At 37.4% G+C, this 128,738-nt stretch overlaps 10 protein-coding genes, 1 non-coding gene and 4 pseudogenes across 24 annotated transcripts; 10 read left to right on the top strand and 5 right to left on the bottom strand.

The window, feature by feature from the left end:
• The first annotated feature begins 3,757 nt into the window (after positions 1-3,757).
• Positions 3,758-4,613, top strand: LOC148698074 (uncharacterized; annotated as a pseudogene).
• A 1,540-nt stretch (positions 4,614-6,153) lies between these two features.
• Positions 6,154-12,354, top strand: LOC137715915 (OVARIAN TUMOR DOMAIN-containing deubiquitinating enzyme 6). 10 transcript variants are annotated; one of them, XM_068455278.2, is made up of 9 exons: positions 6,154-6,396; positions 6,941-7,794; positions 9,013-9,174; positions 9,683-9,760; positions 10,487-10,565; positions 10,654-10,799; positions 11,414-11,479; positions 11,573-11,744; positions 11,986-12,354. In XM_068455278.2, the coding sequence occupies exons 2-9, from the start codon at positions 7,108-7,110 to the stop codon at positions 12,201-12,203; spliced, it is 1,608 nt and encodes a 535-aa protein (XP_068311379.1). In that variant the 5' UTR covers positions 6,154-6,396; positions 6,941-7,107; the 3' UTR covers positions 12,204-12,354. The 10 variants fall into 10 exon arrangements, with proteins under 10 accessions (XP_068311379.1, XP_068311377.1, XP_088547313.1 ...); XM_068455276.2 differs by having other exon boundaries at positions 6,166-6,396; positions 6,830-7,794; XM_088691187.1 differs by having other exon boundaries at positions 6,169-6,396; positions 6,931-7,794; positions 11,989-12,354.
• Positions 12,355-13,139: 785 nt separating this feature from the next.
• LOC137715934 (mRNA-decapping enzyme-like protein) lies at positions 13,140-18,297 on the top strand. 2 transcript variants are annotated; one of them, XM_088691182.1, is made up of 9 exons: positions 13,140-13,674; positions 13,808-13,848; positions 13,967-14,016; positions 14,815-14,959; positions 15,789-15,845; positions 16,193-16,319; positions 17,058-17,513; positions 17,937-17,988; positions 18,039-18,297. In XM_088691182.1, coding segments are annotated over exons 1-9 (1,089 nt in total). In that variant the 5' UTR covers positions 13,140-13,515; the 3' UTR covers positions 18,041-18,297. The 2 variants fall into 2 exon arrangements, with proteins under 2 accessions (XP_088547308.1, XP_068311399.2); XM_068455298.2 differs by having other exon boundaries at positions 17,937-18,297.
• A 1,796-nt stretch (positions 18,298-20,093) lies between these two features.
• LOC137714784 (uncharacterized) lies at positions 20,094-21,656 on the top strand (annotated as a pseudogene). The gene is made up of 5 exons (XR_015960802.1): positions 20,094-20,362; positions 20,652-20,672; positions 21,071-21,139; positions 21,236-21,344; positions 21,418-21,656. The product of XR_015960802.1 is annotated as an uncharacterized LOC137714784 (transcript).
• A 6,141-nt stretch (positions 21,657-27,797) lies between these two features.
• Positions 27,798-37,307, bottom strand: LOC137715111 (uncharacterized). The gene is made up of 14 exons (XM_068454336.2): positions 36,733-37,307; positions 36,188-36,357; positions 35,066-35,169; positions 33,767-33,833; positions 32,109-32,201; positions 31,865-32,029; positions 31,613-31,753; positions 31,462-31,539; positions 30,637-30,749; positions 30,496-30,556; positions 29,638-29,805; positions 28,881-28,982; positions 28,586-28,675; positions 27,798-28,460 (listed from the first exon to the last, which is right to left on the bottom strand). The coding sequence occupies exons 1-14, from the start codon at positions 37,028-37,030 to the stop codon at positions 28,398-28,400; spliced, it is 1,713 nt and encodes a 570-aa protein (XP_068310437.2). The 5' UTR covers positions 37,031-37,307; the 3' UTR covers positions 27,798-28,397.
• A 3,685-nt stretch (positions 37,308-40,992) lies between these two features.
• Positions 40,993-46,160, bottom strand: LOC137715494 (NF-kappa-B inhibitor-like protein). The gene is made up of 9 exons (XM_068454840.2): positions 45,920-46,160; positions 45,644-45,813; positions 44,761-44,862; positions 44,538-44,594; positions 43,443-43,523; positions 43,105-43,139; positions 42,537-42,626; positions 42,267-42,426; positions 40,993-41,513 (listed from the first exon to the last, which is right to left on the bottom strand). The coding sequence occupies exons 1-9, from the start codon at positions 46,035-46,037 to the stop codon at positions 41,397-41,399; spliced, it is 930 nt and encodes a 309-aa protein (XP_068310941.2). The 5' UTR covers positions 46,038-46,160; the 3' UTR covers positions 40,993-41,396.
• Positions 46,161-50,023: 3,863 nt separating this feature from the next.
• Positions 50,024-50,995, bottom strand: LOC148698073 (uncharacterized; annotated as a pseudogene).
• A 6,639-nt stretch (positions 50,996-57,634) lies between these two features.
• Positions 57,635-62,755, top strand: RIN1 (P-loop containing nucleoside triphosphate hydrolases superfamily protein). Its single transcript, XM_068454509.2, has 12 exons — positions 57,635-58,011; positions 58,607-58,795; positions 58,941-59,072; positions 59,172-59,321; positions 59,536-59,691; positions 60,288-60,422; positions 61,373-61,438; positions 61,521-61,627; positions 61,848-61,947; positions 62,092-62,183; positions 62,262-62,331; positions 62,447-62,755. Exons 1-12 carry the CDS (start codon positions 57,922-57,924, stop codon positions 62,534-62,536), a joined length of 1,377 nt encoding a protein of 458 aa, XP_068310610.2. The 5' UTR covers positions 57,635-57,921; the 3' UTR covers positions 62,537-62,755.
• Positions 62,756-64,186: 1,431 nt separating this feature from the next.
• Positions 64,187-69,929, top strand: LOC137715768 (Leucine-rich repeat (LRR) family protein). The gene is made up of 10 exons (XM_068455113.2): positions 64,187-64,512; positions 64,646-64,717; positions 64,794-64,886; positions 66,911-66,992; positions 67,454-67,510; positions 68,016-68,080; positions 68,165-68,260; positions 68,547-68,633; positions 68,721-68,801; positions 68,898-69,929. Exons 1-10 carry the CDS (start codon positions 64,414-64,416, stop codon positions 69,615-69,617), a joined length of 1,452 nt encoding a protein of 483 aa, XP_068311214.2. The 5' UTR covers positions 64,187-64,413; the 3' UTR covers positions 69,618-69,929.
• Positions 69,930-72,078: 2,149 nt separating this feature from the next.
• On the bottom strand, positions 72,079-73,152 carry LOC137714381 (uncharacterized). The gene is made up of 4 exons (XM_068453613.2): positions 72,967-73,152; positions 72,777-72,873; positions 72,475-72,614; positions 72,079-72,297 (listed from the first exon to the last, which is right to left on the bottom strand). Exons 1-4 carry the CDS (start codon positions 73,150-73,152, stop codon positions 72,079-72,081), a joined length of 642 nt encoding a protein of 213 aa, XP_068309714.2.
• Positions 73,153-87,183: 14,031 nt separating this feature from the next.
• On the top strand, positions 87,184-88,665 carry LOC137716470 (F-box protein At2g27310 pseudogene; annotated as a pseudogene). Its single transcript, XR_015960801.1, has one exon. The product of XR_015960801.1 is annotated as an F-box protein At2g27310 pseudogene (transcript).
• Positions 88,666-109,406: 20,741 nt separating this feature from the next.
• Positions 109,407-110,800, top strand: LOC137714217 (F-box protein At2g27310-like). The gene has a single exon (XM_068453482.2). It carries the CDS (start codon positions 109,581-109,583, stop codon positions 110,586-110,588), a length of 1,008 nt encoding a protein of 335 aa, XP_068309583.2. The 5' UTR covers positions 109,407-109,580; the 3' UTR covers positions 110,589-110,800.
• Positions 110,801-118,429: 7,629 nt separating this feature from the next.
• LOC148698072 (uncharacterized) lies at positions 118,430-120,536 on the top strand. Its single transcript, XM_088690367.1, has 5 exons — positions 118,430-118,528; positions 118,764-118,850; positions 118,963-119,238; positions 119,497-119,620; positions 120,010-120,536. Exons 1-5 carry the CDS (start codon positions 118,430-118,432, stop codon positions 120,534-120,536), a joined length of 1,113 nt encoding a protein of 370 aa, XP_088546493.1.
• A 614-nt stretch (positions 120,537-121,150) lies between these two features.
• Positions 121,151-124,379, top strand: LOC137716051 (photosystem I subunit O). 2 transcript variants are annotated; one of them, XM_088691181.1, is made up of 4 exons: positions 121,151-121,367; positions 121,481-121,550; positions 121,939-122,118; positions 124,085-124,379. In XM_088691181.1, exons 1-4 carry the CDS (start codon positions 121,283-121,285, stop codon positions 124,179-124,181), a joined length of 432 nt encoding a protein of 143 aa, XP_088547307.1. In that variant the 5' UTR covers positions 121,151-121,282; the 3' UTR covers positions 124,182-124,379. The 2 variants fall into 2 exon arrangements, with proteins under 2 accessions (XP_088547307.1, XP_068311545.2); XM_068455444.2 differs by having other exon boundaries at positions 121,170-121,367; positions 121,936-122,118.
• Positions 123,511-123,582, bottom strand: TRNAQ-CUG (transfer RNA glutamine (anticodon CUG)). Its single transcript has one exon. It is a non-coding gene; the product is annotated as a tRNA-Gln (tRNA).
• Positions 124,380-128,738: the final 4,359 nt, after the last annotated feature.

Here is a 128,738-nt window from a genome sequence, read left to right as displayed (position 1 = left end):
TATTCGAAAATGTTATTGATCTCTGGAGGAGTTGCAATTAAGTTCATGTTATCACATATACTGTCACTATTACAAAACCCAGAATTTGGTTTCTTTAGAAAAACACAGGGGCATCAATATCGTCTTCATCGCATCGATCTCCTCCTCCCTTGCCATATTTTTCCTCTTAGTGTTCGCTTTGTGTGTTTCTTTCGTTTTAGTTGTTGATGTACAAAAGATGTCCCGACTCAAAAGTCTGGTTCATAACTCTTTTTTCTTTCATATAGAACTAGAGAATACAATCTTCAACATATAAGCTAGCTTTTATATGCAAAACTGAAACAAACAAGCATATTACATGTTGGTATGATTTGTTTACACAGATTAACAAGAGTGGCCAGTAACCTAATTTACAAAGCTTACTAAAAGCCTAAAGAAACATGTGTCACAAGCTTAACAAAGACTCATTCAAACCTGAGTTACAAACTTCCACAAAAACACACTAGAGCCTAGTTTGTAAAGGGAGTTACTTTTACTTAAACATTCATAAGGTTGAAAAATACGCTGAGGTGTTGAAGAGTACAAATCCTAGATCAATTGTGGTTATTAAAACTCAGATGAGAGGTGATATAAGGAGATTCCAGAGAATATATGTAATACCCGTATTTAAAAAAAAAATGATTATATATGTGTGTTTGTATGTGCGAAGTTGTTTTTATGTAATAATTTTATTGGGTTCCTTGTATACGCTATGAGTACAAAAAAACTCGTATTTTTAGCATGTAAGTTAGTAGAGATTCTTTCACTCCAAGAATATATCTAAGCCTATCTAATACTTTTAAACTCAAATTTCTCCAACTAGAGAGGTTTCTAGTGTTTGCCATCCTCATTGTAGTTTTGAAATTTTGTACGTAACTTATATATGTATTAGATTGTATTTGGTAGGCCTTAAAATTGTTTTTACTTGCTAATGGCAATTATCATTGCTATAGCCAAACTTCAGGTGGGATTATTTGAGTAGTTTTTGCTTGATTAATTTTTTACAAGGATGAGGTGGAAGTTGGTAATTAATAGAAGTTAATGATTAGAGTGAAGAGGTGGAAGTCTACTTAAGGGTGGATTGGCAAGTTTGTAATCATTAGGAATTTAGTAGTTAATGATTGGTGATGATTCATCCTCCAAATTTGGAGAGGTGTAAGTCTAGATAGGGCCATAGACTGTGTACATGTATCTATTAGCATGTAGGTGGCATTGTATTGTGATTTATAGGAGTGCTTACTCACTAGCCTAGGGGAATTTCAATTATTTGTCTATATTCTCTCTTCAATGCTTCAATCTATCATTCAAATATTCCAATGATATGATAACAAATGAGTTTCAGACGTCAAAAGGGACGTAAGTGGCCAAATAGTAACAAGAAATATGATTACATTCTCTACAAATGAAGGAGAAGGTCTAGGAAAGAAGAATGCCAAGCCAGCAAAGGAATCTTCCTTTCTCATATCCCTCCTTCTTTATTATTCAATTTGAGTAGATTATGTAATGGCTTTTCAAGCTACTTTCATTCTATTTTGTAAATCTCATTTTTAGTAAATTACAAATATAAACACAAGCCTAGTGGACATAGCCAAATTGGCAAACTGCTTAAATCCCGTGTTTTTCTACTTATATTTTGAGACCATTGCCATGAAAATCACCTTCAACCAACGATGGAAATTCCTTAGAAAACACCTACAGCTAAAGAAATGAAATCCCACTAATCACCATGAACCTTATATTTCCTCTCTCACTTGAACCCCAAATCAAATTCAGTTACGTAAACTATTATTCATAGAAAACTGGATTTTTTTAATTGGATGCAACCATAACTCCACACCAAATTGATCAAGGCAACCAACCGTCTTTCTCTGTCTCCTCATTGGTGTTCAAACGCTACAAACAAAAGCTGCCCTTGGCCAGTCAAGCTCATCAATGGCAGCCATGAAGGACAACGACAATATCATGGCTAAGCACACATGAGAACCACTTCATGCGCATCATCCGTTCTATCCAAAGTGTCCTATTACCACACCTTTAACTGTGGAGTTGACAGATGATGATGTTTTGTGGGGAGAGAGAGAGAGAGAGAGAGAGAGAGAGAGAGAGAGAGAGAGAGAGGATGAGGAGGAGTGGGGGTTCATTTGTAGAAAAGAAAGGAGATATAAATTGGGAAGAAAAGGATTAAGCAGTGGTTCTTGAGGGAATAAAAAGGAGAAGCAAAAAGATGATAAAAAGACATTAAAGGGTAGAAAGTTGTGTGGGAGGAAGAGGATAGTCGGGTGAAAGAAAGTGATCAAGTTTGTGAGTGAGAACATAAGGGAAGTGAGATGAGAAGAAGTAGAAGTGGTGGGCTAAAATAAAAATAAAAATGATGTTTGGAAAGGGAAAAGCTAGAGACATGATTTCATGCCTTGTGGCTTTCGAGACATATTTTACACTAATGATTCTCTTCTCTAACATGGATGTCTATTCCTTTTCAATAAAAACAAGTTGCCTAACCAAGATGGACGAGACGATGGAAAAATATATAGAGTGGTCAATGAGCAACACTTCAGATGATGAATTATAAATTATTACTTTGTTATTAATATTATGATTATATTACTCTTGTTACTAATCAAATTCATTTATGTTGAAGCTTGCAGGCTTGTTAGATAAAATGTGAGTATTGATATGTGCACATAACATATACATATGCATTCAAAAGTAAGAAAAAGAGTTGTGTTACGTCAAGTGCTCACTTGTGTAAAGTATTTGAGTTGTGAGGATATTCAAGGGTTGAAGTTTGCCTTGAATATAAAATAATGAACCTTGTATATGTCAAGCGTAGGGTGCAGGGCTTGAGTATACAAATTGGTTGATTATAAAAATAATGAAATCTTGTATATGTCAGGTGTTGGGGGAAGGGCTTAAATATACAATTGGGCGTCAGAGGAAGTGCATGTATAATAAAGTGGAAACTGAGAGTTTAATTACAAAAACTGGGTTTAAGGGATGAATAGGAGTTAACTCATATTCTAAGATATTCGAAGCCAAGTGGTATAAGCATGGTATGGGACGTGCAGGCTTGGGTGCCTTAGGTATGTGTTAGCAGGATTAAAAGGGAGTGAGTACATTCATCCATCTCATTTGCATATGTTTCATGCATTTGAAACAATTGTTACAATTTAATTATTATTTTCTTGGTAGTTTTTGTTGTGAATTAATTTATGTACTATTCTATTTCCGCTGCATATTGAATAAATTTTAATATTATTTTAACTTTTCCGCCATGCCTTCGTTGTAGAATTTATTTCTATAGCAAGATATGTCTCACACCCTAGCTCATGAATAGTCTTTATTCGCGGGTCAGGGCGTGACAATGTACATCTGTTGTGAAGCTTGCAAAAGGGGTTAAGGAGGGGTGCATATATGTCATAGGACTATACGGATGTTTTGTGAAAGGGAAACATCCAGGACAGATTTTAGCTGTAGTTGGAATTGATGCTAATAATGGGATGTTCCCACTTGCATATGTTGTGGAAATAGAAAATGAACACCTGAGAGGGGTTTTTGAAAATATTGATTGTGACTTAGACATGAGTAATAGTCATGGTTATGCATTCATCACAAATAAGCAAAAAGGGTTAATTAATGTCATTCAGACCCTATGCCTAATGCAGAGCATAGACAAGAAAATTTTGTGGGAGGCAGTAATGGAAACAACAATACCTTGATTTTAGTAAATTTTCAGTCAATTATGGATAAGTTGAAGGAAGACGATATGGAATCTTGGAAGTGGTTGAATGACAAACCACCAGAACATTGGAGTAAATCATATTTTAGGACATACTTTAGGTGTGATATTCTTGCCAACAATCTATGTGAGGCTTTTAACAAATCTATTGTGAAGGCAAAGAACAAGCCAATTTTGAGTATGCTTCAAATGTTAAGGAATAACTTAATGAAAGGATGACAAATAGAAAAGTGACTGCTTTAAAGTGGAAAGGAGTTGTTGGTCCAAGAATTGAGAAAATAATTAACAAGTTGAAGAAAAAAAGTGGGATTTCACTGGCTACACTAGCTAGAGATATGAAATACTAAGTTCAACACTTATGTAGGGGGAGTTTGCAGTAGACTTAGTATCCAAGACTTGTTCTTGTAGGAAATGGAATCTCTATGGAATTCCTTGTGCTCACGCAGTTGCTTGCATTCTAAGAACAAAACAAGATGTTGCTTTATATGTTGATGAATGCTACAAGCAAACATCCTACCTTAGGGCTTATGCCCCTATAATTACACATCTCCATGGTCCTGATCAATGGTTAAGAGTAGTAGATACTATCACTATTAAACATCCTCTACATAAGAAGCAAACAAGCAAACCTAATAAGAATAAGACAAAAGAGCCTAGTGAAGAGCCACCAGTGACAACTCATGGTGGAAAAAAGCTAGGAAAATGGGTTTAACACAAACAATATACATGTCATCAATGTGGACATAAAGGCCACACAAGAAGAACTTGTGGAAATGAGGGCTCTACTAGTCATTTAACACCAACTCATAGCACTCATAAGCCAAGTCACACAACTGCAAAGACACCAGGGACACCTTAAGCCACTGAAGAGCCAAATCATTCAGTTGTTAACACATCTACATTAGAGGTATAATCTGTTTTGTATAGTGTTTTTTTTTTTTTTTAACTGTAGTTTTTGATATTGAAAGTGTAAGTCCATTAAATTGGATGATAATGTAGGTGGAAAGGGTTAAAGGCATGAGAAAAGGAAGAGGAAGAGGAATGGGAAGAGGGAGAGGCATGAGAATGGTTGTATCTAGCTCACAGCCCACTCCACAAGTTCAAATGGTACATTCAGTAGCCCTTTAGTTTTTGTATTGTTTATTCTTTACTTTTTTTTCGACTTCAACAATAACTTGTCTAAGTTGTGATAAAAGAAGTCTGATTTGAATTTTATATGGTGACTAAGTGTAAGTTATTATCATTTGGTTTTCAACATGTACAAGGTTGTACTGGTGGCACTTCCCAAGTAGTGTCACCACAAGGTACAAATCACCTGAAAAAGAGAGGCAAATCCTGGAAGTCTTGAGTATGGAGGGAGTTCGTAGTTTGGATGTCACTGCACAAATGGAAGAAAACAAGCTACAACCATTTGTTTGCTTTTTTTTTTTTAATTTATTGATTTTGCAGTTAAACATGTAGGATATTATTTTTGATGTTGAAAATTTGAACATGTTTTGCTTTGGGATATTTTGCAAGTTATGTTGATCGTGTTGAAAATCTTTTGTAATGGAACATGGCATCTCTTTTTGGTAACTCTATTGATTTAGCTTTGTCTGTGGATATACTACCCTTTGAACAATCCATTTCATTTATATTCAATGGTGCAAACTGTACAGTTTATTCCAAAACTCAATGAAGGGGAAAAATTCAAGGACGACCATTTGCAATGATTTATTTGAATTTTTCACCAAATCGTTTTTAATAATGGTTGAAGATTTGATTTCACGGCCAAAATCAGCAACATAAAAGTATTTTTTTAAGGAATTGAGAGAAAAGAGTGAAAAAGTAAGTGGATAATTTGATTTAACAAAAATACTCTCGACTTAACAGGGCTTTTTAACGGAATGACCAAGATGGTGGACAATCTCTGCGACCAGTTTTATCGATTTTAAATCTCAAGTACCTATCACTTAGTACTATGATCTAGTGGTATTTATCTTTACTTATAAGTGAGAGGTCTTAGGTTCGATTTCGCTCAAGGCGAATTTGAATCATATTATGGCTAGCTTATTGTGAGGCATAACCTAATCTCATTTCTTTAGTGTAGATAATATCGTTAGTTTAAACAAAAAAAATCTCAAGTACCAAATGATAGGTTATGTAAGCCTTCGAAGCCATTAGACTAAAGAAAGTATGTAGGAGGATATGAGTGAAGGGAAGAAGACTAGATAGGAGAGAATCCAACTCCTTTTCCGAAACCTTTGGAAATGCACTTAGGAAGTTGAGGAAACGAAGTTAACTTAAGTTGCACGCACTAAACTGACTGACTCCTCCTCCACACATGTAAGCGTAAGGGAACTGGACACGTGTAAGGGTAATGGTGTCTGAGTAGCCGTAGCTTGTCGAGTCCACGTCACGTGGCCGTCTTTAACGCAGCCTCCCATTTTCTTCCTCGCGACTTCTCTCTTTCTTTTCACATGGACTTTCCTCCCTCTCAAGTCTTCTTCTTCGCCTCAATCAACATAAACCCTAGAAAAGTAATTTGGGAATTTGAAATCTTCAATTAAAATGCAATTAATTTCGCTCAGCTTTTGCAGATCTCAGACTTATCGTGATTGAAGCTTCAGAAGGAGGCTCTGTTTCTGTATTTGGTTTCTCAGGTGAGTCGCCAATTCGTGCTGGGTCGAGTCAACCGTAGGGTTTTTATGTAATCGTTAAACCTTGGTAGTATTATGCGTTTTTGGTGTGGGTCGTGTTTGATTTATTTGATTGATGTTTTCCTTCCATGGTTCTTGGAGTTTGGGATTTTTTTTTATTCGGTTATCCTGGGTTTGTGTCAGTTTGGTTGCTGAGAAAATGGTAGGAAAGGGGAACAAGATTGAGAGAAAGTAGAAAGATTTGAATTTTGGTTTTTTATTTATTTTGTGCATTTTGATAAAGTGAGAAGATTTCAATTCAACAAGTTTCAGTGAGTTTTGGGTACAATCTTCTTTGAATTTCCAATCTTTTTCTCAGAAGCCAACCGGATCGTTCCGAAGCTATGTTCTTTTTTGTTGATTTTTCTTGGAAATGTATGGTGTTTGTTGTTTGCAGCTTGGGATGGTTGAATGGTGAAATTTTAGGGGTAAAATTCAAGTAGCTTAGAGGGTTTTCTTGTTTAAAGTTCGAGCTCTGGGTCTCATGAGAATTGTTAGGGGAATGCAGAGATCGTTTCCCGAGGAGCAGAGCGTGCTGGGCTGGAAGAAAACCTTCAGCCAAGGGATTGGAGCGACTGCGCCCAAGGCCAGAACACGTGACAAGCATAACTTTATGTTTGGGGTTTTGTGAAGGACATTAGGCTAGGGTTTTGAAGACGTTAAGCATTGAATACAATGACTCGAATTCTGGTTCAGCGAGGTTCTTCAAGTGGTTCTTCTTCCAACCCAACTCGTCCTTCTTCCTTGTCTGGGTCTTCTTCTGCTTGGGCACAGTCACAGGTTAATAATCCTCAGGCTCTTTCGGTTGTGAAAGACGAGGAAATTGTAGAGGAGGCACCAGAAAATGTTTTCGTGGATGAGCTGACAGAGTATTGTGGGACTGGTGACAATAAGGCCGTGAAAAATGATGATCTTTTGACAGAAAGCTGTAATGATGACAATGTGAGTTCAAATGATGAATTAGCTGAGGGGGAAAAAGTTGGTAAAAATGACATTGCCATTCCTGGGGAATTGATGAAAGGTTTAGACAGGGTGAGGATTTCTGAAAGGGTGACAGTTGAAAATGTGGACTCGAGCAGTGATTCTTTACAAAATGTAATTGCGAGTTCTCAGCCACCACCTCCTCCAGTCCCTCCCCCAAAACTTTCCTCAGCAAACTCGAATTCAAGGAGATCTGTCTCAGGGAGTTCAAATGCTGTCCGGATTGGACCTTCTAGAAGAGCAGCTGCCTGGCCTGTTGTTTCAACTAGGACTTCGCCGAATGGGTCGCTGCCCTCTTCTCCCAGGTCTCATGGTGAAAGCGAGGGGTACAATAGTGCTGATGAGCAAAGTCCTTGCTTTGTATCTTCCTATGATGACACTGTAAGTTTCTGATCTTATATATGCAAAATTGCAAATAAGTAGGAAAGTCTGATGTCCTCTCTAGTAGGTTTTATTGCAAAGAATCCTGGTGTTTTAGAAGGAATTGAAAAACATGGCACAGTACAATCTTCTTGTTTAGTATTTTTGGTACATTACCCAAATATTTGCTTTGGTTTTTTGGATACTCAAGCCTGATCACGTCTCAAAGTTGAACTTTTTAACCATTATTTATCACAAAAACAATAGGTTGCATATTCTCAGAAACTAAGAAACAGCAGCATCCCAATATCAACTTAATACAAACTCCTCCTGTCACATCCTGGCCCTGGCCCTGGCCCTGGCCCCCACCACGTCCCGGGCTCGACTCCATCGTAGCACGATATTGTCCGCTTTGGACCCTGATCTCACATCCTCATGGTTTTGTTTTTGGAAACTCACACGAGAACTTCCCAGTGGGTCACCTATCCTAGGACTACTCTCGCGCGAACTTGCTTAACTTCTGAGTTCCGATGGAACCCAAAGCCAGTGAGCTCCCAAAAGGCCTCATGCTAGGTAGAGAAGGGAATATACATATAAGGCTTACAGGATCCACTCCCATGGACGATGTGGACGATGTGAGATGTTGCAATCCATTCCCCTTGGAGGCCCAACACCCTCTTCGGCACACTTCTTGCCAGGGAGTGGCTCTGATACCAAATTGTCACATCCCGACCCTGGCCCCCACCACATCCTGGGCTCGACTCTACTGTAGGACAGGGCTCGACTCTACCGTAGCACGATATTGTCCACTTTGGACCCTGACCACACCCTCACGGTTTTGTTTCTGAGAACTCACATGAGAACTTCCCAGTAGGTCACCCATCCTGGGATTGCTCTCGCGCGAACTCGCTTAACTTCGGAGTTCCGATGGAACCCGAAGCCAGTGAGCTCCCAAAAGGCCTCGTGCTAGGTAGAGATGAGAATATACATATAAGACTTACAAGATCCACTCCACTAGGCGATGTGGGAAGTTACACCTCCCTATCAGGAAGAAATGTTTAACAAAGACGCTTAAGCAGAAGCTAAACATGTAGGAGGTTGTGCCATTAAATTTCATATTATTTTTTGTTTGAAGCCTTGGAGGTCGCATTTGCACCCCCAGTGTGATGTTACATTTGTTTGCTCCATTCTTCACTTCTAATTCAGAAATCTCAAATTGGCATGTTAAATCTATATCAGGAAAGAGAACGACAGTTTGAAATTGATATTAGGCGTGCAAAAGGTTTTGAAGTGAAAAGAATGCTGGAGGATGGGAATTGTCTCTTTCGTGCTGTTGCAGATCAAGTTTATGGGGATTCTGATGCCTGTGACTTGATCCGGCAAATGTGCATAGAGTACATGGTATTATTCCTTACTTCCCCTCTATTTTTATTCTATTTATGCTCTTTTTTAGGCGCTGTGGATATATACACATGTTTGGTACTTATTAGAGATTAAGTTGGGATCTGGCTATGTAATGTTAGCATACACTTGCAAATAACAAAAAGATTTTTGAATTCTCTTTAAAATTGAACTATTGCTATATGGTTGATTGGCCAACAGTGGGGTTGTTGGACAATGTTGTAAAGTGAATTGGTAACCCAAACAATGTTATTAAGCGTGTAATGGGGAGAAAATTAAAGTGTGAAAAGTAAAATAGAAGAAAATCAGGTAGTAGAGGGAAAAGCTTTTTATAGTAACAATACTTTTAGTTTTGATTCCTATCCATTATTTGTTAAAGAAAACAAATTACTGGACAGAAATATAAATATTGCTTTCTTTTTCATAGCTATACCATAATTTTTTTCATACCTACTTAATGCTATAGTTCATCATAACTTCTGATACTTAGTTCTCTGTATTTGTCCAGGAACGAGAGAGGGATCACTTTTCTCAATTTATTACAGAAGGATTTACCTCTTATTGTAAGAGGAAAAGAAGAGACAAGGTATGCCACATCTTTCATTGATGTCCACTCCTTGAAATACTTTATTGATGGGGTATGCCTAAACATTAGCTCCATATAGTATCTTAAAATGGCATCTTGAGTTCCTAGCTTTGCACCCTCACTGAAGGCATTCAAACCTAGCTTTACACCCCAAAAAGAAGTATTTGCAATCCCAGCTTGGAAACTGCCTTGAATGGCTGTTGATTTCTCGGATGACAATTGCACCATCTCATGTGGAAGAGTAATTAGGTTTCCTCTTGAAGTTATGCTTGCTAATTGTGAGAGAGTGGAAAGGTCTAGCTGCTTAATTATGACACGCTGATGAATATTGTCAATGACCGTATAATTTTATGGTAGGTGACTTAGGTGAATTATAATAATAGAGGCATATGTGTTGACTGCTAACAAAGATAGTTGGTATACTTATAAAACTTAAAAGATCTTATCTCCAATGTTGCATGACTACTTGTTTTACCCTTTCTCAGCGTCCCCCTACTCAATAAGCATGGTTATTTTCTTAGTTGCCATTCAAGTGTTTGTCTTTCAGTTATTTATATTATAACTTAAGATCTGGTGGCTTCAGTTTTCACCATGTTAATACCTTTGTTTAGTTTTATACTTATTGGTAATATGATGTCTGTTAATTATTGACCCAGTGAATTTTTGCACAGTTCCCTGTCTTTTCCACTGCAGATATGTTTAATAACTAATTTTATCTTATGTCAGGTCTATGGAAACAATATTGAGATCCAAGCCTTATCTGAAATGTATAATCGGCCCATCCATATTTATTCCTATAGCACAGGTTTTTGAGCTGAATAATGATTTCTATCTTTCTTCCAGTGAAATTTTCTATTTGCACTGTTTTGTTAACTTAAGTGAGTTTGATGCAGAACCGATTAATATTTTCCATGGAAGCTATGACACTGACACACCACCCCTACGACTAAGTTATCATCATGGAAATCATTACAACTCTCTTGTTGATCCCCGTCGTCAGACCATTGGTGTAGGACTTGGGTTCAGCCGTCTTCGTGGGGTGAGTGTATGTGCTTAATTATTCTATATTCATCTGGCTTTAATTATGTTACTTCTATACATCTGGATGAAACATGGATAACATAGATGTTCCTTTTCTTTCTGACATGATAAGACTAGGGTTGTATATAAAGGGGAAGGTTAAAAAAAAATCGAAACTAAGAAATCTGAAGTGTAAAACTATTGCCAGTTCCTTCAAAAAGTCTTGTTACTATTTACTGTCACATGGCATGCGCACATAAATATGTTTAATTTATTAGGCTTTCGCTGCTGCCATTCCTAGATAAACAAAAGAAGTTACTGTTATGGGGAAGAGATTTGGGTTCAACGGGTGTTTGGCTTGAGTAAGGTGAATGTTATTTTAAATCTTTTTCGGGGGCTGGGAATGGGAGTGGGGAAGAAATACAGTGGGATGAAGAAATTCGGGGCTCAAAATGGCACCATTCATTCGAAGCATTGTTAGTTATTAGTGCTTCCAATTAAAGTTGTTGTCAAAGAAAGCGAGGATGTGATGGTCACATCACTTGACGAGCCAGCTATTCAGTGGTTTTATTTCTGAAAGGTATCATTCGATTAAACAACTTAATCTAATGTTTCATCTTTTCGTTTCTGTAGTCAAATGTTGACAAGGATCAGGTCAAGGCTGCTATTAAGGCTCAACAGGACCAACAAATTGATAATGCAAGTATCCTGATGTTTCTGCATTATGGTTTTAAAAAATACTTGACCTGGAATTTCATGATCACTTTTTCCTCTCATCTTTACTACTGGCAGGCACTTCTAGCTGAGGGGCGATTTTACTCGGATCTGGAGCTTACTGAGAAAGAAATTGAGCGCATGGTTATGGAAGCTTCGAGGCTTGAATATGCAGACGGCATATTTAATCAACAACTTGGACGTAGAGAATCTTCCACTTCTAGTGCTGAGCCATCATCTTCTGGAGCTAGTGAGTTTCCCATTCCTTTGTTTCTTCCCCTCGCCTCCCTCTCTCTCGTACAGAACTCGGTAGAAAAAATATTTTTTGTTTTGAGTGTGGGCTCAATTTTAAGGTATTAAACTGCATTTTTGGATGATTTAGTTTGGCAACTCTTGGGTACATGGGTGGAATTTGCACGTAGGCTCTGATTAATTCTATGCTACTTGTGAATTTGGGAAGTGTGTTAGTGACTAGAATTTCATATGAACAGCAGGATCATCAGGCAGTGATACTAAAGTTGAAGGGAGGGACCAAGGATTTCAGGATTCGACCCTTAGCAGTAGTGTGCAAGTTGTGCTATCGATGGGGTTCAGCTATCTGCAGGTGATTGAGGCTTACAGCATATTTGGAGATGATGTCGATTCCATGGTTTGTTACCTGTTGGAAACTAGCAGCAGCAGCCGGCGCAAAGGCAAGGCAACCGAATGACCTGGTACGAACCAATTTAGGAACGCTTGCTTCGTTGTGCTGAAACTGTAGTGCTGGTAAAGAAAATGATTCCTATTTAATGGAAGCCTGTGAATCTTAAATATGTAATCTAAGTTCAATCAATAAAATGGAATTACTAGTTTGTTTTTGAGGTCTCGAGTGTGAACCTTTTCGCCCACACTGATGGAAATCATAACTATTCTCTCTGTTTTTTTCTTTCCACGCACTTCTCTTTGTTTTTGGCCATGATATTGAATAAATCAAACAAATTTTACGGAGATTATTAAATAAGAGTGTAAGGGGAGAGAAAACGTAAGCAGCAGTGAAGGAATGCACTCGAGTTAGTTGGAGGGGATCAGTTTCCCCGAAAGACTTGGCTGAGCCAACATTACATCGTCCAAACAACTTTAATCTCCGCACCTAGAATTTCAATCATTTTATAGCTGTCACGAGAAGTTTCGCTCACAAACATACTAATCGGGGAACACTTTTTGAATACAAGCAACAGTCATTCTGAAAATGAATAAAAGGGTAAGAAAGAAAGAAGAAGAAAAAAAAAAAGGAAACATAGTTTATTTTTCTTCCTCCTTCCACCTTTATGACGGCTTTTGCTATTAACTTTCTCTAGAGACTATAATTTAGGCAGTTATATTAATTTATGATTTTCTCCAAAGACATATGACAGTACATACATTTTCCTTCTTTATAGTTAAAATTGAACATAATGGTTTTCATTTATCTATCAAAAAACAAAATGGTTAATTAAATTCTTAATTTTATTCATTGACGTGAATTTGATGGTAGATGTGATGCTTTAGACGTTTTTTTTTTGTCTATTTGAACATTTGTTTTTGTTTTTGCTCATTTTATTTGTTTATTTTTATTTTTTTTTGGGTCTAATTTCTATATTTCATTCAATCTGAATGGTCAGAAGTAAGCATATGGTGTGCTTGTGAGGGAAATGTTGCGTTGAAATCAATTCCCTTCGAATAACAAAAGGGCAAGTTTGTCTTTAACATTTCCTTACAAAGGCGGGAAAATAGAGCGTGGGGGTCAGCAGCGCTTGGCAGTGAAGTGGGCTTGGAACTTTCCAGAAACAAATTATAAACCCAAAACCTCGAAAGTACCCCCTTCCCTTCCTGAACTTCTTCAGAAGAATGCCGGGTCATTTTCGTCATTGTGGATAACAGCGTCGCGGGGTCGCTTGAGAAAGAAGGTTTCATGATCCGAGTTGGACCTTCGCTTTCCTTAAATTCCGCTTCTTCCTCCCAAATTTGGGCGGTGGCGGAGCAGAAACCGAAGACGGAGAAAAATGTCGCAGAACGGGAAATTGACGCCGAACCTGGACCAGCAGAGCACGAAGCTTCTGAATCTGACGGTTCTGCAGCGAATCGACCCCTCCGTCGAGGAAATTCTCATTACCTCCACTCACGTCACCTTCTACGAGTTCAACACTGATCTCAGCGAATGGGTAATCCTTCTTTTTTCTTCTTAAATTTTCATCTTTTTTGCTTAATTCTCATTAATTCCACTCATGATCCGTTTCTAATTTCATAATTTTCGTTCTAATTGATATGTATTTTTGTTCTTCTTTCAAATTTCAGAGTCGCAAGGACGTCGAAGGATCGCTCTTCGTGGTCAAGAGGTAATTTTACATTACTGTGATAAATTTCTAGTGGGTTTTGTGTTGTAAGATTTGGGTTTTTTTTTTTTTTTGGTTGCAATTTGGGTTTTGGGGGTTAATTTTGTTGCTGTTATCCCAGGAATGTGCAACCTCGGTTTCAGTTCATTGTGATGAACCGGCGGAATAGTGGTCAGTACATTTGCATTGTGTTTTAATTCCCGACCCACGTTGTTTCGCTGCATTTGTAGTTGCCTTGGATTGGAAGTTTTATTGGTATTTGAGAATGGGGTTTATCAGATTTTTCATGTTACGAGCTGAACTTGACTCTTTTGTATAGGCTTCAATAACGGAAAAGTTGCTATGTACTGATAGTTTAGGGTTTAGGGTTTAACTTAGATAGTAAGCTTAATGTCTCATGCTAGAAGAGTGAAAATATGTTGAAGTAGCGTATGAGCTCTCGGGTGTCCTTCTCTTACAAGCTGGCTTGGCCTGCTCTGGTACCAAATATCATTAGAACCAGTCTCCAATCATTACTGGAGTCTGGAATCTGGACCACATTTCCGAGTTCTATTTGTCTTGTAATTTGATTCCTCTCTTTGCCTTGTGTTAAATCCTATGCATTTGATCCTGCATGTTGGCTTGCTCTATTGTCACTCTATGGTGAATATCTTGTGCTCCACACAGCAAGTGTGCTACATGATAGGCTAATTATTTGAGATTGAGAAATTTAATTTTATTGACTCGAGGCTTCAAATCTTCTGATTTAGTTATCAGCTTTTCTAGTATTTCTTTTTTAAGTCTATATCTCACGTTTCAAAATCTTCTGATTTGGTTATCAGCCTTTCTAAAAAAAAATTTTAAGTCTATATCTCACGTTATTTGGACGTTTAATGATGTTTTCCTTTTAATTTTTGTATGGCATGCATTTTATGTTTACTTTTCTAAATTTCTATATATTAAGATGATCCAGTATGTTTGCATAAGCAGAAAATTTGGTGGAGGATCTCTTGGGAGATTTTGAATTCGAAGTCCAACATCCATATCTATTGTATCGAAATGCGGCTCGAGAGGTCAATGGTATTTGGTTCTACAATCCAAGTGAATGTGAGGAGGTGGCAAATATGTTTAACAGGTATTGTCTTCTTGCAGTTTAAGTTGATTGAAAAATTATTATCTTTGTGCTATTTTTGATTGACACAATCAACAACTTTGTATGGCAGTGAATGGATTTCCTATTACAATAAGGCATTATGTGGACAGTGCATAACAATTAAATATCCGAAGATCTTAAAAGCTTCAATAACGTACTATCCAAAATTTATATCAGATTTCTTTTCTAAGACCAGGAAGAAAAATAGATAGATCTAAACTTTAATACATGTTAATAACTTAATACATTCCTGAAATAGATATTTTTACCTGTGTATTTTACTATGTTATCAGTCACTGTTTGAATAGGTTGTGCAGAAAAAACCCTTCCGGGGAATCACCCTTTAATAGTTTCACTCTGTTGGAGGTAAATAATGATGTCTAGTTTTTGTGCAAAGATACAGTGGAACTTATCTTGTATATGCATAGAATTAGTTTAAAACTTTAAATGCAAGTAATATACCTCATGGTGACAGAAAATTTAAGGTTATCGTGATGTAGTAGCGCCATAGTTTTGCATACCACTCTTTCGAGTGTTTATTTTCTTATATACTTCTCGTAACTTTAATTTATCGGTAAACTGAAGTTCCGGAAAAGCATTTGTTAGTGTTTTAAATATTGGTTTCTTACATGACAGGTCCTATGGATATTATTATTGCAACTGTTTGCTGGGATCCTGATTGAATTGCATTTTATTTATCCTTCTTATTTATATAAAAGTTAAAAGGCAAAGGGGAGAATCTCCCAAAGTGTATATTATTCTTATTTGCTTTGTTTTTAAATCTGTTCTATCTTTATTTATGCGTCTCCAGGATTCTTAGTGCATATTCCAAGGTACCTCAAAACTCAATGGTATCACCAACAAAGAGGTAATATTCAGTTTATCCCTACTTAGCGCCAATGTAGTTCTTCCTTTACTTCTGAACTCTGGTATTACAATGTTTTTCCTTTCTGACAATAGTATATAAACTTCTGGCTTTGTATTATTGATCACTTTTTAAGGGTGATATTTTCTTTTTGTATATTGCTGAGCTTGCAAACTTTAGGGTTGTAAAAGTCTTGGAATATTTATTAATATTCTGGTGTCAAGACAATAGTATAAGATATTATGCGTTTATGTTCAATAAGATTTCAAATGTTCAGTTGTGCAATTTTGTAGAAATTCTAGTCAATTTGGTTATGATAACAACTGAAGGAAGGATGTATGCTTTTGTAGTGAGTTTGAGGAACTGGAAGCAGTCCCAAGCATGGTTATTATGGATGGTCCTTTGGAGCCATCGTCATCAACTGCCTCTCATGTCACAGATGTTCCGGATGATCCGGCTTTTGTGAACTTCTTCAGTGTATGTTCTCTTCCTCTTGATGGAGCTAGTTTACTTGCTTAGTGTGAAAAACTTAGGCACTATCAGGGTCATAATCTAGGAGTCTTTAAGCACACAAGTGATGTAGCCATGGAAAAAGTGTAGCTACGCACCATTTGTGTGCCTGGTTTGATGTACTTTAACTTTGTGACTTTCTAGTCATACCATATGGATTCTAGGATGATTCCAACATGACTTTCCAATTTTATAGTATTAACTGTCTAGGGTTTCATGAGTTTCTAATTTTGTGACATTGATTGAGGAATTTTGGTTGCTCTATGCAGCGGTAGAATCAAAATGTTTTGATTTTATAACAATTTCTGCATTTAATGCTAATATTGGTATATTCTCACATTCAGCAATGAGTAGTTAATGTGGGATTGTTGGTTCTCGTCCTTTAAGATAATAATAAATAAAATTGCCAATGGAGTACCTCCTAAATGTGCCTGTTTGCACTGTGTTTTATGCTCATTTCAAGGAAGCATATACTTGGTCAGTGGATGCCTACATATGCATGCCTTAACACAAGCATGAGTCCGTATACAGCTCGGAGGTCTAGGATTGGGTCTTTGACTCTTGTCCTTTCTCTGGCGCAGATTTTTTTATGTTCATGCATAGTGTCATCCCTGCATGTGTATGTATATTGGAGTGAACATACTGATGGATATAATTTTTGGACCGATGGAACATCTTATTCATTTTTCCTAACATTAATTGCAGACGGCTATGACTGTCGTGAATTCTTCAACTACAGCAATTACTGGACAGCCTTACCAATCATCTTCGACAGCCTATCTACCTTCTCATCCATTCGGTGTTGCACCTTCAAGTATTCCTGGCATGCGAATTCCATGTGCTCCACTGACAACTTTATCCCCTTTCGTTAACCTCCCTGAATCCCACAACACCACCAACTTGGCCAGTAATCTTGTAAAGCCATCTTTTTTTGTTCATCCTTCCTCTTCAGCAACAACGATGCCAGCTGTCACTGCATCAAGCCGTGCTGCTTCTCTTCTTCACCCTGCTGTAAGTGTGCAACGTCCATATGGTGCTCCTTTGTTACAGCCTTTTCCACCGCCAGCCCCTCCACCATCTCTCACTGCTGCTTCTTTCCCTCCTAACTATGGGCCACTTAATAGAGATAAAGTACGAAATGCACTCATGCTGCTTGTACAGGTTAGTCTTTCCGGAACATCGTTATGTAGATATATAATTGCACTCATTTTATTTTTCAGTTGAATAAGATTTCATGTTTGCAGTAATGTTCAAAATTCGTTCACACAAATTGCGGTAAGTGTTTAAAATGCATCACGAACGCTTTGTAGTTTTATGATTGATAAATATTAGGAGCTGATTGTAATTATAGGATATATCAAGGAACGGATATCTAGATTTATATCTCCTGATGCCTTTTTCCCAGGAGACAAATCCGTTTGCATTACAACTTTGAATTTTTTGAATTGTATTGGTCCTGGGTACTGAGTCAATTATCTAGAGTTCTAGACTGAAGTAACTGCTGAGTAATCTTGCGGTTCCTCTTGATTATGAGTATCATTAACCTTGTTCATAGTTTGATTACGAGCTTTGCATGCGTTGTAGGATAATCAATTCATCGACATGGTATATGGAGCACTCCAGAAGGCACACCACTCGTAACCTTTTCGGAAAAGCTTTAATGTCAGCATGTTAACGCAGGCCACTGAACACCTAAAGGAAGCAGCACAGGCTAGAAGCTGGTTTGTTTTTGTTCATTGTGTGCCTTCTTTAAAACGCGTGCGTGTGATGTATAGGATTTCGATTCTCATTCTCATGAGAGGGGAACTTCGATATAGGGGTATGTTGAGTTTTAAATTTGTCTGTGCCATGTAGTTTTGAATGTATGTTTTTTTTGAACAAAAGTTTCTGGAGTTAAAACATAGTCTAAAATGAATTATCAAATAACAAAACAATTAAAGGCAAATTGCGTATGGAGTTTGAGTTATGGCATTGGCAAATGGTTTTGTACTTGAATGTGGATGGGCGAGTTTGTCAGGTAAATTGCATAAACATCATCTCAGACTGTTGGGTGCGTCCGCAGTTACGACCCAAATGTGGATGTACCGCCTCGTCAATTTTTAGTTATAAATGTTATCAAATTTGCATCACATGAACCATTGTTTTAGTGTTTTTTCGCTACTTAATGTCCCCTTGACGACTTAGCTTAGCTGTGAAAACCCGTATTTTCAATACCAAGGTTATCCGCCAAGCCCTCCAATGACTATTTGTCGCCGCCTCATTCTCATCTCTTTTCTGTCACTTTTAGTTTGAAGAAGAGAAAGAAAGAGAGCTTAGGTATAGAGGGCTCGATATGTGGAGATTGTTACTGAGCTTTTTTTGGTCGGGGTTCTAGCTATCGACCGAGATGAGTAATTTATGTAATGTGGTCACAAAATTCTTATTTTCAAAATAGATGAAAATCACGAACTATCAAGAGTTTTTATCTATTTCTCATTATCTTTATCTACTTTCAAGTCAAGCATGTTTGAGTTCATGTGAATATTTGCAATGCGTATGTATACAATTTAAGTGTGATTACTTGGAAGTTTTCATGGAGCATGAGAACTTCAATGTTGGGTTATCCAAAGGATAAATGTATTACACACAGATACTTTAGGGCAAAATGACCAATATAGGGATCACGTGGTGAGATACATTTTATGAAGAATAATCAACATTGAAGGGATATGAAATTATGTGGATACAGTTTTCAATATAATTATTATGTTATTTTCTAGCGTGTGTAAAACAATATCGCTTGACTGACATATGATATATTATACTAAATATGCGACGGTGGTTACTCATCCCTTACCCTTTTATTTTCAGATGAATTATTTGTCAAAATACGGACTAGAGGAGCTAAGTTTGTGTTAGATGAGGGATTTTAAGAATTCTATTTATTTTTACTAATTATAAGGCTTTTAGTGTTATTTGTATAAGAGAATTTATTTTTAACCAATTTCTGAATACTTCTTTTTACTTGTATTCAAACACTGGGCGCGGATTAATTTTTCCATTGACCTTGGGTCTGCGGTGTGACATTAACATAAGAATTTCGCTGATTAAAGATTGTGCGAACAACTCTATACTCATGAATTATAGACTTCTACTCAATCGTGATTCTGATCCATAAACATCTAGGAATCTTGAGCTTGAAATAGAAAACTACCCTTGAAAAATTGTTTATTGTTGCAGTTAGTATTATTACGGGAATGGTGTAAACTAGAAGTAAGAATCTTATAGGATCTACAATATCCTTTTTTATTTTTTTTATGTAATTCGTATTACTTGGAGGGAAGTAAAGCCCATCATGATTAATATAAATAAAGGCACAAGGCCAAGAGGAAATCAATTGAGCCAGACAACTAAGTCCCTTCTTCCATCTCTATGGTGTCCTTTTCTTCTCTCTCTCTCTCTAATATTATTCACTACAACATGTTATCAACTTGAAGTATGTTTCTAAACTTGAAAAGAGGAATCGTTGACGCTATGCTACGAAGAAGATTCTTCTATGAACAGTGATAAAAGCTTTATTAGCTAAGTAATTATAACTATATTTATGTGAATTCGAATTATATATCTTGTTATGATTGCAGTTTTAACGGGCAACCAATATCGGATTGGTCATACCCTGACGTATGCATTAAATGCCAATTGATCATCTCAAGCATGGACATTGCATTACTCACCTTTTTCTCTTTTTTTTTTTTTTTTTTTTTTGTCTTTTTTTATTAGACACCTTTTCTCGTTAGACTTAAGGTTTCTCCCATTGGATTTATCGTAGCCAAATTTTGGAGAGACGACAGTGTCGCCGACCCGCACGCACCGCGCAACAAGAAAACCAAATCTCCCTCCCTCTCTCTCTCTCTCTCTCTTCTTGAAAGAAATGGCTGCTTCGTTAAGAGGCCGAATGTCCAATAGCTTTCTCAGGAACACCTCACATTCCAACTCCTATATCTCTCCTGCCCACTTTCTCTTCTCCAGGGGTTTTCTTCCAAGCTTTTCGTCAAAGGATCTCTCTCTCTCTCTCTCTCTCTCTCTCTCTCCAGTGAGATGTTTCAATCATCTCAGACAATTATGTCCAATGAAAAAGATTTGATTTTTGATTTCTCTTTGTAGACCCGTTTGCAGAGTAGCTGTTTGTTGAATTGCCTCTGTGAATCTCCTTTTTTGGGTTCGACAAATTGCCTGTATGTAGTTTTTTTTTACTACTAGTATTGTCTCAATTAACAAGGATTTCTATGGTTTGTGTTTATTTCGCGTAATCGGATTTAGGGTTTGTAAACTCATTACTTGGTATTAGATTTTTCGAAAACCAACGGATTTCGGAAATGCTTGGAATGGAGGAGCTATTTTTACTGGAAAATGAATTGGAAATCTCTCTTTGATGGAATGGAAGCTTAAATATATGAGCATGGTTTATTTGAAGTCATCATAAAGTTCACAATTTGAACTCGGGAATGCATTATTATGAATTGTTAAACTCCTCCTTCGGCCTTACCTTTCGAAACAACCATAGTACTCGGGTATTTGGCATCCACACGAGCTTCTACGCTACGTGAAGGGTAGGGCAGGTTTCATCGTTGTGATTTATATGATCAACACTGTGGCTGTTTTGTGCATCTCCGTAGTTATATTGTTTGACACGGACATTTTTATCGAACTTGATTTAACCAAGGGTTGTATCTCGTTAGGTATATCATTTGCCACCACTGAAAAATCATTAACTGAAGCATTTTCGCCATTTGGAAAGGTCGTTCAAGGTAATGCCCTAATCTTGTCGATACAAGCTTAGGCATAATTTTCTATATTAATAAGCTGCAAATTTCAAACATCCTGCTATCGTTATTCCTTTTCAGTTCACATATCGCGAAATGCAACTACAAACAAGTCAAAAGGATTTGGATATATGTGACCTTTGAAAGAGAAGAGGAGGCCCAGAACGCTCTGACGAACATGAATGGGAAGGTAAGACTGCATTAGTTCTTTTCTCTCACTTCAGTCCGGGAATGTTTCTTGACACTACTATAACTACTTGCAGATGGTGGATCAACGCGTTATTTTCATTGAGAAAGCAGGGCGCTACACTCGAGGGGTCTAAAGTGCAGGTCAAGAGAAGTTACGTTGTGCCCTGTGATAATTTTAGGACATATTGCCTGAATGACTAGTAATAGCTGGAATTTTTCTGAAAGAATTTGAGGTTCAAATAATTTTTAGTCTTTTTGTAGCTTGGGTTAATTGAAATAATTATTTTAGGCTTAAAAGGCATTTTAGGGTTAAGTTTTTGAAGGCATTTTAGTTTTACTTGAAATAATCATTTTAGGTCCCTTCATTATTTTTTTTATAAAAAATATGCGGAATTCCCATTTTAAGGTTAAGTTTTTGAAGGCATTTTAGTTTTACTTATTTTACACTAGCCCCTTAGTACTACATGCTAGTAGTATTCCTCTTCACTTAAGTGAGAGGTCTTAGGTTCGATTCTCACCAAATGCGAATTTGAACCACATTATTGCTAGCTCATTGTGAGGCTAAACCTACCCCCTCGCTAGGCTTGGGAAATGGGTCGTGTTTGCCGTGTTCGTGTAACACTTGGTATCTTAATGGGTCGTGTTCTGTCACACCTATTATCTTAACTGATTCTTAACGGGCCGGGTTTTTTTACCAAACAGGTAAAATGACCCCATTAAGAAAAATATTTTTTTTTCTTCTAAATTTGCACATGCCCCACTGCCACATAAATATTACTTCGAAAACTAATTTGAAACAAAAAAACCCAAATTAAAGAAATGAAACCAATCTTAATTCGAAACCTAATTCGAAGCAAAACTCTATATTTTGGAAGTAATTCGAAAGAATCAACAATTACCTCGATCAAGGCTCAAGGTTTGCTCAATCCAGAGAAAGAGAATCGGAGAAAAAAAGTAGCAAATCGACTGGTGGTAGGTTACTAGGTCATATGTGGTGACCATGGTGTGCTGGAGGGAGACTGGAGAGGTTGGTCGTGGATTCATGGCTGGCCGGAGTTGAGGTTCGAGACTAAGATTCAAGAGTTCAGTTTGAGAGAAAAAGGACAGCTGCTTTGGTTCACGCCTTTGAGGATGCGAGATAGTCTGATTTAGGGCTGAGAAAAACATTGGACGATTGAGAACAGTCATCAATTTTCTAAATTTAATTTTTTTTAAAAAAAAATATATATATATACACACACACACACACGCACGCACGCACACTTTAACTTTCAATTCGGTTAGGGATTAAATCCTATTGTTGTTAATTATAGTATTTTTTTAGTGGTATAAAATTATTAAATTAATATTTTTCTTATCGTGTAACGGGTTACCCACATGTATACTTGGACCAACTCGTCATCTTAACAGGTGTTTATCGGGTTACCCGATAACAACCCTAAAACTTATTAATTTCATGTCGAGTTAACAGGTCGTGTTAGAAATTGCCATGTCTACCTCTCGCCCTTAGTGTGGATAATATTGATGCTCCAAAAAAAAAAAAAAAAAAGCTTACCCAAACCAAAAATGCAAAACTAAAAAACTTTAAGTTTCATACCAACCTTTTGCGTATCCAAGTATTGACGAAAATATAAGGGTAAAAAACTCATTTCACACAAAAAATGCAGCAATTCACACGAAAAATGATAGCCAACACCTTTTATATTCCTATTGACCCTAAAAACTACCAAGTCTACGTGGCGCGCAGGCCGAGTAACTAATAAGCTAACTACGTCCTTCGGTTGAATGCGGGGCGTGTCAACCCGTCGGCTGAGCTCGACCGAGGAGTAAAATTTGTTGATGTTGCGTTGAGCGCGTTGCTAACTTCTTTATCTTGCGACTGTGACCAAGGAAGGAACAAATCTCGGCCTTTGGATTCTCGAGCCTGAAGACAAGGCTGTTAGTTTTGCGAAGTTCACAAATCGTCGGCGTCGGATTCGGTCACGGTGATTATATTCGTGAAAGTATAAGCACATCGAATCGACACCAAACTATATGGACACAAGTATTCAAAGGTGATGTATGTCTTGATGGTGAATGTGATTCGGCCGTAAGAATGCCGAACTCTGAAACTCACTTGTGAATATCCAATCATAAAATCACTCGGCGTTCAATGCGCCGAATGTCGTAACTCGTAACACCTTACTTCGCCAAGAAGGTTAATAAGATGACCTCTGTCAATAAGGATTTGGAAACCCTTCTCGACCGAAACTTGGATAGGTAACCAGTCGGCCTCGACGCAATGTTGTTTATCCAAACTGAAGGTGCTCCTTGGTCGGTTGATTCTACGGCAACAGTGCTGTTTATCCAAATTGAAGGTGTTCACCAAATTGCCTTCACAGTGCTGTTTATCCAAACTGAAAATGTGTCGGCGAAAAAAAAGAAAATAAAAAATCTAAAGATGTTTGAGAGGTTTTGCGCAGGGCAGTTGTGTGTTGAATTGGAGGTCCCTGGCATGTTGCACATCGTCTTACATTTATAGCAGTGAGGTCTCCTTCATGCTTTTTAGCTGCAGCCTGCCAATGCGTTTTCCAAATTGCACCCGTCTCTCTGTGATGCTTATCGGAATATTCTTGATATACCACCAGTGACCAAACCAAATCCCTTTTGATTTCCTTGTGAACCTAAACTTCTTGATAGAAATTCAACGCGTACGTCGAGCCCAATAATGTGGCCTTCCATTAATATTAAAACAACTCATCCAGCCATGATATCTAATTCCACACGCTTCAACATGCAAAGCTAATTGCAAGCAAATTGCAATATCACCTCACTTGTGATTATCACATCACATTATTTTTACCTCATCATTATCCCTTGCATGCATGAAGATCATGCATCTTGACAATTCTGATTAAACCCATGCTGCTCCAATACGATGACAAGAATTTCAATCCCATTCGAACTACACTGCTTGCTTGGGGATATAATATGCATCCTATTTATCCTGTTTAAGAATATACCAAGATAATTCATATTAAAAGATAATTATTATGATAAAAACCATAATATTATCCTTTAATAATAACAAAATTATCTCCACTTTTCCGTCCGACGGTTGAGAGCTATGCTCACTCAACGGCCTTGATTACTCGGGCCGATAGTGTAAAATCGGGTCCAAACAATTCCCTACACTAACATTCATGTTTAATTTTTCTTGTTATTTCCATGTGATTTATTTAGTTCAATAACCATTTAGTTTAATATCCACAAATAAAGAGAGGTTGTACGAGTAAAAAAACAAAAAATGAGATTGTCATTTTCCTTTACACTGCTTGGTTGGACATCTCGTATTGTACTCACAGTCCCAACAAACTTTATCAAGCCATGATTTTCAAAGTAAATACAGTAAAACCTCTCTAAAGTAATAGATGTAAAATTGAACGAGTTATAAGTAATTATTAGAGAGAGTTGAGCGAAGGGAGAGCCTGAAGAGCAAGGAAGAATTGATGGCGTTGCAGATCACCGGTGCCGACGAGAGAAAAGAGGCGGGTTCGTAGTTGGAGGTGGATTTAACTGGGATTGTGAATTTTGTTTTTACCATTTTAGTTTTTGAAGAAATAATGATTTAAGTTTTTTATTTTATTTTCATATAAAACTAAAAATAAGAAATCATATTTAAGTTTAACACATGACAATTTATGAGTGTCGTGTAATGCCACTCAACATCATCCAGTGGCATGTCAAGCCTCACACAAGTTTTTCTCCAACTTAGGACCAGTTATGTATTGAAATAAACTCCATGAGGAAATATGCCTCCACATAGCTTAATTATCAATGAGGACAAAAATATGCAGGAAACAAAATACTTGGCACCTAAGGAATCCTATTTAGGAAATACAACATTCAATAAGAATAAATAAGTCAAAAATTAATCTCTTTTTTTAACTACACCTCTATTAAGTCATAACCTCCCTAAAGTTATAAAATTGATTTGGTACCAACTGTATAACTTTAGAGGGGTTCCTTGAGGTACCGTTTGGTACGCAGATGGGAAGGAACGAAGGTTCCGTGCTATGTTTGGTACGCGCAGGATGAAACGGGACGATTGTTTCGTTCTGCGTTTGGTAAGCACATGGCGATTAGAACAAAAGAGTAAATGACTAATGTACCCATATTTCATTTGTTGTTTGATGCAATGTTCATGTGATGGCATAGGATGGGACACTTTTTTAGTTGTTCATATTTGAACACATATTTTTATCTATGATTTTTTTTTTTTTTTACACTAGCGAATATCAATACTTTTTTTTGTTATTTTATTAATTTATTTTATCAATAGTTTATTATTATTATACACACTTTTTTACTTGACTCTCTCTTCCCCCCTGTTTCTGTACTTTCTCTTCTTCCATATGCTTCTTGTTCTTCGCATGCCCAGATTGCTCCTAGTAAAAATCAAACTCAATAAATCAAACCCATACTTTCTCTTCATTTCATTTTCCTTCTCTTCAATTCAAACCCATATTTCTCTTCTTTTAATTTCTTTCTCTTCAAATCAAAAACAGAAAAATCCAATTTTTTTTTTTTTCAATTTAAAAAGGCTTCGTCGGATCGTCGAATCTGCAAATTCATTTCAATCAATTTTTGCAGCGTCTTCGTCATCCTCCCTAGGCTTACAGTGACAGCCTGACTATGGTAACGACGCCAGAGAATAAGGTAGAGTGCGGAGGGACTGAATAGGCGGCGGTGGAGGAGCTTCGACATTGTCAACGACAGCTTTGGTCTCTTCTTCGTGTTTTTTGTCGTCGTCGGAAGAGGCCCGACAATGCTTGCTATACGAGTCCTGGGCGCCGCTGGCGACGGTCTTGTCGTGGGACTAGCATGGAGGAGGGGGGTAGCAGGAGGAAGATGGGTTTGGGTTTGGATAGGTTTGCCGGGATTGGGTTAGCCATGGTTAGGTTGCTGGGTTTGTGATGGAGGAGGAGGAGGCTACATGAGAGAGGGAGGATAGACAGTGGAATTAATGAAAAAAGGGGTATTGTTGTCTAAAAAAATTATAATTTTGTGTTCCATGGGCTGGAACAAGTTGTTCCAAGAGGAAGGTGGAATGAAAAAATGACTAAAATTCGTTCAATGGAACAACGCATCCCAAATAATTTGGCGCACCAAATGTGGGAAGAGTGCATTCCATCCCACTGCGTTCTATCACATCCCACGTACCAAACGGTACCTGAGATCACTTGGGATCTAAGTTTTATCGTTTAGGCTAGTTAAATTTTGACATTGTTACCGTTTAGGCTATCTTCAACACAAGGGGCTAAAATCTCAAAATTTAGCCTCATATTTTCCACTATTCACCTATACATATTAGGTTAGACATTTTTTTTTTCCCTCCAACGGAAAGGAACCTATAATTCCCACACCAACTTAATAATTTGTTAAACTTTTGTATTTCATTGATTTTTATAATTTTTAAATAATTTTGGAATTGTTATAGGTCTATTTGGCTGAACTGTATAAGGACAGAGACGGAGAGGGGGCCGGTGGCAACAAGAGAGAAAGAGAGAGATTTAATTCTGACGTGTGTATTGTATCACCCCCTTATGCCTTTATTTATAGTCGTAGGATAAGTAGAATCCATACCCTTTTAGGATTACATCTCTTAATAGGTAATCAACTCCTAATAGAAATATACAAGATACTCCTAGATACACTAGGATTTACACAATCACATTCCTAATCTAATAAGATTGCAACATGAATTAGTTTTTGTATAATTTATCTAATTTTATTTTTAAGAGCATTTTGATGTAAAAAATAAAATTAAAAAATTCAAACTCCGAACAAAAAAAATGGTTGAGAAAATTGAAATTCTTTATGGATTAGTGAACAAGCGGTTGTGTATTTATAGAGTTTTAGTGTTGGATCTGATTTGGATTAATTAATAACATTTTAACTGTTGGAGTTAAATTTGAATCGTTGGATCTTTTTTGTTACCGTTAAAAGTGATTGAATTGAATTTGAGCCATTGGATTTAAAAAACGAGTATTTGTCATTTTCTCCCTTGAACTTGCAAGGAGTTGCCCATTTCCCATGAACTTTAATTTTAGACAATTACCCCCATGAACTTTTGTAATTAACCAATTTACCCCCTGATGTTAGATTTGGGAATTTTCCATCCAAATCAGTCACATGCGCGCCACACTGGATCAAAACTCAGGAGGTGCGCCAGCCACTGGATCTGGACAGCGCGAGCATCTGATCGTAGAAAGCCTACTGCCGGTGCACTCACCCGCAGCCAATCCCACTTGCAACCTTATCCACCCGGTGTGCGAAGCCAAAATCCTATTATTCCCAACCCCTAAATACACCCCTTGAAGAGGTTTAGGGCCCAAAATTTGTCTTTTCGTTTCCCACCCCTCCCTTAAAAATAGCCTGAGGTATGATAAAGAAAGTAACATTGGAAATACTCTAAAGCAAAAAATAACCCGACTTCAATATCTCAGGCTTCAACCCGAATACCAACAAGGTTGAAACTGTTAACACATTGTAATCATGCACACGTTAATTACAACTATGAATACCAAATCACAAGCAAATGCAGAATCAAAATGGACAAATTGTAATTTTCAACTCATAAAAACACATCCTACTTCACATTCTATAGGAGTCGAAGCAACGAGCAAACAAATCGGGTGATAAAATTGATCACTCCAAACTCTTTTGCTACTCTAAGATCGTGTTGCTTTCTAGCAAAACCATAGAAAGATCTCTATCTTCACCTCTGCCCTTCTTTATTCGACATCCGATTGAATTCGATTCTCATACAAGTTGCCAGAAATATTACTTGGATAAAATATGAAACGTCAACAAAAATAATTCTCAGCTGCTTTCTGGCACGATAAATTATAAGCATCTTCCTATAACGAACAGCTGAATGATTCTCGTGACATGAACTAGGCCAAGACATTGATGGAACCACTAACAAACTAGTCAATTGTCGTTTTAATCTAAGCCAGAGAATCTTCAGTAGCAAAAAAGCAATTTTCTGGCACAATCCTACCTTCGGTGATCAAGCTGTTTTCACTTTACGTGAGGGAGGTCGTCGAAATAAACTGATTAGATCATCAAGACCCTGTCAAAGAGCAGCACAAGCAATTCAAAATATTCAGATATCTGGGTCAATTCCATTCAATCTACTACAAGTAAAATGTGAAAATGGCAGAACAAATATACGATGCGTTGCTATAGGAACAATACCCTAGTTGTGATGACAAGGAAACTGAAAAGTACGATCAAGTATGATCCCAACACCAGAAGCAACAGCAAGTCGAATGTCACACTAGCCACCTGAAATAACATGGTTACGCTGATCAGTCTTTATGCCAAAAAAGAAATGACGAGTAATTAAAAAGATAATGAGACATATGACAGAATTCTTGAACGCTCCTACCAGTTTTGCAGTAGGACAAGCTGAAGAGGCCCTTGGATAGGGTTCAAAAATCAACATAAACACAACCAAACAATTTTCTTTTTTCATATACACAATTAGTACCTGATATACGTTAAGTTTAGCCCTAGTTGAATCATAGAAAGTAAACATCCCGTCAAGCACCTCATGCTGCACGTTCACCTCATCTGTATTGTCTTCCAATTCCTGTCGATAATATCAATTCTGAAAAGTCAGAAAAATATACCAAGGAAATGAAAAGGAAATAAATTTTATGTAAGACAAGGTTTAAACTTTCCCCTTTGATCTAAGGTCCCTCCCTTCCCCCCGTTTTTTTAATGATTTCCCTGTACTTGATTATCCCATGGTCTACCACACAATATATACCCAACCCACCTACAATGGCAGCTTGAAGCACACCAGGTGCTGCCCCCAGTTTCTTTAATATCTGTGAGAAGTTTTGCAAGCTCGCAGTTTGATCACATGCCACGATTGATCTCTAAATTTAGGTAACTTGAACTCAGAAAGCAAGTTATTTTAAGAAACCCAAAATTTTTATGAAATATATTTGCGTATTCCCACAATAACATGTTGAGCCCAAAAATGAAACTTATTAACCCAGCAAAGTATCATTCCCAAACTTCTGAAGGTTGAGCTCAGAAGACTGTTGACAATAGAGAAACCTTAGATGCTTCCAACATATTCTTAACTTTGTTCTTTTTCATACAGTAAGAAAACTAGAAAACATCTGTAAATAAATATTTAATAAATAGTGAGCAACTTTTATCATAATCTCAAGGCAATTGTGAATGGTGAAGATATAAACCATGAAATGTTTTGTAAAATATAAACATAGTATAACCTTCTTCAACGCCAAGATAAACGGGTCATTCTTTGATAAAAATGGCGCCACTCGAGGTGTTTGTGACAGTAGATCCAACCACGATTTTATGTAAGAAGGATTAACTGCTAAACTACTGCTGTCTGCAAAGATTTGAACATTCTTTCCTTCATGACCATAGATATGCCTCTGAATACAATATAGAAGGAAAGAATACATTAGAGATTATAAATAATTAAGGTCAGCAATCACTTACTTCCAACCCATTTAGTAATTTTTCTAGTTAACCATTTTAAATTCTATTGGACAAATTTAACAATTCATATTCCAGAATTCGAAATGTTACACACTTCTTGTTCAAGCAACTATTACCACATCAACACTAGTTGATGATGGACCTGAATCGACTGCATCCATGAATACAGACATCACTAGGTTATAAATCCTTCGAATTCTTATATCGAAGCACATGACAATCACCAAGTGCAACTGCTTTTATAGTATTTATGACAAGTTTCTATATCACATAATGCCAAAGTTTCTAAGTAACAAGATGCTGGAGTTTTATCTAGATGGACTCCATTCCTCTCAGACCTACAAGTCTAATTGTCAAATATCCGGAATGTTAATAAACATAAACAGACAGAAGATTCCACAAAAGCTTCTCATTCTTCAAAGCTTCAGGTATCTAAGAAGCATTGCTAAACATTATATCTCCTTAAACATGACAAAAGTAGAGAAAGTAGAAAACTTACAATCTATAGTATAACTACTAACACCATGGTTGCATTCTTACATTCTTACAGAGATAGTACAAGAACAAAGAGAGAAATATGTGAAAAAGGATAACAGAGTAATTTCCAGATAGATTAACCTTACCGCAAGGCTCTCAGCAACTAGCTTGACACTTCTGATGATTGCAGTTTCATTCACGAAAGGTCTGCACAATCCAAGATATAGCAAAAGACCATTTATTCACAGGTTCCAGAAGTAAAAGACATGGGTCTAAGAGAAAATAACCTTCCATCAACAAGACTGCCAGTGCTTTCTAACAGTTCAGGAGCAACGGGGAGTTCAGAAAGAGTGGCAGCAGTAACTCTCAGCCGTGAAAACTGTTCATGCTCCCAAGCTACCTACAGCAATAAAACAGTTTATCACCTGATATAAACAGTAGGGTACAGGAGTGCAATGAAAACACAGCATGTTTCTAGCAATGGACAAGTACTTTGACGAAGATGCACCCTGATTGATTTACAGTCCCACAAAGACACAATATTAGTAGTGTCCTGTTTGGTTGCAGCAGCATAACATATAATTTTGAAGACAAACCTACAAATTGTCTGTGTAAGGTGTGACCTCAACATAGACTGAACAAGCAAAATATTCATGTCGATGATCAGTAAAGATGTCAATAGATAAAGTTTGCAATGAACCCCATGCAAAACCTAATGATTAGTTTGATTATCCTAGAACCAGATAATAGAATTAGGGGATTCTCAACTCTCAAGTCATAAACATTTTCCATGAAATTTCAGTATAAGAAGATATTGAGCCCTGAGAATTTCCATATCAAAGCCAGTAATGAAAATGATTGCGGGTATCATAAAATTCCCCAGATACAAGATTTTCAACCAACCAAGAGACCAGGTTTACTATCCGAGGAAAACCACTGAGTTATAATAAATAATAGTTTTACTGCTTCCAAGAATAAAGGGCAAGATAACCAAACATTTTTCCTAGTTTGAGGCATTTAGCAATGTACTTAACCATAAAAAACTCTCATAATCATTAAATTGTTATAACATAACGAAATATTCTTAGTTCACCAAAAAAAATGGTACTTACTCGGGGATTTGAAATATTTATCTTCTTGTGCTTCAGACCAACGTTAAGGCCCAGTTCTTCTGCTACACTAGAGAAACCCTAGAGCAAATCCCACATTTAAAAACTCAAAGTAAACAATTGTAGTATATTTTGTACAACTTTATTAGCTTACTTCAAAAATTTGCTTTATGTAGGCATTTTCCGGGGGCTTAGACACATGAATCCACAAGTCATTGTCCCATGAGCCAATACTATTCAAGCAAATAGCATAGTCAATACTCTCACGCTGGCGTTGATCAAAGCTCCGAAGCCACTGTAATACGAAAATAATTAAGATAATCATACACAAGATAAACAGAGGAAAAAGATTTTAAGTTACTTAGAGAGAAAATGATAGCTTTAATAACCAGGAAGAGATGAGCACCTTATGAGTTCCATTGTAGTTATAAGGTCCTCCTGATGTTAACCCAAAAAGTAAATTATACCTTCCTCTTGTCTTAGGATTGGAGTAAAGAATAGAAAACAACCTAGCAATCTCAAGAAGTGCCACAACACCGCTTCCATTGCTATCACTTCCCACTGATAAAGCCTATAAACATAAGAAATTTAGACCTTTATGAAGTTTAAAGTAGCTGAAGTTATTGACAATATGCTGTAAAATTACATACAGGAGCTGCCCCAAAAGTGTCATATGATGCTACTATAGCAATAGTTGGAAGCTGATTTGCATCTCCATCTGTTTTCAGTCCAGACAACCATCCCTGTAATCATCAAAAAGAAACATTCAATTTCCAAACAAGGTGAAGCAACCTAAACACTATCAACTGCATGTTCAATCTTCCAATAAAGGGTTTCCAGTTACAATGATGCTGTAATGAAACATTTGCTGATGCTAATTGGAGAATAAGGTTAAAAAGACTACAACTAAAACCGGACTGATGCTCAGAAGTGCGAAAAATATTCAGTACAGATGACATACGGTGTTAACAAGTATTTATCTCCTAATATGAATATAAAACTGAGAAATGAGATAATCTTATCCGGCCATTGAGTTTTACAAAGTGGCGGAATAAATATGCAATGACCTCACTTCACTTTAATGTATTACAATGAGTTACGATGTCAACCAGCTCCTATGCATAACAAGTATTTATCTCCTAATATGAATATAAAACTGAGAAATGAGATAATCTTATCCGGCCATTGAGTTTTACAAAGTGGCGGAATAAATATGCAATGACCTCACTTCACTTTAATGTATTACAATGAGTTACGATGTCAACCAGCTCCTATGCATACTAGAGGTATTTATGGTTGCAACATAAGCTGTCAACTTGTAACTTAACGGGTTCGGAATACTTTTTGAGCTTAGCATAGCTTTAACACCTCTATGACTGCAGGGAAAGACTGCAAAAACTCAAATCATTGAATACAACTAATCAATACATAGACAACCAAATAATTCTTGGGTGACTACTTAAAATTAATATGATAAGCCAAAATCATTAACAATTTCTCCATCACTTAACTCTTTATTCCAGCAGCTAAAATGCAATCCATACAGGAGTAAAGCTTTAGTCGTGTACAGGGAAATGTACCCAACACATTATAAGAGCAGTCCAGGGTAAAGTAGAATTACTAGACACGTTCTAAAAACTAAGCAAGTTTTTAACGGAATTGTAATCAAAACCTAATACAAGACTTCGAGGGTGCATTGGACTTACTAGTCATGTCTTAAAGCCTAATGATGGAAAACTCATTTTTGGAATGGATATGAATATTATTGTTAGAAGCCTCTTTTATCATTTGATGTACTAGTCTTCTTCTTCATCATCATCAACAATATAATCATGTCCTTAAATACTCTGAGAAACTCTCTTGCTACCACAAACTCGGGGTTATTTTTGTTGCCATCCATTTTAAGAATGTGCTGTTTATATTTGGGAGAAAGAAAAAAATGCTCATCTTCCATAAAGCTTTGAATATTATGCCCCAAACAATTTGATACACTTATACGTGCCTATTAACTTCAATAACAATTAGCTACAGAGTTACAAATACATCAATTTGGCTTCGCACAGAAATGGTGCATGAATCCTGTAAAAAACTTTGTGAAAGGTCAGACCACTACAGTTCGTGTAGAACCTTGGAGAACTTTATGGACCCAACTACGATGATTTAACATGGAAAATTTGCACCATGGAGAATACTCCTAAATATTATCTAATCTCAAATCCAAATGAAAGAGGACGCCAACAGCAAAATAAATAACATGAAAAATGACAAAGATGGTACGAAATAAACAAGAAACTTTTTGAGCTCAAACCTGAATGTTTGTGATGGTGGGTGATGCACGCTTTTTAGGTTCTGGCACTGAAACAACAAGCTTGTATCTGCAAAATTTGACCAGAAAAAGAAAGAGATTCAGAGATGTTCTATGACTAAACATTATCACCTCCTCAAGCTCGTGCAAAACAAGGATATATAAGTATAGTGTGAGTTGCTATTGGCATACCTAAAGGGCCCATTTGGTGGGCGGATGAGATTAGACCTTAGGGATAGGATTGGATTGGTAGGGACATATAAGACAGGACTTGTAACCCAAGTATAAGGAAGGTTAGATAACCCACTCTATTGTGGATTCATAACCCATCACGTCCAGTCCTGTCCATCTCACATTTTGACACAACAAACAATGGACTGGACTCAAGTCCATTTCAATTGGTCATAACCTATCCCAACCAGCCCACCAAACAGGCCCAAAAGGACTGATGCAAACAATGACAATCATATAGTACCACAAACAGAACCATATGTATGCATTTAAAGCACAATTAAGATTCAAATATTTTCCTTTAAAAAAGCACAATTGAAATCTGTAAAAATGAGCGGAAGAAGAATAATTAATAAGGGCAAAAAACAGAAAACAAATGAGGACAAGAAAAGAAGCTTAGTACTGTATAAGTTGTACTTGCTTTCTAGACGTCATAAAAAAGATCTCCTGAATCAGCAAACCACATATGTATTTTCACACTACAAGTTTCTAGGTTTTTGTTCTCACCCCCCCCCCCCCAAAACAACAAAAAAGAAAAAAAAAAAACCTCTTTGCTGTTATGCACAACCCTCTTTAACAAACTAGGTCTCCAAATATTTTGTCTACGGACCTCTGTTCTTTTATTGCCCCTCCATCACCCCTATCCTCCAGCTGGTTCCTAGTAAAAACCAGCTCACATCCTATGGGAATGAATATCCCCTTCTCTAAGCCTCCTATGACCAGAAAGCTGCGCCAAGATCCACCTTCTGGAAGTAGCTATAAAGTTTATTTATTTTCAGTAATTATGGTTGCCACCCCTCTAGAATCCTGATGAACTTGGAACACAATGATTCTCTGTGCAATCTTTGCATCTTTAGTATGGCATTCCAAGTATAATGATAAGGGCACGAACTCGCTGTAGGGACCACCCTCCCAATGTAACTCCCTCTCACTAGAATCACTCTCTCTAGGACCAATATTTTTGGAATGTCATAGATTTGAAATTCATCAAATTGCAATTTAAGGTGCACACACTATGCAGCTATCTGTCAAATAAGTTCCTTAATATAAATCATATAGCAATTTACTAACCCGCCAGTAGTTGCAGTAGCAGGCTGACCAGAGACATCATTCCGCTTGACATCAGCCAACACAGCCTCAATATCATCATCTTCAAAAGCAAAATATACAGGGTACTGTAACAGAACATACCACCACAAAAATATCGTTTAGAAAAAATAATTTAACAAACACTTAAATAAGCAAAAAAGTAACTATGACTTTAGAATTACTCCCATCCTAATATATATGAATTCTCCAGACAAACAAAATTCAAACAGTGCATCACAGATAGGAAAGAATTAACATGATACAATACAATTTCATTTATGAATGCTGAATGCAATTCAATTCATCCGAAACTAGAACCTACATATTAGTTTCCCATTGACTATTATAGAAAAAGCAAACTTATATACAATAGAGTGTAATTTTTTTATTTTTTTTAAGATAAAAATACATTGGAAGCGTAGATGATGTAATAATTAACGTAGAAGGACATTTTTCAGAATCTAATTGCTATTCTCAAGTTTAGTATTGCTGGTGAATGTACTCTAAACACATGCTCACCAAAAGAAAATCATATGCACCACAATACCAAATATGGTGCAAGTACTCTGCTTTCATTGAGGGGTTCAAACTCCAAATGCAAGATACTATAAGGAATGAAAAACAATTACCGGGGTGGTTTACTGGGAAATATAAGAATCCATTGGATTTCACACATTAAGCTACGTAACTAACAAGCAACACCAAGTAGCTGTTGCTACCAAAGCTCTGTTGAGCATATATGCCATACTGATCAAATAAAGTACCTCAAGCGTATGATTCAGTGGAGGCAGAAATTAGGGAAAAAAGTTAATCATATATCTTAAACCAAGGACACTGAAATATTCAGTAACCTATCAACTAATATTCCAACAAACAAGTCAGAAAATAAACATTCATCATTTAATCAATATTTCACAAGTTTTACATAAGAAGGCTTGAGGAAAACTATAGAAGCTAGCTGTCAAGCAATCATAAAGCTAAATACAACAGCATATGCATAGGCACACGGGTATCATAAACAATAACTAGGGAGCTGCAAGAAATGGAAAAATAATTGCCGGAAGGTAAAAAAGGACAAGAAAAAGTTATGGCAGTTTAACTCACAGGTATCTTGGAATGAATAAGTAATTTTTCAAGTTCGGCCAGATAATTCTTCATTGGCACCTCTCCATCAATTTGATGATTACTCGTTGCCCTTTCTCTATTTTCAATACTAAATATCTGGGGCAGCAAAAACAGCAAACCTCCCAGAGGCTGCTTCTGGGTAATGTACTCTGCAATATGATTAACAATCTCGATCAGCAGTTAGAAATCACCAACGGAAAGACTGGTCAGTACTCAACGAACTTAACAAACTCACTTAAATTAGTTATAGTTTAAGAAGCAATCAGATTAAACATTCTGCTTAATTTGGTCTTGAGAATTCATATATTTGAAATTCAACCCGCAATATTTCACTTTAACGAGCTGTTAGAGAAGGGAAATCTAGAGCTGCACGTACATTCGATACGTCAAGAACTTATTGGAATACCCAAAATGTTCCTGATCAGCATTTTAGAAAGTAAAATCATCAAACTTAAAGCACTTTTGATAAGCATTTCTGAGATTTACTCAAATCTTAATCTCGAGAGTGGTAATAGTAGTAGTACCAGTGACGAAGGAGATGTTGAGTTCGCGCAAGGGGATGATGAGGACAGTGCGGGAGAGATCAGAGCCAGGAGCAAAGTGCAAAGACCCAGCATGGTGGTTGAGGTTGGCGAGCCGAGATCCGAAAGGAGCACCGGAGATGTCGTACTGGATCAGCCGATACACGTCGACGACGGTGGCAGCGTCGCATAGCTCAACGCAGGCGACGAGGATGAAGACGAGCGCAATCATCGAGTACATGGACTCCAGCACTTGGCGCCCGCCGCCGGGGCCGGCGGGCTTCGCTTGAGCCATAGCCATTCTCCGATTGGGATCCAATCCTCTCTCTCTAGGGTTTTGGGATCGGAGGAAACAAAGAGCAGGTCACAAGGAGGGAGAGAGAGAGAGAGAGAGAGAGAGGGATATTTGTATTATGTAAATAATAAAATGAAAGAAATCGGGAGGCTCTTGTGTGTGTTGGTGGTCGGACTCTGGAGTCGTAGTGATGACAGAGAGAGAGAGAGGGTTGGGCTAGTTTTAGCGTGCACTGACTCAGCCAACCCTCCCTCTCCCAACTAATTTGATTGATATTTGATTGGTTCATTTTCAATCAATTCTTTTCTGCAATATTCTTCCTTGGACCATCATTTTTCACAATTGAACAGTTGAGAGTTAATTAAATCTTATTGTATAAATCTCGGATGAGGATCCAAGAAATCAATTCATCTTAACCGTTTATCGTATATTGTGCGGCTAGCCTTCGTTAGGTACTAAATTCGAAATGATTTCTTACCGCAAGATGTACAATGAATTGATAAGATGAACTGATCCCTAGTATCCTCACAAAGAGAATCCCATATAGGATCATGTTCCATAAATATCAAACGTTCATCAGTGTCTTTTGATGCTTAGAAGAGCAAAGTTCTTCTTTCTTGTTTCTGTTTTTTATGTTTTTTATTTTGGAAAAACAATACTAATCTCTACTCTCATGATGTCAGGACTCTATGGGCTCGTTGGTTGTGTAAGACTAGTCTGATTTTGATAACTCATTAGATCCAATGAATGGTGAATAAAAATAGGTATGTCAACTTGTGACTATGGAATACGAAGTTTTTTCATGACTTGTCCCTTTTTGATATTTTGTGAGGATTAGAATGGATAAGTTTCGTCCATAATTTCTTCATCGTTTGTCTTACAGGACAAGATATGCAAGTTAGCATTCATATTTTACTTAAACACTCACTAAATCTAGTGAGTTTTGTAATGAACAATTTGTTGAATTGCATGAATAATTCATCTTTTTTGGGTTATACTACTAATGGCATAGGCATTTTGATGTTGAACTTTATTTCAAGTTGAATTTTAATGTGGTAATAATGAATTTTTGTTTTCAATTGGGTTGTATTAATAGCATAAAACCTTTAGTTTGCAAATGGTTGGAAACTGAAATTCCAAAATAAAGGATTATATTGGTTGCTATATAAATGGTTTATATAATGATATTTTAATTGTTTAACTAGGGACTCCAGTTACTACGACGCTTGTGTTTTATTATGTCTTGCATATATGAGATGGAGTTCCTATCAGGCATTGCAATAACGAGAGGCATGACCGCATGAGTTAGGTGTGTTCCATGGGTTGGTGCCACGATGAATCGAAATGGTTGGGATCACGGTTTCCGATAAGCATAATCAATCAGTAATAAAGACGATCTTTATTGGAGGGACGAATTGACGACCAAGGGATGGACATTGTGATTTGAAAGAGCAATGGGCAGTGAATGAATTTGTCATGGGTGGGTAATTTATATAACAAGACACTCGAAGCCAAAGCATGGTATTGGACGTGTAAGGTCTGCGTGTATTGGAGTATGAATTCACGAGAATAGAGGTGGGAAATTGGGATGAATGTGTTAAGGGGATTAGTTTGTATAATAGAACACTCGAACCACCATGATAGTGGTGAAATGCACAGTATGGGACATATAGGTCCATGCATTTTATTATATGAACTAACGGTATAAATGAAGAGTTTGCATTGTTGTTAATAATGATGTGATAGTACTGTCAATTTATTGTTGTCCATTTATGTCCCGGCTGAGTTTTGAAGCTCTCCCCTCTATTGTTATGCAGGTTTACGAACTAAGCCGTTGAAGGGGTAGGTGAGATGAGATCAACTTAGGTGTGAGACTAGAAGCTTTATTTATTTATTGTAGCATTGTAAAGAATTCTAGAATTGGTTAAGAGGAATTTATTTTCCACCCGGTATTTCGTTTCAGTTTCTCTATATTTATTTATTTTTCAAGAGGAGTTTCAGTTTTCTCTATTCATTTAATTTTCTTACTTCGTACACCTAACGGAGGATTATTTTTCCTCAAGTTCAGGGTGTGACACTTTATCACCCTAAGCAATTTACAATATTGATTGCTTTTAGGGCATACATCCAACACACAAGCACACGGATAATCACACACCACAAGGAGACACGCACATGGCTAAGGAAGATTATTAATTTCCCGCGCCTTCTTTATTTGTTGTATTATAAATTTACAATCGATCTAATACGTAATTGGAATTACATATCATGTTTACCATCTATTTTCCACGCGTGTTTAATTATTAAAATTAAATTAATCTCAATTACATGCTTAGAAACCAAACACTTCATTTGTAACCACACCACAATCTCCATTGTGTTATACAGGGATCTGATATATAATAAAGTAAGCAACATGAAAGATGGGGTTTGATATAACTAACTCCTCAAATTTCAATACTTCATGCTCAACATAGTTGATGTTAGAATCATAGACAGATGTGGACGCAAATTTCCACCAACGATGAGATGACATAAATCATCCTCCAAAACAATTAACACTGTTAGGACAATTGAAGAATACCCAAGAAAAAGAGGGGAACGTATCCTCCAAAGGGAGGAATGCATCCTTCAAAAGGCCTCCGATGCTTAAGTCCAAATTAGTTTAAGAGAAACTGAACATGAGAGAATTTTGAGTAGCAAATAGCCATTACCGATCTCCTTGTTTAACTTGGCAATTTGTACGAGAGACTCCACTTAGGTAGCTGGGAAGCGGGGTTGTAGGAGGTTATTACTTAGAAGAGCACTAGTTATAAATATTTTATTTTATTGTTACTAAACAAAAAAGAATAATCATTGTTACTTAGTTATTCTTGATGAAAAGTTATTCTTCATAAAAGTTGTATGGATATAAAGTATTATATTAATGGTGAAGCATGTCAATCTTCAAGATGTAACATTGGAAAAATAATACACAATCTTTAAAAACAAACCAAAAGTTTCATGCCTAAACATGATTGAGAAGTTAGAAATATTTTGACATCAATAAGAAGGTACCCACGTTACCGAGGCATTACGTACCCGCGACCCCAATACCGCATCATCCACTCTAAAAATAAGGCACCGGCACCTTAAACTTTTATGACATTGAATATTTTTGAACTTATTGACAATAATTATAATGTGGAGTTTATTCCTGCAATATATATATATTTTATTTTTTTTAACAGATAATATTATCTATACTAAGAGATAGGATGTGAACTTCGTCTCACAAATGAGCTATTAATAATGTGGTTCAAATTTGCCTTTAGCGAGAATTGAACAAAAAACCTCACTTACAAGTGAAAAAAAATATCACTAGACCGTAGTACTTGGCTCCTACAAAAATGCTATTCTTATCACATTTTTCATACCACATTTTTACCACCTCCCTAATAGAGATGGGACCACATGTATTGTGAGGCCTACTTTTATTTGAAAAACGATACAAATATGGTATGAAAAATATGATAAAATTAACATTACTCTTATTCATATATATATAACTAATTCAAATTACTACAAGGAGGTTATTCCTTTATAAAATATATCACTATAACAAGATTTTAATGCTTATAGGGCTTAAGAGTTGTCCAAAGCCAACTATATTATATTTTGATTACACATTCTCCCCAACGTAGAAAATAAAACATTGGAGGAATGGTCTCCTCATCGTCAAACTGTGCACAATGATATAAACCGTCTATTATCTAAGTCACTTTTTAAAGATCAACTCGGTAAAAAAATGACGTAAAAATTTGTACAAGATATGAGCATCCTAAAATTAAAAGTAGACGAACAACCTTTTACTGTAGCTCTATAGAATACTTGTAACTCACGTGACAGCCACAAGACCTATCTAAAATAACTAAGATCACAAGCAACACTGCAACAGACTAGCATTATTTTGACATGGTTAAAGAGTCGAAACAAAATTGTCAACTTCAATTAGAATGGCCGAAGCATGTTTTACAGCGCACAATTTGTTCTAAACTGTAGGTTTTACGAAACATGCCTCGAGGATAAACTGATGAGTAATAAATTGCTAACATTTGGACAGATCTTGCAGGAGAAACATGATCAAAGTAACTACAGGTACAACTAACAGAAACTAACCTGAACGAAGAAATCAACCGTGTATCACCTCAGACCACGTTACTTCATTTCACTCTTCAGATTATCTGGAAGATGCTTTTCGTGTTTGGCTATACATAAAAGATATAATACAGGTACTGACGAGAAGGAGAACTTGCGGGGCAAAATTTCAGGGAGCGGGAGGCATCAGACTCTGCTTGTGAAATTATCACAATGTGAAAAGCAAATGTTTCGGTCACTTTGAGCCTTCTTCATTATCCGGAAAGATAAATTGCAAGTCTTCGTTATCTCTATAAACTTGATATAGCGCAGCGGCTTTATACACAAACAACCCAAGCATAGCTGGCACAAGCTGTAATGAAGAAGCAGTTGTGTAAACAAGAAACAAGATTTTATCAGTACGAGCTCTTCAGACTTTCTAGGAATGGTCAATGCATAGTTTCAGAAAGAGTTTTTCTATTTATACTCCACGCATCATCTAAGTTCACCACTTAAATGTGTTTTCAACCCTAAAATACAATATCACCCTTCAATTAGCAATATAAAAAACAAACATGGCAGACGCCCCTCTTCACTGTGGCCTCATCCGCCACCACTACTCTTCTTCCTTCTACCACTGCAGCACAAATCAGTTTCGTGTTGTTTTTCCCTTTGCAATCCCAAATCAGAGAGCTCTATTAGACAAACTTATATATAAACACTAAATAAGTGCCGCTCTGCCATCCACCAATTTAGTGGATTTGCTCAGAAAAGATCAAGGTTCTAATGCTTTTAATTTATTTGATAGATTGCTTTGTTGTTTTTGGTTCAAATCACAATTTTTCATTTTGGGAGGGACGTTTTGTCTTCAGTTTTTCTGGGTACCGGGTACAAAGAGAAGAAGAGTGGTGGTGGTGGAGAGGCAACGTACGAATAGGGAGGAGGGCCTGATCAGGGAAGGAAAGCTTTCAGTTTTTTTTCTTATTTTTTTTTTAAATTTTTTTTGGCTGGATTCTATTTTAATAAGAAGATACCTATCGGCTAAACTTAGGTAACTGTTGGTGTTTATATAGAAAAACTCTTTCAGAAAAGAATCTGAAGGCACAAGAACAGCTTCAAGATTTACCTGGAAATCAAACAGATCACCGGCAAACTTTTGATGAGACAGAATCCACAATCCATATATTGCCGCTGGTATTACAAGCCTTGGAGATGAAAGCGCAATACCACACCCCTTTATCGTTTTCTCTAGAAAATCCTCCAAATCCTCGCTTCTTATTCCAATTCTGGATGAGAGGATGAATGTAAGTTTGAGCAAATCAAATGCATGGACTTTTAGCAGAAAGAATAAGAGCAACTTCTACAATAATTAATATGAAGATGTTTTTGGTTTTACTTCTTAGTCTTCCTCTGCCTAAAAATTTGAGGGACTGCGTCTCTGGATATATTGTCTGCTTGCTGGTACAAGAGTTTAAGGTACAAGCAACTGCATTGAAAATGATACAGCCTGTAAGTTAAATTCGAGATAATCACAAACAAAAGGAGCTACATTAACAAAGCGAAAATTCCTCTTTTCTTCTCAACCTTTTTCTTTCAAAAGAGAACTCTTCACTATTACAGCAAATAATTAAAAAAAAAAATACTGATTAACTCTTTCACGCCAAACACGTCTTCTCAAGAAAAACATTTACCAACTTTTTGTCAAACATTTTATGAAGAATAAATATGTAGCACTAGCGCATCAAAGTACCATTCTAAGCAACTTTCCTTTTAATATTCTAATCAAGATTGTTAAAATAATTATTAAACCCCCAAGGTAAACCAATAACCAAAAGCATAATACAAATGGAATAAGAGTTGTTAAATCATTGTAGACTTCATTAAACAAGAATTGTGCCTGGACTATTGGTGCAAGCTATAGCTTTAGCAAAATAACCTCAATTTAATAAGTTGTATAAACAAACCTGAAAAGAACTCCCGTGGCATAACTGATAGCGGCCTGTGTGGTTGACTTGCAAGTTAGTTCTCCATACCCAGAAACATAAACTACAATATTTCACCGTTTTGTGTAAACTTAAAGTGAATGAAAGCAATCTACCGTGGAAAATAGGTCATGACGCTTGGGAAATTACAAATATTTGGTCAGCATCAGTTTTCTAATATTCCTGGCACTAATTCCTATATTCTTCTCATCAACTAAACAAAGTACTCCTAGCAGAATTCGTGAAAGTACGCCCTAAGCATGGTGTCATCGGTAAGTTCAAACTTAAGGCTAGTGTGTTTTATTCTTGAAAGGTAATACCTGGGATGACAATGCTATTAAGCAATACCCAGTACATGCAGTTCCAATACCAATGGATAACAGCATTAATTCCCTCTGTAACTGCAGGAAAGGACAGAGAATCATCATTCATTTTTGTATCTGTTAAGAAACACAATATATATAGATATATTTCATGCTGACACCAAAAGGCAACAAACAGAAACAAAGCCTCAACAATGTCAGATGCCAACAAACAGAATAAACATGTACACTTATATATACACACAACAATGTTAACTGCCAACTTGCCAAGTGCCAACCAATGGAACCAAAGTGCACATCCGCAATGGAATTAGTGTAACCAATGCTAGAAAATTTATCATCGACGAACATTTGACAATGAGATAAAGTCAACACGATCAATGGAACCGATGTGCATATCCACAATGTCATTTTTAGTGGAAATAAACCATGCATAGATTTGGCTAATTTATTACGGTGTGACTGATACTTAAATATTGTTATTTCTTTATATAAACATCATATAGCAAGATAACTACTCTTATCAATCATTGAATGTTCATTCAACCACATAAAACATGATATGTGCAATCAAAATACTTAAACTAATGTGTATAGACGTTGCTGACGCATTTCAAACAACAATTTTTAACCAGCAAGATACTCATATTGAAAATAAGTACTGCTAAGATTTACTCAACCATATAGATTTGTTTAGGATACAAAAGGCATATAAAGAGTCAACAGTTAAAAGTTTACTTTGATAGTAGATCCAACGCATGAAAGCGTAAATTTGATTGAACAATCTATTTGAGACACAAGCACACTACATAAAATTTCATCTTACTTCAATAGATAGCTTCCTAATAGAATTTTGTCATAACAATGTGGTAATTCTATTTGTACAGAAGCGCCCCACCCCCCTTCCCCGCGCCCCCAGAAAAAAAAAATAAATAAAAATTTGCTTACCCCTCCGTTCTGATTTCATGGTGCCCATTTTACAATTTTCATTAACTTAAAAGAAGAAAAATGAAAAGAAGAAAAAAATACATCGACATAACCCATTGACTTGCAACAAAACACCAAGGAACATACTGGGTTCAAGTATCATACAGCTTCATACTGAAGAAGGTTGAGTTTCCTCCTTCTGTCACTGTCATTCTGCAAGGCCTGTAAAGTTACGTAAGGTAGTAAGGTAACAGAGAAATATCAAATCTCCCCTTGTAAAGAAACTAACTATGAAATTTTCAGTCTTTCTCTTCCTTACTTGTCACAATGGAAGCATAGCAAACATAAAACAAAGATTAGAATGCCAAGATAAGCAACGAAAGTATACTTTAGCTCTGGCTTTTCTATTTACTGGTGCAGATATGTCACCTAGAACCCACTCGTTGGTTGTTGACAATTTCAAAAATCCACCAGCATCATTTTCAGTGACCTAAAAAAGTTAGATCCACAAAAAATAGAATAAGAAGTAAGTAATACATTTTTTTCACTCACCATTTTAAATTTGAAACAAACAAATACAATACCGTTTTAGCAGTTGGATATACCAAATCCTAGGGCCAGTGAAGAAAAGCATTATCTATATTCTATCTGGAAAATAAATCCAAAAAGTAAGGCCCTACAGACCTTAATTATGCTCATCCCGCTTTCCCACTGATTTAATAATCTAAAAATCATTGCTCACAAGGTTTAAGCCTCAATGGTCAAAACCTGCGCAGCGACTACATTAACTTTTCCTCGGGATTTCATACAACTTTCCCTCTGTAACTAAAGAAACTAAGAGCACCAGTTATGAAGTTACTCAAGTCAGTTAATGAACCACGAAAGCCTTCTGCAAAATTCACATTATCGACCAAAAAATTAATGAACTACGAAACCCTTTTGCAAGATCACGTACTCTTTTACTACAGTTATGTTACGAAAGAAAGAATGTGCCATACTATCAAACTATAGGCGAGATGAAGTGAAGCAAGCAAGGAAAGAGTTTCGAAAAAGCGATTGATCCACTTAAGATGAGATCAACAGAACGAAAATTCAAACCCATAAATCCGAAATTAGCAATGTTATTACTTACCCCAGGATATTCCAAAATAATATGGTTTGATATCCATTTAACCGAACACTCAGGCACATTGACTACAACTTGGGAATGTTATGCAAATCTTAAGCAGCTCCGGTTCCTAAAATTTGAGTTGAAGAAATCTCTCTCTTACCTGCTCTGCTAGCTGAGGAGTATCACCAAATTCGGCACCATCATCAGCATCAACAGAATTGGCAAACTCCCGCTTCCAAAACACATCAGAAACTTTTGACACCAAGTCTCCATTCAATTGCCTTTCCTTGAAAAATGTCTGCAGAACGTCCTCCTCTGCAACTTCACTCACTGCAATTCAAGAACAAAAAAATCAATCAAAACCCATAAATAAGAACTGCCAAATGAAGCGTTTTTATTGAAGGTTGCAGAAATGGAATCGATTTGGGGGGCTTACCAGGAGGTGGGGTTGTTCTGAGGGCAGAGACAGTTGGGATTCGATTGGGAAGTGAACGATTAGGGCTTGGAAGGGTTCTTGGGAAGGAGAAGGACTCAACCCTGAGAAGGGTCTCCATTGTCCCTATCTGCCAATGCTCTCAGTGGCTAATTGTGTGTTCCGCAATGCAATGGTGAACTGTGAAGGAAACGGGGCTGTTCCATTTTTATTGGAGATAAGGTGGTGAGAGAGGATTTTTCCCGGCCTAAACCAATCTCCTATCTGAAAGTATAAAATTAAAGGGAAATTATAAAAAACTATCTCAGTTATGAGTCGAATGATACTTTTATACATCATCTTTTTAAAATGATAATGTCATACCTCAAGTTACGAATTTGTGACAATGTCACACCTCTGTTAGTTTTTCTGTTAATTTTTCTGTTAAGTGCTGACGTGGCCCACTCACTAATCCAACTAGATTAAAAAATAATTAAATATATTTAAAAAAAATTAAATATTATAAAATTAAAAAATGAAGAATAAAAAAAATTAAAATGGCCTAGGGGTGCGGGCCTTCCCTTTCCTCCAGCCGCACCAACCTTCTTCTTTTGTTCGACAAACCCCAAACTCTTCCCCATCCCCGCAACCTTCCCCAACCCACCCCCATCCCTCACCTCTTCCCTTCCCCTACCTCTTGCCATCCCTTTCGAACCCAAACCCTAACCCTAATTCCCCATTTTCAAACAGAAAACCCTAACCTTCCCCACCCGTCCCCCCAACCTTCCTCCACCACCCTCTCTCTCTCCTCTCTCCTCTCTCCCTGGGCTACCTGCAACTCTTCCCCCATCCACCAGAACCTCAACAACAACGCCGCCCAGAATGACGTCGTCCGAAGCCAAACCACCCCAAAGCAGAAATCCAAATCCAAGCCCGCCAAAGTCGAGAAGAAGATAATAATGGAGTACACTCCATCACCCAGAGTCTCTTCTCTCTCCAATGTCTCGGATCATCCCTATCTCGGAAGCTGACGATGAGGATGACGAAGATGACGCCATCGCATACCCCGAGACCGACGACGTCCAAGAGTTCAAAGTTTTTTCGTCAATCCCAACTCTTCACATTCTGATGCTCAGATTAACGACAGAGATTTTAAAGCCAATAATAATGTACAGGTGCATATTTTGCTCGAATCCGCTTCGCTCTCTTTGGGTCAGGGCTCCGACACTTATGTCGTGGCGTTGCAGGGAAGGGGTCGGGGAATCTGAAGACGGGTTTTTGGTGGCGGAGAATCCGAGCTTCCGAATTCCCGACGGCATGAGGCACAATATCTTCGTGAGGGAGGATAGGGAGTTCATGGCATTGGGGACAAAAAGTGTCGACCTTTCGTCAATTTCCGAGCCACCGAAGATAGAGAGATGAGAGATGAGAGATGAGAAAGATGATGGTGTCTAGGTTTTGGGGATGCTGCTGTCCAGAGAGAGAAGAGAGAAAGGTGAGAGAGGAGAAAGGCATGAGAAAGAGGAAAGAGAGATAGAGGGTGGATCCCACAATTTTATATAAAAAAATAATTTTATTTTTAATTTTATAATATTTAATTATTTTTTAATCTAGTTGGACTAAGGAATGGAGCCCATCTTAAGTCACATCAGCACTTAACAGAAAAACTAATGGAGGTCTAACATTGACACTAATTCGTAAGTTGAGGTATGACATTGTCATTTTAAAAAGTTGAGGTATGAAAATGTCATGACACCAATAGTTGAGGTAGTTTTTTTGTACTTTACCCAAAATTAATATTAAAAACCTAAAGCCTCGTTTGGTATGTGGAAAAGGAAGCTTGGGAATAAGAAATCGTTTGCCCTTCTTGTGTTGGGTAAGTCTAGGCTTGAAAAATAGTTTATTGACTCATGGAAAATAGGGGGAAAGTGAATACCAAGATGTTGGTTGGCATTCACTTCCCTTTATTGTTACGAGTCGTTCCTAATTTCTCTGTAATTTTGTTTTCATTGATGTTAAATTGACCAAAATACTCCGAGAAGGGAATGTTGACTTTTGTTGACCTTGTACTTGTGATTAATGTGACGTGTGTGAACTTGTATCTTAATGTATTCTTGTAGTACTCGACACTACTAATGCACGAACACAAGCAGAATGGAATTTGGACCTCGAACGAAGATTTTACGAAGCATGTAATGTCAAGGACAATTTGGTAATTTTATCAATCTGGGACACATTTGCTTGTTTTTTTTCTGGCGTTGGACTGCGTGCCATTAAGGCCCACGCCTCTACTCTATATCTCTCCCTCTTTTCCTCATTGGGTCACTAACCAGAACTCTATCTTCTCTTTCCCCAATTCTCTCACTCCCCCGACCTACACCCATGGAAGATGACAGCACTTCCATTTTTCGATGGACTAACCTCCCAAAACAACATCATCTTCATCCCCTCAATACCACAAACTCAAATAAGAGTTTTGTTTCATGGAAAACCAAGCCCGAAAAGCTCTAACTCGGGCTCTGATAAAGACGAACTTTCAACAAGTTTTCTGTCCCTATTTTTGTTGAGTTGGAAGGGTTTGAAATCACCAATCAACTTCCCTTCATCCTTAGGTCAAGATCGAATCATTTCCAGTTCGAATATGTCTCAAAGTAAGAAGATTTGAACTTCATTTTTTTAGCCAAGTTTCTTCAGCCAGTTTTAGGTCATCATCTCTGGCCACTTTTGGACTCCAAGTAGGTAAATTTGTGTTCTTCCTCTCTCTAGCTTCGTTTTGATATAAAAAAAAATGTGAAATTTGGTTGAGAAATGAGAAAGTTAGGACGATTTGAAAATCTTGCAGAAAACCAACCAAAAACCAGTTTCAGGCGAAGATTCTGGTAAAACAGATGGCTATGGTGCTACCCACATAAGAAAGAAGACAACATAATATTATGTAATGGCATAATGTATTTCGTTACTTTTGACGAAATATTCTGTTAAAGGCGACGAAAATTCCACTCAGCTCGGACCAGCTTAATTGGAGTTAAACCGGTGACCTTTAACGTTGACTCGCGATTGTTGACCAGCTATTGTTGACTAGTCAATGTTGATTGGTGATTCTTTTTTTTACAGAATCAGTTTAGGATCCCTCCTAGGGTTTTCGTTGGTGGGTGAAAATCCAGGCACATAAGGAGTGTCGTTCATTGTGGTTTTGAAAATTTCAACCATATTTTCCTTTCTAAGGCACACTATTCAAGGAATTAAAAATTTAGAGATTGTTAGCCCTACAAAAATTCAAAGGGGAATCTCCAAAAGGAATTCCAAGAGCTTCATCGAGAATTAAATCATACTCTAAATAAAAGCACCAATTTGTGGTAACAAAAGTCTATCGTATTCAGTCTTGACGAATTTGTACATACAAACCAATTTGAAATTGTACCTACGAATTTGTACCTACAAAATAATTTGTCGTATTCCTTTTATGCTTGATTGATTAGTCAGCAATACCAGTCAACTAAGATCAAATTTGTTAGTTTACCAACAGTGAAAGTAATCAATCTAAAACCTGGTTTATTGAAGTATTCCTAGATAGCTAAGGTCTAGTTCAGTGCACATTCTAACTCTGAAAAGCTTAGTTGATAGACATATCTATTTGCAAATCATGATGGCCAAAGAGTGAGATATGTAAACAAGAAAAATAATAAACAACACGTGGAGTTTTTGGCCGGAAAAACCTATCTCTGGGTTAAAAAACCTAGGACTCCACTATGTACAATCGACTAGCACAAATAAGGTTCTTACAAAGTACAATAAGGCATAATTTCTAGATCTAATTTACGGAGCAGTTTTACCTTTGTGAAACCTTACTTTGCACGAGATGGAGACATTTTTAGTCTTTACAAGATGACAACTCCTCCTGAACTCTTTAACTTGTGACACCAAGACCAACACTAACAAATGCAAATGAAATGATAATGATGATAGTGTGAAATTTGGATTCAATGACCTGTCAGTTTATTTAGTTAAAAAGTTGAAGGATGAAACCAACGTGAATCTGAAAAACTTGGTCAGTAAATAACAAGGTTCTTAAAAACACTAAGTGCTAGTCAGGCAGCTAGGCTGGGTCTAAGCAGGTGCCTAGGCAGCCTAGGCGGATTTGGGTAAATTTCTTGTATATAATCTCTTCGTGTCGGACTTAAACTCAACTTCATCATCATCATCTTCTTCTTCCTCTTCTATGTCCTTATCTGATACAAAATCCTCTTCATGAAGTTCTATTATTTCAACATGCTAGAACTTCTCCTAGACTTTAAGGAACTCCCTACCTCCGATGTTTCTCCATCCATTCCTAAACCAAGCTCAAGTTTTTCATCACCACCTTCCACAATCCATTCTTGAGCCATACTAGCTTTACTTGCAAGTAGTATGTCCACTTTCTACTCTTTCTCTCTTTTCTTATTGTTCATGATCCTTACATTGAATTGGACATAGACTAAATTATTTAACTTTGTTGTATCTAGTCTATTCCTTTTCTTTGTATGTATACCTTCAAAAGTGCTCCAATTTCTCTCACAACTAGATGAACTTGTAGTCAATGAGAGAATCCTTATAGACATACTTTGCGAATTAGGTATAACATTTCCATAATTATACGACCATGCAACTAATGAAGGAAAAAACACACAATTAGTAATGAAAAATAAGTAGTAAACTCATATTTAATAAAAAGAAAATAAGCATATGTGAATATTCATACCCGGATTATAGTTGTCATCATTCTCAACGCATCCAATCTCGCCCATGTGTCTTCCAAATCCATCTTCTTTTCCTCTATACTTATGGATTGAACATTTATCACGTGATTTTGAACCTCATAGTTATCGGGGAAAAACCTCTCAACATAAGTAAAAATCTCATTCATGACAATTGGATCATGATGTATGCTTTGATCTTCAAAGAAGTAATAAAGGTTCAAGAGGTAGCTCGCCAAATGTAATGGACTATCAACTGCTCCTCACGAGCTTTTTCCTTAATAATTTGGAGAACTAGTTGATAGTTAGCCTCATTGTTCTTGAATGCCTCTTTAATCTCCATCTTTGCTTTTTGTAGCTCTCCATATGTTGGGGTCCAAAAATGTCACACACCAATCCAACCAAGTCTAAGTCCCAATTACCATGCAAAGCCTTCATTCAAGCCTAAATACATGCTAAGGTGCAAGATCAATAAGGAATATATTTACAAACATGCCATGCCATGGTAATTAAGCCAGATATTTACATAAATTGATATGCTCATGCCCATTCATCACACAAAACTTCCTCATGTTAGTCACTATTCATGCTAAGTCTAAATCACATATTCAAGGCTTGTCAAGTGAATTGTGGTGTGGATGGTTACGGAAGGTTATTGGGGCTATGTGAAATCGGGGTTATGGAAGATTTTTTTGGCTATTTGGGGGCAAGTATCCAAAGCCATACCCTTTTGTATTTCACGTAGTCAAACATTGAGAGATAACTAGCCTCTTAGTTAAGACTAAACTAGATTCCTGCATTAAATGTATGCTAACCCATCAAGTAAGGCATTTTATGCTAACTTTTCTTCCTAGCTTGCACAAACAACCAACGCGTGAAAGCCATGAGGCTCACTGCTAGAAGTAGCACCTGAGGAAGGCTAGCTTGGGAAAGCCGAGCCTCGAGAAGAAGCAGACTGTAGGTTTCAACAGTGTAGCTACCTTACACCAAAAAAGGAATAGTAGGAGAGCTAGGGAGAAAGAAAAGGGAAGGCCAAGCCACAAAGGGAGATTCCTTTGAAACCTAGAGAAAAACCTTTCATCTACAAAAGGAGGGAGGAAAACATTAGCATAGAGGATAGATAGAAGGTAAGACATGGAGATAACAACCTAGGAAATAAGCCCAGACAGTTCCATTTAGCTTAGAAACATACTCCAAGCTTCAAGAATCATCATTTATGCAACCTTAGTAATTCCCACAGTCATTTGATGAAGATCCCAGCCATTAGAAGTCTTGTTATCACCCTAGGAAAACCTAAATCATCTAACCAAAACCGTCATGCAACCATGCAAATCCATTATCTCTTATGCTAAACCGATAATCTTTTAACTTTCACACCATACTTTACTTGAGCAAGTCGTTATCTTGATCAATCATGCTATCTTCGAGTGGTTGATATTATCGGGGTATTTCCTAAGACAAGCTAACTCTTTCGAGATATTCTGGAATTTGGTATGAATCTGAACCAAGGAAGACAACAGGATGTTCTCAAAGCCCAAGTCCACCTCAACCTAAAAGTCCCCCAACACCATACAAATACCTCTTATCCATATCCACAAATTGAAGTACCTTAAATAAGGGACCAAACACTTCTAAGCAAAGTAAGATTTCATTCCAAAAATGTGCACTCACTATAGTAGCATATGCCGATTTCCTCTTTGTACTCTTGGAATGTTTGCATTGTTCTCATTCATCACTAGCAACCATAACCTTTTAAGTATTTTTTTCTTATCACTGAAGCTTTGCAATGTGAGGAAATAAGTTGCAAATCTGGTGACTCTGGACCTCACTATGAGTCTTTTCTTGGTATGCTTCATCAATGCCATAGTTTTATAATGTGCATAAATGAAAATAGTGAAAGTCTTTGCCTTGTTAATAACTCTTTTGAACCTAGGGAGATTACAAATCCCTTGAAGCATGAGATTTCAAAATATGAGTGGCACATGATGTCCAAAACATATTTGGCCTTTTTTTTTTCATCACGTTTGCCACCGCCATATTGTTAGAAACATTATCGGTCATCACTTAAATCACATTTTGAAGCCCAATTTCTTCAACACACTTGTCAACATATTCAAAGTTATAATCTCCTTGATGTGTGCTTCACTAGATCATTCCTTAGAAGAAAGAAAAGTAACCGCTGCCCAATTGTACCTATCTATTTGATCAAGGTCCTCACATAATTTTACAATGGTCCATGAAACGTGTGTTGCTATATTGGCGAATGGTAGAGAGTTGCAGAAGTATAGGCATACCAATCTTGTACAATCTTTTTTGTTTTCTTTTGTATCCCTCCCTAATAACCGATTTAATAAGTGCGCCCTCAACATCACTTTTTGTAACCTGACCCTTTTAAATGCAAAAGTACCTCTTCATAAATGTGGTGTGTTTCACTCTCACACCTTTCATACCAGTGTGCTTAAGTGTGGAACCCATGTTAGGCAAACCAAGAATAATAGCTATATCACTTGGTGTGAACCTCGCGTAAATGTCCCCGAATATAACGGTATGCTTTAAACAACTTCCAAAATGGTGTTTTTTTTTTCATCTCTTCCTCATGCCCATCTCGAATAAATCCTTCCATCTTTGGGTACAACTTAGCAAAATGGAGAAGGCTTGATTGATACCTCATATTTTACTGTACATATCCAAAAACACAAACATTTGAATTCATGAACAAATCTTCATAACAATCCATTGTCCAACTTGCACATGTATTTGTTTGTTTGACCCATAAGTAAGGGAACAAACTAGTAATAATGAACCTAATTAGACACCAAAAAAAAAAAAGCATAAATGTACCCAACACATTTACCTCTTGCACTTTTGGGGTGTGGGTGCAAAAAAGATCATCAATATGGTCTATAAACAAACACCACTGACTACCATTAAAAAGTGTAGACACAATGCTGCAATTGAATGTACCCCCCACCAGCTAGTTCGTACCCCTGCCTATACTTTGCAACTCTAAAATTCGCCAGCACAATAGTGCAATTATATTGTGCCCAAAATGGTGAAGTTAAATGTAACCGATATGGCCCACGCCACCTAGTTTGTACCCCTACCTATACTTTGCAACTCTAATATTTTTCAACACAATAGTGCAATTGAATTGTGCCCAAAATGATGCATTTGAATGTACCCCACGCCACCTAGTTTGTACCCTTGCCTATACCTTGAAACTCTTAACATTCTACCACACATGCAATGGTGTTTTATGGAGCATTGTAAAAAATGACAGAGCGGTTGAATGTACCCCATGCATGACTTTTTAAGCGCCACAAAGTGGAGAAAAAAAAACATATTCAATCATTTTTAAAAACATTGCTATGCATACGAAGTTTTCGTATGCAAAAAACAATCTCGTTCAAACATTTCGGCAAACACTTGGTATGCACTACAAAACTATAAGATACAAGTACCCAATACATGCCAAAAAAATCTTGTAGAAGATTTATTTATGGTAAATTACACTTTCATACCTCAGGTTTGGGGTCTATTTCTATTCCTTACAACATCTTCAAAACATTTCACTTTCATACTTTAAGTACTATTTTATTTCAAAATAATACTTCTTTTACATTTTCTATCCATTGATCTATTAATGCTAACGTGGCTGCCACATATATGCCACGTGGTTGCCAAATGTCTGCCATGTGGCAAATAAAATAATTTTTTAATTTTTTTTAAAAAAACCTGAATTTTCTCAAAAAAAAAAGAAAAAAAATTGAAAAAAAAAATTACACTTTCATACCTTAAGTACTATTTTATTTCAAAATAATACATCCGTTACATTTTCCATCCATTGATCTGTTAAATGCTGACGTGACTGCCACATAGATGCCACGTGACTACCAAATGTTTGCCACGTGGCAAATAAAATAATTTTTTTAAAAAAAAACTGAATTTTCTCAAAAAAAAAAATGAAACCCACAATCCCTCCCCCCCTCCCCCAGCGACCCATCCCTATTTCTAACCCAAAACCCAAAAAAAGAAGAAGAAGAAGAAGAAAAAAAAATTCAGGTTCTAGGTTAGGGTCACCTGGGGGCGGGGGAAGGCACTGGTTTCAATTTTTTTTTCTTTTTTTGAGAAAATTCAGGTTTTTTTAAAAAAAAATTAAAAAAATATTTTATGTACCACGTAGCAGACATTTGGCAGCCACATGACATATATGTGGTAGTCACGTCAGCATTGAACAGATCAATGGATGGAAAATGTAACGGAGGTATTATTTTGAAATAAAATAGTACTTAAGGTATGAAAGTGAAATGTTTTAAAGATGTTGTAAGGAATTGAAATAGATCCCAAACCTGAGGTATGAAAGTGTAATTTACCCTTTTTTTTTCAATTTTTTTTTCTTTTTTTGAGAAAATTCAGGTTTTTTAAAAGAAAATTTAAAAAAATTATTTTATTTGCCACGTGGTAGACATTTGGCAGGCATATGGCATATATGTGGCAGCCATGTCAGCATTTAACAGATCAATGGATAGAAAATGTAACAGAGGTATTATTTTGAAATAAAATAGTACTTAAGGTATGAAAGTGAAATGTTTTGAAGATATTGTACTGAATTGAAATAGACCCCAAACCTGAGGTATGAAAGTGTAATTTACCCATTTATTTACCATATGCAAAACCAAGTGTTGAAGCCACAAAAACCATACTACACTTCCCCTCAATATGGGTACACAAATTGTGACACAAAAAATCTAACAATAGGGACAAACCAGTATAATCGAACTATGGGTACAATTTGAAAAAAAGAAAGAAAAAATATCTCGAATTCTAGCTCGGAATGGTTGTTGATTCTTCAAGTTCCTCTGCAACAAACCGCGCTCATTCTAACGCTGGTGGATAAAATATGATTTCAGCTCAAATTTTGACGAAATTTGAATTTGAATATTCATATCAGAGATAATAATGATGAATTTCAAAAATTGAGTTCAGTTACGCGTAGAGGAATAAGCACAAGAGTGTAAAGAGATGTAGGGTGGCTAGAATAATAATATAGCAAGTGGTGTGGGATAATAATACAAAAATTAAATATTTTAGAAAAATAAAAAGAAAGCTGACATGGAAATATGTTGACAAGAAAATGTTGATGTGTACAAACTCCAAGGGCCTTAATCAAAAACTGAAAAAGAACAAGGTTTTAATCAAAGATCTCTTGCAAGCAAGGATCGGATACAAAGTGTCCAATTAACAAATAACTAAGCAACAAAACTAGGATTATCATGAAGTAGTTTTGCTGAAGTTGGATTGTGAAGAAGTCGTTTGCACAGAAGGCGCCAAAGCATCTTGGAATGATTTTGAATTTGTTAACTTACAAAAAAAAGGTGGTCTTCGGCATTTGTTGACTTATAGAAAGTACTTCCCAGTGAAGCGGACACCTAACAAACTACAAACATCGAGTAGACGAAAATCCGTTTTAATGACATTACAATGGGCAAGCCTTAGTCTACTCAACGAGTTTGTGTATTTGTATTAAATTTAGTACTGTAATTTGTTTTCAGTTTTGTTTTATCGTACGTACTATATTTTTATAATTTAATTGTGTATTGTATTATTAATTCATCAATATTATTTTTGTAGATATTAGTTTATCCGTTTCTAACCTCTCTAGTCAATTTTGTACTTGAATTAAACCAAAATTTGTCACTCGAAAGCTTTTTCATATATTGGCCTAAGATTTTTTTTAAGGGTAAATTACATTTTGCACCCTCAAGTATGAGTGCAATTACAACCTCATATATCATCATTAAAACGTTTTATACCCCAAATATGATTTAGTTGCAATTTCATACAATCCATTACATAATTTGTTAGATTGACTGTTAAGTGATGATGTGGCAGATATGGGACCTAGTTTTTAATGAGGTGAATGTCAACTTTGTGCCATGTGGATAAATTTTTTATAAAATATTAAAAAAATTATTATTATTTGAAATATTTAATAAATAATTAATATGTCAAAATAAAATAAAATAAAAAATTAATCAACCCCACCCCACCCCCACAGCCAACCCTTCTTCTTTCTAATCAACTTCTCCTCTGCTCCTCCACCATCCACACACCTCTTCTCCCTCTGATCAACTCCATCTTCCATAACCACCAACAACACGCCTTACTGTCACCATTAACCCTCGACACCACACCCTCACCCACAACCAAATCGCATCAATTGAAACCCAACAATTCAAATTTGGCGTGGTTTGAAATTGGGAATTTCACGAATCAGTCGAAATCGAAAGCCTCCGTGGTTGAAATAGGGAACCTAAATCGTCACATGGGAGAGAGAATAGTGGGTGTGGTGGCGGATCGACGGAGAAGGTGGCTCTACCATGGCGATAGTTTTGAGGTGGGTGGGTTCTTCCTGTTCTTCTTGTCCTTCAATTGCGAATCCATTTGGAACCAGACGGTGTCAATTTTTTTTTCTTTGAAACCCCACTTATACACATCCCACTCCAGATTCGTTGATCTCTCCATCCTAGAAGCTAAAAAATGAAAATTTATAAGGTGTGGGGGTTGATTAAAGGGAGAAGAGGTGTGGGGATGGTGGAGGAGCGGAGGAGGAGTTGATTAGAGAGAAGAGGGGTTGGGTGTTGGGGTGGGGTGGGGTTGAATTTTTTTTGTGACATTTTAATTATTTATTAAATATTTCAAATAATAATAATTTTTTATATTTTATAAAAAAAATTATCCACGTGGCGCAAAGTTGACATCCACCTCATTAAAAACTGGGTCCCATATCTACTACATTATCACTTAACAGCCAATCTAATAGATTATGTAACGGATTGTGTGAAATTGTAGTGCATGCCTACCATACACCATCATCTATCACGTGTTATTTCACTTAACCTTGATTAATTTTTTTTAAATAAAAAAGAAACATTTAATATGAAAGTTAACTAAAGTTAAGTAAATAGACACGCAGCAGATAAGGTGTAGAATGAATATACACCATAGTTATGGTGATGAGAAAAGATATTCCAATAAATCAATAAAGCCTTAGTACCATGGATTGATTTGAATTCTAAGCCCGGCCCAAAATTCATATCTGAAATTTTAGCCCATTTAATAGGAGAGAGGAAGGAAAATAACGTCGCCTTCTTCTTCTTCTTCCTCGTGTCCGATTACACAGGGCCAACTTCTTCTTCTTCTTCTTCACAGGTCACAACAGCTGAACTGGAACTCTCTTCTCTAAAAACCCTAATTCAAGAGCGAGAGAGAGAGAGAGAGTGAGAGGGAGAGATGGACAAGGTGAGGATAGAAGAGGTTCAGTCGACTACCAAGAAGCAGCGCATAGCCACTCACACCCACATCAAAGGCCTTGGTCTTGAGGTCTCTCTATCTCTCTCTCTCTCACTATTTTTTTTTTGTTCCATACGCATTGATTGGTACTGTATTTCAAAACTATTTCTTCCTTTTTCCGCTGTAAAATTGTCTTTGATTTTAGGGTTTAGGGTTTTAGGGTCTGTTTGGTGCACGGCATTTTATCGAAATTCCACTGTGATATGCTGGAAATGGTAGGGTATTAGTACTCTGACTGAGAATGAACGTTTAGAACTTAGAGGGGTTGCAGCTGATGCTTCATTTTTTTTACTTTGGTGTTCACTGAATTTGCAATGCTTTTTCCTGTAACATTCTCTCACAGTTCTTATGCGTGCGTGTTTTTTAAATCAAAGGTCAGTGCTTTATCTTTCGATTATGTTTTATTGATTGTACTGTAGCAATTAAATTTACTTCTGGCTGGAAGAGAAATGGTTTGTGACTGTATATTTAAAGTTTTAAGTGCGAGGAACAAATGCGGGCTTGTTTAACTTCAATACTGCATAAATCATGATTTGTTTTTTTTAAAAAAAATTTAGTTTATGGAGTGATGTCCATCTGAATGAATGACAATGTTGTATGGGTTTTTCGGTTTCATTCTTTCCAGGCCAATGGAAGAGCAATACCGTGGGCTGCTGGCTTTGTGGGTCAGGGGGAAGCAAGAGAAGCTTCTGGCCTTGTTGTTGATATGATACGGCAGAAGAAGATGGCTGGTCGGGCACTTCTACTTGCTGGACCTCCTGGAACAGGAAAGACAGCGCTGGCTCTTGGAATATCTCAGGAGCTTGGGAGTAAGGTATTCCACACATTTTTTGCTCTCAGTAGTCTAATATCTAATGTTACCTGATTATCCTGTGTTTCATGGGATATTCTGATTCATATTCCACAATGAATAGATTTTTTCATTATGATTATGAATGGTTGATGGTTCTTGTATGCAGGTTCCGTTCTGCCCGATGGTTGGATCAGAAGTATACTCATCAGAAGTTAAGAAAACTGAGGTTTTAATGGAAAATTTTAGACGGGCTATTGGTCTACGTATCAAGGAAAATAAAGAGGTGTATGAAGGAGAGGCAAGTTGCTAACGATATCAATTTTTTGTCAGTATAGTGTGATAATGCTATATGAGTAGGTTGGTTATGGTTCTTGATGTTTTGATAATCTCATTTTAGGTGACGGAACTCACACCAGAAGAAACGGAGAGTGTAACCGGTGGTTATGGTAAAAGCATTAGTCACGTCATCATTGGATTAAAAACTGTTAAAGGAACCAAGCAACTGAAGTTGGACCCCACTATTTATGATGCATTGATTAAGGAAAAGGTAAGGTACTATTAGTTATTTTGTGTTGAATAGAAAGATTTTTGTTTTGTCTTGTTGCTTATATAATTTTGCTTGGTATTCTTGATTGTATATGAAGCTACTGATGGCAAATAGTCTGAACGATGTCCAACTCATGTTGCTTCTCATGTTGAAGTGGCTTTTCTATTTCGGGTCATTTCTTCTTTTCGTACAACTTTGTTGACACAACATGCAGGTAGCTGTTGGTGATGTTATATACATTGAAGCAAATAGCGGAGCAGTTAAAAGAGTTGGTAGAAGTGATGCTTTTGCTACAGAGTTTGATCTGGAAGCAGAAGAGTATGTACCACTTCCAAAAGGAGAGGTTCACAAAAAGAAGGAGATTGTGCAGGTTTGTGCTATGTGATCTGTACTCTTTGTTGTAAATGTCCTCTTTGATGTTGATAGCATCCATTTTATCGGACGTAGTCTAGGATTGGGTTTGTCATCAGCTAGCAGCCTTATCAGTAACTATATGGATTATTACTCAAACTGGTTGGTCAATGATTCTAGCTGTATGGTAAATTTTTTTCGAAAGGAATATGCATCATCCTTGCATGATGCAGATGTTTCCTAATAATACATTTGTTTGTTTCTTTGTTTGATTAATATAGGAAGTTGGATTCTTGAAACATGCTAAATTATTTTTACCTGCAATTGAGTAGTTGCATTTGATGGATATAGCCCACCAATGAAATTGTTAAGGATTTTTGGCCTGCTAATTCCTTGCATTGGACGCCTAATATTTTCTTGGAATGAACTTACCATCTATCAGTATCTCTTCCTAAGACCATAAACACTATAGTGGTTCTGATCAATTTTTTTTCCGTTCTTTCTTTAAATTTCTATTATGCTCTATTTTTGTTAACAGAATTCAATTTTTGTGTACATATACTCTGATCTTCACTTGATGTTCAATTTCTGTTTACTTATACAATTTGCTAACAGGATGTAACACTACATGATCTGGATGCTGCAAATGCGCGGCCTCAAGGTGGGCAAGACATTTTATCTCTAATGGGTCAAATGATGAAGCCGAGGAAAACAGAAATTACTGACAAGTTGCGACAAGAAATAAATAAGGTAATCTTGTATTCGTGTAGGGAATTTTGACCCAACTTAATGTCTTTTCTGTGATAGGAACCAAATATATGGTTTCCATGTGACCAATGTTCCTTGCTAATTCTTCAATATAGTTGGAGAAACCTGCTGAAAAATACTAATGAAGTAAACTGATAAAAAAAGTTTCCAAGCCTTTGACATGTTATAAGTCAAATCAACATCAGCTTTAAATTCCATCTAAATCTTGCTCGATGACTTGTTTCTCTATTTTCTACATGAATTAGACACTAAGCATGTTTAAGTCGATCCAACTTCTGCTATCAATAGAAACAGCTAATGTCCTTTCCCAACTTCCTAGTGTTCTTAGTTCCTCATATGGATTAAATTGGCATATGTTTTGAACTGCTTGCTCCTGAAATAGTCTGTTGCTAGGGATTTATCCCCTTTATTTGAAATTTATTGAGGAAGGTCTGTTGCTAGGGATTTATCCCCTTTATTTGAAATTTATTGAGGAAGGCCTTTATTGGCGGAGGTGATCGCAGTCTAGCAAGGAAGTTTGTGATAGGTTACTGAAAGTGGTATATTTGTAGGAAAGGAACAATAGTGCGTGTGAGGGAGTTCTCTAGTAATTACATGTGTAGAAGCGGGGTGAGGTGGTTCATGAAGCATACTGAGTTTAGAACTTCAACTTGTAGTTTTTCGTTATAACTTCTTTCTTATCTAGTCTGTGGTGGAGCATTCAAATTGCTTTAGTTGTGCACTCAGGTTTTTCTCACAATGAAGAAGTAAAAATTATTTATTTCTTCTCCCCAAATCTTAAATCAATTTCTTTAAAATACTAATTATAACTAATTGAAATAATTTACATAGGTTGCACCAATATAGTAGTTTTTCCCCCTTCTATTAATATTTTTGTTATCTATGAAATAAAAGGAAAAGAAGATGCTTGATTTACTTTTAATTGATGGCAGGTTGTTAACCGGTATATTGATGAAGGTGTAGCGGAACTTGTACCTGGAGTTCTGTTCATTGATGAGGTTCTTTTCTTATCCAAGTCAAGTTCCTTATAAGTATTTTCATTTCTCCAAATTACTTATATTTTTAAAACTTGAACAATAGGTACATATGCTGGATATGGAGTGCTTTTCGTACTTGAACCGTGCTTTGGAGAGCTCGTTATCTCCAATCGTAATATTTGCCACCAATAGAGGAATTTGCAATGTAAGGTATGAGAGTTCTAATCATACAGGCATTTACCACAATATCTTCTGAGATACTACCGTTATGTCAGTATAAAAGCATATACCCAGGCAATGCCTCTCTTTCCATGTCCAATTGTACAAAAATTTCCTAGAAACCTTCAGTTTTCTGACTGTAATGTTCCTTGGGTATGCTTACTGTAATTATAATTTCTTGCTTTTTAAACATGAATATGTTGCTGTGCAGAGGGACTGATATGGCTAGTCCTCATGGAATTCCCGTTGACTTGTTGGACCGGTTGGTGATTATCCGAACACAGACTTACGGTCTTGAAGAGATGATAAAGGTCTTGACCATTTCCATTTGCTTATTGTCTAGAACTTCTCTTTCTACAACAGAGCATCTTATCAAGTACCAAACTACTATTTTTGTTTTCCTTTCGTGTAAGTGTCAAACTACTGATTACTGTACCGGTTGGTGCTTGAGTCAGATCTTAGTAATTCGTGCACAAGTAGAGGAACTGGCTATAGATGACGACAGTTTGGCTTACCTCGGAGAGATAGGACAAAAATCATCTTTAAGGTCTGGCGTAAATTTTAGACTTGATAGCTGTGAATTCATTCCCTCTGAAGGTGCTTACTTTATTTATTGTTTCATCAGGCATGCTGTTCAGCTCTTATCGCCCGCAAGCATTGTGGCAAAAATGAACGGCAGAGACAAAATATGCAAGGTAGTTACAGATTTGACCATGTTATTACTTATTATATGTGCTTGAAGTGAGCTGTTGAAGATTTATCATTCACTGTCCACGAAATTAGTGCGTTATTGTTTTGTATGATCTGTAGGCTGACCTAGAGGAGGTGGGTACGCTATATCTGGATGCCAAGTCTTCGGCAAAGGTTCTTCAAGAGCAGCAGGAAAAGTACATTACATAAGTACTGAACAGTTTCTCTAGAAGTCTTAGTTTGGTTTTCGAAGTAGCATGATTTGGTACTATCTTCACTTTCCCTGACTTTTGCTTGAGTGAGACACATTGGTTAATTTAATGGTTTTGAGTTTCCGTCTGATCTGAGTAATGTGTGTATCTTACATCTGCGTGAGAGATTCTTCGCAATTTTCAAATGAGAAAACTCGGTGTAGGTAATTTTAATTGATTTGTAACTTGTTTTCTTGTTTAGTCGATTATTAGTCATGAGACCAGACAGGGTTCTCGTAAGCAATTGCGTGTTTCATTCATTTACATGAAATTCTTGAATACAATGGGTGTATACATCTTTCTCACGATATTTGGTCGGACGGCATGAGGAGCAGCAATGAGAATCATGTTGTATACAACCATTGCACGGAAGTCACAATTTTGTTCCTCCTCCTAGTGATCATCGTGCGATTCACCAGTGCCATGAATCAAATTTAAGGCATGCTGTAAGGAATACGTGCATGGAATTCATCCCCAATCACTTGGCCGTCCTGTGGTGGTTGTTCATCGTCGAGCTTTGAGTCGATAACAAGCAATTAGGTTCCTTAGTGGCTGTAGTTTGTTGGGCAAGCACCATAGATTTTAACAAGTATCGTATATGAACTCAAGAGACGTAACGCCTCGTTGTGGAAAGAGTTTAACCTATCAGCTTGTTGCTATCTTTAGAAAATGCATTCCAATTACGAACAAAAACAGAAAATGGAAAACAAAAAGGATGGTGCTATCCATGCACCTCTTTTTACCATCTGTACAGCTTTTGTTAATTTCTATCATTTGATCATTTTTAATTCATTTAATTCGATGTAAGTGGCTCTTTACCACATTGGTGGAAAGGAGCTGAGCCATTGTATGACGACATTGGTTCGAACCCCGTTTAGTGGCTAATTTAACACCTAATCTAACAAAATACATCGTTTGGCAAAAAAAATTAAAAAAATTTATTTAATCTAACGGTAAAAAATTGAGGTGTGCGTAAAAAGTAGAAGAATGAGTGTGGATAGCATTACCCAATAAAAACTAGGCTAGGATGCCACGGCAGATATGCTAACTTGTTTATATAGTTGTGCATGATAAGTTAAATGAGTTAGATTTGAACTTAGGATAATTTGACACAACGAATATTGCATGACTCGTAAAACACAACATTTTGCAAGGTCTAACTTCGTCCCTTTGCAAGTGCATTAAGATTTCTTTGAAATTACTTCTGGAAGGGTTAAAAGCGCTTCTTATTGTATTTGGTAAAAAAAAGTTAAAAAAGTGATTTTTGAAAAAGCACATGTCAAATACATTTTTAGGAAGTATTCCCAAGTGTTTTTTCAAGTTGCGGTTATATTTTTAATAAAAATTTCAAAATCCCATTAATGAAAGCAGTCCTAATAGAAGTGCTTTTGTATACAAAAGTGCTTCGTACCTAGCAATCAATAGTGAATTCGAATTTGTAGTGTAAACCAAAACTCTTTCTAGTCTAAATAGACCAAAAATTTTATGATGCTCTGAAGTATACGATACTCTAAATATTTTAACTATTAAATTTTGATTTTGCATTTATATACAACAATATTACCATTAAAAATCAGATATATTCTATACTTCGGAACACTGTGAAAACAGACACAAAGACGAGACAGGCCCAACAGGAGCACTCAAAAGCCCAGAACAGAGCTGCAATGGAGACAGATGAAAACACACGCAAGTCATCACCCCACTATTCCAAAACCCTAATCACAGATTACCGAACCATAAACCCTAAACCCTAATCCCAACGTGAAGACTGAAGAAGTCGCTTACATTGCAATTGCAAATACCAAAAGCAAAACGCGTAGAAGAAGAGAAGCAATGAATCGTCTGAGCTTGGAGCAGGTGCTCAAGGAAAACAACACCCGCGACCCCAACTCCATTTCAACCCTCAAGCTCAATCACAAGGCTCTCTCCGACGTACGTACGACGTCGTTTTCCTCTATCTCCCTCCTCTCCCTCCCTCTCTCTTCATTTTGTATTGGATTATCATCAATTTTTACAATTTCATTTTATGGATAAAATTAATTTGTGATTTCCAAAAAATGGGTAGGTTTCGTGCTTGGGCGAGTTCAACAACTTGGAGAGGCTCGACCTCAGCTTCAACAATCTCACTTCTCTCGAGGTAATTGATCGGTAAGCCGTCTTCGTTTTTGTGCTGTGAATTGTGTTGAAGCTAAATTTGTGTGCTTGGAATTCAGGGGTTGAAGTCATGTATCAATTTAAAATGGTTATCCGTTGCGAATAATAAACTGCAGAGCCTCAAAGGAATTGAGGGACTTTCTAAGCTCACTGTAAGTACCAACCTTTTCCTACTTATGATTTTAATCAAAATGTGGGTGTTGGAAGACTGTAAATATTTTGAGGATACACGTTTAGCTACTTGATATTAGTCGAATATGGATGTCGAACTTTGTTTAGGGTAGTGCTTCATGTAGCCTGGACTAGTTAGTAAAGCTCATTTGGGGGGAAATTTTGAAATTTCAATTGGTCTATCTTGGTCAGGCGGTATTTTATGCTACCGTACTCTTTGTTGTTCAGACTGTAAATTTGATAAACATATGGTCATAATGGTGTTCAAGTTTTTTGTCCCATCGAATTGTTTGGATTTTTTAACCTAATAATTATCTTTCTCATCTACTTGCTTATGCTTTATGAGCAAATTGTTTCATAGACAGCACAAAGCGTGAAATCATGGGGACTACGTGATCTAGTGATGCTCCCAGAGCAATCAATTCGAATATATTAAGTTCCTTTCTATTGATTACATGCCCTTTTGCATGTATAAGAATAAGAGCTTATACCTATTGTTCTAGCTCACATGGGTCTTTCATTCAAAAATATATCTTTCAACGACATGTAGTATTGTTATCATGCTTGATATGTTTTTGAATGAAAGGCTCATGTGTGCTGCAACCATAGAAATCTTCTAAGACAAAAAATGTTGATATTAGTGCTATTGTACTACGTTTACATACCAAAGATGATTTAAAATCTGTATGTAAAGTATGTCAAACCCTACTCCAAGAAGCTATGTTTTGTGGCTTCATTGGCTTGGGTTGACAACTTGATAAATCATAGACCTCATGTCAGCTACTTTCTACTAGGGGTGGTTCGTTATGGGATCCCAAACCGAAAATGGGATCCCCAATCCCAAACCAAAAATTTTCGGGACGGGAATTTGAAGATCAATCCTGAACCAAAATTTCGGTATTTCGGGATGGATGGGGATTGCGTTTTGGCTTTTGGCCACAAATTTGAGATTTTTGGGTTGTGGGCTAAAATTTGGGCCGTTGGCTTAAAATTTTGTTGCCCAATTTCATATCATATGAAATTTAAGCTTTTTACCTTTTAACAATTTGAAATTTCTTACCAATTGAAATACCAAATCATTCTTATTAAGTCAAATTGATGTTCCAAAGTTCCAAATTACTTAATTTCATACTTTTATTTCTAATATAGTCTACTCTCAAATTACTTAAATTCAACATTCAACGTGCATGCAACCAAAATAAATATACATATATATTTTCGGTTTGGTTCAGGATTCCCTAACCATTGAATGTGTAATCCCCGATTCCCATACCGAAAGGCTCAGGATCGGTTCGATATGAATCCCAAAAATTTTGGTATTATCGGTTTGGGAATTTTTCGGTATGTGATTGAGATTTTTTTGGTTTGGTTTGGGATTTTCTGGAAAAATTTCCAGCCCTACCAGGAGGGTTAGCTCCAGATGAATAAATGAAATTGATAGAAAACACTTCAAAACTAGAGTGAATAAAGATGAAACAATTATACTACACAAGGAAATATATGACTAGATTAGACAAAGTAAAAGAACAAAAAAAAAAAAGATGCTTTATCAGTTGGAAGGATTGGATGTGATGGTGTGTTTTGAAGTCTTTGTTGACACTTAGGAGAGGAGAAATAACAGGAGAAAAGTGAAGGAAAAAAATTTCTCTAGTTTTCCCCTGCTTGTATCTGTTTATAGGGGAAAAAATGAGGGAAATGGATCTTTAAGGACTTTCCAGGATATAACATATTTAAACAACTCTCAGCTTCTCCAAATCTGAGAAGTAAAAGGTAGGCCGTGATAGAGGTTGGCCCTCTTTTACATTTTTGTTTCTCCCCTTCCTATAGACACTTTTTTAGACAGCTTACAAACAAGAGTGCTGATAGTTTGTATTTGTAGAAATTTGTTTATTTGAGTTCCTTCATTCCTTTTAAATCATTGACTATTGACCAAGTCAGGATAATTCTATAATCAATAAATCCACATTTTGGGTTCTAGAGTCACTTTGTTCAATCTTGTAACCAGGTGTTAAATGCTGGCAACAATAAACTTCAGGCGATGGATGAGATCAAATCTATTGTGGGCTTACGTGCAGTAATTTTGAATGGTGAGTTTTTGTTCGAATGTTTTGAGGAATACCATATGGGCTCATGCTAAAATACCCCTTTTTCCTCCTTTACATTTTGATGTTTGTGAAACAAATTAGAGATGGAAAGACATACAAAAGGGGATATCCAAGTGAACTAAATGGGCACCCACAAAAGCTAGGCTAGTAGTACTAATGACACCATAGTAGAATGTTCTTTTAATAGCAAACCTTTTTAGCATGGTAGTAGGACCATAAGAACATTTTCTTGCAATGATAAGATCAAGAAAGCAGTGGCTTCAAACCCAAGAAACCATTATGATGTAAGAGAGGAATAGCTTAAATTCATGATATTGTAAGTCAAGTGGGCCAATTATAGTGAATAGTAGTATTGGAGGATAACTAAATGCCAGTAACTACTTAAAGTTCTATCTCTCGTGCTCTCTTTCCCTGTTTCTCATTTTATCTTCTGGGTTTTGTAGATAATGAGATTGCTTCAATTTGCAGACTTGAACCGTTGAGAGAACTAAACACTCTTGGTATGTGTTCTAAAGTTTTTCTTCCTGTATTCAATAATGACTTATTACTTGTATTTTTATTGTTATAAAGATAACCAATTTTGTACCTCTACGACTGTTTTTATTTTACTTTGTTTGAAATGAAAAATGGTAGGAGATAAAACATGAGGTAGAGATCCTTTCATGGAGTGAATGTAAATGTATACAAGAGTTTGGTGTCTTTCTATAGCTACTTTTGTTTAGTGGTGAACTTTGAAATTTATTAACATGTATGGGGCCACCTAGATAGCAGCTTCTTATTAGTTTGTTCCATTTCTTGGTGGAGCTTTGTTCAGAATAACTCTGTATGAAAAGCCACAATTTCCCCAATTTTCTTTTTTCTGACACTACAAAGCCGATAACCTCATATTCCATTGGTTTATTCTTTACCTGCTATTCTTATTCATGATTCATATTTATCAAGAAATAATATAATATTTTTTGTTCATGATTGATGCAAAGCAATAAAGTTTTGATTTCTCTGTAGTTCTTTCTAAAAATCCGATCCGTGACATTGGTGATTCTCTGAAGAAGGTGAAATCTATCACAAAGGTAAGCATTTTTCTGGTGGTTGATTGTCCTTGGTGGTAATTTCACTTAAATTCAGCTAAACCCCCGAAACTTTCTTGGTTCCAGCTTTCTCTATCTCACTGCCAACTTCAGACTATAGAGGCTTCACTCAAGTTCTGTATTGAACTGAAAGAGCTCCGTCTTGCTCATAATGATATTAAGGTTTGTTTTCTACTGATTGGTATACCTGTCGGAAAGCATGTTATCTCAATTGTAGATTTAAAAAAAAAACCAAGTTGTTGTAATTACCTCCAACATTACTTAATTAGTGTAATTATTTTCTTCCATGATTACGCAGTGATTTCTTCTACTGTTTATTTCTTCACTTCAGTGTTGAAAATAAATTTTGTTCAAGTAGCTAGGCTTGATATGTTTTGTCTGGTTTTTCTCACTATGATGCTCTCTCTTTCTCACTTACTCGCCTACCGTCTCTCTGCATGCTACTCAGGGTCTCCCAACCGAGTTGGCTCTTAATAAGAAACTCCAGAATTTGGACTTGGGTAATAATGTGATCACAAGATGGTCAGATCTGAAGGTTAGATCCAACGTGCCGAAACTTTTCTTTCTTTATTTGTCTTTGGAAATTTATGTGGCCCTGATTCTCGGTTGCATTTTGAGATAGATAATCAATTCATTGGTAAATCTGAGGAATCTCAATCTGCAAGGAAACCCTGTTGTTGAAAAGGATAAATTAGTAAAGAAGGTACTAGTTACTGTCCTAGTTTTTTCTTTTTTAGATCTCTATTTTGACTCCAGATTACCGTTGTTAAATATACTTATACAAACAATGTCATTGTAGATTAAAAAGATGTTGCCGAACCTCCATGTATTCAACGCAAGACCCGTAGATAAATACATCAAGAGTGAAAAGGGCGCTAGAGCTGATGAAGTTAATAAGTCTTCACTTAATGCTGCTGACAAGCAAGAAACTCAAACAGAAGAGCCAAAGGAGAGAGACTTCAAACATCATGCAATGGGTGAAGCTAAGGGTGGTATTGAAAATGCTAGTGATTCTGATACAAAGAAATCGAAACGGAAAAGGAAGGGATCAAAAGACAATGTCTCAAACAATGACGTTGTTGTCGAGGGGGATGAAAAAAGAGATTCTGTCAAGAAAAAGAACCGCATACATCATATGCAAAATGAAGATGATCCTGGTAATCTGGAGAATGCTGGGCATTTTGAGAAAGCATTGCAACAGAAGAAGCAGAAAAAGAGTCCAGCCGACACCGAAGATAATGCTGAGGTTGGAAAGAAACCAGAGAAATCCAAGGGGAGAAAAGGTGAACTTGATGTTATCGACGATGCAGATACACCATTTTTGGAGCTTTTTTCTGTTGATGCTGAGGTTGCTAGTGAGAAAAAGGTTAATGACAAGGTTAGGGACTTGGGTGGCTTAGTAACCTTCCCTTCTAAGAGTAAAAAAGCTAAAAACCGTCCCTCCACAGGTTCTACACTGCATCCGTCGCCTGTTGATGAAATTGGAACAGGTGGGCCATCGACATGGGGTGATGATTAATGATTGTTGAGGTAGATGCTTTGTGCCCATGAAATTTTGTGTTGAGCTAGCGTGCAGATTGGGCCCCTTCTCTTCCGCAAGTTTGGTTAAACTCATGCACATTTGGAGTTGCAGATGTGCAAGCAAAAGAGTATAACGTGTTTGGTAACTTTTTACCATTTACCCTTTTTCGTTCGATAACTTTTCACCATTTTCCCTTTCTAGTGGTTTTAACCATTTACTTGCATTCCTTTCCGTCAAGTTTTGATTTTTACCGCTGTAGAGATAACAATCTTTGAGCATTTATCAGTAGAGATAGAGGGTTTTGGACTAGCTTTCAACACCACTTTTCCATGAGCATCACCACCATCATTGTTGTCGTGACACCATTTTTTGGGCAAGACACAAGTTTTTGTGGGGTTTACTTCGTAATATATTTCAACAATCCAAACCATCTATCTTTTAGGTTTTCTATTAGAGATTATGTCTGTAAAAAGTCACACAAATATGATACTATATGATTGCTGAATTAAGGGATAGGGTTTCTTGGTAAAACCATATTTGTCCATTTTCTTCATTATAAATGAATGTCTTAATGGTTTTGGATTTGTCTAAATTTTATTTTATTTTTTATTTTTTATTTTTTTGTTTTTTATTTTTTTGTTGTAAGGATGATTTATGAATGATGTTCCAAAAGATAAGATGGTTCAGATCGTTGAAATATGTTACGGAGTGAGTCCCACAAACTTATGTCAAAAGTTGTGTAAAAAAAGATAGTGTCCTGGATATGCACTTTAATTTTATTTTGATTAATAGTTTATTAAGTATACAAAATACGTTTTTGTAACAACCAAAATGTGATTTTTTCTTTTTCTTTGAAAGATAAGAATTTATTAGAAATTAAATATGAACAGTTACATTTGCATCTTTTGCTAAAATATTAAAGAGAAACTCAGGACCTAATTCATCATAGCCAAATCTCCTGTCATGCTTGATGACGTACGCCGCTATCGAATGAGTTGCATAATTGCATTGACGACCTTATCAACAGAAATAAACTAGTCATTCTCCAAATATCTTGGATATAAATCTCGAGATTCACATCAACCGTGGTCTCCTTGTTTAGCATCTTGATCAAGCATTTGGAGTTCGATTCCACCACCAGTCTAGTACAAACCTCCCAATCCTCCCTCCCTACCATCGTTTCTAGGTCCTGTCTAATCGTCTTCACCTCCGCCTCTGCCATGGTGGCATCCCCAAACCGTCCACCTCCTACCCTTCTTATGAACTTTGGGATTCCCACAAAGTCCCTAAGTACCCACCCTACCCCTCCCTCCCCCGTGTCCTTCCTCCATGCTGCATCACAGTTCAATTTTAACTCCCCATAAGCCGGCTTCTGCCACTTAACTACTCCTTCCCCACCTCCCACCCCTCCCTCATACTCCACCCCTCACCCATACCTTCCTCGATTTCTTCCCCAAAACCCAACCCGACCCCATCCCTCCTACCTCTCCCATCTGCCCCACCCTCCCCCACTGTAACATCCATAGCATTCTTATATTCCTCCACATGCCGCTGCCATAGCTCCACCGCCACTTGTGGTAACGTCCGCACCCCCTTAAAAACATTTCATTCCTACACATCCAAATTCGCCAGAAGCCAAAGACCACATGTTGCAAGATCAAATCAGCATCCATTTCCTTCTCCATACGCTTTATAATCTGCTGCCATCCCTCCAAATCCCAAACCAAAAAATACAGCTAAACTCACAATCAAAGAAAAGATGAGCCTCAGTTTCATCACTTGCTTCACACAATTCACATCTATTCACTATTCGGATCCACCTACGTTCCAAATTATGCCTAACTGCCAAAGCCTTCCTACCAGCTTTCCACATAAAGAATCAGAGTTTCTGCGGAACAGCGAGAGTCCATATCTTCTTCCACGTCCCTCCCAATAAACCCAAAGAACTTGCCATCCCACTCCCCTTCCTTCCAAACTCACCATTTTTCAACATTTCCATTGCAACATGATATCCTAACCGCACCGTTTACACCCCGTTCTTCGTATAATGCCAAATTCTTTTATCCTCACACCCATGTCGACTAAACGGTATAGATCGAATCAACTCAACATCCTCTGGTGCCATTCCCATCCCAAGCGTATCCAGATTCCATCCCTGCCTATCCGCTGTCATCAACTCACACTCCCTTGTATTAGGATCCATATTCCTCAGCACCGGTTTAAACGATGATTTCTTTTGCTGACTTGTCCCTTGAAAAGATGAATTAGGAAAATAATTGTCCCGAAGCACCATACTAAGCATTGAATCTGGCTTCCACAACACCCTTAAAGTAATTTTATCAAGCATAGCCAAATTAAACCCAATAAGGTCTCGAAAACCCAAACCTCCAACCTTCTTACTCACAATCATTTTATCCCATGCCACCCAATGACATCCCCTGATTTTCGCTTGACTTCTTCACCAAAACTGAGCAATGACTCGCTCCATCTCTTTACACGTGGTCACTGGCAATTTAAAACACGCCATAGCATGATTCGGCATCGCCATTGCCACTGATTTAATCAATATTTCCTTCCCTGCCGGCGACAAAAATTGCTCCGCCCACCCATCTATGCAACTTTCAATGCCATGTCGTACCGATTCAAATACTGCCTTCTTCGAATGTCCAAAATCTACCTAGATCCCCAAATATTTGCCAAAGTCGTCTCTTGCTTGAATATTCGTTCTCGACACAATACGCTTTTTATTCTTCTTCAAACAACCTTTCCAAAAGAAAATAGAACTTTTGTCCAAGTTAATGATTTGACCGGACTCCTGACCATACTTCTCCAATATCTTTATTATGTTCCTGACCTCCGTCTCATCTGCTTTGCAAAACACCATCGAATCATCCACGAAAGACAAATGAGAGATGGCATTTGCTCCAGGCGCCACTCGCACCCCGCTAATCTGCCTTTCCATTTCATTTTTTCGAATATAAGCTGATAGAGTTTCTGCACATATGAGAAAAAAGGAAAGGTGATAATGGGTCACCCTGCCTCAATCCCCTCTCCGGTCGGAAGTACCCCGACGGAACACCATTCACCATCACACTATACGACACCATAGAGATGCATTCACGTATCCATGTACAAAATAGTGGATGAAAACCCAACTTCTTATAACCTCAATCAGGAAACTCCATTCCACTTGATCATATGCTTTTGCCATATCTAATTTGACCGCCATTTGACCCTCCTTGCCCTCCACACCCTGCTTTAAAGAATGCAATATTTCATGAACAACCAAAATGTTATCATGAATCTGCCTCCCTGGTACAAATGCCAATTGATTGCCACTAATAACCCGGTCCATCACATTCTTCAACCTATTTGTTAGAACTTTAGCAATTATCTTATACACAACATTACATAACGAGATTGGCCTAAGTTCTGTCATCTTTCGCGGAGCCTTCACCTTCGGTATTAAGACAATATGGGTATGATTAACCTTCTGTAACAACCTCCCCGAGTGGTGAAAAGCCTGCACCATCCGGATAATATCCTCCCCCACCACCTCCCAAAGATCCTAAAAGAACCCAGCCGTAAAACCGTCAGGACTAAGAGATTTAGTAGCTGGAATTTGGTGCACAACATCTCTAATTTCATCCATAGAACATGGCCTAATAAGTTCTGCATTTTGCCTATAATCAACCTTTCCTCCCACACAACCCGCCACCTCCCTTTCCAACCGAGCACTGCCAAACTGAAATAATGTGGTAAAATAATTAACTACAATCTGTTGTACACATACGGATTCCTTTTGCCATACTCCGTTGCTATCCTTTAAACCCAAAATCCAATTACTTCTTCTCCGTTGAGTTGTTTGAGCATGAAAAAACTTAGTATTTTTGTCCTTTTCTCGGAGCCACGTATTTCGAGATTTCATTTTCCAATATAATTCTTCCTCCTTAATAGCCACCTCCAAATCTTTCTCTTTCCCACTGATATAGTCTTGCCACACACCCGCATCCACCACCCCCTTCCTAATCTCCGCACGAAGCTCCACAATACGGCGTTGGGAGTTCGGTTTTTGATCCTCTTCCACTCTCCCAAATGGTGATGCGTCCCCTTAAGCTTTTCACATACCTTAAATGCTAATGAACCCTCCACCGATTTCCTCCAAGCATTCGTGATAATCTCTCGACATTCCAGCTTCTTCCCCCATCTAGAATCCTAAATGAAACGCCGTGGCCCTTTCAGAAAGTTCCCTTTGGGAGACAAAATTAGCATGGAATGATCCAAACCTTCCAGCACCACATGCTTAATTTTCGCATTAGGAAATAAATTCATCCATCCCGTTGTTGCCAGGGTATCCTTTTACGTGGAGAAATAAGCGGGATGATGGGTTGATTCAACAAAGAACCAACAGTTGATTGATTCGGTGGTTAATGAGATTAGTGCATGTGGAAAGGTGATGTCAAGAAGCATGCAGGTTCGCACATTTGAGTCCTCTTAACTCAGCAAAAGTAGCAACGTATTTGATGTTTTATCAATTTGGCTTTCTCACACATATATATGTATATATTAAAAAAATTATCCTCCGGCAAGCACCTACATCAGTTTCCCCCAGGGCAGATCTTGAGTCCATACTTATTTATTTATTTTTTTTATTTTAACCAGTAACCTTTCATTAGTCAACACCAAGTAATTATAGAGTGTCATTGAGTACAAAATTCCAATGACCAATAAATTGATCTGGAATGAATTTGCACAAAGCAGACAAATAACATAGTAGACACTCACAAGCTCAATCACACAGTCGCCAAGCGCACAAAACTACCAGTATAGACCTATCACAATAAACGATAGCAGCAACAGAGTAGATACTGATAGATACAACGGTCATCACCGAATAGCAAGGCCATAAAAAGTCATTGCAAAAGTGCGAGATCACAACAAAGTCATCGTTAGCAAACGAGACTCACAATAACAACGCATAAAGGCGAAGACCAAATTAGCCAAAACATCAGTGTCACCGCGGTGCACAAGGGTGACAAGAACTAAACTACACCGAGAAAGATCTGATGAACAACTCAAAAGCAAGGGGACCGAGGCGTGTTGGAATCAAATGAAAGTTGTTTTTAATCTAATGGCTGACAAGGAAAGGATCAACTGTTAAGTCTTTACTTAGTCTCATAGGACAAGTGTAGGCTTAGATTTCTGTTTATGAATTAAAGGGCTAAGATTGCTTGTAACAGAAAAGTGTTGTTCTGATATTTTCTATAAAATATCTGTGCTGATGTTCTCTGTAGACAGACCTCTGCACATTCCTGAAAAACCTTTTCCTCTTCCGTGTAACATTTTCCCTCCTAAAATATCAACTTCAAAACAATTCTAAGATTCTAACATGGCCTCAGAGCTTAGGTTCTGATCAAGAATTCAGAACTGGGCGTTTTGTGTGCTTCGTACTACTGAAAAGGAGGGAAACTCATTTCCAGATTTTTTGAAAACTTTACTGTTCTTACAAGTCTCACATGGCTACTTCGAGCAGTGGAGGAGACCTAAGGGCTCCCATCTTCAACGGGTCCAACTACGATTTCTGGTCTATCAAGATGAAGACCATATTCAAATCATATGATCTTTGGAGCTTGGTGGACAAGGGTATCGAAAATGCAGAGTCTGGTGATGATTCCAGTGATGAAGATCAAAAGTCAGTTAAGAGCTCAATGAAGATTAATGAAACCAGAGATGCAAAAGCTCTTGGCATCATTCAAGGGGCAGTTTCTGACGAAATATTTCCTCGAATCTCAAACTTTGAATCATCCAAGGCTGCGTGGGATGTTCTTCAACAAGAATTTCGTGGTGACAAAAAGGTTAGATCTGTCAAACTACAATGTTTAAGGAGAGATTTCGAGTACACTAGAATGAATGATGGCGAATCTCTATCTGTTTATCTAACTAGGATGACTGATATAGTGAATCAAATGAAAACTCTTGGTGAAGAACTATCAAACCAAAGATTAGTGCAAAAGATACTTATAAGTCTGCCTAAATCCTATGATTCCATTGCATCCATTATAGAAGAAACTAAGGATCTTGATTCTATTGAGGTTCAGGAAGTGATTGGTACACTGAAAGGATATGAGCAGAGATTAAACATGCACTCTGAAAGCTTATCTGAAAAAGCTTTTACAAGCCTAAGTGTGACTGACAGAGATAGTAGCTACAAGACTCAGGGAAGCAACTCAAATCAAAAGAAATTCTGGAAAGGAAAAGGGAAGAAATGGGATAACAAGTTCACTCTACAACCAAGATCAGAATCTAGCAGTGAATCCACTAAAACCAAGTGCAAAATATGTGACAAACTACACTATGGTGTCTGCTGGTATAAGGGAAAGGCCAAATGCACTAAGTGTGAAAGATTTGGTCATATGGCAAAGGACTGTAATCCAAGAAGGAACCAAGCTGTCAACTATGCACATAAAGCAGAAGAAGAGGAAGTAAATGTTTTCTATGCGTGTAGTGTTGCAAGAACTAAAAATAAAAGAGGTATCTGGTACATTGACAGTGGATGCAGTAATCACATGACTGCATATGAATCACTATTGGTCAACATTGACAGAAGCTTCAATTGCAGAGTTAAAATGGGAAATGGTCAACTTGTGGAAGCTACTGGAAAAGGAACTCTTGTTCTAGAGACAAAGGGTGGAAGAAGATTCATCAAGGATGTGATACTAGTACCTGGCCTTGATGAAAATCTCCTTAGTGTGGGACAAATGATTGCACATGGTTACTTCTTACTCTTTGGGGATGACATGGTGGAGATCTTTGATGACAGAAGCCTTCAAAACTTGGTAACACAAGTTGGCATGACTGAAAACAAAAGTTTTCCACTTATGCTGGACTACACTGACTCAGTTGCTCTGAAAGCTAGTGTTGCTGAAAATTCGTGGTTATGGCACAAGAGGTTTGGGCATCTCAACTTTCACAGTTTGAAGAACTTGGAGAAATTACAAATGGTGACTGGATTGCCTGAGATACAGGAAACAAAAGAACCTTGTGAAGGTTGCATACTAGGGAAGCACCACAGGGACTCTTTCGAAACTGGAACTGCATGGAGAGCTAGCCAACCTCTAGAACTCATTCACACAGATGTGTGTGGTCCTATGAAAACACCTACACTCAGTGGGAACAAATATTTTCTGTTATTTATTGATGACTGCACCAGGATGGTTTGGGTTTATCTCATGAGAAACAAGAGTGAAGTCTTTACTATTTTCAAAAAGTTCAAAGTAATGATTGAACTTCAGAGTGGTTTGAAGATCAAAAGACTGAGAAGTGACAGAGGTGGTGAGTTCACCTCCATGGAGTTCCAAGAATTTTGTGAAGGGGCAGGATTACAGAAGCAACTGACAGTGGCTTACACACCACAGCAGAATGGTGTAGCTGAGAGGAAGAATAGGACTTTGGTTGAAATGACCAAGTCAATGTTGCATGATAAGAAAATGCCACTTTCTTTCTGGGGTGAGGCAGTCAATGCTTCTGTGTATCTTCTAAACAGGTGTCCAACTAAAGCACTCGAGAGGAAAACACCATTTGAGGCATTTAGTGGCAGAAAACCAAGTGTAAAGCACTTGAAGGTGTTTGGTTCAATCTGCTATGCACAGATACCATCTCAATTAAGACACAAACTTGAAGTCAACAGTATCAAGTGTGTTCTTGTAGGCTATGGAAGCTGTGAAAAGGGCTATAGGCTCTACAACATTGAGACACATAAAGTTATAATCTCAAGGGATGTGGTGTTCAAAGAAAATGAAGCATGGAATTGGGAAACCAAGAAGATTGACTCCATCTCTTTTCCATTAACTATGGAAAGAACACAAGCAACTGTGCAATCTGGAAATGAACCTGTTACAACAGGTGGAAATCAAAACGATTTCTCTACACCATCACAAGGATCTCAGTCCACTACTTCAAATGCAGAAGGACAAGAATTGCAGGGTTCCTCCCCAGGAACAACTCCATTAAAGTTAAGGAGTTTAGATGAGATCTATGCAGTCTGCAACTACTGTATTGCAGAACCAGAGAGTTTCGAAGAAGCAAAAATGGATCAATCTTGGCAGAAAGCTATGAGTGAAGAAATCACTATGATTGAAAAAAACTCCACTTGGCAATTAGTGGACAGACTAAGTGATAAACCTGTGATAGGTGTGAAATGGATCTACAAGACCAAGCTGAATCTGGATGGATCTATAATGAAGAATAAAGCAAGACTGGTAGCCAAAGGCTACTCACAACAACCAGGGATTGATTTCAATGAAACCTTTGCCCCTGTGGCAAGGTTAGACACCATCAGGACCTTGGTTGCCCTTGCTGCTCAAAAGGGTTGGAAACTTCATCAATTAGATGTTAAATCAGCCTTTCTGAATGGCACACTAGAGGAAGAAGTGTATGTGGATCAACCACAAGGCTTTGAAGTTCCAAATGAAGAAGAGAGAGTGTATAAGTTAAACAAGGCACTGTATGGACTCAAGCAAGCCCCCAGGGCTTGGTACAGTGAGATAGACTCCTATTTCAACAGATGTGGATTCAACAAAAGTCCTAGTGAAGCTACATTGTACACAAAAACTGGTGAGAAAACTGATATGCTTATTGTGTCCATATATGTTGATGATGTGGTTTTTACTGGAAATTGTGAAGAATTGATTGAGGAATTCAGAAATGATATGATGAGGCAATATGAGATGACAGATCTCGGGTTGCTGCATCACTTCTTGGGAATTGGAGTAATACAAGATGTTACTGGAATTTTCATACATCAAGAAAAGTATGCACAATCTCTACTTAAAAGATTCAATCTGGAAGGATGCAAATCTGTGGGAACACCATTGATCACAAATGAGAAGCTTTGCAAAATGGATGGTTCTGAACCTGCTGATGAAAATCTCTATAGGAAAATTGTGGGGAGTCTACTCTACTTGACTGCAACTAGGCCTGACATTATGTATGCAGCCAGTCTCTTATCAAGGTTCATGCATAATCCCACAAGAATTCATATGGGAACTGCTAAGAGAGTACTCAGGTATATCTCAGGGACCTTAGACTATGGGATCAAGTATGAGAAGGGAAAAGAAGCAATCCTAGTTGGCTTCTGTGACAGTGATTGGGGAGGCAGTGAAGATGACATGAGAAGTACCTCAGGGTATGCATTTTCGTTTGGTTCTGGAATATTTTCTTGGGCTTCTGTCAAGCAACAAAGTGTTGCACTGTCTACGGCTGAGGCATAGTATGTGAGTGCTGCAATGGCTACCTCCCAAGCTATATGGTTGAGGTTTGTGTTGAAGGATTTTGGTGAAATGCAAGTGGATGCTACACCACTTATGTGTGACAACACATCAGCAATAGCTATGACTAAGAATCCTATTTTTCACCAGAAAACTAAACATATCAAAAGGAAGTTTCATTTCATAAGGGAAGCATTGCAGGAGAATACCATTGATTTGATCTACTGCAAGTCCCAGGATCAAATGGCAGACATCTTCACCAAAGCTCTACCTAAAGACAGATTTGTTTATCTCAGAGAAATGCTCGGGATCAAAACCAAAATTCATTTGATGGGGAGTGTTGGAATCAAATGAAAGTTGTTTTTAATCTAATGGCTGACAAGGAAAGGATCAACTGTTAAGTCTTTACTTAGTCTCATAGGACAAGTGTAGGCTTAGATCACCTATAAAATCCAGACAGTGGGACGCCGACGTCCACGCTTAAGCTGAGCCAGGCCTTAACGAGACGGACTGTGCCATAACGAGAAGAGCCGAGGTACAATAAAATGAGTCGCAACGAGTCGAGCCCCACCAATACGCTCAAGCCGAGCCAAGCCCCAATGAGACGAACGTACCAAGATCCCAGACCAAGCTGAATCTCAAGAGCAGAAATCATCGAAGCCGTCGAGGAGGGAGATACCACCATGGAAATTGAGTTGATAAAAGGGGATCCAGCCCACCTGCAACACATATCTAAACCCCACACTAGGAAACAAGTGCCAATCGAAGAAAATCTTGAACGGTCAAGGCCCAGGTCAGGGTATAGGGCATAGATCCATGTATATCTACACCCAAAATGGTGGGAGAGAAGCAAGGGAGGGGATAGGAAGAAGTGAAAGGTCAGGAAGAAGGGGTCGGAGTGAGGTGGTGGGAAGAAACGAGAATGGTGAGGGGAGGAGGATGGCTGAGAAGGGGAAGAGGGGGGAAGGAAGGGAGGAAAAGCTAGGAAAATGAGGGGAGAGCCTGCCACCGGCCCCCAGCCATAGCCAGAGGCTGGCGGCGAAGGGGGTGACGACTAGCGTTTGTTGGAAGAGGGATAACTTTTTGGGAGAGGAAAGGGAGAGCGCGGTCTTGAGTTCATACTAGCAGCATTAATTACTCTCATCTCGCACAGATGGAAAGTGGTAAGACCATCTCCAAAGGAAATGTCAAATTATAAGAGTCAAATTACAATTGATGGCTGATGTGGTAATCTGAAGCCTTATGTCAAATTTTGTAATTCTCCAATCGAATTGTCAAATGTTATTTTATTATTTAAATAGAGCTTTAAATGATTGTAATTATTAAATAAAAATTTTATTGATTAAAATGCCAGTGGAATAAGGGACCCACTATTAAAATGAATTAAAAATAAATTTGACATCAAATCACTAAGACCATTTAAATCCAAAGTGAAGTGTCATGTAATTAAATTTGAAGGTAATAGCAAGCTCCAACTGCATATGAAAAAATATGATGCCAAATAATTTTTAATTATTTTATTGTATGGATCCCATTAATTCACAAATTATAGATCTTGAAAATGTATTTTAATTTATTTCTTTTTAAAAAGGGTCATACAAATATCATTTATAACAAAAAAAACATATCGGTTGGAAAAATAGAAAATTGGACATTGCCACATCAGCCATCAAATTAACATTTGACATCTCTTTCGGTTGGAGAGACTTTTGATGTCAAATATGTATATTGGCATTCCACCTAGGATTTTGATATCTCTTTTAGAGATGCTCTAAGACCCTAGAATTTGATCTTCGAACTACTAAACTAACCTACTTCCTTTCTAAACGATTTCTTAAAACTAATGATCCACTGCCCGTCTTTTGTGAGAAAATTTAAAAGAAAACAAGGGTCCTTATTATATCTTAAGAAATTAATACACAAAGGCAAGCACTCCTCTTAGTCAATACTACAATTAATGTACGGCTGAATCTTCATAAGAGAAAGTCAGAAAAGCATCGCTGCGTCCACTTGCATTCTCCATTATCGTTAATTAAAGTAAATGCCAAAACAGTGTTAATTAATTCAATCAGTTTGAGTGTTGGACTCTTAAGCTTATTAGTCAAGTACAGACAACTAAAATAGAGCTATCAACTAGCCGTGCTTATCACTTATGTCAACAAATTTGTGATAACGGTTTAATTATTTTTTTGATACATTGATATTATTTATGTTAAATAGGTTAAGCTTTACAATACGCTAGCTATAAGAATTTGATTCAAATTCGTTATTGGCGAAAATTAAACTTAAGAGCTTTCATTACAATTGAAGAGTAACATTACTAGATGATAATACTAAGTGGCACTGTTTAATTATTCTTTAAACAGTACAATCTTAAGTCACAATTGTCTTTCTGATGAATATTATTACAATCTACCTCAAATCTTAATATATTAACGCAAATTTAGGTTTAATGGCCCAAAACTATATATTAAAAAAAAAGAGACAATTCTAAACGTTTTCTTGATGGCACATGATCATTTGGTAACAACATTCAGTCTTATTTTACAAAAGGATATTTGTTCAAATTTTTAAGTGAATAATTATTAATAAAAATTGTTTGTACCATACTTGATCAATCCCTAAATTATCGAGTACTGGTCAACGTCATACCTTTAAGGAACCATTGAGGGGTTCATGCTGAGGCACCCCTGCCGAATCACAAGAGTTTCCCTCCAACAAAGAGACCAATTACAACACGACACATGTCAACGTCAGAATAAAACTCATAAAGTCCCACATCGACTGAGGACAAAAGCTAAAGACTCAACTCAACTATAAAAGGAGACCATTCTCCTACAATTAATCCCTAATGTCATTATGGTACTTAAACTAGTCATTCAAACTCACTAATGATGATTCATAAAGTCCCACATCGACCGGGGACAAAAGCTAAAGACTCAACTTAACTATAAAAGGAGACCATTCTCCTACAATTAATCCCTAATGTCATTATGGTACTTAAACTAGTCATTAGAACTCACTAATGATGATTATGCTTGAACCTATGTATTGTGTAAACCCTTCACTATTAATGAGAACTCCTCTACTCCGTGGACGTAGCTAAACTTAGGATGAACCATGTACATCTTGTGTTTGCTTCCCTATCTCTATCTCTTCACATATTATCCTCACTAGGTGACCAGAGCAACCGACCGAAGTTCACAAACTTGACACCTTACGTTGTTCCAAAGTCTTCACTGATTTTGCGCATCAACAAAAATAAACATATCAAACAAAATTTCCTATAAATCCTAGCCTCCTCTCCCAAACCCTGCAAAAATAAACATATCAAACGAAATTTCCTATAAATCCTATAAAAATAAACATATTAATTTTTAGTATATGTTAATTGACGTTCTTAATTCGGGATTCTTGTAGACAGTTGAAGACGACGAAGGTCACCCAGGTGACCAATGATGGTATCACGATTGGATACAATGAGCGGCATCGGGTTGCACATATGTCGGAGCAGCATAACTGATGCGTGATTTATACGCACACAAATTAAACCCTCTTTTTGACAATTGTAGTATAAGTATAAGTAGGGATCGTTCTGGACCGGGGATTAGGAGGGATTGTTAACCACTTGGATTTGACTCAAAAACGTAAAATAACAATATGAAACACTATACTAGACTCAAAGAATGCAAAGCTAAACTTTAAAACACTAAGACAAACCAAAAGACTCAAAACAACACAAACACACTCAAATCTGCCTAAAAACCACTTTCTGGGCAGATTTGAGCACAAACACAAATTTGGACGAAATTAAGTAATAACTTGACTCAAGAACGTAAAAACACAATATAAAACACTAAACTAACTCAAAGACTGTAAAACTAAACACTTAAAACATTAAAACAAACCAAAAGACTCAAACATCACCCAAAACACTCAAAACTGCCTTAAAATCACTTTCTGGGCAGTTTTGAGCACTTTGGTGAATTTGGACGAAATTGGGAAATAAAATGAATCAAAACACTTAAAAGCACAAACTAAATTGATTTCTAACTAAATTGGACATTAAAGTAAAGGGGGATTTAGATTTATACGAAAATTGAAATAACAAAACAAGTTAATAAACGAAACAGATTGTAAAACGAATTTGATGGAATGAATGGATGGATGATAGAATGGCTAAGGGATTCATCTCCATACATGTTATACTTGCATAATAAAATGATTTCCAATTGCATTTCAATAAACCATGAAACTCAACACCCCGGGTTAACCGTGATGCACTAATTAACCTTCAAATCTTCCTAATGTTATTGAATTGGATGGGTTAGCGCATACAACAATTCAAAACATTCCCCACAAGTCCTCAACATGAATGCATAGAAGAGATACAAGCAAGAATCATTACGCTCTATGAAAATTATAAGTGTTGACGAGGCATTCGTTACTATGGATTGCATGAAACTTATGCCAAGAATTTGTTTAACGCGATTGTTTATAAGCAACCTCCACTACTTGTGAATATAAGTTCATAACGATTAGGTGAAACTTACTTATATTCTAGCGTCATATTCATGCATGAAAATTAAGCGCGCATTCTCAATAAACATACATAAATAAGTTATCAATCAAACGGTTAAACAAATTGAATCCACAACTTATGAAATGCAATTAGAAGTATTCAAATCAAAATGCAAGCATAAACATATATTCGAATCACCCCCTAACCAAGGGGGGTTTAGTTGAATTTAAACATTGGAATCAAAGAAACACCTAAACATTCCAACAACTCAAACTTGAATTGTATGAACGTTTAGGCCCTCTTCTCTTCCATTCCTCATTCGTACAAAACAAAGAGTATTGAAATTAAACATTGAAATCAAAGAAACACCTAAACATTCCAACAACTCAAACTTGAATTGTATGAACGTTTAGGCCCTCTTATCTTCCTCTTTGTTGTAGCACAAGGTCTAAGGATAGTTTGATGGTGTGAATGGTTTGGGGAGTGGTTGGAGTGGCTGCAATGGAGGAGAAAAGTGTTTTGGTGGCTGCTGCAAGGGTGTGGAGAGGTTTTGACGAATTTCTGGAATATGGAAGAGTGAATGAGAATGAATGCTTATTTATAGGTGAAATGGGGGGAACATGACAGCTAGGAGGGAATGTGGCTGCATGTTTGAATGATTAAAGGATGCATGTGGGTTGAAATTGCATGTGCAATGAATATGTGGCTGCATGTGCAAGGGGACAATCTGAAAATGCATGTGAAAGCATGTGTTGGCTGCAATGATGAAATGGATGGGAGTGCATGTGGCTTAATTAATTAAAGGGAGTGCATGTGGAATGTTTTAAAGGATGGAATGCATGTGAATATGATGGAAATCTGATATGGTGATGGGAGATGCATGTGGCTGATTTATGCATGTGAATGCATGTGGCTGCAATGGATTAGGAATCCTTCAATTTCGTTCATTCCTTTTGCTCCAAACATAAGCTATCCATTCCAAGTCCAATTTTGCTCCAAAATGCTCCAAAATGCATCTTTTTGCTTCCTTAGCCATATGAACCTAAAAACACACGAAAATGGCTTAAACGACTAAAACGACTATGAATTAACAATATAAATGCACGAAAACAAGCTAAGTAAGTCGCCTAAATATGCTTCTATCAATAACGCATTGGTGCACGACATTGGACACGTCGTTTTAGGCTAATTGCATTATGTTGTGAAAATTTTGGCAAGTGATGCCAGCGGAGATGAAGGAGAAGGTGCACAGTTATTTGACAGTAAATATCCAACTATCTTGTATTAGTTTTCATGGTATATATATTTTTATTAATAAATGAATGTCCTATTTAATATTATTTTAATATTATATTTGTTAAATTGTAGACAAACTACGATTTTGACAACATGAACGCGTCTATGGAGACTTACTTGAATAGGCTCTTTGTTGACGGCTAAGCGGTGGAAGAGTGACCTTCACAAATGTTTTGACTTGTTTTGTGATCCAGAGGTTGCTCTCCTGGAGGTTTGCCCATAGGAGTTAGAGGAGCGCCGGGAGGATTGGGCGTGGCTCTGTGGTCATTTTCAAGAGGACTCCTATGTGGTATGTATGTTAATATATACGACTTAATTAATTATAATTGTTTAAAACTCTTACTAATGTTAATTAATTTTTGTTATATTTTCATTACATATTACAACTAATAACTTCATTTTTTTGTATAATAGAAGAAGGCGAAAGCCGACAAGATCAACTAGGACAAGAAGACTCTTCTCCACCACTCGAGTTCAAGGCCCTTATCATATAGGATGGAGGCGCGACAGGTAATAAAGTGTTTAATATTCCAATTTTTAAATGTGACAAATATTAATTTCTTTTTTGCGCACTAACATTCTTCTTATCTTTTTCTGTTTTCAGGGGGGTTGAAAATTACCCTAGATCGATTTCTTTAAGGACGTTTATGTTCGACCCGAGGATGAGTTGGCCAAGCAATTGCATGTAAATATAATTGAATTCTTAATTAGTCTCTTATGCTTTCAAGTATATATAAAAATTAATTCAATATTAATTATTATTAAAATTTTCTATCTTATTGTCTTAGGCAACGTTGGTGGAGAAAAGCCAATCCGTTATTTAGGTGTCCACTTCCCAGCTTTCCCCTAACACCCTGGTCCAGTCTGTGGATCCGCCCATGGATGCGGGGTTTCTTTTACTGACAAAGACCTTGGATCAGACCCTCAGTCGGAGGCAGATGAAGTATTGCAGGGGAATGGGGCATGCTCATCAGTGCGAAACTGGGCTTCTTCATCCATGCAGTCAAAGGGCAAGGTCACAACATTGACACATTAAGTGGCTAACTTGAGAAGTAAGCTTGCATTTATCATAGAGGCCCTCAGCTCGTCCTGCATCCGTCTCCCACCAGGTTTTGTTGCCTTGTCCACCTCCGAACCCCTCAACCCAGAGCAAACCTAGCACCCCGACCAGTAGACCTCCGAGCCCCTCTAGCCGCAAGACATCCAACAGCCCGCCATCTATGGCCAAATAGATTTTCAATACATATTTCAGTAGATTTTCATTTTCCTATTTGCATAAATCTTTTGTTTTTAGGCTTTTTTTTTTTTTTTATAGTTACAATTAAATTATTATTTTAAATGAAAAATGTAACTAGAACCAAAAAAATAAAAAAAATATAATTTTGCGTGACGAAAATCTTCTTCGTACTAGATTACACTTAACAAAAACTTTAATCATTTATACAACAAAAGTTCAACAATTTAATAATGTTAAAATTAATTCTTTTTTGTTGCATGAATGTTTACTGGACGAAACTATTCGTCGCGCAATGTCTTTACTAACACTGTCATCTTGTCCCAATGAGTACCTCGTTACCCTTATTCTTCCTGCGACCAAGGACTTCGTTCCAATACATTGATTGCAACGAAACCTCATTTCGTCGTGCGGCCGTTTGTTGTGTGATGAAGTTCATAATTTCGTCGTAGAAGGTGTTTTTTCACAACCTTTGCGCGACGAAGATTTCATCACTTTAATATCTATGTGACGAAATTTTCTTTGCGCAACCAAATGTTCTTCGTTGCAAAAACTGTTAAATATAGTATTGATAATTTATTGCATGACCCGTTAAACATACATGACCTATTAATGAATTAAGTCGTTATTGGATCATATGTTAAAAACTCGTTAAGATATCGAATTTAATACAATACGACCCGTTATGATAACATGTATGACATATATACTACAAAGAGGACCGTTTGTCAAGCCTAAAGTGAACCAAGGAAAACAAAGACTAATAAATACGTACATAAGTTTTTGTACTTGAAACCAAACACAAAACTAGAACATACCCACAACTACTGTTGGGGTCTGGTAAAGCCGATAACAACAGGCTATGTAAATAATATATAAAAATTGCCAAAGAACTCAAAAAGAATACGTGAAAGTGAAACCAAACACTCCCCGACTCCCACCAAAAAACAATACAATAATCAACCAACCTAAATAAAAACCAAAGAGAACACAGATTGTTCAATTCTTCTTTTTTCGTTATTTAAAACCAAAGGAAATATATGAAACACGCTTGTGTTCAATTACACATATCCAATCAAAGAGAGATTTGCCTGCTCCTTCACTGCAGCTACTTTAATTATTGTTTAACTAACTAATTAATTAATTAAGCTTCAAAATTCTTGTAACTTGAAAGCCGTTGTTTGACCCATTCAGCTTTGGCTTACTCCCCTCTCAGTCCTCGCTATAAAACCCGCCCTTCACACCCTTCCTTGTCACATCTCAACACAAAAACAACCTCAAAACCTTCACTGCATTTTCTCTGCATCCAATCAGACCCAGAGAAACTAAAACTACAACAATTATTCTTTTTTTTCTTTTCACAATGAGCTTTTCTGTACCGGCCGTCGATCATGGCGACGGAGCTTCAATCTCCTCCGTCCATCCCGACATCATCACGGCTCACATCCTCACCCGCCTCGACGGCCAGACCTTGGCCTCCGCCGCCTGCGCTTCCTCCGAATTACACGCCTGCTCCGCCGAAGAAAAACTCTGGCGGGACGTCAACACCACCATGTGGCCTTCAATAACCGATCCTCGAGTCGACGACCTCATTTCCACTTTCCCTGCCGGTCACCGCTCTTTCTTCTCAGACTCGTTCCCGCTCCTCGACTACTCCCCCTCCCAATTCATTTTCAGCCCATCGTGTCCCACCACGGAGTTAATCTCCGCCGTCGATATTTTTTACAAAGGCCAGGTCATTTTCTCGAAAGTTCAAGAGTCCGAGACCGAGTCCGGGTGGTTCCTCTGCTCGCCCTTCCGAGTTGACTTACTTGACCAAAAAGAAACCGTCCCAACACCAATCCGACATGTCGGGGAAGACCAGAAGTTGTTGGAGCACTTGGAGGACAACTTGAGCCTGAGCTGGATCGTGATCGACCGGGCCCGGAAACGCGCGGCGAACTTGTCGAGCCGGAGGGCGGTGACGGTGCAGCGGCACTGGCTAACGGGGGAGATACAGCTGCGCTTCGCGACGATTTTGGCGGCAGAGAAGAAGGGGGAGTATGTGCAGTGCGGGATGGTGGTCATGTGCAAGGGAAGCGAAGGAGGGGAGCTGCACGTGAGAGAGGTGAGCATGAAGGTGGAAGGAATGGAGGGGAATCACTTGAACGGGAGGGAGAGTTTGTTACTTCTGCAGAGGGCGATCGAGGGAGGGAAGAGGAGGAAGGAGGTAAACGGGAAGGCGAGATTCGATGAGTACTTGGAGATGAAGAGAGAGAGGAGAGAGAGAAAGGAGAGGAGAGAGAAGGCTTTGGACATGATCTGCATTGTTACTGGGGTTACTATTTTGATAGCGTTCTGGTCATTTGTCTTGTTCAGATAGTCTAAGAGATGATGATGATGATGGTGATGATGGATGATGATGATGCTGGTGGTGAAAAAGCCAATGATGATGAAACCCAGAAAATCAAGGAAACAGTTGGGTTTAAGTTACTTTACTGTTAATTACACAGTTTAATTAATTCTTTATACCAAAATGTATAGAAAAGTTCATACAATGGAGAAGCAAAATGGGATTTCGATTATAATAATTTGTTTATTTATTTGATCACAAATGTGATTATGTAGTGTGGCTCTTTATACACCATTGAATTGGTTCAAATTAAGTATATGTGGAAGATGTGTCTCATTACAAATATTTTTGAGCTAGTTAATAATATGGCACTACCTGCTCATTTGAGCTCATTCCATAGCAAAATTTCATGATCCAAATCGTTTGTTTCAAATATCGGCATTCAAAATGTATGCTTGCAAAAAATTAGTGACTATACATGCAGCCATGGTCGATGAGGGTGTTATTAGGGTCCTTTCAACCTCATAATTCAACTCGATACAATTTGGTTGACTGAAAAAATCAATCTTTATATTTGAACCCAAGTATGAAATCGCAATGTTGATTTTTCTTCAGTTTAATTTATTAAGAATAAAAAATGTTTAGGGTTTGTGAATGAGATAGTATATATTAAGTTTAGTACATGTGGAGGTGGAGGCAAAATTTACGCATACAAAAATCAAGTCAACTCAACTCAGGCAAGCCACACAGAGTCAAGTTACACACACTCACACTCTCTAATTGACAACCAACGGTGTTTGATGTTTTAACATTATATAATTTAGCACCACTTTCTTGCATCCACATTTCCTTATAAAAATCTAAATGAGTAAAGATTAAGTACTCATAGCCCTAAAGAAAAGACGAATAAATAAAGGCTTTCTCAACGAGGAAGCAATGGCCTATGGCCTATTGGGTACAACCATCCCAACCATTTGTGTTTCCTCTTGTTAGGTTTGGATAAGTTTTCTGTGGTCTCACTTTAAGCATGACTTTCAGCATGAAAATAAATGACATCTTGTATGAGTGTTTTGCATTAGGCATAGAAGTCTTAAAAAGTCTTCCCACTATATACATAATCTTTATATATTTGAGTTTGATGCTTACATTATGGAAATGTTATGATTTACGAGAAATACTTGCAACATAAAAATAAATGACACAGTCTCACTGATCTAAAAAGAGAAATGTTAGTTTGTTGCCATATGTTTTTGTTGATCCATAATTTATGACTACCACGTACTTAAAATGCGAGTCCAGTTCTACTAGCAACTAAATTATTATAAGAGATAAAACCACGCGGCAGCACGAACGGCAATCTCTTCTTAAAAGAAACAAAAATCCTCTTTTCTTTTTCCAAATTTTTGTTATCGATTGGGAATACATCATCGCTAAAAAAAAAAATTGATTATTCAAAGAAAGCGGCAATGATAATTTCAATGTTGAAGAAGCCTCTCACTCTTTGAAAAGCAACAATGTATGCATCTTCATCATAACACGCATATGAGTGTCGTTATACCAAATATTAAACTCATCATCTTAATCTCTTTGCTGCATGCTCCAAATATATCCATTGAAACATTTGCTGGAAAAAAAAGGATCGACATATATCCGCGTCGACTAGCGAGAATAAAAACATGCACGTTAATACATGTCTATCACATCAACAAATTTTCCAAAATGGCTGGCGCACAACATTTCAAGCAGCCGCATAAACTTATGAACAATCCATTTCCGATAGATGTATATCCATGTTGGAAATTCCAAGTCTCTGCGGATCAGAGCTAATAGAAAAGCAACAATTATTCAAACGGTCTACTATTCATCAACAGTAAAAGCAAAGCATTTGCTTTCCCGTGCTTTTAATAGTAAAGAACTCAATTATCCAAGTTATCCAACTCTTATTTTCCAAGTCTATAAGAGAAGACTCCGAAGACGGAAAAGCAAGTTATTTTCCACATATTTTCTTCTGTTCAAATTTTCTTTGAGTTCTCATTGTATTCAAAGAAACCATACATTGTAAACACTTTTATTTTTAGAAGAAGGATGCATGTTGCGGATGCATGTTTCCACCGTCTCTTCCTTTGACAAAAATGTACCTACAAAATAATAACACCTAGGATTAAGGTCAAAAGCCTCATGCGGCCACGATAAATTTTGGGGGGTGGGAGGGGGGGGTGGGAGGGGGAGGGGCTTTGATCAAAGAATCTCCGATGTCAAAGTTAGAATTCTGAGAAGAATGTGTTTGAGTGTTTGTGGGTAGCGAAATGCCTCTTCAATTTTGGAGATAAATGGAGCATTTATAGGTGAAAAGGAGGAAGTGGGCCGGCCCTAGGGTGGAATTTGGGTGAGAATATTCCATAATATTTGTGTAAATAAATATCTTGGAGTAATTAGGTAAATATCCTAAATAAATGGGATTAGGATTACTTACTTGAAAAAGGTATTCTCTGATTGGGAATGTATTTATGAAAAGAATAAGGGATTATTCTATCATAAATACTGTTGACTTTTCATACGGACAAGGGTGCCTTGAGTAGTCGTTAATCTCTGCCTGCTCTACCTTAACTATGCATGGTGAATGAGACTGCTCCCTGCTTATTTAATAGGGCCAGTCTCGTCTTAATTGGGGAACAATCGACGTGTCAACTTCATGATTTTTGGGATTATTTTTGGCTCCACAAATGCCCCCACACTTGTTGGGCTACTCGTAGGAAAAGGTAGGAGGTGTAGGAATCCAAAGCTGCAATGGAGTTTGTTTCCCAATTTGATGTAGATTCCCTCTTTGACTTGGAATTTAAATTTTTCTAGGAAAGGGAATGTAATTGCCACCAAAACCTATTTAAGTCTGCGTCAAGCAGGGTGTATGGAGTGCAAATAAAACCCCGCAAGAAAGAGAGAAAGCCAAATGATATTTGTTCCCCCTCCCCTAGCAATCTTCTTCTCTTGCCTGTGCAAAGAATTGTGTTCCGTTGCTTTTCTTCTTTTCCAAGGTAAGAAAAAAAATTAGTTTTCTCCTTCTTCTTGATTTTGCTGAGCCTCGGGGCTTGAATCTTTGGCTTGATGAGGGTTGAGGACTTGGAAAAAGTGTAGGTAGCGGCTTGTTGTGCTATTGCTGCCGTGGTAGCTTAGTTGTTGCGGTTGGTATGTTGCGGCTTGACAGGCTAGGCCAGGTGCATGGACTTGGGTGCTGGGGCACCGGTCATGGGCTAGGGCCTATGCAGCAGTAAGAGATGCAAGAGAAAGAAGGAGGAGTGGGGGCGCCAGCCCCTTCCAGTTGGTTTGGGCTGCAAGGGAAAGAGAGAGGTAGGTAATCCTGGGGCACCTACCCATTTGCCTTGCAATGTGGTCATTTGGGCTAAGCGTAAGAGACCAGGCCGTGTGGCTTGGCATGGCTACTTTGCTCATTCGGTCTTGGTCTTATTTTTTATTTTTTATTTTTGTTTCTCCTTCGAGTAGCCTTCTAACAAATTTTCCTTGCGCCGTTGTATGATTTTTTCGAACATGTCTTCCTCGAGCCACAAGAATGATGAATTTATTTTGCCATTGTATCGCCAGGGCAGATCTACAAGTAAGCTAGGTTACTTCGGGGTTGCTAACATCAAGGTAGGTTTCGATGAGTAGTTCAAAGACTCCCTTGAGATGTTTAAGCATGCAATTCCATTTGGGGTTTGCGTGAAGCGGGTCAAGGATGGTAGTAGCCGTGAACTGTGTGGCTCTAGGAAAGCTATCAATTCCACCCTTAGTACTTCAAGTTGGGGTTCACCGTTCCTATGCCTCGGTTCTTCCAAGAGGTGATGTGCTCTATGAAGTGTGCTCCTACTCAGTACTCTCCAAATACGATCCACGCAATAGTGGGGTTCCACAACTTAAGCATGTTCTTTGACTTGGACCTGACTGTCAACGAATTTTGGTACTTCTTTGACATAGGTCACATTGATGATGTTGGGCAGCTGAGGACCCATCATAGGCTCCTCGATCACTCGAGCAAAAGAGATCATGATTAGGCTAGGGAGACCCTAGAGATTAGTGAATAGTAGGAATACGACTCCTTGCCTGGGCTGCGCATTCCGACTGTTTTCATCGATGGTAAGTAGACTACTTAGTCTTTAAACTGCTTTATACTTTTGGCTGAACTGCCTTCTGATTTTTTTTCTCATCTGTTTATGTAGATTTGGAATTCGGTTCAACTCCCAAGACTTCTCTAGACATGAAGAAGGTGCATATCGCTTTTGAGATTCCTGCTGAATATCAAGGGTAAGGCATTCGCTCGTCTAATCGTTACCATGGGGCCTGTTGCTAGTGGAGGCGGGAGAAAGAGATTTTTATTCCCTGTTCGAGAGTCGTCAGTAGAGAAAAAGTCGAAGATCTCTTCTGCTACTCGCAAGGGTTCCTCCACAGTTGGAAGGCTCGTGGTTGACTTAACTTATTCTCTGTGAAGCCTGCTGCTCCTAGGGTTGCTAGAACAGTTGCTAATAGGATTGCACAATAGATGAGTTCTGTCGTGCTCCATATGCCTGGTTTTATTCCAAGACAGCCTTCCGTGCCCAAGATCGATCCGATTCTAGAGGTACGTGTAGTGACGAAGAGCGAGGATGGCGATTCCACTACCAATGTGGTGTTATGGCTGACTCTTCTTGTTAAGAAGGAAACGTCTGCCTATATGAGCAGCCGTGAACAGTCTGCCAAACCAGCCTTAGGGGAGTTTTTCGACATCCGTGCGTTGTTGAAGCCCGATCTGCTTAAAGACATTGAAACATGTGTCAAGTGTGTTGATGGCTTAAGCAAGGTTATTGATTCCAATTTCTTCGTAAGGCATGAAGCTTACTCACAGAAGGGTTCCCTGCTTACTATGATGCAGAAATTTGTGATCTTGGCAAATGAGTACATGCGTATGGAGCAGGATGATGCTGAGGTTGCTAAGGTGATAACGACAACTATGGTAGCAGAAGCTTGCTCAGCTGTTAACAAAATTAAACAGTTGGGGTCTGAACTTACCTTTTTGAAAAGATTTGATGTTTCTGACCCCATTGCTCAGCAGCTTGAGATTGCTCGCCAAGAGATCAGTGACTTGAAGTATGGCGTTGCTGAAAAGGAGATTGAAGTCCAACTGTTGCTAATGCATGACCTTGAGCACGCCATTTTAGAATTTTGGTCTGCCCGTGTTGCTAAGGATTTAGAGCTACTTGCCATGCATAATGACTTTGTTCGACTCAAGAAGGTTGTCAGTAGACTTGAGTCCAAGGAAGTGGAGCTGCAAGGAGTGTTGTCTACTAGCGAGAACCTGAAGAATGAACTGGATGAGTTGCAGAATGCTCGTACTGACTTGATTGAGGGGAATAAGCAACTGAATAGCGAGAAGTCTAGTCTTGAGGTTGTCCTTGCCTAAGGTTAAGCTGACTTCTACAAGCTTGGCTATATAGATCATTTCATTGGTACACCGTCTGACTATGCCTTCTCTGATAAGGACTTCAAGCTTTTTGCTAATTTCTGATAGGAGCATATTCATGCGACTTAAATGGCTTGTTCTCATGCATTTACGTTATGTTTCTTTAGTTATTTTAGTACTTTAAGCTATTTTCGTGTGTTTGTAGGTTCTAAGGGCAAGGTATGCAAAAGGATGCCTTTTGGTGCCTTTTGGAGCAAATTAGAGATTGGAATGGATATCATATGCTTGGAGCCAAAAGGATGGACGAAATTGAAGACTTGAAGTAGGAAAGTTAAATCCTAAAAGACCTCATGTTTGAGCATCATTGAAAACTCCTACGCATTTTAGAACACAAAAAACAACATTCCTTGCAACCTTAGGACATTATCGTATGTTTCCTTGTGTCTCCCTTCCTTGCCATGCAAGGAAGGGCTTTGTTCCCTATTTTAAACACTTAAACCATTCACTTAACATATCATTCACCACATATCATACACTTATCATATCATTCACTTATCATATCATACACTTATCATCACCACTTATCACTTATAATAACCACATATCATATCACTTATAACCATACACTTATCACTTATCATACCCATAATCATTCACACCTTGCAGCCACATTCATCACCAAAGAAACCATCATTTCAGCACATTCCCTTGCATTCCAACCAAAACCGTGCACATGCTATCACCATGCATTCACATGCACTTGTTCCTCCATCATTCCATCCTTTAAAACATTGCACATGCACTTTAATCATTCAACACATGCACTCCCATTCTTTAATCCATGCAGCCACACATTCACCCACATGCATTTCCACCCACATGCTCTCCCATTTCAGATTGCATTTCCATTCACACACCAACACATCCCTTTGTGCCGTGCACTTTAATCATTCAATTCAGCCATTCCACATGCCATTGTCATTCCACTTTAGCTTTAATTCACATGCACATTCATTCATTCCACATGCTATTGCAGCCACATGCATTTCTCTTTTCATTTCCAGATTGTCCCCTTGCACATGCAGCCACATATTCATTGCACATGCATTTCCAACCCACATGCATCCTTTAATCATTCAAACATGCAGCCACATTCCCTCCTAGCTGTCATGTTCCCCCCATTTCACCTATAAATAAGCATCCATTCCATTCATTCTCATTCATTCTTCCATATTCAGAAATTCACCAAAACCCCTCCCCCTTTGCCGTGCAAATCCACCAATTCCCTACAAATCCAAACACCACTCCTCTTCCATTTCCATCACTCCCCAAACCATTCACACCATCAAACTATCCTTAGACCTTGTGCTACAACGAAGAGGAAGAGAAGAGTGCCTAAACGTTCATACAATTCAAGTTTGAGTTGTTGGAATGTTTAGGTGTTTCTTTGATTTCAATGTTTAATTTCAATACTCTTTGTTTTGTACGTATGAGGAATGGAAGAGAAGAGTGCCTAAACGTTCATACAATTCAAGTTTGAGTTGTTGGAATGTTTAGGTGTTTCTTTGATTTCAATATTATGAAGAACTAAACCCCCCTTGGCTAGGGGGGGATTTGAAATATATGTTTATGCTTGCATTTTGATTTGATTACTTCTAATTGCGTTTCATAAGTTGTGGATTCAATTTGTTTAACCGTTTGATTGATAACTTATTTATGTATGTTTATTGAGAATGCGCGCTTAATTTTCATGCATGAATATGACGCTAGAATATAAGTGAGTTTCACCTAATAGTTACGAACTTATATTCGCAAGTAGTGGAGGTTGCTTATAAACAATCGTGTTAAACAAATTCTTGGCATAAGTTTCATGCAATCATAGTAACGAATGCCTCGTCAACACTTATAATTTTCATAGAGCGTAATGATTCTTGCTTGTACCTCTTCTATGCATTCATGTTGAGGACTTGTGGGGAATGTTTTGAATTGTCGCATGCATCATCCAATTCAATAACGTTAGGAAGATTTGAAGGTTAATTAGTGCATCACGGTTAACTTGGGGTGTTGAGTATCATAGTTTATTGAAATGCAATTGGAAATCATTTTATTATGCAAGTATAACATGTATGGAGATGAACCCCTTAGCTAGGTTCCCATCCATTCAATTCCATCAAATTCATCTTTACATTCTGTCTAGTTTATTAACTTCTTTCGTTATTTCAATTCTCGTCAATTTAAAACCCCCCCTTTACCTTCTTGTTCTTTAGTGTTTAGACTTTGTTTAGTTTATGTTTTAAAGTGTTTTGATTCAATTTATTTCCCAAAATTCGTCCAAATTCACCAAAGTGCTCAAAACTGCCCAGAAAGTGATTTTAAGGCTGTTTTGAGTGTTTTGGGTGATGTTTGAGTCTTTTGGTTTGTTTTAGTGTTTTAAAGTTTAGTTTTGCATTCTTTGAGTCTAGTATAGTGTTTTATATTGTTATTTTACGTTTGAATCAAGCCATAATCTTAAATTCGTCCAACATTGGGTTTAAGGTCAGAAACTGCCTAGTTAGTGTTTTTAGGCAGTTTTGAGTCTTTTGAACTTGTTTTGAGTCCTTTGAGTCTTTGTGAACGTTTTTAACTTTGTTTTTATGTTTTTGAGTCAAATCCAAGTGATTAACAATCCCTCCTAATCCCCGGTCCAGAACGATCCCTACTTACATATACTACAATTTGACGAAAAGAGGGTTTAATTTGTGTGCGTATAAATCACGCATCAATTTCTTCAAAGGATTTGCTTAAGTTTTCCTTCGAGATGGCCATTGGTGGAGCAGTTGAAGATCAGGTTACTGAGGTAGGTGCGACCAAAGGTGGTGCTACCTAGGCAGTAGTGACAATGTTGCCAAGGATGGGGCAATTGTAGATGAAGTGTGGGAGGTTAATACTGCTGGGAACGATTCGGCTGCTGAAGATGTCCAAGTTGTTGATAAGTAGTCTTTTCTAGATAGACTTTAGGATTTACTTTATTTTCCTTTCCTACTTTGTTTTTCTTTCTTTGCTTGCACTCTGTTGGCCTTTGTGCCAATTTACCAATTTGCTAGAAATTAATAAACTGTTTTTCTTCGCTTTACTTCATCTTTGTCTCTTTGCCTTGCTTCAAGCTTTAGCTTTAGAATAAACAATTGAGCAAGCTGCTTTGAACAAAGCAGTTAAGCCAATGTTCATTGCTTTAGGCACCAACTTCAGATTGTCAGGTATGGGTATTCGCTTGCTTGAGGCATATTTTGAAACTTCTAACTTGCAGGGCCGAACAACATCTGTAGTTGCATGTTTCATATCGGTGGTCCACTAGATCTTTAATCACAAGGTTGTTAGTGAAGTGCGCTACTTTTTAATGAGCAGATGAGTTTGCATGATGTGGCTACCGATCTAGGCTTAGGACCTCTGCAAAGCTGTTAACTAGAAAGTCAGCAGCTAAACGACTTACTTACAGAAACAGGCAAGTCTGAATGATTGCTTAGTTGTTAACTTTGATCTTCTAAGACGTTGAACTGTTGAGATTTATCTAGCGTTATTTCCCTCTGACCATTAACAGCTTAGCTGGTTGTCATTTCTCAAATCCTTTGAGTTGCATGGCATGCATCACAACATACAAAAGATTGCCGGGACACGAAATTCACCACCCTTTCGTATCAAAAGTGCGTGGTTCTATGGAAATTTGTGGGCAGTGGTTTGAAAGAACGTTTTGCACTTTTTGTAACCAATTTTGTAGGCTGTATAGCAAGTAGCACAATATTTTAGGAATTAGTGCAAACCTAAAGGGTTGTTCTGCGCTAGGTAGTGCATATGCGCGTTAACATGTTAACTTTTCACATAATTGTGCTATTGTATGGGTTTATGATGCTAACTGTTTGAATGGTGTATCATATGTAGTATTCCAAGAACCGTAGGCTATTCGTTGAATTGGTAGCGGCTTTAGGTTCCCAGGAATCTTCCAAAGACCATAAGCTACTCGTTAAATTGGCAGCGACTTTAGGTTTCCAGGGATACGCAGAGATTGCTAGTTGGTCACATACAAGGTGCTCAGCTTCTTAATCTAGTTGGTTACATCAAGGATACTTAACCGTGTGAACCCCATGTGTGTAGCCAGAGCTAGAATTTTGTATCCTCATAGAGATCACCTATGTATTGCACCAAGGATGCTCAGCTACAAATGTAGCCAGTCATATCGCGGATGCTTAAAAAGGATATGCCTCTAACAGGTAGGAGAAATATTATTCCATAACACAAAAATCGTTAGTTGGCTATATACAGGATGCTCAACTGGGGGTTGCCATTAGCTTGTCATATCAAGGATGCTTAATCTGCGGTGCATCTTCATGGGTAGTCGTCTAGAGGGCAAGCTACGCTACGTGTCTCTTTCGTCTCTGAGGCTTGGGTCATCGCAGATCATGTCAAATGGCTAAAATCCTTCAATCTAGTTAAGCCTTGAAAAAGACCATTGTGGCTACTTATAGGGATGCTGACGCATACCATTGTGTTCTAGTTACACTAGAGTAGCCCGACCTATCCACATCTGGATATTCAAAGTGCATAGTTTGCCATCTCCTAGGGGGATAACATCGTTGGTCCCTAGGAAGGGACATAATTCATATGATAGCAGGAGTAGACAGTTGTTGCAAATACGTAATCGAGCCAAGTGATGAATAACTTCAGAAATCTTCATTGAAAAATGAGAAGAAGGATATGAAACTTAGTTTAAAGGTAAAAAATGTGTAAAAACTAGATAATCCTCGGCTTACAAGGTAATGCTCATTGAGTTGCTTGAGTCTTCAAGCTTTTTTCGTCCGAGCAGAGCTCAAGGAGAAGTAGGAGGTCATGTGTAGTACTTCCGCAGGTTGTAGGTATTCCACTGCTGGTCGATTTCTCTGTCGTTCATGGTAGTGAGGGTGTAGCTACCTTTGTCGCCTGCTCTGCTAACCTTGTACAGAACTTCCCAAATATGATTCATCTTTTTGGAGTTTTCTCTTCGGGCAACGATGAATGCTTTTCTTAAGACTAGATCTCCAGGCTGAAATTGTCAGATTTTTGCCGTTTTGTTGTCGTTGGAAATGAGCTGCTGCTAGTAGGCTGCAATGCTGGTGATGACTTTCTCGTGTTCCTCCACTGCCAGATCTAGATTTGTGGCCATCTCCTTTCTTTTCTTCTCCAAAGTTGGCAGTATGGTGCTGATGCTCGACACGATGACATTGGGAGGGATGGTTGCTTCTGAATTGAATGCCAATGAGAAATGAGTCTCATCGGTTACTCATCGTTTGGTTGTGCGATACCCCCATAAGACATCATGAAGTCTGTTTGGCCACTTTCCCTGCTTGTTTGTGAGGGATTTCTTGAGGCAGTCTAAGATTGTCTTGTTGGATGCCTCCGCCTGCCTATTGACTTGGGATTATTTTTAGCTTCACAAATGCCCCCACACCTACTGGGCTGCTTGTAAAATAGGGTATGAGGAGTACGAATCCAATGCTGCAATGAAGTTTGTGTCTTAATTTGATGTAAATTCCCTCTTTGACTTGGAATTTAAATTCTTCTAAGATAAGGAATGTAATTGCCATCAAAACCTATTTAAGTCACCATCAAGCAGGGGGTTAAATAAATTTCAAGTGCAACTAAAACCATGCAAGAAAGAGAGAAAGCCAGAGGATATTTGTTCCCCTCCTTTAGAATCTTATTTGCTTGCTCTTGCAAAAAATTGTGTTCTGTTGCTTTTCTTTTTTTCCAAGGTAAGAAAAATTTAATTTGCTCATTCTTCTTGATTTTGCAGAGCCTCGGGGCTTGAATTTTTGGCTTGACGGGGGTCGAGGACTTAGGAAAAGTGCATTCGCAAGTTACTGTTCTGCTGCTGCCGTGGCAGCTTGGCGATTGCAGTTGGCGTGGCGCGGCTCTACTGGTTGGGCCAGGTGCGACTCAGCTGGCTCGGCTAAGTGCATGGACTTGGGTGTTGGGGCACTGGCCTTGGGCTGCTGAGCTCAAGCCTATGTAGCAGTAAAAGACACGGGAGAGAGAAGGAGGCGCGGAGGCGATAGCATTGGGGTGCTTACCCCTGCCTTACAATATGGGCTGTTGCGCTCTTTAAGCCGAAACGAGGAGACTAGGCCGTGGGGCTTGGCATGGCTGCTGGACTCCTTCAGTCTTGGTTTTATTTTATTTTATTTTTTATTTCTTCTTCGAGTAGCCTTCTAACAATTTTTCCTTGCGCCGTTATAGGATTTTTTTTGAACATGTCTTCCTCGAGCCACAAGAATGATGAATTTATTTCATTGTTGTATTGTTAGGGCGGATCTGTAAGTAAGTTAAGATACTTTAGGGTTGCTCACATCAAGGTAGGTTCTAATAGCAATTCAAAGACTTCCTTGAGATGTTTAAGCATGCAATTCTGTCTGGAGTTTGCGTGAAATGGGTTAAAGATAGTAGCAGCCGTGAACCGTGTGGCTTTAGGAAAGCTAACAAGGTTCCACCCCTATTACTTTGTGTTAGGGTTCACTTTTCCCATGCCTCAATTCTTCCAAGAGGTGATGTGCTCCATGAAGTGTGCTACTGCTCAGTGCTTTCCGAATGCGGTCCACGCGATGGTGGCGTTTCACAACTTGAGCAAGTTCTTTGACTTGGACCTAACTGTCAACGAGTTTTGGTACTTCTTTGACATAGGTCACATTTATGGTGTTAGGCGGCTGAGGACTTGCCATAGGCTCTTCGATCACTCAAGCAAAGAGAATCATGACTGGACCAGGGAGACCTTAAAGATCGGCAGAGAGTGGGAATCTGACTCCTCGCCTGGGCTGCACGTTTCGACTGCTTTCATCAATGGTAAGTAGGTTACTTAGTCTCTAAGTTGCTTTATACTTTTGCTAAGCTGCCTTCTAATTTTTCCTCCTCTATTTATGTCGATTCGGAGTTCAGTTCAACTCCCAAGACTTCTCTAGACATGAAGAATGTGCACATCGCTTTGGGGATCCCTGCAGAATATCGCAAGTGGCTTTGGCTAATCAATTTTCTTTGTAAGGAGAAAGGTGGGATACCCTTGCAAAAGGAGATTAAGAAGATCAAGGGTAAGGCATCCGCACATCTGATCGCTACCGTGGAGCTTATTGCTAGGGGAGGCAGGAGAAAGAGATCTTCATTGCTTGCTCGAGAGCCATCAATGGAGAAAAAGCCAAAAACTTCCTCTGCTACTCACGAGGATGCGACCACTAGCCCGCCGCCCGACTAATTCTAGCGTCTCTTAGAACCTTGATTACGTTGTTTAGTTTTCGAGGTTTACTTCTCTCCTTTTTGGATAAATTTTTTTCTTACTCCCTTTTGTTAATATAGCAGCGTCTTTGGTATGTTTTGATGTGTTTTTAGTCAAAGTTCCTATGTATAATAGAAAAGGATAAATTTTGCATTACAATTAAGTTGAAGATAACACCAAATGTAAACCATGCAAAACATGTAGTTGTCATTACCAGCTAATTAATCATGCGGAAAATGTGTCCATTTTGATTTTTCCGTGACCCTTATGGATAAGAGCTAAACTTACACATCTCTTATTCCCTTGCCAATATTCTCAAATTTTTTTCCCAAAAAAAAAAAACATAAGGTACACACCTCTTAATTAAACTATTCAACTTAAAATCTTTAAAAGTTGTCATATATGCTTGTCACAGTCGAAACAACAAATTGTTGAAGTAATTTCTTTGGAAATAATACATGAGTGCATGTAAGTTGGGTGGCGTTAACCAGTAAGGTTGTTGCATTATATTCCACAAGGTACGTCTTCGTTTGATTTTTGGTGCTAGTGAATTGCACGATAATGGTCATAGGCAAGCTAAAATTCTGTGAGTCTTCCTGGCCCCCAGAAGGGTGGACTACCGTGACGAAACCACCAATTGGTCTCTGTAAAAAGAACAAAAAGAACAGAAAAAAAATCAATCCCAAATCCTGTCAGGACTTAACATAAAGCCGCCAGAACTATTTAATCTTTTTCTATTAATTTGGACTAATCTATCTCGTGCCTTTCGATATGTTTCGAACACTATTGATTACTCGCCTAAGCGGGATAAACACCATCGGTTTTAATTTGTGAATGACACAGATGGAACGACAAATTGTTGAAACCCTTCTTTTTTCTTTTTCTTTTTTTTCTACTTTACATTTGGTAACTGAGGATTTTCTAATGAAATGACTGCAATGTGAAGAACAATAACTAATCAATAACTTCTAAAAAATATCTTGTGTTTTCTTGCAATATCAAATTGGCTTGTTCTGCATTAACTTTGGCATCCGGTTCATCGCTTTTCCCTAGATGCTCCAAAAACTCAGGTACGGCCTTGAGTCATTACCTTATGGGAGCCTATACTTCATATGGTGTATTTAAAGAGCAAAATGTATATTGTACAGTTGTTAAATAGTTAGCTACAATTAGTTGTGGTTGTTAGGGACTCAATTGTAATTAGTTACAACTATTAGGGTATCGAGTGTCATTAAAATATCATGTATATGTATATATACTATTGTGTACATTGAATGAAAGACAGGTATCTCGCCACCACCTCACGGCTTCTTGATTTTCCAATCCTATTCTGCTTCGATTCTCTGTAAACATCTTGTTGGGTTCTCCAATCAACATCTCTATTCTTCCTGAATCTTTAATCTTGAATTGTGTTTAACAATGGCGTCTCCATCCAATTCGTCTTCCTTAATCCTTAATTCCTCTATGTTAAACCGTAATTCATCAAATTCTTATATCTCTTTCACAATTCAAAACATCAGAAGCATGGTTCCAATCAAGCTCAAACGCTCCAATCATCTTCCATGGCGTGCTCTTTCTACTCCCATCTTCAAGTGCTACAAACTCATCAGTATCACCGATGGATCTGAGCCATGTTCGCGGCCCTTGCTTCCCAATTGATCTCTCAATCCTGAATTTGAGATATAGTATGAAAAGGATCAAAATCTCTTGATCTGGTTGAACTCTACTCTTTCTGAAGAGATCATACCTTTCACTGTTGGAGTTTTAACATCTCGTAAGCTATTGATCAAGCTTGAGCAAAGATTTGGGTGAGTCTTTGATGCTCATATTAACTAGCTCCATTCTCATGTATAATCTCTTTTGAAAGGTTCTTAGTCTATCTCTAAATATTTAGAGCAAATAAAAGAAATCTCTGATTCTTTGACAGCCGATGGTGCTTCGGTGTTTGATTGTGATCTCATCGCTGCCACACTTCATAGTTTACATGATGATTTTGAGTCTTTTATTAATTCAATCAATCTTTGTTTGTCTTCCATAACTCTCGATGAACTTCATGGTCTTTTTCTCACTAAAGAACTCTCTATGGCTCACCACAAGAAATCTAATACATCAGCTGCCACTGAACCTTTTCAGGCCTTCTCTGTTCAAGCTCTGCCACCGTTACTTCCCACACCAACTCAACCTCAAGCTTATGCAGCTTAGCAGCAACTTCTGCAACATTCTTTTCGTTACAACTCTAATCGTAGCTGGACTAACAATCGCTTCAACAATCATAGGCGAAATCACAATTTCAGCGGCAATTATCGTGGCAATCACTCTACTTTTCATGGAAGTTATCAAGATTCTCGATCACAAGGAAACTCTGGATCTAAAATTCCTTGTCAAACATGTGGTTCTACTAGCCATGAAGCCATTGATTGTTTTGATCGAATGAATCCATATATTTTGTCAAGGTTCCTCCAACTAAGCTTGTTGCAATGTACACTCAATATTTATCCAAACCAACTCCTTTTTGGATCTTTGCCTATGGTGTAAAATCCGGCATCATCAATGATATCTCTAACATCACATCTCATAATCCTTATATTGGTGAAGATAAGGCCTATATCGGCGATGGTAAAGGGTTGTCTATTCACCATGTTGGCTATTCTTCATTAAGTACACATAAAACTTCATTTAAGTTGAACGATGTTTTACATGTTCCTCAAGTAAAGCACAATTTGTTATATGCCTATCAATTATTCAAAGATAATTATTGTTCCTTGACTCTAAATCCAAATGGATCCATTGTCAATGATCATTTTACTGGAAAATGCTCTTGTGGGGACCAGTTAGAGATGGTTTTTATCCATTGCAAGGTACTCTTGCACTCAAACCACAATCTCTGTCAACTTATGTTGTTAGTAATAAAGGTTTTGTCAAAGTCTGGCATAGTAGGCTAGTGCATCTAGATGGATTGTTTCTCCTCTATTTTTAGAAGGATTATTTTTGCAAAGAAATTTGCAATGCAAGGCAAGCATTATGTGGACTTTTTTTGCTCTAACTATGCCATTGCAAAGAATCACAAGCTGGGCTTTTAACTTTCTAGCTCATCTTCTGCTATGAGTTTATATTTAGTACATTGTGATGTATGGAGCTCAGATGCTGCCTTTTTTGTATGTGGCTACAAGTATTACTTGTTAATTGTTGATGATTTTAGCAAATACACAGTTATTTCCTCTCAAGGCCAAATCTGATGTGTATTCTACTTTTGTTGCATTCGAAACATATGTAGAAAATTATCTTGGAAATAAAATAAAGTGTTTAAGATTAGTTCAGGGAGTGAATTTATAAGCAAATCATTCACTTCATTTCTTAGTTCTCACGACATTTCACACCAACTCAATTATCCTCACACACCTAAGCAAAATAATTGTGCTGAAAGAAAGCACATACATTTAGTTAAAACTACAAGAACATTGTTAGTAGCATCTAATGTTCAACATTTGTACTGGGTTAAGGCCATTTCCACTACCATTTATCTCATCAATCGGTTGCTAATTTCTGGTTTAGTTTATTCACCATAGGAACTCATATTTCATTCCTCACCTGATTACTCCAAACTTAAAATATTTGGTTACAGCTGCTTTCCATGGTTAAAACCATATATTTAATCCAAATTAGAAGGTAAAAGCAAGAAGTGTGTCTTGGGCTATAGTTTACAGCACAAGGGTTATAGATGCCTTGATCCAGAGACACTAAGAATGTATATTTTCAGATGTGCAGTTTGATGCATCTACTTTCCCATTTCTTTCATCTATGTCTGCTACTACTACAACTTCATCATCACAACTTGAGTCTTCTCAAATTGATGTGGAATTCTCAGCATTACACAAAGCTTCATCTCAATCTACAAATCATATTTTCTCTTCTCCCAATTCTAATCATGTGCATTCTTCAACTACATAACAATTATAGTTCTTCCTCTCTCAGAACAAACTGTGCATGATCCACCCTCATCATCTCCTACTGCTTCAGAACATGTTGTCTCAGATCATGTTGCCTCAAGATATGTTGTTAACACACATCTCATGATCACAAGATCTAAGGCAGGTATTTTCAAACCTAAGGTCTTCTCTGCAACAAAACATCCTTTACCATCCTTTGTTGATTTTGTTCCATCAACTTATCTACAAGCTTCTATGTACTCTCATTAGAGATTTGCTATGCAAAAAGAATTTAATGCCTTGCAAATCACACGAACTTGGTCATTAGTTCCTCTTTCTGCCACTCACAATATTGTTGGTTGTAAATGGGTTTTCAGAATAAAAAATAAATAAATAATTTATATAAAAATGAATAAATAAATAAAAATTGATGGTGCTATGGACAGATACAAGGCTAGGCTAGAAGCTAAAGGTTTCTATTAACAAGAAGACATTGATTACCAGTCTAGTGGCTAAACCAGTAACCATTAGGATCTTGTTAACTTTAACTGTTCGGCTTTATTGGTTTCTAAATTAATTAGATATCAATAATGCCTTTCTTCATGGAGATTTAAAAGAGGATGTTTGTATGCAACAACCACCAGGGGTCATTAATTCTGACTTTCTTCATCATGTCTACAAGTTAAGGAAGTCTTTGTATAAGTTAAAACAAGCTCCTAGAGCTTGGTTTGATAAATTGTTTCAAGCTCTGCATAACTTTGCTTTCAAACAATCCTCTTATAATGCTTCTCTATTTGCACTCAAAGCTCTCGTTCTTGTCATTGTCTTGCTGTATGTGGATGAAATCTTAGTTACAGGACCAAATGCTTTTATTTATCAAAAATTCATTCACAAGCTCATCCAAGTCTTTCTAGTTAAAGATGTAGGACCACTACCTTATTTCTTAGGCTTAGAAGTCAAAGCAAGTACTTGCTTGATCTTCTTACCAAAACAAATATGCTAGGAGCAAAACCCTGCACTACACTTCTTGGCACAACTAAACTTGACCACAGTAGTCCATTCTTGTCCAATCTTGCTAAAGACGAGTTAATTGTTGGAGACCTTGAATACCTCACTTGGACAAGACCTGATCTTTCATTTGTAGTAAATTAGGTATGCCAATTTATGCATTCTCCTAGAGAATAACGCATACAGATAGCCAAAATAATTATCAAGCTTCTTAAAGGTACAATTACTCATGGATCATGGTTCAAAAAGGGTTATCTCATCTCTCTGCATATTCAGAAGCAGATTAGGTTGGTTGTACCTTTTATAGAAGATATATGAGTGGTTTTTGCATCTTTTGGGGTAATAAACTCATTAGTTGGAGTGCTAAGAAGCAACCAACAGTTGCTAGATCATCTAAAGAGGCATAGTACAAATCATTAGCACACACAGCTGCTGAAATCACTTGGGTTTGCAAAGTTTTCTGTGATATTGCCTTCCCATTGTCCAAAATTCCAACTCTTTGGTGTGATAATCTATTAGCCATTTCTCTTGCTTCAAATCCGGTTTGTCATGCTAGGACAAAGCATGTTGAAATAGATTACCATTACCTTCGAGAATTGGTCCTAGCTAATCTTATCAAGGTTTGTTAAGTTTGCAGCCAAGATCAGTTGGTTGATATTCATACCAAGTCCTTGTCAAAGAATTGGTTCATATTTCTCCCATCCAAGCTTCCACTTGACTTTTTGTGAAGAAGAAAATGTATCTTATCCTACCAAGTGTATATTAAGCAGGTGAAATGGCATCTACTTGATCGATGGCTAGCGTCTACTAGCAAATCTAGCCTCTAATAGAAACATAAGTACCTGCAATAATCCTATGCTTGTAGCTAGTTATATGATATGTATGATGACTAAGTGGTGAAAATAAATCACCAATAGCCTCAAGATATCACTTAAGTCTAACTAGAAATTAGTCTCCTCAAAGACCATCAATAATAATAATATGCGTCAACATATAATAATTTAAAATATTTAGTTTTAAAGGATCCACTCACAAGTAATGAATGCGTCCTTCCTTGTTAAACTCCTTGGCTGAATTTTTTTTTTTAACCTCAATTAAACCTGTGAATTAATTATAAAGCTGAAAATAAGCTTTAAAGACATTCTATGGAAAATCGTCTAAAACTACTATTTAGACATCAAATTTGTACAAACAGAGGGCACCACATGATTGAGAACATCAAAAAAACGCTTAGATAGGTATCGGGTTCTGCACGCATCGCCACACACGCTATTATCCACGCGTTGCCACGATGGTGTCATGCAATGGGAAGACGCACCACCGTGGGGTTGCCATCATCTTTGCCACGCACCCCCGGTCGCCGGTGAATGTGATTGAAGAAAACAAAATATACTTGCTAGGAGGGAATATGACGTCAAATCTAACGGTGTCATTGCTGTCACCTTTAAGTTCAACGTAGACTACTGGCGCCATCGTCGGAAACTACAAAAATTGCAGATTACGGTTAGGCTGGTTTTGAAGCCCGAATTTGATGGGTTTTTAGTCCAAACTTAGCCAAAATCATCCCAAGAGACTAGAAAACTCACCTAAACACATATTAGGGCTAGTGGGGGTTGAATCCACCTCGGAATCGCTCGTCGAGTTTCCTCGCGGGATTCTGGAAACGAAAATCGAGAGCATGCATGTTAGTTTCATTGAGTTTTGTAGCTCAAAATTCACCCAAAACAATATTAACAATTACTTGGGATAGGTTTTAGCTGGACTCGAGCATCACCGATCACAAACTTGTCAGAGTTTGAGCTTCCATACTAGTCAAAGTTAAAAATGAGACACAACTTTGATGTGATGCATATTGAGAAAATTTGAGTGATACATTGGTGGGGAAAATTCTAGACATTAAAGGAAAGTCAATGGACACGGTCAAAGCTCGCCTCGATTTGAAACAAATAGCATAAGTAGACCCTTGTGGCAAAAGAAACGTAGTGACAAAATGAGAAAGGGCCATTGGTCTGTGACAATTAAACCGGCGGGGAAGAAAGAGTTTTTAAAGTTTCATTCTTCTATAAAGTTTCCAGAAGGGTATGCTTCCAATATCTCGCTTTGTGTGATCCGTAACCCTAAACCCTAAGCCCTAAATTAGGTTGGTTTAGGTTAGTTTTGGGAGACGAAAATCGTGTTTCGCCACCTAAATGATCTTGGCATGACGAAATTTAATATATTTGTCTATTGGATCTTTACGCGATGAATTTTCAACTTTTGTTGCTTAAACTTCCCCTAGTTATTATTTTCAAAATTTACGATTGCGTCGTGCTAGGCTATTACCAACGAAGTTTTATTGAGCATAGTAATCACAAAAAACAAGCCACATAGATCAATTATTATTATTATTTTTTATTTTATTTTTTAAAGTTTGTACATATTATGGAACTATTAGATGATATTCAAAGTACAGAAGTGATATAATGTGATTTACATACTAATGACATTTTATTATACATACTAATGACCATACTTTGACCCTAAGATTACTCGCGCTATGATATTACCAACGACATTTTATTATACATACTAATGACCATACTTTGACCCTAAGATTACTTAATCATACTCCTCGTACATTAAGAGGTACCTTTGAAGTTTGCAAATGTTACGGCCCAATTAGAAAATGTTCAAAGTACATAAGTGATATAATGTGATCGACATTTGAAAAGTAGATTTTAAAATATGAGGTGCTCAAGTCGTCCACTGCTTCGGTGATCCATCCATAGCTGACTAGCCATTTGACACTCCCGCAGCATCAACAGTTGAGGGAGATAGATCGCATACAGGTGGTAAGCAAATTTAGTGTTTAACATAAAAGATCTCATGCCAACAAGATAAATAGGTCGCAAATGAAACTTCTCCACTACTCGACTTTGAAGCCCTTCTCTTATAGGTTGAAGAAGCGAGAAGTAAAAGTATATTATTTTAAACTTTCAATATATAGTGAATTTTATTAAAATTATTTTATTATTTTTCAACATAATCAAATAATCTTAATTATTTTTTTATTATGTATACTCAAATCTATTGAGTCGGTCTGGTAAGCTTGAGCTTTGGTTAAGTCAATAAGAACATGCTATGTAAATAATATACAAATAATTGTCAAAGAACTAAAAATGAATACGTGAAACCAAACACTCCCCCCGATTCCCTCCCAAAATCAATACAATAATCCACCAACTTAATAAATAAATAACCAAATTCTACAATAAAAACATAAAGAATAAACCAACTAGCACACATTATTTTGTTGGGGATGGGAACACAATATTTAAATCTTATTTAATTTTAATTTTTGGTCGAAGAAATCTTATTTAATGTAAAAACTGAAATTAAAATGAAATGAAATTAAGGAAGGTATGAAACACGCTTGTGTTCCAACTCCAAAATATTAAATTACACAAATTTAATCAAAGAGAAGATTTGCCTGCACCTTCACTGCAACTAGTTAATTAATATTAAACTAATTAATTAAGACTCAAAGCTTGAAAACAGTTATTTGACCATTCAGCTATGGCTTACTCCCCACTGTGAAGTATAAACCCAACCCTTCACACCCTTCCTTCCTTGTCACCCACTCAACGCACAACTCTAAAAAACAACCTCAAAACCTTCCGCTCCAAGCCTCCCATCACAATGAGCTTTTCAGTTGTAACAACATCGGCCGTCGATCAGGGCGACGGAGCTTCAATCTCCGCCATCCATCCCGACATCATCACTGCTCACATCCTTACCCGCCTCGACGGCCAGACCTTGGCTGCCGCGGCCTGCGCTTCCTCCGAATTACGCGCCTTCTCCGCCGAAGAAAAACTCTGGCGGGACGTCAGCACCTCCACTTGGCCTTCCATCACCGATCCACGTGTCGAGGACCTCATTTCCACTTTCCCTGTCGGTCACCGCTCATTCTTCTCCGACTCTTTCCCGCTCCTCGACCACTCCCCCTCCCAATACAATCTCAGGTGCTCGTCTCCCACCGCGGAGTTAATCTCGGCCGTCGATATTTTTTACAAAGGCCGGCTCATTTTCTCGAAAGTTGAAGAGTCCGAAACCGAGTCCGGGTGGTTCCTCTTCTCGCCCTTCCGAGTTGAATTACTTGACAGGAAAGAAACCGTCCCAATACCAATCCGACATGTCGGGGAAGACCAAAAGTCGTTGAAGCACTTGGAGGACAACTTGAGCCTGAGCTGGATCGTGATCGACCCGGCCCGCAAACGGGCGGCGAACTTGTCGAGCCGGAGGGCGGTGACGGTGCAGCGGCACTGGCTAACGGGGGAGATACAGCTGCGCTTCGCGACGATTTTGGCGAGGGAGAAGAAGGGAGAGTATGTACAGTGTGGGATGGTGGTCACGTGCAAGGGAAGCGAAGGAGGGGAGCTGCATGTGAGAGAGGTGAGCATGCAGGTGGAGGGAATGGAGGGGAACCACTTGAACGGCAGGGAGAGTTTGGTAATTTTGCAGAGAGCAATCGAGGGAGGGATGAGGAGGAAGGAGGTAAACGGGAAGGCGAGGTTCGATGAATACTTGGAGATGAAGAGAGAGAGGAGAGAGAGAAAGGAGAGGAGAGAGAATGCCTTGGACATGATCTGCATTGCTGCTGGGGTTACTATTTTCTTGGCGTTCTGGTCATTTGTCTTGTTCAGATAAACAATAATGAACCCAGAAACGGAAACAGAATGGTTTTATTTAATTTACAGTTAATTACACATTTTAATTATTTAATTCTTTAAACCAAAGTATATAGAAAAGTTCATACAAAGAAGCAAAATGGATATTTGTAATTAATTTTTTATTACAAATCTTGGCTCTTTTGAGTGTGTTTATATATATATGTTTTTGTGCGTGCTGTGTGTAAAAGAAGCCGAAATGTAATATACATGTTTATATAATCAAATTACAATTTTTTTTAATACAATCAAATTACAAATATTAGGATGACAGAATACATAATCAAATCAATATACTTACAACACAAAGTTCTCTCTCTCTCTCTCTCTCTCTCTCTCTCAAATTACAAATATTAGAATGACAGAATACATAATCAAATCAATATAGTTACATCACAAAGTACTCTCTCTCTCTCTCTCTCTCTCTCTCTCTCTCTCTCTCTCTCTCTCTCTCTCTCTCTCTCTCTCTCTCTCTCTCGTTTAATTACGCAATGTGAGCGACAATCACAAGATTTAAATTTATGTCAAAGATAAGGCAGAAGTACATTACGGTTGGAGTGGCTATAGCCTAGACTAAATTTTTTAATTTTAAAATATGAAAGAACAAAAATTGTCTAATTCGAAACTTACCCGGCTTTCTTTGATAAAATTAGCCTACCTTGAACAGAAAATGAAAATTCCCACCCTTATAAACTTTCCTAACTCCGCCCTGGTCAAAATCAATAATTCTAACCAAGAAAAATTTGTGAACCAATATGTTGATATCTTATAGTTGATCAATAAGTATTATATTGCTCTAGATTCAAATATATAAATATATATACATAACTAGAAAGTCGTGTCATTTGGACTAGTAAATTGAGTAGAGTAATAAATACGATGAATATACTAAGGGTAATGATAAATAGACCAAAATTTTAAATCAAATGATGTGGCGGTTAATAAATGAATTATTACTTAAGTGTTGTCACTATTTAGTTTACAAATTTGATTTAAAAATTTAATCGATCTAACATTAGGGTTACCCATAACTAAATCCCCATGCGTCTATTTTGTTAATTATTAATGAAGTGATTCACATTACTTAATTATTGGTGATTTCACATTAAACAAAAAGTCATGTTGTTTGCATGTATCATATTAATGTCTTCACATCACCAACTTTTATATGCATGTATCGTACTCTGATTAATATATAGACTAAAACGAAAAGAATAAACTATTTATTTTTGGAAATTGAAATATGTTTGGTAGAGAAAGTCAGAAATGGGAAACGATCTATTGGATTAATCTTTGACTTTGATTTGGCCGGCCACTCTTTCCATGCTTTTGGTCTTTTTCACGATGGTTTACGCGGGCCGGCGCTCCTGCTGGGTTGAATGTTTTGCAAATCTTACTCTAAAAAGTCCAATCCATCACTAGTTATCTCTTTCCGGTCTTATTAAACTAAATTATAAGAAAATTACAAATAATATTTTTCTAATATGTCCCAACGTCATGGAGGATGGTGGATGTGTATATAATTTCTTTGGTTATAGTTTAGTGGCTTAATTTTGTTTTGTTAGTAAGGTCCCTTTTTATGTTAAACTCGTTTAATAACTACTTTTATATGCAGTTTAAAAAGCTGAAAGTAATTTTTTTAGTTTTTAAATTTCAATTTTCAATTTTTCAGTTTTCAAAAATGTGAAAAACAAAGTGGTTATCAAACAGTTTCTAAGTTAATCGCTTAAGTCGCTTTAAGCTTGCGGGTATTTGGATTGTCCATCCAATTCCTTGTTAAGTCAAGGAATAATGCTTGGAAGACTAAATAGGGAGACAAAATTTTGAAAACTAAAAGACATGGAAGTTGATAATTTACTTATTACTTAGTTTGCAAGTTTTCTCTCCAAATTTAGTCTCCCTAGCATACCCTAAATCAAATATTAAAGATCGCACGCCGATATGAACAAAATCTAAGTCATCGCTTCAATGGAAGGAAAAGAACAAAACGAGCAATTCCTAGAATCCTAGTAGCCATATTCTTCCAGCTGATTTGTGTTCAATCATTCAACTACAAGACTCTGATGGCGTGTTCACTAAAGAGGAATGGAGGGCACGGTAATGGAATTGCACGCTCTTCGACCGCACCCAATTCTCGAATTGAACTCCTGAAATTGGCGGAGTGGGTTCTCTAGATTAAGCTAGTATTTGAGTTTCGGATATTGGTGGCCATCCGGAATACAACGTTTCTTCCGAGATTGCCCTTCTATAATTTTGCTTATTACAAAATAATCTACAACTTCGCCACCAACAACCAGACACTATATCAGTCTTCTCCAATCCCACCAATTTCCATTAGAGGACTCATGCCACCAGACCCTGTTCTCCTGGTTGCTTGCAGAACCTATTAACAAAAACGATAATTGATTGAGGATGATAGGAGGCGTCGTGAAGGTTTATGCATCTGGGCAAGTGGGAGGGCTGTTGGAAAAGAAAAGACAAGAAAGACAAGTGATCTGCAGAATGAAAGGGGAAGGCGTGGGGTCTATGCATCTGGGCAAAGGGTTGGAATAAAGATGATGAAGATCAGGAAGAAGAAATAGTTTTTTATCAAATAATAAAGGGGTGGGAATGGATGAGGATGCAAAACCTTACGTGATGAAATTTATTAATATGATATAAAATTAAATTTCAATAACTAGCATGAAAAAAAAAATCATGATCTACAAAGCAGTTTAGTAATCAAGCTAGTCTTAATTCTGAATGAGGTGAACTACTAAACAAGTTATATGAAATCAATATCATTTTTATTCCGATTCCAGCTAGTATAGTAAACAATCTTAACAGGAAAATAATTTTTTTTCCTCCTATGATGACCCGTCCCTCTTTTCTATGTAATTTTCTCCTCAAGTGTGTAAAGTGATGATTATGCCCTGGTTAGCTAAGTGACGTGGATGTACATATGTGGTTTTACATTATTTTGATCACTATCATTATCCACCAATTATTTTGGTTCCCACTATCCCTAGCCCAATTAGATATTTTCTCTTTCTTTTGGACCAATTAAAATTATCTTTCTCTCCTCTGCCAAATCAAACCCAAGCTCTCTCTCCCTCTCTCTCTCTCTCTCTCTCTCTCTCCTTCTCGCACTTTCTTCATTGTCCTTCTCAAACCCGAGCCACCACCACCTTTTAACCATCATCAAACCATCGCAGATCAAGCCAAAAAACACCACCATAGTGCTCATCTTGACCTCACGAACTTAATCGTACCAATCGTTTCTCGTTTTAACGAGTTTTGACCTGTTGACTCGTGAACTCCGACTCGATGGTTCTTAGGTCGTCATGATCGTGGCCAAGTTGCGAGGTTTTAAGGATCAAGAAAGTTTCTACCCAACTCCCTAAGGACCCTAGACTAAGTTTCGAAAGGAGTTGATGTCGGATCACGCGAGTTCGAGAAGTTTCAGTTTTGGCCGGAAATTTCAAGGGATTTTCAGGCCATTTTTCACTTGATTTTGGACTTTTAAAAGGTACGAACTTGTTCTACTCCTCAAGAGCTTCAAATCCATATAAATTTCATGGATTTTGGTTGAGAAATGAGCTAGATATTAAGGTTTGAAAATTTTCCCAGAATCTAGTGAACCAAACGGCGATGCCGACGACAGCGGATGGAGAAGCACGTCGGAGAAGAAGGTGAATATTTCGTCAAAATTGACGGAATATTCTGACGGCATCAGATAACGCCGTTACCATTTAATGAAATATTCCGTGTATTTGGAAGAAATATTTCTAGCGCCCGTTAGGGTTCCGTCAGCGTATGCTGTGCACGTGCCTCCGTGTAGCTGTGGGTTGGACGGTGCATGAGGGCGTGTCAGGCTTCCGACCGGTGAGTGGTTTTTACATACAGGTCCGTGACTTCGAGTAGAACTTTTTGTATATTTAAACCTTCCGTTTGAGCAAACTATGAGAAGTTATTCTTAGATTCTTGCGTATGTGCTATATAATTAACTAAAAATAGTTGTTTTGCATATAGGGGAGACTTACCCCAAGGACGAACGCAAACAAGCGAGGCTAGGGGGCTACGATCCTTCGACATATCAGTGAATGGGCATTTGTTTTCATATATATATATGTATCTTACGGTTTCCAGAAATGTTTTAAATTGATTATGCATAGCATGCCATCATTTAAATGTGTTATATTTAAATATTGCATTATGATGAGATTTGTGATTGTGTCAAATGATCCTACAAAGGCGCAGGTAAGTTCAAGTGAGTTATTATGTGATTGAAATGGTTGCATTATATAAGCATGCATATATTCATTTAGAGCTCATCATTGCTGCACCCCGGTTTTAGTGCTCCCGCCCTGGGCCAGGGCACAACCCTCAGGTGTATGTTCACCTCCCGCACCCCACACTCGTCTTGGATCCAAGTAAGTGCTAGCATGTCATACAGACTGCACTAGGCAGTTCCGACTCGTAGGTGACCAGCGATTTATCGCTAGCCATCACGTGATCGTAGCACTAGAGTGTACATATTTACACACAGCCTGTCGTACAGGTCACACTAGGTGACTCTGACTCGTGTGCTAACATAGACTGATGAGCAATAGGTCCAGTTGTACAGGTCACTTTAGGTGACTCCGACTGGCATGTTAGTTAGATTGATTTCACACCTGGCTTACGCTTATTATTGTTGAGATATCGTGGCATGACATGCTTCCATTTTCACTGCACTCAGGCATTCATTTCCGTACTTATGTAATATTATTTTCTGGAAACTATACGAGTTTCACAGTGAGGGGTTATTACTTTTAGAAAAGAGAAATGTGTTATCTAAAGTTATGTTTTTGCCCACTCACCCTTCTGTTTTTCACCCCTCCAGGTCCTAGATAGTCGTTCTCTTTTGATGGCACACGAGGACTAATCAGCAGTTCTGACACTCCATCAAATAATGTAGGGATATTTTATCTTTAGTTGTGTATTTAGTACTTAATCAGTTCGACCGCACCTTTATGTTATCTATGCTCTGAATGTTTGTAGTTGGGGTTGACCACTTACGCATACTTACTTAATTCTAGCTTAAATAAGTTTTAATTTGGTTTTTATTTGTTCACATTCTTATTTACTTCTTCTGCACTTTTGGCTACGTCACTCTCACGTGACGGCCAGCATGCCTTGACTTCGGTCGAGGTATGTCAGTTTGGTATCAGAGCATAGGTTTGGCAGTCCTACATTCTTCATTTGTATTATAAGTCCTAATCATTTTTTATCTTTTATGTCAAAACCATGTCGCCTCGTAAAGAGCCACATGTTTCCTCTAAGTCTAATTTTCCAGATTTTGGATAAGTTGGTGAAGCTATTGCTAATGCTATTAAGTCCTCACTTCTTCCTCCCTAAAAGACTACTTTGGAAGCAGTATCCCACCTTTAAGTCAATAATTTCTTGGGCAATGAGGGACCTGAGAAATTTGAACTTTGGCTCAATCATGTCGAGAAAACTTTCAGAGTTATGCAGTGTCAGGGAACTCTTCCAACCACTTGGTTTTTACATTTGGAGGCTACATCCTGGTGGACTCAGGAATCGCTCCCGTTGTCAGTTCAAGATGTTATGAATTTGGAGGTTTTCAAGCAGCGGTTTCATGCTAGATTTATACCACCGGGAGTATTTGGATCATAAGAGGGACAAATTCTTAGAATTGAAACAAGGGAAAATGTCAGCCACTGAATATCATAGGAAGTTTGCTGATTTGCCTTGATATTGTCCAAAGATTGCTGCAAATCCTGCTAAAATGCTCCAACGTTTTAAAAAGGGGACTCGCAAGCGGTTGCGTTCTATGGCGACATCAACTCCATGTTCTACATATTAAGAATTTTTCGAGGTTCTACTTCGGGTTAAGAACTCCGAGAATGCTCCGGATATAGTGATGATGAAGAAGAAAAAAGTAATGTTTAGAAAAATAATGAAGGACAGTCATCTTATAGTCCTTGTAAAACTCAGAATTTTAAGCGCAGTGGTAATAGTTCTGGTTCATCCAGTGGTGGTTCAAGTTCTAATACGCCGCGGGGAGGCGGTAGGTCCACATGTGGTTCTAGCTTTTAGCAGCAGAGGAATCCTAGCAGTTTTGGTGCTCCACCTTGTTGTAGGTGTAATAACTGGCATTTCGGAGAGTGTAAAAGTGGTAGTGGTGGATGTTTCACTTGTGGTCAAATGGGGCATGGGGCTAGCCAGTGTTTGCAGAATTAGCAAAAACCCTAGCCCCCTACATTATCACATGCAGTCCCTCTCCAATAAATTCAAGGACCTAGTGCTTATACTCCAACAAGTTATAGTGGTACTTACCACTACCAAGAGATATAGATCAGTATCCCGGAGAAGCATATCCATATCCACCTGATCCTTATTATCAAGGTGGTTACCCACCATACCAAGGAGGCTATGCACCGTATCAGGACGGCAGATCACAGTGGTATACTTGGGAACAGTCCTAGAATCTCGACGTCGCCTCTAGCAGTGGTGGTTCGATTAGGCAGCCTTATCAGCCCAGTCAAGGATGAGGTATCCAAGGACATGGTAATCAAGGAAACAAAGGTCGGCAACAAGCACAAGGCCGTGTCCATCACATCACGCTGCAAGATGCTCAGAGCAACCCTGATTTGATTATGGGTACGTTGAATATTCTTGGTCCTTTTGCTAGAGTGTTAATTGATTCAGGTGCTACACATTATGTTATTTTTTATATGTTTGCTCAAAAGACTCAACCACACCATATTCCTCTCGGTTATGAGTTAGAGTTTTCCATGCCTAGAGGTGAGACTTGCTATGTTAGCTAGGAGTATCAAGGATGTCCTGTTCTTGTTTAGGATGTCATCATGCCAACTAATCTTGTTCCTCTGGATATTGTCGATTTCGATGTTATTCTGTGCATGGATTGGTAACATTACAATCGTGCCAAGTTGGATTGTTATGAGAAGATTGTCTCCTCCCATTGGTCGGGCTTACCTGTGGTCCATTTTGTTGGTGAGCGTTGTGGGCTGAGACAGGGCCTTATCTCTCCCATGAGAGCGAAGAGATTGTTGAGGAAAGGATGTCAGAGCTACCTAGCTCATGTGGTGCTAAACAAGCATACTTCTGCTCGAGTAGAGGATGTTAGGGTAGTCAGACATTTTCCTAATGTCTTTCCTAAACTACCTCCAAATCGTGAAGTGGAGTTCACTATTGATCTAATTCCAGGTACATATCCTATTTCTTCTTTACCAAATAGCACTTGCTGAGTTAAGAGAACTGAAAACCCAGTTGCAAGAACTTGTTGATAATGGTTTTATCCAACCAAGTACTTCTCCTTGGGGAGCTCTAGTTTTTTTTGGGCGAAAGAAAGACAAAACTTTTAGGCTGTGTATTGATTATCGACAGTTGAATCTGGTAACGATTAAAAACTGTTATGCATTGCCTTGTATTGATGATCTTTTTTACTAGCTTTGTGGTGCCTGTGTCTTCTCGAAGATTGATCTAATATCCAGACACTATCAGCTGAAGATCAGGAGGGAAGATGTCCCGAAGACAACATTTCAGACTCTTTATGTTCATTATGAGTTTCTCATGATGTTATTTGGGTTAATGAATGCTCGAGCAACCTTTATGGACTTGATGAATCGAGTATTTCAATCGTATCTCGACAAGTTCGTCATTATTTTCATTGATGATATTTTGGTATATTCTAAGACAAAGGTGGAGCATGCTAGACATCTAAGTCTGGTTCTGAAGAAGTTAAGGGAAAATCAACTGTATGCTAAATTTAGTAAATGTTAGTTCTAGCTGGATCAATTGTCGTTCTTGGGACATATGATATCAGCCCAGGGTATTCTTGTGGACCCTCAGAAGGTAGTTGCCATAGAGAATTGGGAACATCCTCATACTTCACGGAAATGCGGAGTTTTCTTGGTATTGCGGGCTATTATCGACGCTTTGTGAAAGATTTCTCAACTATAGCCTGCCTCTAACCCCGTTGAACAGGAAGGGAGTTAAATTTGAGTGAAGTGATGATTGTGAGCGAAGTTTTCAGCAGTTAAAGTATCGTATCACTCATGCACCTGTTTTGGCACTTCTTGATGATAGTGGGAACTTCGAGATCTATAGTGATGCTTCTTTGAATGGTTTGGGATGTGTACTAATGCAGCATGGAAAAGTGATCACGTATGCTTCACGACAGTTAAAGCCCCACGAAATGAAGTATCCTACTCATGATCTCGAGTTAGCAGCTATTGTATTTGATTTGAAAATCTGGAGGCATTATTTGTACGGGAAAATGTGTCAGATCTTCACCGACCATAAAAGCCTTAAATACATTTTCACTCAGAAAGATTTTAATTAGGCAGTGGAGATGGGTTGAGTTGCTTAATGATTATGACTACACAATTGAGTATCATCCTGGTCGTGCAAACTCTATAGCTAATGCTTTAAGCAGGAAATCCCAGGGTCTACTCAACACACTTTATGCACGTAGTGTTCCAATTTTGATTGAATTGCAATCTACTGGAGTTACATTAGAGGAAGATTACCAGGGAACTTTACGTGCTAATTTTCAAGTTAGGCCAATTGTGTTGGATCGTGTACTCGAAGCTCAGGCGAATGACCCAGAATCACAAACGTTGGTACAGGCAATGTCAGAAGGGAAAAGATGAAACCTTAAGATCCGGAGACCTGATAGTATGTTTATGTAAGGTGATCGGATGTATGTGTCAGACATAGAAGGATTGAAGAAAGAAATACTTGATGAAGCGCATGTTTCAGCTTATGAGATGCATTCTAGGAGTACCAAGATGTATCATACCATCCGACCATTTTATTATTGGCTTGGTATGAAAAGAGAAATCGCAGAGTATGTAAGTCGCTGTGTAGTTTGTCAGCAGGTCGAGGCAGAAAGGAAGAAACCGTTTGGATTACTACAGCCACTTCCCGTACCTCAATGGAAATGGGAAAATATTACCATGGATTTCATGTACAAGTTACCTCATACGCAAAATGGTTATGATGGTATGTGGGTAATAGTTGATCGACTCACCAAGTCAGCACACTTCATACCCGTTCGTGAGAATTACTCATTAAGTTAGTTAGCAAACAGTTCATCTCTGAAATTGTTAAGTACCACGAAGTTCCCATTAGTATCATTTCTAATCGGGATCCTAGATTCACTTCGAAATTTTGGGTAGCTTTTCAATAAGCTCTCAGTTTGAATTTGCTTTACAGCACGGCTTATCATCCTCAGAAAAATGGCCAATTTGAAAGGACTATTCAGACACTGGAAGATATGTTGAGATCCTCAGTTTTATAGTTTGGTGACGGTTGGCATAAGTGCTTGGCTTTAATCGAGTTTGCTTATAATGACAACTATCATTTTAACATTGGTATGTCACCTTTTGAAGCGCTTTATGGGAAACCATGTCGTACCCCACTATGTTGGTCTAAAGTCAGCGAGAGAGTTTTAGTGGGTCCTAAGATTGTGGATGAGACTACACAGAACATTCAGGTGATAAAAGCTTACCTTAAGGCGGCCCAGGATCAACAAAAGAGTATTGCCAATAGACATTCAACTGACATGGTATATAAGGTTAGAGATTGGGTGTTTTTGAAGTTATCACCATGGGAAGGTGTGGTACGGTTCAGGAAGAAGGGGAAGCTAAGTCCTCGTTATATTGGACCGTATCAAATCATTGAGCGAATTGGTGAAGTTACCTACCGGCTTGAGCTACCACCAGAATTATCAAAGGTGAATAACGTGTTCCATGTGTCTATGTTGCATAGATATGTATCTGATCCGTCACATGTGATTCCTCCTCAACCACTGGAAATTAATCCAGACTTGACTTACGATGAGGTTCCAGTGACGATTCTGGATTGGAAAGATAAGGTTCTCTGGAACAAGACCGTTTGCATGGTGAAAGTCTTGTGAAAGAACCACTCAATTGAGGAAGCCACCTGGAGACGGAGGAACGCATGCTAGACTGTATCCACGTCTGTTCTTTGATTATTGATTTGTGTTGTGTTGGAATTTCGGGGATGAAATTTTCTTAAGGGGAGTAGATTGTGATGACCCGTCCCTATTTTCTATGTAATTTTCTCCCCGAGTGTGTAAAGTGACGATTATGCCCAGGTTGGCTAAGTGACGTGGATGTACATATGTGGTTTTATAAGATTCAGAGTTTCAGTGAACAACCTAAAAAAAAATAAAAAATTCAGAGTTTCTAACTTGTTTTTCTTATTTTGTTCATCCTTGACTTTAACAATCTTGAGTTGAGTTGAGTTTTGTTAGCTCGGAAGGCCCATCTGAATTGCTCTAATCTAATTGATCAAGCATTGCAATCTCCACTTTAAAACGCTAGCGAAATACCATCACATCACAAGATCACATACAAAAGGCTGAGCTAGCACATATCTTCAGCAAAATGTAAACACCTCTAGTGTATTTAGATGAGTGAGACCCCACTTTATCCTATGAAGTGCCACGTGGCAGATGATCATTGAATAACCATCCATCCATGCAACTCCAATCTATCCTTCCCAAAATATCTCCACCGGCAGCTGACAAAACCCTACCCCTTTCAAGTTAATCTCAGCCACCACCTCCACCAATAACATTTCTGACTCCCTCACTCCATAACTCACAGTCACAGCTGAGAGAGTGAGAAACAGAAAAAAATGGCAGCAAGCATGGCGACCGCATCAACCGTGATGAGGCTGGGTAGTTCCTCCCTCTCACCAAACAGGACATGCCTTTCTTCAGGTTCATATTTCACACACACATATACATATACACACTCACACATATATAGATGCTCTCACTAAAATGCGCCTCTGTGCACAATACACTAATGTTGCACTTCTCTTTAATTACAGGCTTTGTGAAGCCTATTGTGGTTGGAAACCCTCTGAGGCAAGTTAGGGCTTCTGGAGGAAGGTTCACATGGTAATTTACCTATCATTTTCTTAAGAAGATCATGACCGTTGATTTTGTTGTCGTTGTTGTTGTCGTAAAGTAAAAATTGTTGTATGTGACTGTACATATCAATGTACCGTGTTACTAATTGATATGTGATAAGTGATTGATTTATACTTGATGAGTATAATATTAACACATGTGGTTTATACGAAACAATATCGACATGCCACATGTTAAAATCATACCAAAAAAAATAATGGTTGTTATATTGTTGTGCATGTGTACCAGTGCGTGATTATAATCAATGTTTAGCCTAAATTAAGCAAACAATTAATGTGGTAACTGGTAAGACATCTATGCACTGATGCATATAGGGTTTTGTTTTGTGTTGAATGGTGTTGGGAACGAACAGTAGCTTTCAGAGGGATTGGCTGCGGAGAGATCTGAATGTGATTGGGTTTGGGTTGATAGGATGGCTGGCTCCCTCGAGCATACCGTTAATCGATGGTAAGAGTTTGACGGGGCTCTTCTTTGAGAGCATTGGTGCTGAACTCGCTCACTTCCCCTCACCTCCTGCTCTCACTTCTCAGTTTTGGTCAGTAACCCTTCTAATTTTTGTACCTTTATTATTTGATCTTGTTTCGATTACTATCAAAGGTTTTTCATTTTTCTTCCTTTTCTGTTCAAACACAAAATTGCAATAAAACAGCCCAAAGGGCACAATTCCGACATTCAAGGCCCAAATACCCAAGCCATATACAAACAACCCAAAAAAACTTTATACGGCCCAAAAACACATATATGCAGCAAAACGCCGCTCAAAATAACCCCCAAACAACCCCTAAATCCCAAATCTATAGGTTTTTGTATTTTTTATTTTTTATACAAGCGGTATTGAGGGAGGGTGAATTGAACTTGAGACATCGAATATAATGTGAATGCTCATAATCTCTGAGCTACTAACTACTTTCAATCCCAAATAAAAAACAAAGTGGTAGAAAATATGCTTGCACTAGCTATCGTATATGTACTTTAAGGATTTATCTCATTAATTATGTTATACAGAAGTCAAAATCTCTGTTTTTAGGGTATTCTTAATCGAGTTTGCATATTTAGTAAAATATTAAGCTATTTCGATCGACATAACTTGTGTATTCGATTTAAGATTGATTAGCAAAATGTGTTAGCATAAGTCAATTAATTTATCTAGTCGACTTTAGGTCGTTTGATAAACTTAATCATGTGATTTGAGTATTATTATTGTTCCCTATGACCATCTAACCTTTGGGTTAAACCTAAAAATTTTTTAACCAGAAAATTTTGAGATTTAACCCATAAACTGTTTTTTTTTTTTTTTTTTTTTTTTTTTGCTCCAACCCTTATGAGTCAAATTTAGCTTGAGATCACTAAAGATTAAATTTAGGATAATTTTTTTCTTGACTTTTTTAAAAATAAAAATTATGTAGACTATTCTAATTTAATTTCGTAAACATTTTAACCTAAAAATATTTAGATACCGATAAATATTGAAAAATCACTAAACCGACATTATAAAACTCGTGGAACACTATGAAAGAATAGGAAGCACATGAAAGTTTTTTTTTTTTATAATTATTTTAGCCGTTGGGCTTAAATTTTGGACCATTAGATTTTTTATTTTTTTTCCTTTGAATTTGATCATATTAAATCTTAACAAAATTAAAAAAGAATACACATATATGGTGTGGCCAACCCACTAACTCAGGAGGAATCTTAACCTAAATTTGCCTTAGAAATAAGTTTTGGGTTAAAACTTATTTTTGGTCCAAGGGTTGGAGCAAGTTGGGATGAGTTTAAAATCTAAAATTTGAATTTTACTTCAAGAATGAAAGTAGGTCTAAGGAAAGTAAAAAAAGGGACAAAATACCACAATGAAAAAATAAAAAACAAAAAACATAGAAGTCAATAAGTATAAGTATAAAAATGGGTGTAAAAAGAAATAAAAAGAAGGTCCCACCGAGATTTGAACTCGGGTTACTGGATTCAGAGTCCAATGTCCTGACCACTAGACCATGGGACCAATCTTATCAAACCAACATTACCGTTTTAATTTATCGTGGATCTTCAATAATGCCATCTACAGAAAAACATAATTAAATTACATTTCTATTACCTGGGTTTTGTATTAAACATTTATAATTTATGATGACAACCTAATAGTTTAAATTTAACTGATAAATTTGAGATTAAATACTAAAAACACCAAAAGATTTTTTTTTTTTTTTAACTCTACTCGTCTTCATCCCTCATTTTCTCTCAATTTTTTTTATTTGGAATGGTTGTATTTTCTCTCCGTTTTTTCCCTCCATCATTAACAAAAAATAAAAACTTAAAAATAAAAAATAAAAAAAATAAAAAAAATAAAAAAAACAAAACAAAATAGTTACCAAACAGGCTCCAAATTTTTTATAATATTAAACTAAAGTAATGAACTGAACTCAAGTCGCGCCAATGTACCAAAAAGTCTAGTAAACTTTTTTGCTTCAAGTAAATATGACAAGGATATACAATTTTTTGAGCAGGTTGTGGCTGATAACATGGCACTTGGGGCTTTTCATCGCCCTTACCTTTGGGCAGATTGGATTCAAGGGGAGGACTGAAGATTACTTTGATAAATGATCCCTTTTAATTAGGTTATGTAAAAGTTATATATATGCTTAATGTTCAATTATCTCAATTTCTTTTCCCTTCTTTCTCCTATTGTAACTCCACAACTTAATCCTCCTGAATCAATATTGTTTACCTTTGTGTAAATAAATATGTATTCAAGTCAGGTTACTGCTACTGAGTACTATAATTTAGTGATATTTCTCTTCACTTGTAAGTGCGAGGTCTTAGGTTCAATTCTTGTCAAATGCAAATTTGAATCACATTATTGATAGCCCATTGTGAGGCTAAGCTCAGCCTCCTCCCCCTTAGTGTAAATAATATCGTTTGTTCAAAAAAGAAAAAATCAGGTTACTTACAGTAAACACAATGACCAAAAATATGTGGAGTACTAGAAACAAATAATGCTTATGACTGCAAACCAAATGCAAATTAGGTTTTCAACAATACATTAGATGTATCGATGTTTGTTCAACTGGATTAAAACAACCATAACCTAGTCATGTAAATATAAACAACCATAACCTAGTCATGTAAATATAGTCATCTGATGTATGACTGCATTTTTACACCGAAACATTATAGAATACTAGATAACGGGCACACGCGATGCAAGTGCAAAAACCCTTTGTGGCCTTAATGTGGAAGCTTTCTAGCCACCGCTCCCACCTCCTGCCTATCTGTACCAAATCTACAACACCTGATATTCTCGATGCTATGCCAATTTTTAATTTTAAAACCCTAATAGCTTAAAACAAATAAAAAACTGCAAAACCACCATTCACCCCGTCACCTCTGTCAAATGGTGCCCTATGAAACACAACTAAGTGGTGGCCTCATCCGACATTCACATGCCCCTTTTAGACCCGACACTTTCTGACACGATACGGTGACACGATATAAAAATGACACAAAAATAACGAGTTTCGGGTCCAAACGATAACTAATCGAGTCATCATGGGTGACCCGTTAGGAACCCGTAAATAACGGGCTCTTAATGGGTATACACATGGGTAACCCGTTTCAACCCGTTAAGAAAAAAATTATTTTGATAATTTTAAAGTTTAATTACTAAAAGATTTATTATAAAATACAATAGCCATATTAATATATACAATATATTCTATATTAAATATATAGTTTTGTATTATTATTCTATATAAGTTAAAAAAAAAAAAATTTAGTCATACATACAAGTACAATATTTGTATAGGCAAGAACTAAGAAGACATACATTTGTATAGGCAAGAACTAGGATAAATTTTACTTAACATGCTGTTGTCAAAAATTAAAATAAACTAGTACAATATTTGTATAGGCAAGAACTAAGAAGACATACATACAAGTATGAAAAATGTGAAAGAATATATAAACATTCGTGATTCATCATTATTCCTCCATGAGTAGATAATGGTTACACTTATATTATTATTTAGATTTTTAAAATCCTCCAAACCCACATGAATAATGTTTTTTATTTGAGGGCAAAATTAATAATAATTATTGTAGAAGTGTAAAAAATGTAAAAACAAATATACAATCACTCATAGTGACAAGCTTTACAACTTTCATGAAAGGGTCATCTTCGAAATCCAACACTATAATCCATAAACCTTAAATTTATATGTAACCGTCAATTGTCATTTACACCTTATTCTTCTTACTGAATTTCATTTTTTTAATTTTCTTTTTTGAAAACATGATCATCTAGCGGATGTAAGAAGATGAACGGTTCAGATCTTTGACATCACGTTTCAATATTTACGGTTAATTAAAATATTAGTCGATGTCATATAATTTGTAGAAACTTTATAAACATCAAGCAATATTTTCACTAACAGTAAATCTCTGAATATAATACCAACGATCCAAACCGTTCATCTTCCTACATGCTCTAATAGATCATGTTTTCCCAAAAAAGAAAATCTGAAAAAAATAAAATAAAATTTGATGAGAACAATGAAGCATAAATGTAAACAACAATCAACGGTTAAATTTTGATATATGATTTATATGATTATAGTGGCGAATTTCAAAGTTAAGCTCTTCATGAAAGCTGTAAAACTTGTCATTACAAGCGTTTATATATATTTTTTACACTTCTACATTAATTAAAACACTATTAAAAACTTTACTTAAATAACAGTCGTAAGATAAATGAGAGTAAATCTGTACCGTTGATTCTATTTCACTTATATTATTAGAACTTTTGGATAAAAAAACCCCTTCTCTATTCCAATATTTTCCAATTTTACCATTTGATCAAAGCAAAAGCCCTAATCCCTTTCTCTCTCCCCACTTCCGTAACCCTCTCTCCCAATCCCACCGTCTGTTTTTCCTAGCCCTTCTCTCCCGCCGTATGTTCAATTCTTCTGGTAGCCTCTCTTAGTCTCTCTTTTCTCCTCCCTCGTGCAATGGACGGAATCATCCTTATCATCTCTAATCGTCTCTACATCTCTGCATCTCCATTCTCCAGATTCCACTCCACGTTCGATTTTGCCTCTTAATTTGGCTATTTACTTAGATGAAAAATATGTATGACTTTGGCTATTTCCAGAATAAGTTTAGTTACTGCTTTTTCATTTTAAGTTCAGTTACTGCTTTAATCGATCTTCGCAAGAACAAAGTTTTATTGTACTTAGAATTGTCTGATGATGTTGATTTAGATTCATTGTGGGGAGGGAATTTAGATGTTAAAAAAGGATGAGAATATGGATTTTGGGAAGCCTAGGATGGGGATGCATATTTATATACCATGTCGAATTGAAGAGAAAGAAAGAGGGCTAGAGAGAGTTCGATAAGTGAGGATATGAAAAGGGAGATCGGGGTTAGCGAAGAACATGTGGGTTTATGATTCCAAATCCTATTGACTTGCAGCTTGTAAGGCTCTGGTAATTATTCCCAGAACTTGTTTCCTTTCATGGTTATTTCTATGAATGTTGTTAGGGAAACCTAGTTTCATATGCAGTTGTATGTGAAAGCTTTTCTATGCAAATAATTATTTGACGCAATAACTAGTTTTACATGCAAATACCTAAACCCTAGTTTGGTATAAAAGCTAAAACGCATGTTTTGTATGATATGGATTGATCAAATGAAGTCGATTTGTCCATTATATATTAGTCAAGGCCAGTTTTATGCAGATACTTGCTTTGATCTATTATATGTAAAAGTTTTTGGTCGAATGCAAAAGACTGATATGCTTATTAAGTAGCTTTTCTACTGCATATATATGTATGGTTAAAGAAGCATCTTGAAAGTGATAATATAGACAATACAAATACGAGTCTTGCAAAGAAAAAGGATAGAACAATCAATTTAAGTAAGCGAAAATATACTTAAAAGAAAATTGCGTTTTTATGTTTTCGATGTAACAATATGGTATGTACATATTTATTTAGTATTATGTTTTTTTTATTTGACTATTTATTGGTTTAAAATATATTTTCCTTAACGGGTAACGGGTTGGGTCATATTACCTGTTAATATTATTGGGTCGATTTCAGGTCAGGTCATTTTACTCGTTTATTTTAACGGGTGTTACACGACACTACCCCTAAAGATATTAGGTATAACACGAACACGAAAAACACGACACGAATGCCATGTCTACCCCTCTTCAGATCTCAAAATCAGTCGCACATATGTCCACCACCTACCTAGTGCACTCTTTGCGGCCTAATGTCCACGATTTGATCTGATACCCCCTTCAAACCACTCATGATCACCTCTTGTTCCCACACGCGCCGTCCTTTGAGACCCGTCCCCACCCAAGGTGACCTCTGTGACATCGACAATGGAAAAAGAAAACAGATAGAGAAATGTGTAGGGACTATTATCATTACCTGGTTATAAATTGCCCAAATTTTTATTTCTGTTCAGTTTTAATTAAATGGTTATAATGGTAATTTTATAGAATTTTAGTGGATAATATTATGAAAATTTTGAAATCTACTCGGAATGGATGACTATTTTCAAATTCAAAATTTCAAATGTTCAAAATCGTAGTAATCTCCAAAATTTCGTAACATAATTTAGAAATTCTTATATTTACAAGTTTCTTAATATTATCCACCCATGTTATGGGTGAAAAGGAGTAATGTGTGATAAGTTCAACCAATTCACAAAGGAAAACACTAGGAAGACTATATTTTCGTACCATACTGGTGTACCATCTGATGTGCCAAGTAATGTGTTCATGATGTTGGACAATTATCAACAATCAATGATAAATTATATATATGTTAATAAATAATAAATGCAAATCAATAATTTAGTAGAGAATGAACAAAAAAGAATTAATATTAATAGATAAACTGAAGATCGAGGTTTGTTGTCACGCCCTGGACCTAGGGTTAATAGGAAAAATCTCGAACCCGAATAAATACATGTTTTATCCTCGAATGTGTGAAAATGATGATTATGCCCTCGTTGGCTGGGTGATGTGGATGTACGTATATAGTTTTAAATTATTTTTCCCGCAGACGTGATTAAATGGTACCCGATGTCACGAGAGCGTTGACGCGAGCTAGGCTCAAATCGGAGTTATAACGAGAAAGTTATGAATAT

The sequence above is a fragment of the Pyrus communis genome, chromosome 3, assembly GCF_041283825.1.
Source record: "Pyrus communis isolate YQ-2024b chromosome 3, ASM4128382v1, whole genome shotgun sequence".
Lineage (NCBI taxonomy): Eukaryota > Viridiplantae > Streptophyta > Magnoliopsida > Rosales > Rosaceae > Pyrus > Pyrus communis.
The sequence above is the reverse complement of the archived record's forward strand: the minus strand, read 5'-3'. Positions and strand labels throughout refer to the sequence as shown.

Coding starts and splice junctions, on each gene's coding strand:
- LOC137716051 (XM_068455444.2), top strand. CDS start 121,283: ATGGCAGCAAGCATGGCGACCGCATCAACCGTGATGAGGCTGGGTAGT. Junction 121,368..121,480: donor CAGGACATGCCTTTCTTCAG/GTTCATATTTCA, acceptor CTTTAATTACAG/GCTTTGTGAAGCCTATTGTG. Junction 122,119..124,084: donor GCTCTCACTTCTCAGTTTTG/GTCAGTAACCCT, acceptor TTTTTTGAGCAG/GTTGTGGCTGATAACATGGC.
- LOC137714381 (XM_068453613.2), bottom strand. CDS start 73,152: ATGGTGCAGGCTTTTCACCACTCGGGGAGGTTGTTACAGAAGGTTAAT. Junction 72,874..72,966: donor TGAAGAATGTGATGGACCGG/GTTATTAGTGGC, acceptor TCTTTAAAGCAG/GGTGTGGAGGGCAAGGAGGG. Junction 72,615..72,776: donor CCTGATTGAGGTTATAAGAA/GTTGGGTTTTCA, acceptor TCATATGTGCAG/AAACTCTATCAGCTTATATT.
- LOC137715111 (XM_068454336.2), bottom strand. CDS start 37,030: ATGGCTATGGCTCAAGCGAAGCCCGCCGGCCCCGGCGGCGGGCGCCAA. Junction 32,030..32,108: donor ACACTTTTGGGGCAGCTCCT/GTATGTAATTTT, acceptor TTATGTTTATAG/GCTTTATCAGTGGGAAGTGA. Junction 31,754..31,864: donor ACTACAATGGAACTCATAAG/GTGCTCATCTCT, acceptor TTCGTATTACAG/TGGCTTCGGAGCTTTGATCA.
- LOC137715768 (XM_068455113.2), top strand. CDS start 64,414: ATGAATCGTCTGAGCTTGGAGCAGGTGCTCAAGGAAAACAACACCCGC. Junction 64,513..64,645: donor ATCACAAGGCTCTCTCCGAC/GTACGTACGACG, acceptor AAAAATGGGTAG/GTTTCGTGCTTGGGCGAGTT. Junction 64,718..64,793: donor ACAATCTCACTTCTCTCGAG/GTAATTGATCGG, acceptor CTTGGAATTCAG/GGGTTGAAGTCATGTATCAA.
- RIN1 (XM_068454509.2), top strand. CDS start 57,922: ATGGACAAGGTGAGGATAGAAGAGGTTCAGTCGACTACCAAGAAGCAG. Junction 61,439..61,520: donor GAGTTCTGTTCATTGATGAG/GTTCTTTTCTTA, acceptor CTTGAACAATAG/GTACATATGCTGGATATGGA. Junction 62,332..62,446: donor GCAGAGACAAAATATGCAAG/GTAGTTACAGAT, acceptor TATGATCTGTAG/GCTGACCTAGAGGAGGTGGG.
- LOC137715934 (XM_068455298.2), top strand. CDS start 13,516: ATGTCGCAGAACGGGAAATTGACGCCGAACCTGGACCAGCAGAGCACG. Junction 13,849..13,966: donor TCGCTCTTCGTGGTCAAGAG/GTAATTTTACAT, acceptor CTGTTATCCCAG/GAATGTGCAACCTCGGTTTC. Junction 17,514..17,936: donor CACTCATGCTGCTTGTACAG/GTTAGTCTTTCC, acceptor CATGCGTTGTAG/GATAATCAATTCATCGACAT.
- LOC148698072 (XM_088690367.1), top strand. CDS start 118,430: ATGATATCAGCCCAGGGTATTCTTGTGGACCCTCAGAAGGTAGTTGCC. Junction 118,851..118,962: donor ATCTCGAGTTAGCAGCTATT/GTATTTGATTTG, acceptor TTAATTAGGCAG/TGGAGATGGGTTGAGTTGCT. Junction 119,621..120,009: donor TACGCAAAATGGTTATGATG/GTATGTGGGTAA, acceptor CACCTTTTGAAG/CGCTTTATGGGAAACCATGT.
- LOC137714217 (XM_068453482.2), top strand. CDS start 109,581: ATGAGCTTTTCAGTTGTAACAACATCGGCCGTCGATCAGGGCGACGGA.
- LOC137715915 (XM_088691183.1), top strand. CDS start 7,108: ATGACTCGAATTCTGGTTCAGCGAGGTTCTTCAAGTGGTTCTTCTTCC. Junction 7,795..9,012: donor TATCTTCCTATGATGACACT/GTAAGTTTCTGA, acceptor AATCTATATCAG/GAAAGAGAACGACAGTTTGA. Junction 11,480..11,572: donor AGGACCAACAAATTGATAAT/GCAAGTATCCTG, acceptor TACTACTGGCAG/GCACTTCTAGCTGAGGGGCG.
- LOC137715494 (XM_068454840.2), bottom strand. CDS start 46,037: ATGGAGACCCTTCTCAGGGTTGAGTCCTTCTCCTTCCCAAGAACCCTT. Junction 45,814..45,919: donor CAGAACAACCCCACCTCCTG/GTAAGCCCCCCA, acceptor CTTGAATTGCAG/TGAGTGAAGTTGCAGAGGAG. Junction 43,140..43,442: donor TAATAGCATTGTCATCCCAG/GTATTACCTTTC, acceptor TCAACCACACAG/GCCGCTATCAGTTATGCCAC.